The sequence below is a fragment of the Pavona decussata genome, unplaced genomic scaffold (genome assembly GCF_977016875.1).
Source record: "Pavona decussata unplaced genomic scaffold, jaPavDecu1.1 SCAFFOLD_300, whole genome shotgun sequence".
Classification (NCBI taxonomy): Eukaryota; Metazoa; Cnidaria; class Anthozoa; order Scleractinia; family Agariciidae; genus Pavona; species Pavona decussata.
This window is the reverse complement of record NW_028145697.1, coordinates 2606765-2750943: the sequence shown is the minus strand read 5'-3', so window position 1 is coordinate 2750943 and position 144179 is coordinate 2606765. Positions and strand designations below refer to the sequence as shown.

The following is a 144179-nucleotide window of genomic DNA, read 5'->3' as shown; positions in this document are numbered from 1 at the left end:
AAGCGGACGTGTGATGTTCTGTTTATTTTTTAGATGTCGATGAAATATCCCGAGGAAAGAGAGAAATCTGAGATCTAGTTCTTTCCAAATCATCGGAGAAGTGGATAGTTAACACTCCGAAGTAAACGAGCAGTAGGCCCGTTTATTCCATGAAATCTCGAAATTTGTTGTGAAAAAGTCGAAACCTTCAATAAATAGATGTAACTGTACAACAGCACAAAAGTCTAATATAGCAAGAACACATGATTGATGGTTACCATGACAACATTGATATATTTCCGTGCAAAAGGCAAAATTAATAGGATAAATTCTAGTATTTCATTGAATAAACTGAAATAATATTTATTACGAGAAAAATTACATGTTAAACAGAATTTAACTAGAAACTTGATTGCCTGTACTGAAATAATATAAATCGGATCCAAATACTCTTAGAACTGTTTGCTCAAGTATTCTATTGTTGGCACAATAGGCTGTCAATTGTGTTTACCTTTCGTTTCTTTTTATTTGCATAATTTCTCTTGGTTTAACCTTTTGTTTGATTTGAAATATTGCTTATCTCTGTTCGTTTAACTAAGATTCTGTTTTTCTCGATACCTAGGCTTCGTTAAATTAGTTTTGTAGTTGTAGCAGACCTACTGTATTTGTCTTCACTAGCGTTTTAACGCTTTTTAAACAGAATTTAAACAAAATTTGCGTATCCGATTACACTTGATAATAGAACAGACGTTCCATAGTTTTGAACTGTGTTTCTAGCTGCTGTTTCTATTTCAGTTTTTTTGAATAGAACGAGTTTTAACAATAGGAAAAGAGTTTTCCAGTTTGATTCGCTGTTGCAACAATATAAACTTTCGCCGTGGTTCAGTTATTCCATTTGTTGTGAAACTGTTTTGAATAGTTCTGCTCGATATAAATATACCCTTTTTGTAACTGTTAAGTGATTTTGATTTTGATTTTGTGAATTGTGATTAAACTGTGCGGATCCAGTTCTGTGTTGATCACTGCTGTCCATTGAGGTCCAGTTGTAGCAGATCCCCAAATTCAATGTCTGAGAATTTTAATATTGAGCTGGTTCTTCACGTAAATGACAACCGCTGAAATACTTATTTTGAATGAACGCGGAATTTTTTGGTTAGCTGTTTTTAAAAATCAAGAATCGTTCTTTATAACATTAATGAGATTTCGCTGTATATGTGAAACATATTTACAAAACAGTTTGACGAAACATTTGAAAAGACGATAAAGTTTGGTGGTAAATTAAATATGGGTTTATTTGGTCCCTCGAACACCTTAAAAAAAGACCTGTAACGATGTTACTTTTAGTTTATCGGCGTTAAACCGTTCACCTTATCCTGAACACATTGAACAAAAAGTCAATTTTCCATGCAAATCGTACATTGCTTAAAATAAAACGTGCTTTTCTCTGACCACAAAAGTTCCTTTTTTGTTAGCAAATATAATGATATTTCCGTAAAAAAGACAGAAGATATCAGAATCCTCTACAGTATGAGCAGACGTATTAGTATTTAAACACCTCTTTTTACAATTTTCCGAAAACAAACTCTTCTTTTCTCAATGACTGAGCAACTTAGTCTCGTGAACATGTTGACAGGCTTAAAGATGCTCATGGAGTCGGCGACATGGCCCTCTCCCTGTTGTCAAAACATAATTTAATAATGAAACAAATAATTTAATAATAATTTAATAATTTTTAGTGCGCGGGTTTCATACGGAAATGCTCACCCGCGCATAACAATGATACATTAAGAGCGACTCTCCCTAACATTCAGTTTTTATCAAAAAAAAAAAAAATAGATTTCGCTGATAACTCCTCCATCAAATTCTCTTGGCAAGTAGGTAACAAATATAAAATACGAATGGAGCAATTTAATTTTGTCAAAATTTTTGTGATTCGCACTTTTGCACCCCTGGCTGTGCTGGAAACCCACTGGCGAGATCGTCCTTTTTGCAAGACTTACAGCTGTTAGGTCTGGAGATTACAGATCATTCAAACCTCCTGATTCGATAGTTATAAACGATGACCCCTCACGTTTATAAAATGATGAATTGCAATCATAAGCTTTTTAAAGCTTATGATTGCAATTCATCATTTTATAAACGTGAGGGGTCATCGTTTATAAAATTATTGTAACAAATCCGAGGGCACAAAGTTTGTCTACTTTGAGTACTTGTCGCAACATTCAATTTAGCCCAAGTTCAGGCAAAAGTGGCTCGTATTCATAGGCTCTTTTACATATCAGTGGGAACTTTCATCATTCTTATGTGAAAATCTGTTAAAAACAATTGACTGCAATCTAGTTTCTGTTCCACAAGTAAGAGGTGACGTGACATTCGACTAACTCGGCCATATTGTCATCGAACATGTCATCAACAAATGTTAGCAACAAACCAAGAAATGAGGTAACTATTGCTTTGAAATTTCTCCACGAAGCAAGATTAAACATTTCTTACCAATTTGATCGTAATAAAAACGCTGGAAGAATTTCATTAAAGCTGTCATGTAACGAGATAAGTCCATCACATTGAAGCGAATTCAGTGTCCACCATGTTTTATTTTCCTTAAACACTGACCAGTTCCTTTATTGACTCAATCCAATTCAAATTTCTTGGCAAGTGAAGAAGTGATCAGTGCTGCCAGTTTTTTGACCAACCAGCGTGTTCTGACCCTCAATTTCTTCAACCGTGCAAATTGATTTAAACATTGCAACATTAATTAATTGAACACTGAGCTTCTCGATACAAATCAAAAACATTATATGCTGGACTGACAATCATCTACCTTTTGTTACCAATCTTCTTCTTCGACAACTTCATCTATGTCATCGAACGAAAAAACAAATTATTTAAGGACGGTGCCTACTATTGTTACTGCGCATACGTTCTGCGCATCTCGAGATACTCTATGGGTGGTGCCTGCTAATACAGGAATATTTTTGCGCGGTTTAAAACTTTGCGGAGAAGGTAGCACTTAGCAACGCTTTTGGTATCTCAAAAGAAAATTGGGGGTAACCATGCATTTTTCAGAGTTAACAAAGCTTCAATTTAGGAAAAAAATCCCATACATTGCTTCATATTTTGGCGCTTTTTGGAGATATTATTGCTTAGTTATCTCTGAAAAATACGTGGCTACCCCCAATTTTCGTTTTGGATTCCAATATAGGCCTTCCTAAGATCTGCTTTTCCCGCATAGTCATAAACCGCACAAAAATACTTCGATATTAGTAGGCACCGTCCCTAAGTTCAGGAACAAAAAACGCCTGCTGGTCAATAAACTGGCAGCACTGATCAAAGAGTGTTCGATCAGCGGGTAAGGAGAATAACGAACTGAAAACCAATTAAATACTTCCCTCTAATGTATTTTCCCAAGTATAAACTACCAGGTCTGTTCTTGTCATAAAATATTTGATTCGCAATACCTTGTACTATGTTTATGTTTAGATGCTTCTGCATAACAATAGGTGATGGGTGTACTATTCGAGAGTTCAAATTAGAATATGAAGTGCTGTATAAACACAGCACGGAACCCTTCAAAAAATATACCACAGGGAACCTTAACAGCCAATCACGATCCTCATCGACGACCCGCAGCGTTTGAGCAACGACACTTGATCCACGTTCCACGACACATGACACGCGACCCACCCTTCCACGCTTATCTGGTAAGTGTTCGCTTAATTAAAGAGATATAACTGTTCACATTCAGCAGCTCCACTGTCTTGAAGAGTTGGAAGGCCACATTGGCTTGATGGCTTGGTGGTATGAAAAAAAGTTGTAGTCAAAGCAGAAGAAAGCCCTGTGGTACATGGGGACATCCTGTTCAGACCGACCCAATACAAAACAATAACATCTTAACTACATTGAGTTAGTTTAACAATACTCTACCTGAGTCTAAATTATGGGAGTGGTGTGGTTGGTTGTAAAACCACTTGTTGTAATAAAGTTCGCAGCTGCCTTCTCGGTCCCTTCTGAGAAAGCGACAACTTTACTACCCTTCCCTAACCACAAATTTTGCCAAGGACCCGGATTTTGGGTGCCACGTGACCAGAGGCAGGCAAGGTCCATTCTCGAGGGAGGAAGAGAGAGGACCCTGTGAACGAGGTTGTATCCCCGGCCGTTCGCCTGGGTTACGTCACCGAAACGAATTGATCGTGAGGGCTTGAGAGAAAGCCGTTCAGGGACAAGGCAAAGTTCAAGTGTGGAGTCGAACCAATGACCTTCTGATACGGATGCTCTACCACTGAGCTGCGACTCAGTTCTTTGCAATGTTGGGTTCCAGGCCACAGCAGCTCCTCGATGGTTGAGTTTAAACGTAAATTTTTGAAAAGAATCACTATCCCGTGAGAAACAGTAGAAAGGTTATTTTCAGGGAAGCCGGTCTGTTTGAGTTTTTGTAACCTCTATAGACCTTTATCACACGGCGGCCATGTTGAGTATCAGGCGAACAAAAAGCTTTGTTTTTGCACGACAAGCCTCACACTGAATTCGCATCTGGGCGAGGCTTGCCATGCGAAAACAAAGCTTTTTATTCCCCTGAGACTCAACATGGCCACCGAGTGATAAAGGTCTATTGCGATGATTTTCCTGTTGTTTCTTATGGAGGTTAAAAGGGCTTTTATAACTTTAATTAAAAGGCAAGGAGAAATGGATCTCCTTGCTGTAATTCTCTTTCAAGTACTAAGAGTTAAAGCTTTTATTCCTTCGCACCTTTATTGCACCATGCAAACGTGTTTTATTCTGTTAATTAAAGATGGCCTAGCATCGAAGGCCTTTTCAAAACGATGGACACAAACCAGCCAGTATCCCAAATAATGTAACATATTAAAATCAAATTGGCTTTGTTAGACATCTTGATAAAATCTTGGTGCCCAAAATAATTGAGGTAGCCAATCAAGGCAGCCAGAACCTGAAATCAAATTCGACGGAAAATCCATCACTGCCTGTAGTTTGTTATTTACAGAAAATCGGAGCATTGCGATAATATTCTCATTTCAATCAGCAAGACACCTTGACAGGATGTTTTAGCCTACTGTACTTTTACTGTATTAGCATTGCCTAAAAACACTTTAATTTTCTCATTATCTGACTCTCTGTATTGTCATAGGCGGAATAATAATAATAAAATCAAATTCTTATTGAAATCTCTTCCAGTATCGAGTTAGGGCCAGTCTGAATTAAAGTAACATGCTCCGTGTGTATTCAGCTTTCTCCAAAACTTCCTTTTATTATAAATTTCCAAGCTAAGTTTCAACGGCGTTTGTTATTTTCTCACAATCTCACCATCCTTATTCGCTTCGTTGTTTTGTTGCCCCATTACAGATCATATGACGGTACTCTGGAGAGCAATTTCTTTTAGAATTGGTCATATTCACGCTGACATGCATTATTCACTTCTAAAAAGACAAACAATCGATTCCCCTGAGAAGATCACGTGGTTTGTTTCCATGAAAATAAAAGACTAATTTATCGGCCGCTGCTCACTCTTTTGTTCTTGTATTTTTAAAAGCTTTTGTAACCGTCTTTCAAGTGGTTTTATGCACTCAATCGTTTAAAAAACTCCTCTTAAAGTCTCTTTTCCGAAGCCTTGAGTTTTGGTCAAAAATGCTCCCAGAATTGTTGTAAAACAGAATCTCTGGATTTTCTGTATCCGCCCCCTGAATTTTCTCATTAAAATATTAAAATTGAGTTATTTCACTATTTCACACTAAATCCTTTTCTGAAAACTCAAATCTCATGTGATTTCTTTTATACTGATTTAAACTTCTTTGGTAGAAATCAAAAAGTCCAGAAGTGTGTCAAGATTGTCAACGATATCATGTTAGAGAACGATTAACAGATATCTAAAGAATCTCTAGTGAAAAGAAATAGCTCTTTAAAACTCATAACGTCTATTGCCGGACTATTGGCTTGTAAGCAGGCTGATGCAGGATGATGTTAAAAAAGTGATCAAGAAATTGGAAGAGGATCTTAAAGAAGATGAAAAATGTTGTTATCAGGATAACCCAGACAAAACTCTACGGAATCGGGAAGAGTGACAACAAAGGTGTAAGTCATGATTATGACACTCGTGGCGCTATTGATACTCAAAAAATACAGATCTCACGACATAAAACTGACAAGTGTTATAAACAGAACTGATACAATAGGAAAATTGATATCAATTTAAAGGAATCGTCTTGTCCCCACGATATGAAACATTGGGTTTTTCCTTGGAGGACAACTCAAAGTGTAATTCGTAGGGCAAAATTTTATATCTTGTTGTAATGTATGAAAAAGATATTCAGCAGCACTGTCCTTAAGACAATTATAGCGCCCATCGCAAAAAATCCTGCAGACAAAACATTTCTTGTGAGTCTAGTAGAGCAATTATAAAATACAGTAATTTATAGAGATAAGATACTTGACCATAAAGACATGCCTTTTAATGGCCCAGGATCTGTGTTCTAGAAAAGATGACTAATAAAACTATACAAGGCTAATTAATATTGGCCTCATAGCTTCTGAACAATCTTCAAGGTTAAAAGGTATTTCTAAAGACAGGAGACTAAGAGGACATGTCCGGGGAAAATCGGAAGAACAAAAAATGTTGTGGCAAAGTTTCATGGCCACAAATGATTCGGTGGCGTCGTCATGACGGGGTCGAGTGGAAAACATGTTTCCGTTCAATAATTGTGATTTCATAGAGCCAGCTGAGGCTAACTTACTGTTATGGAAACAAGACCCAAAATACGCCTTTCTCTTAACATTTTGATAATCTTGGTAATCTTCACTGATGTTCTATTTCCGTTAATGGCTATCCAGGATATACTTCAAGTGTTTTGTTTTCGGGAACAAACCAGACATTACTTCCTGTGTTTATTGAAACAGGAGTGGAATTATATTTTTTGTTTCGCTTTGGCTTCTGAGGTTTAAATTATAGCAAAACATTCCGATACCTATTGCGTGTACTATCGATGGATATATTCTATTTAAATTACAGAAGGAGTAGAATATTTCCGGACTCGGCATAAGTGTTTCTATAAGATCAGGAAACGACTTTTAATGACTTTTTCCTCGTGGTTTATGATTAATTCATGAGCCACGAGATTTTGCTGGGACTTTTAACGCCACTGTTCCGCTATTCCCAAGAGAGATCTTCGTTATTCGAGAGAAACATCTCTGTGAGTTCGGTTTAGTTCGTATTATGTTAAGGTATATGTACCGAGTCTTTCCCTGTGTAAAGTTTGAAATGTATTAAACGAGGTTTCGTGACAGAATCTTACCATCCCCGATCATTGTCTGTGAATTTGAGTCAAAAATTTGTTCGTTCGTTGAGGATTCCAGGCTCAATAGCCGATTTACTTCACCGCTTTTAGGCAAAATAAAGGAAACAAACAATTTCGCAATGTAAAATGGTTATGTTTTTGTGTCTGTCGCCATCAGTAAACAATCAGTGTACACATGTTTTGATGTGTTGCAAGTTTGAAACCTGCGCAGTTTATAAACAGGAAACCAGCCTCTCTTCTCAACGACTTTGAAGTCATTAATTTGTCCTTTTATAGATAGTTTAGGAGGCAACAACATCACAAATATTTTGAAGCGAATCCAACTAAACGTTTTTTTTTATGGAGGGGCAATTATTGAATTTCACTTTCCACGCAAAAAGCCCAGGTATGAAGGTTATTCCAGCCTTACAATTTATGAGTCACAAATTTCTTCGTTTAGAGATGATTTCACGATCAGCGATCTTAAATGCAATTTGTGGCTTATTAAAGAAAAATAGCATTTGATTCATATTTAAGTAAAAGTTCGGTTTTGTTGTTTCCCTTGTGTTATCCGGATGACGCTACCTGTTTCGTGATCAAGTTGATTTGTCGTTTGCGACATGTTTCACTTAAAATCTGGGAACTCATTTCCAGGACCTTCCTAAAATTTGAAATGCCAAATGCACCCCCAAAACACAAACCAACCAAAAAGCAAAAAGCACTGTACAACCACCGGTAAGATATCATCCGTGGCACCGTTATTATGTTGATCAAAATAACACTTCCATCATGAAAAATCAGTTTCTGTATGGCTGGTGAAGTGGCAATGGGGCGACGGCCGTGCTCGAAGACGCGTGAAGTCCTTCAAGCGCAAAACTGGCCTTGTTTACTTCACTAAATTACCAGATGATGGGCTTAGAAACTGGCGTGAGTCTTTATGGATATTCTGCTGTTTTAGGATATCCATTTCAAGTTAAGGCAACGGGAAATTTTACAATGATTTTGACGCACTAGAACACGACAAGAAAAACCTCGAAATCAATTCACCTTTCTTTGCATTTATCAAAGATCAGGAATGCCTCCCCTAAAACTTAACGGAGAATGACGGGAGTGCAACAGGATTGCTTCATTTTTCCCATTCGATGGATAGCGTGTCACGACAATGTTTTAGACTACTTAACTTAAAATTGTTCAAGCGTGATTTTCTGTTGACGTTTCAAGTTCTTCAAGAACAGCATAACGCAAATTGTTTTCACTGCTCAGTGGTCAGTCAAAACCTCCTCTATTATGTCACTACGGACAAGTTTCATTGACAGTTATTAGTCTTTAAAGGAGTAGAGTTTGTTTAATAATTTTACTTCGGTTATGACACGACACAATACACCCTAGTTTACCTTTATGCTATGCCAGCCCCTAATATTCTACATCTCCACTGAATTCGTGTAGTTCATCACGGTTCCAAAGACTTTGCGAGTTGATACAAAGCTATCATTGCAATTATGGAAATTCTATTGCGCAAACTATTTGAAAAGTTGTGGAAAGATCATTATGTTACAGTTCATGGGTTTTGATAGCTCGTAACACATTTTACCATGAACAGGCAAGTCTTAAAAAAGATAAGTCAAGTCCTTCGTTGTGATTGGCTACCTGAGCGGGGAAGACCTATCCTGCCGCTTGGGATTACCCGTTGCCCGTTCACTCGGTATCGAAAGTTAAGTCCACAAACAATGCAAACTTTTCATAAACGTGCACTAAAACGTTCGAAAAACTCTCGATATTTACCTGAAGAAAAAAGAAAGGGACACGAGATCATCTTGGTTCAGTGAAAGTTTGTTTTTGCTTCACTGAATGTGCAGTGAAATCCGTGAGCTGATTTTCAGTTGATTAAGTTTAGGTGTTATCTTACGTGATTGCACATCTAGATAATAGATCACTTGATAGCTTCATAAAGGACTTAAAATAAGGTTCCAGAAGGCTTAAAAATGCTAAATACCCTGATATATGTACAGAAATGCACGCTAATGAGATACGTGAACTGTATGATTGGTAGACATCATAAGGTTTCCCCAAAACCTTAATTCTTACTAAACCACAAATAATTCTGTCAAACATGAAGTCATAAGAAAAAGGTCTGTCTTATATAAAGTATCAAATTCAGGGTTAGGTGCATTTCTGGACATAAGTGACAGTTTTCGAACTTCACAACTGTCATTCTTACAACCTTGAAAATGAAGTCATGATGACTTCGAAACAATCGATTTTTTTCGCCTATTTTCATAATTAATTGTAATACTCTCTTATTAGAATCGCTACAGGAATATGTCCTAGACTACCACTGATGTGCGTAGGCAGTGTTTTCACATTAAGTCACAAACGAATTTAGGTTTATATTTCCTCAGCTCCCATTTTGCGTCTATACAAATTACCTATGATCAGTGGAGCAAATTAATTATTTTCCCGGCAAAGGATATTTTCACCATCCAAAATACTGGCATTGAAATTGCTCTTTCGCCGTCACGTAGTGGTAGTATTGTTTGTTTAAAACGGATGACCATTTCCTCGTTTTCTACTCAATGCTATCGAAGATTGTAAAATCATAACATATCTTAAATTTGTTTACTTGTCTCACATCCTTTATTTCCTTTACGTAATGTCGTCGTTTACAAGGTTACGGATGTTTTCAACTTTTGTTGTGGCTTTTTAGTGGACTTGCTGTTATTTTTCTTCCTTTATTTATCTAACTTATGAATTTGTTTCAGAAGTAGCAGGAAAATCGCAACTACCTCTCAGGTCTAACAGGAAAACAGCTCAGAAAGGTTGTGAAACTCTGAACTTTTTACAGAGAGTAAAGAGTGGATTGATTTACATACACTTTAAATTCGAAGAAATGTTGAATTACAGTTTTTTTAATGCCGAGAAAACAGTACTCAGGTAAACTTTTGAACAGAAACAGATAACAGGATGCTACAATTGAGGCTGAGTTGTTACGTCTACGCTATAATTATCGTGTCCTATTTTTATTTCTGGCTTGATCCAGCTATCAATAAAACAGGAGATTGAGTTCATCGTCCTTCACTCTCTTGATTCGCTAACAGGAATTGGAGCGCACGGTCATCTCCAGCTGCACTTCCCTTCAATCAAACTCTGACCATGAAAATGTTGCGTTTTATTCAGCCTGTCCTGCTTCTCGCCTCGTGTATAACTGGCTCCCCTTTTAAGGTAAAACCTCCCCAGATTTTATTCAAACCATTGATTTGATTTATATTTAGAAGTAAGGTTTCCTCTGGTGATGCTCTTTAAAATTTCAAATATAATCACATGAAATGAAAAGCACAGGGTTATTGCGATACATTTTCCAGGCGGTTTTACCTTAGCTGAAAAGATACGAACGATCGATACTAACCTTTATTAGCTCGCTATCTCAATAGGGTAATTAGCCAAAAGAATTTTGTTTGTCATAATGAGCGTGGGAATTCATTCGCTTTATGTGATTTTTTAAATTTAAGTTTATTTTTTACTTAGGCGTTCTTTTCTGTTCATACTGATAGATTTCTAGATTGTGAGTGCCTTACAGTAATATGAGTTAGCTATTCCCTTAATATATTAATGGTCTCTGTGATGTTTACTGGCCTACATTTCTGGCGTTTTTGTGACGTATAAAAGCTGGATTTATCGCGCTTGTGTTTAGTCACCATCCGCGAGGCTCACTCGACTATACGTTTTTCATCTTGAATTTTCCCTAGAGGCCTAAAACATGAAGGAATATTTAGTGCACATTACATGTAAAATGTGCCTGCACCGCTGGACAACCTCGACAATATTTCACACCCAGTCATTTTTGAAGTTTTTTAATCTTATCGCTTTGTCTTGAATCCTTATTCTACCAAAAACCCTTAACTTGTTTATGCCCAAAAGTACGTTTTTTTGCGCAAAGTGAAGTTGACTTGCCGCCAAACTACCTAAAATGTTGTTTGTAAATCGAACTGCTGACTTGTTCTTTTTTAAGAAGCTTTCGTTTGGGATCGTTCCTTAGGGACTCGTCTTTTATTTCATTCTATTTCATGTTACATAAATACGTCTTTCTTCTTCTTTATTCAGCCTTTCGGTCTTCTCCCTTCCTGTTGAGAAACTTTGAAATTAATGTTTGAGCAAAGTGACAATTTTCGTCAGAGAGAAGTTATTGGTGGGGAAGCCATATCTCCGCTCAATTTTGCGTGTTAAAAGTCCCCGTTTTTTGGGCATAACTCTAACACATTCGATTCGATTTTACTAATTTGCATCTTTTGTACTACCATAACTGACAGAATTGGCTAAGGTATAATATAAAACCCCGATAAGCAAATCAGAAACTTATGTCTTAAATTACCATCATGATAATATTAGATTTCAGGGACACATTTTTCAACGACGTTTGGCTGAACGACGTCTAAATTTGCATTCACACCCACAAGGATGTGAAGTGAAGGAGGAGCTTGCCTTTTTATAACGGATCTTCTTGTCTAAGGCTGAAAGACTCCCTTGATCCCAGGAGAAAGACGAAAAACAACAACAACAACAACAAAAAACTAAAACAAAAACCAAACAGCAACGCATGAAAGTTCTTTAGGTTGGAAGGGCGTGTGCATAGATGGGTGTTTTCTGTATCCGTGTACCCAGGAAATTCATTTTTGCTTCTATGTTTTCAGCTGTGAATAGCTACGTTTCGGTTAAGAGAAGAAGAATATTTCCTCTTTCAGGTGGCAATGTGAATCTAACGCCCGGGTCGATATATCTTTTCAAACCTATTGGTTCGAAGTTACTGGAACTAAGCTAATTCTACTTTAACTTACCGTGTGTCTGGGGTTTCTCTTTTAAGATTGGCTTAAACATTCTTTGAAGTATTGGCTTTGTATAGGAACATAGTTTTCTTGATAATGTTACGCTTTGAATATATAATAGAGTTGAGTTGTTTCTTTCTCCTGTGTTACGTGGGTGCGTGGTGTTCTCTTTGACACTGTTTCCTCTCAATCAATCTATTTCTATGGTTTAGCAACAGGCTGAAGAAATCAAAATTATCAAAAATTATGAGATTCGCTCAATGATAGACCCTATGCAAAAACGGCTGACATTTTAATATTACTCTTTCGTTTGCATTCAAATTAGCCCAACTAATCTCGTTCTTGAGTTAAAAATCAAAAGAATATTTTACATTGAACGAGGTTAGTAGGGCTAGTATAAATACAGACGAAACGATGTTAAAATGTCAGCCATTTTTGCATAAGGTCTGCAGGCCCATACAGCTTTGCCAAGAGCATTTTGTGAATATTTGTCAGTGTGGGTGTAGAATTATGGAATTGGCTGTGGATTTGGCTTCAGCTGCTAGTATCTATGTGGTTCCCTGAGAGACTTCTTTTCTTGGAACTTGTAGTTTTCTATCTAATCTAGTTGTATCGTACTCTAATGTGTAATGTTACCTCATTTGTTTAATACAACAATGGAAGAGCATTAATATTTCTTACAGTAATCAGTGCTTGTGAGTGCATTCAAAAGCTCTTGTTAAAAAAGTGTGGTCTTACCGCGGTAAATTTCAAAAAACCACGAACATCATTGAAATTGGAAGATTAGATCAAATATACAGGAACGAAGGAATTCTACACTATTTAAAAATCAGGTCAAATTATTCAAATTGAAAGGGCAATGCTATCTATTTTTTGCCAAGACAATATTATTTTTTTATCAACCGAATTGATAAAATGCTATACATGTCAAGTTCTTTTAAAAAATGGTGCAGAGTATCGTCTCATTATCTTTGGCTAAAGAAAGCCAGGATGAAAACAGATTGCAACTTGAAAACATTGCCCACTTTTTGCAAGTTCTTCCTATGCATGTGTATTTGCAAAATCGCTTGAGATTTATTTTGTTTTGCTTATCCTTCAACAAATCACTTGGTGTTTTCTTTGTCTAAGGGCAATTTCATATTAGAAGAGTAAAGGTGCTTTGTCAAACATTTTGTGTAGCTTTGACCAAACGAGTGCCATTGTTGATCTTTTTCAGAGTACAGAAGCCACGAAACCATGCACATTCTCCAGTGACTGCAGTTTCGGTGAATGCTGTGTCATTTCACGTGACCAACCAAGTGACCGAATATGTGCACAAAAGCCCGAACTTTACGATGTTTGTTCACCTGCACTGTTTGTAAGTGTTTTAAAACTTTTATGTAAGACAACTTTCTTACAATGCCAACCGTGAAACGTGCTATAGCTATGCATATCCTTTTCAGCCAAAAACTCCATCATCTATAAAAAGGAGTTTAATGAAACTAATAGCTGCTACAATAAAGCCATTTTCGGACCATTAGTAGACAATTATGAAAATGATTATTTTGTTCCAGGAGGAATTCGTTTTTACAGGCTCCTCCCTTCCTTCCTTCCTTCCTTCCTTCCTTCCTTCCTTCCTTCCTTCCTTCCTTCCTTCCTTCCTTCCTTCCTTCCTTCCTTCCTTCCTTCCTTCTTTCTTTCTTTCTTTCTTTTTTTTCTTTCTATTTGGCATTGGCTGGCCACTTACCCAACATACATAATTCGGAGACGGCTAATTTATACAACCCGCTGGGTAATCCTCTATTCTTATTGGTTGTTGGAATTCCCCCCAAATTACATTATCATGTTCAATTTTGTCCGGGTTAGTGACGCCAGTAAATTAAAAAAAAAAATTAACTTAATAATGTCGTGTATGTGGCAGTCAACCCTGAAAAGGATACATGCTCGCAGTTCAGTGTTCGGGTTTTGTTGCGGTGCGTACTAAAGTTATCACATGGGACACTGTCATTTCCTGTTTGTTGGGCACGTGATCCGCCGATGCCAGGGTCTTTTCCCGCCCCTCCCAATTTACAAAGCCTGGAAACAAGGTTGTCTCTTTGTTTTCCTTATTTTGGTTAATGGTAAATATTCGGGGATAGGTGCCATGCTATGTTTACGTGGGGGAGGGGGGATTGGTGTTGAACGTTTGATGATCCCTGAGGTTTACCAGCCAGTATGCTCTGGGCTAATTAAATAGTTGCGTGGTTTACTATCATTTCGTTTCTATGTCGTGTTAAAGGGGCACCGTCACGGCGATTTTGCTGTATTTTGGTCAGAACTGCTCAAATGTTTGACAAAGAACCTGTTTTGCGACATGAAATTTGCTCTTACAACACCGGGAAGAAAACATCAAGGTTTTTCTCGTAGGAAGAACAAACCATAATTTTTTATTGACCTCTCTTAAATACACTGGAAGAACTTGAAAAACATGGCCAATTTTTTCAAGTTGCAATCCATTTCCATCCTAGCCATCCGCAGTCAAACATAATTAATACTGGTTTTGTGGTTTTGTGTTATTGGTAACAAAACTCAACCATTATTTTAACGATTCCAGTAGACTGTTCACCGTCCCCTATTTTTCCGTGGGATTCTCGAGACTGGTAGGCTTCGATGGAACTGCCGTCATCTTGGTTTGTAAAAGCGAGCGCGATCTGGGGAGAGTGTCTAAACTACCGAGGGGAGCGGGAGTGGGTGTTAGCATAGCGAGGGAGGGGAAGCGAAAAAATAGGAGGAATTCGTTTTTACAGGCTCCTTCCTTCCTTCCTTCCTTCCTTCCTTCCTTCCTTCCTTCCTTCCTTCCTTCCTTCCTTCATTCATTCATTCATTCATTCATTCAGAAATAACTTGTTAATCAGTGGTAATATTTTGGTTTCCAGCCTGGCCTCGACTATTCCTGCCCGTGTTCAGAAGGGCTGACATGCGCAAAGATGAATCACAGAGAAGGAGCCTACAACTGTGTTCCAGTCCCCGAGATGGAAGAGGAAAAAGAACAAAAATAACACTCTTCGATAACAAACATACTTTTGTAACGCTTTATATCGTTCTGATTGTATTTTGTAGTAAGGTGATAACAGGCCCGTAGCAAGGGGAGGGGCAGAGGGGCTTGTTCAGCTTTAAGACGTTGACAAGTTAAATTGTCAAAAGGTGAAGGTGAAACTTGTCAGGGAAAACTTGCCCGTGTGCAGCCTTTACAATGAGTTATAGCATTTGTATGGGGGGGGGTGGGGGGGTGAGGAAGGAGGTGTGCTGGGACTTGGATCGTTCGCTCGGCCCCTCAATTGTTTGTGTCTTGCTACGGGTCTAATTCATAAAGAACTGATTTTAGTGAAAGGGTTTTGTTCTTTGTGTTGAATTACTGCGCATAGTAATAGTTATTATTGTACGATTTTAGACTTATTTGTAGTCCTCTTAAAGAGAAAGACAAATAAAGTAAATGATCTAATTATTGTTTGTTTATTTTTTTGTTACGCTTGACAAACGATCCACTGAAAGAAAAATCTAATTGTAAGCAACCGCCAGTTTGCCAGCAATTCAAAAAGTTATGAACTGTATACCAACAGCGCTATTCATTTATTCATTCGTTCGATTCAAACTGATAAAAGCATTTCAGGGGCCAGCTGTCATGTTAGAAAGATTGTTAAGTACTGAATATGTTTTTGATCAAATTAACTCATATATTTTACCTAGAAACTGAGTTTATCCGAGAGAAACAAGGCATTCTCTGTTTAAATCGAAACCGAAGGAATCAAATATTCAGGTCCTCTTTAAAATAGCTTTTGTTTTGTGACTAGGTTTATCAATTAATCGGCTCAGTAACTCGTTGAATTCGGCCGTCGACAAAACCCGGAACATCCCGGAACATCCCGGAACATTCCGGGACATTCCGGAACTTTTCGGAATATCCCGGAACACGAAAAAAAAAAATCATAAAAAATTAAGATAAAAAATGAAATAAAATAAAAATAAAGGAAAAAATGAAAAAAAAAGTGTGTGTATATTTATATAAAATGAAATTACATTGTATGCGAAAGAAATTCATACAAGAAGAAGTACGGAGTAGGTGGGGCGGTAGGATAAATGGGGTGTTTTAACTGACCACACTGGATGAAGGCGCAATTTGGGTTATGAAGAACTTAGGGAGCCACCCACTTAAACTTAAATGATTGAAATTAAATGTTGACTTAAAGACGACGTTTGCACACAGAGCGAAATTTCGCAATATATATTATTAGGTAAGGTCTTCATTAGAAGAGATGTTTTAAAGCGTTTAACAATCCTTAAAGCTTAACATCTCCGGGTCAGCGCCTTAACATTTTTATTTTTTTTATTTATTTAAAAACTTCGCCAGAGGAGAAAAAAACAAAATGAAGAAACCTCTGACAGGAGAGAACTCACAGAACGATATGTTCCAATAACGAGACTCCTCGTATAAATGAAATCACATCATAATAGTTAAGTGTTGACAACTAATTAACAACACATTTTAACTAATAATACAGGTAATGGTCTGCATTTAAATTAATTCCTAGTACGTAATACCTTCGTAATGAAAACCGACCTTCATGGTGAATTGAAAAGAAGATATTTAAACGGTCCATGCATGACGCACTTAAAAACAACGTCTTCTATAAATTTGTGATTAACAAGGATAAGTCTTGTTTAATTTTCGCTTTTGACCGCGGAAGCCTTTTTAGTGTGAAGTAGTGCATAGATTTTGACCACTTTTTGCTGAATAGGATGAGGCTGGTCTGGAATTGGATATAATTTTCACGAGTAAAATGGAGTTGGAAGGCCTAACAAGAATGTCGTGTCAGAAATAGGTTAGGAAAAATCACATATTTTGGTCTGAAATTAGGCAAGAGTTTCAAGAAGCGCGCCGGTGGTAAGATGTAGGTGTACCCATTATTATTGCGTTCGTTCGACGTGGGAAGAACGCCTCCTAGTTGAGATTTTATGGGACTTGTCGTCGATGGATCTTGAGACGAAATGTTGCCTGGCAACAGTGAAAAACAAAGTATGAATGACACCAGACAAAGGGAAGGTTGCTAGGCAGCAACAGGTTCGAAGTTTGTTGGAGCAAAATTTGCATACAGCGGGAAAGTTTTGCGTTCAGTGGCGAATCACATTTAAACTGCAATGTTCATCAATATTCACTGGATGGAAAGATCTCCGCAGAATCTTTTACCTTTCATCCAGGAATCTTTTTTGTGAAAGATTGCATTGAAGAAATTACACGTTTTGTGGCCACGGTAAAATAATTTTCCGTGGGAAATAAATTCATCGAACACTACAGCGCTGCACGCCCTTTGTACATTTCGTCGTGTCAGAAATAGATTTCAACCGCATGTAAACTGGCCGTCGATAAAACCCGGAACATGGAACATTCCGGAACATCCCGGAATATCCCGGAACATCCCGGAACATCCCGGAACACGAAAAAGATGATAATAAAAAATTAAGATACAAAAAAAAAATGAACTAGAATAAAGGGAGAGATGAAATTGTGTGTATATTTATATAAAATGAAATTACATAACCCGAAACACGAAAAAAAAAGATAATAATAAAAAAAATTGAGGTAAAAACAATGAAATAAAATTAAAATGAAGGAAAAAATGAAAAAAAGTATCTGTATTTTTTTATATAAAATGAAATCACATTGTATCCGAAAGAAATTCATATAAGAAGAAGTACGGAGTAGGTGGGACGGTAGGATAAATGGGGTGTTGTAAGTGATCACACTGAATGGAGGCGCAAGTACTTTTCTCCATTTGAAGCACGTGTTTATCGTACGCTGTGCCAGAAATGGATCATTTCCAGCTCGGCTGGAATACGCGAATGAGCACGAAACACCCTCAGGCGTTTCTCCATCGTATTTTCTCCTTTCGTTTTGCGCAAAAATCCCTGTTTCAAAACCAATTATTCGGTAAATGGAAGGGGTTTTAAAGCTCCAAACCAGCCAAAGTAGCGTATTTTCTTTAGCCGTAAATGACAGTTCGCTTATGGTTAAGACACAGAGTCTTTTACTGACAAATAATTATGGCTACACCCACATCTTGCCACCGGGGCTAGCGCGCTTCTTGAAACTCTTGCCTAATTTCACACCAAAATATGTGATTTTTCCTAACCTGTTTCAGGCACGACCTTCTTGTCGATTGCATACCATCCAAATTCTCCAAATGATCATGTTAACCCGCTAGTAACATATAAGAAGCTAAATTGGTTCAAAGACCGATATGCATGTCAAACATGTGCGTAGGACTTCGAAAAAATACGAGAAAATACGATGGAGAAACGCCTGAGGGTGTTTCGTGCTCATTCGCGTATTCCAGCCGAGCTGGAAATGATCCATTTCTGGCGCAGCGTACGATAAACACGTGCTTCAAATGGAGAAAAGTACTTGCGCCTCCATTCAGTGTGATCAGTTACAACACCCCACTTATCCTACCGTCCCACCTACTCCGTACTTCTTCTTATATGAATTTCTTTCGGATACAATGTGATTTCATTTTATATAAAAAAACACAGACACTTTTTTTTTTCATTTTTTCCTTCATTTTAATTTTATTTCATTGTTTTTACCTCAATTTTTTTTTTCATTATCATTTTTTTTCGTGTTCCGGGATGTTCCGGAATGTTCCATGTTCCTGGTTTTATCGACGGCCATGTAAACTAGCCTGTGGAACTACGAAAAGACCATGCTCATCAAAATAGTTGTTATGTTCAGAAAAATGAATCTCCTCATTTGATGCTACAATACGAGTAAAGAGGGCTTTCCACCCAGCCCTAGTTTCGCGAGGTTTCGCGAGTCACGTATTTCTAGTACGTTAGTATAAAATCGAAATACAAAAACGTGATCTGAAATATACACGCATCAGAAACTAACATCAGGCCCCGGTTGTTCAAAGAGCGGATTATTTTATACAGGGGATAATTCGCTATCCAGCGGATAAAATCTATTGGTTGGAGTACATTTTGTCCGCTGTATGGCGATTTATCCACTGGATAGAGTTATCCGCTCTTTGAACAAACTTGGCCCTGAGATGTCTTTCAAAACTGCATGTAAATTAGCTCGATTCAGTTCGACATTTTACGGCTTTATAGTCGCGTAAGTTTCGCGGCATTTTGGTGAAATACCTTTCCAGTAGAAGACCAAAATAGTGTGATGGCCTGTAAGTTTCGTTTTTCTCAAAGATTGAAAGCGTTTTACCGAAAATATTGTGTATTTTAAAGTTCGACAGTGTCACGCAGCAGGCGGGCTGAAAATACGTTCTAATATTTCTAAGTTCAACAACGTAGCCGCTGAAATTTTAAACTCAGCCTCGTTTATTGCAAATATGTCACCTTGGTAGTTACACATTACGTACAGATATAAAAGGACGAAAGAGCTACGTAAAAAAGTTTCACGCAGCAGGCCGTACAATCCCGCAACTTGGGGCTGTAGTGGGACAAAGGAAAGTAATTCCTACTGTTTTGTTACAATTCCTTCCATTTGTTCAACAATTCCACAGAAATTGGACGAAACGTTTTTCCGATCACGCAGTTATTAATTTGAAACGAAAAATTCAAATATTCTGCTTTAAGATGCTAGTTTTGGGTAATATACAGAAAAAAACAAAAAATAACAACAAATATTCAAATTGAAACGAACATGAAAGGGTGCACGATTTTGCCAAATTTGTTCAATTTAAGGTGTCGAACGCACTCTATAATATTTGATTACTACTAGTCATTTGTCAGTAAAAGACGCCTGGCTGTCTCTGTGCCTTAACCATAAGCGAACTGACATTTACGGCTAAAGAAATTACGCTACTTTGACTGGTTTGGAGCTACAAAACCACTCTCTATTTTACCGAAAAATTGGTTTTGAAGCAGGGATTTCGCGCAAAATGAAAGGAGAAAATACGATGGAGAAACGCCTGAGGGTTTTCTACGGTGGCCCATAAGGGACATCTCGACATTTTCATTTTTGCTTAATAATTTGCGATTTGACTTACTCTCGATCAAAGTTAACAAAAAGCAATACAAATTTATATCTCTCGTTTTCGACTTAAAACTCGCAATGGTAAGTTATAACTCTCGATCGCTACTTATAACTTGCGATCGCCTCTTACAACTCGCGATCGTTACTTATAACTCGCGATCGCCTCTTACAACTCGCGATCGCCACTTATAACTCGCGATCGCTACTTATAACTCGCGATCGCCTCTTACAACTCGCGATCGCCATTTATAACTCGCGATCGCCACTTATAACCCGTAATTGCGATTTATATACAACTCGCGATTGCCACTTGTAACTCGCGATCAACTCGCGATCGCCACTTATAACTCGTGATCGCCTCTTACAACTCGCGATCGCTACTTATAACTCGCTATCGCTACTTATAACTCGCGATCGCCACTTTTAACTCGCTATTGCCTCTTACAACTCGCGATCGCCAGTTATATCTCACCGTGGACACTTCTAACTCGCGATCGACACTTATAACTTGCGATCACCACTTATAACTCGTCAAAAGAAAAATAAGAGACTGTTTGCAGTCTAGTTCTGTTAAGGTATTAATCCCATTTGCTTATTTTTTTAAACTTGCGACTCCTGCTAATCATTTTTCGACGTCTTCACTTGCTCAGTTTGAAAAAAGTAATCTCACAAATGTTTAACACTGTTCCCCATGTTGGACAATACAAAGAAAAACGTTTTCTTGTGACGTTAGCTGTATGTCTGTACTCTGGTAAATCGTAAGCAATGACCAGTCATGGTTTGTAAACAATTTCATAATTTTATTTCCCTACACAAATTAACGCATTGATGTTGCAAATGCAACGTCAGTTGAAATAAAATAGATATTAAACGCTGAACGAGTCATTAGTTTTGTATGTAAATCCCTCTCTCGGTGTAAACCAGACTTCCACCTAGTTTCACTCAGGATTTTCTTTCTTTTTTTTTTTTTTTTAGAATGATAACAATTTTTATTTGCCTTACATGACAGTACATTGACAATACTGAACGCTACTAACATTTCTTACAATACTCACAATATTAAACACAATAACTATATCTACATCGTTAACAATACTTACCATACTTACAATACTAAATAACTTACATTTTGTCCATCACGAAAAAAAATACACTAAATGGAGTCTAGGCGGGAAATAGATTGTAAATGGGTAGAAACAACAATAATAGTAATACGGGATGGTGTGATAGAAGTGCGACCGTGTCAGACTGTGCCAGAAATAAATTTTTTTGAGATGAGGGGTTGCCATTTGTTATTAAAGGCAGTGATAGTGTTGTTTTTGGTGGCTATTATAGCCACTCAGGATTTTCTTTGTTTGCTAGCTCTAGTTATTAAGGGGAGCTAAAGAAAAGTCTGGTTTAAGCTAAGAATGGAGTTTGCCTTCATCACCGACAAGTTAAATGCCACCGATATGGTAACTGTAGGTGTAAATTCCCTTTGTCAGAGACTCATAAATTATACGTGGTGCTAATTACTAAGCTAAAATTAATATTCTGCATTCGTGCTTCATCTATAGATGGACTTTGTGGCAGTAGAACACACACCTGAAAAAGTTCTTATTGACATGGGTTTAATAAGAAAGGGCGATCTCTATACCTTAAAAGCCATGTGCCAGACAAAGAAGAAATCAACTGTTGATGATCCGGAGCGGGAGACCAGGAAGAGACAACTTCTCCAAGAAATTGTCAAAGAAAAAGAAAGCCGAGGCAAGAAGTTTTCAAGGGTCGATGACAAATCAACTGCAGGAAAAAAAATGAGCAAAACCAGACGAATATCTTTGGGACTAATGCAGTATAGCAAGAAGAGAAATAAGTATGTCAGTGTACGCTACTCAAAAGGAGGTGGCACTCGCTTAATAGATGTACCTTTGTCTATGACCAAAGAGGAAGTGATTAAGGAAGGAAAAGTATTGTTTTTCCAAAATGGTGTCTGTCCTCTTGGAGCAGAGTCAGACATGAGTTTTGAGCTCGTAAATTTTCAAGGAGAAGTCATAAACACCCTCAAGGAGAGGAATGGTGCAGCATTGCCTTTCACTATGCAGAGGTATTTTGAGTTTTACAAGCTGTCAAAAGTTCATTTATATATGGCCTGTAGACCACTTGAGGATGACGATTCTGACAATGGAGAGCTTATGACAAGTCCTTTCAGCGCATCTGATAGAGAAGACCTGGTGGACAAAGGAAAACAATGGCGCCAAAGTCTGCAACCTGCGAGTAAGAGTGCCCATTCAGATAGTGCCGCTTCCACACATTTTTCCATCGCAGCCTCCGCAGCTTCTTCTCCACATTCCTCTGCAGCTTCCACTTCTTCTTCCACAGCTGCCTCTGCAGCGTCCAGCGGTTCTCCCCCAGCTGTCTCTTCAGCATCCACAGCTTCTTCCATTGCTGCCTCCACAGCACAAGACAGGGATTCGTCCTGTTGGTTTACTTCCCGACTTGATGATGAGAGGAGGCTAAAAGCCGAGCAAGACAAGGAATATGAAGAATCTCTTGCAATTGATTTCTTGAAGAGAAAGGCTTTAGAGGATGAAATCGCCGAGACGTAAGATTAGAAGAAGTTCGTCGCGCAAGAGAAGCCAGAGTTCCAGTTCAGCACAGCACAGCACAGGTTCTCATTGTCGTGCAACACCCTTTTCAGGGGAGGGTAAGTCGCTTCTTTTCAGACGAAGAGAGAATGCTGGCGATATATGACTGGTTAGGTTCTTTGGACCTCTATCCTGAACATTTCAGCCTGCATGTACAACCGGCTATTACAATATCTCCGCAAGACAAAGCCGTGGATTTCCATAGTATTGTAATTTACGTAGAAACTTTGCCAATGTCGTTCACTTCTCCAGAAGTAAACTTCAAAGGTTTTGGGGGCTGTGGGAGACATCTCAATCGACGCAGTTACAGACGAGGTACCCCACCAACTTCTACAGGACAAGGATCTGAGGTAATCTTTGTAGTCCACCAACAAGCATGTAAATTTTTTCTTCATAAATACGGTTAAGACTTTTCAGTTTAAAAAGCTATCAATTCCTCACTGATTTCTCACGTATATCCTAAGTAATACTCGCGCGTGAACCAGCGTCATTTTGGCGGTAAAACGTGGTACCCCTCGTCACTCTACTACGAGTCTTAGCTAGAATGATCTTTGAACTTGGGACTTATAGTGTTTTTTCGATTATTGGAAGAAAGATTTTGAGACTTTTAACAATTTTTAGCATACCTAGTTAAGTCGTATTTCAAAATTCTCTAATTGTCGTTCTCTATTAAATACGTCGTGCTAATCTGATTTTCATGTTTCCAGGAGTGAGTGAGATAGTAAGTGCTTGAGCAAGCAAGCAAATGATGATTAAATCAGCTACATAGCCAAAAGAGTAAATCAGCCATCGAAAGAACAAACAGAGATAATATTACGAATACGTAGAGCATCCACAGATATAGCAAGTTATAAAAGGCATCCAAGTGGACTTATTTAGTGTATAAATAATGATATCTTGTCGATCCTCTTTAAACCTTTGTACCTATCATTTTCCTAGCGAACCTGGGACTTCCTTTGATGTTTCTGGCTTATACTCCCCAAGTCAGCCCTCGCATTTTCCAATTCCTGATGATGTCTTAGATATAGAACGTAAAGAGGAAATTGTCAAGGAAAACTACGCCAAGCTACAAAAGAAGCGAAAAGAGGCACTGGATTCCCTGATAGAGACAGTTGCCATTATCGTCAGCAGGGAAAACATTGTAAGGGATCTTATTTCCGTGTACAAAGACCCCAGCATCCTTCAGAGGAAAGTTACAGCAGTTATCGAGGGATCCGAAGCCACAGGAGAAGGCGTTCTGAGAGAAGTTTACTTGCATTCTGGGACACATTTTTGTCCCAAAGTGACGGAGATAGCGAACACACTCTTCCTCTTCTTCCAGATCTGAGCCAAAAAGACTACGTAAGCATCGGGAGAATTTTGACGCACCAGCTTATACTATGCGGTGTCTTCCCAGTCAAATTGTCACAGGCATCAATGCAACACGCCGTTCTTGGGACTGCCACGAACCAGTGCATTGTAGAGTCATTTCTTGCGCTCCTACCACCTAACGAGAAGGACTGTCTAAGTAGGGCGCTCGATTGTGTAGGGCCGTTTCCAAGAGAAGAAATTATGGACTTGCTTGATGATTACAACTTGCGCCAGTTACCCACTGCAGACAACATAAGATCCATCCTTATTTTCGTGGGAACCGAAGTTTGTGACGAAGCCCTTCAAGTGTTTGACCAGCTTGTGCCAAGGAATGGGTGATCTGTGGTCAAACGTGAGCAAAGAAGAAATTGCATCACTGTACGAAATGTCCAGACCAACAGCAGCCCGCATCATTGCTAATTTGGCATTAACTCCAGAAAACGCTAAAGAGGCACAAATTTTTCGATGGGTGGAACCAAATGCTTGCCAAACTTCTCCGCTTCTGTACAGCTTCGGATGTGTTAATTCCTGATCACAGCATTGCAGTGCATACAGAAATCATGGCACCCGTGGCCATTCGCCCCAAAGCGTACACCTGCTTCCGCAGATTAATTCTGCCCAGAAACTACCAATCATACTCACAAATGCGAAACAACCTGGACTTTTATCTTCGAGATTGTAACATCTAGGACCTGAATGATTAGCAGCCGGGATGGTCTTCCCAACGACGGACTTTTCAAGAGTATGGTGCTTGCAAAACTCTCTTGAAAGTAAAAGCCAGTTTAAATGACACAGTCCTGTAAAAACAGACTTTTTCGTTAGAAATACAATGATTCCGTTTTTTTTTTTTTATTTTTAGTTAATTGACTAGCATTTGCGTCGTCTCCGGTTTTTTCTTTTTCTTTTTTCACACTGTGAGACGCGAAGACGTTTGCGTTAAGATGTTCGTGTTAAGATTTCTGCTTCCAGGCAGAACATTCAATTTCTCCTGTTACTGTTCATGAGAGAGATGTAAAAGACGGCTTAAATTGAGGAAACTGCTTGCAAGCATTTCACATCAGCCTCTCACTGATTTGTTTTCAACTTTTGAGCACATTTTCGTGATTTCTTGCAGTTTTCTCTCAAGATTGACATCTTAATAAAGAAAACGTTGATGTTACTCGTCTCAAATATTTTTTGTTCTGGTGACACTTGAGGGTAACCTTGTTCCCAGGATCATTTCTTCTCTTTTTCGGGCGAAAGAAATGACGGGAATTAGAGGCCCTGGGAACGAGGTTAACTTAGGATTCCACGTGTTACGATACCGTAAAATCCCACGTTAAAGCCCCACCCCCGATTTTAAGCCCCTTGGATATAAGCCCATCCATTCGCTAATGAAGATATTATTCCGGATATGAGCCCCCTGTTTATAAGCCCATGTAATGTATAGGTGCGTTTCTCTACAGACATCGAAATTTTTCAATATCTAAAGTTATAGGCATAAACAAGTGGCTGTGGAGTTTAGAACAATAGGGAACTTAAGTTCACGACGACGACGTCTGTTGACTGAGAAAGGACTGGAACGAGAACGTCAGTTTCGGTGGGAAAAAGGAGACTTAAGATGCAGTCGATCGGGTAGGTCGACGACGACGACACTGAATGTAAACAAACATGTAGAAGTAGTACAACTGTGATGTTCGTTCGCAACAAAGTTTTTTCGCGAAGGCGTCTTTTTAGACTATGCAAGATCTTATTTTATAAGCCGTACGTCTATTTTCATTGACCATGAAGAATTTTTAGTGTTGTCTGACCTTTTCGAATGGAAAAATTTCTGCTTTCCGTACGAAGGTTATTCAACTTTCAACCTGAATGACATGACCGAGTCCTAGTCTCTGTCAGAGTTTAGATTTGGAAAAAGAGACATTCCGATGCGATAGCTGTTTTTCATATAAAGTTCGTTTCCTCTATATTAAAAGTACAAATAAATTTGTCACTTACGAGTTCGCTCGCTCGGCCTGCACAGCTCAGTGTTTCAATCAATATCGCTTGTTTGCAGAAAAAAGAAAGGATACCTGGATTTACGAGGTGAAAACAATACAAAGCCCTTGAAAAATCGCTTGAAAACAGGGAGTTATACCTGCCGAAGCTTGTGAACTGCAGGACGACGTGACTCTACTGTGTTTGGCGTCGTCGACGACACCACGACGACGAAATCTGTTAACCACGCTTGCGCAGTGCACGGTATCTCACTTCTGGTCGTCGTCGTGGTTCTTAAGTTCCCTAATAGTTATATTGATACCAAAGAAAGAAACAAATGTTCATGCATATATAACGGAGTTCTGTTCCACTGTTCATTTACAATCTTTTGGAGCAAGAGAGCAAACAGCTGGCTAAAATACATTCTCCGTTTATTGTGACGCGCAATAAATTTTTTAATGTTACTCTAACTGTAATGGTATGTTTACTTTAATTCGTTTCTCAGATACGTTTTATGTCGTCGTTTTTTCGCTTTTATACCCCCCAGATATAAGCCCACCCAAAACCCCTTATGAGCTTGTATGTATAAGCCCAGGGCTTTAACGTGGGATTTTACGGTATTCTTTTTAAACGTTTCAATTTTTGTGCAGACAAACTGAGTGTCCACTAGCCTAGGTCGGAATATTTGGAAACGTGGCGGAGCTTCGAGTTGGCGTTTCCCCTCTTGGCACTTGTCAACTAAAGTGCACCTACCCAAAAAAGGGTTACGAACATAACCCAAGTCCTGGTGTCATGCATTATTCTAAAGGGCCTACAACCTAAAACTACCCAACTCCTTTTTATGTAATGAAATCGACTCAGTCAACTAAGAAACCGACTTGCTAGAAGTTACCAAAGTCAGACTCCCTTGTTTTGGCTGATCAATTTTTAGCATTGTTTGTGGCCGGTTGAGTTTATTTAGTACACTGTGAAATATGTCTTCTTAATGATTATTAAATAGTTTTTTTAAAAAAACGTTTTCAAGATGAAGACCCTACAAGAATTTCAAATGAACCCATGCAATGCTTATATTTTCCATGAACGGCTCGAAAGGTAAAGTTCTCATTCTTAATGCCTTCCCCTACCTTGTCTCCACGGATTTTTTGGCCAGGGGACGAGGCTACCTGTGCAGGCATAATGATAACGCAAATTTTTAGCCGAAGAGGGGCAAGACATTGTTCGAGCTCTAATGCCCTAGCGGGTCCTATTTACCGACAATCTTAACGTTAATATAATATTATTTCTGAATAAATGTTCTACTTACATCAAGGCCTTTCTCTTATCAGAATAAAGTGCCCATTTTCATAGTTATCTAAAACAAAAACGGTACAAAAATTAAGGGCCGGAGTGTTAACGTGTAACGGGGAAAAATCAGTGCCACAAGGGAAGACTGAGGATGAGCAAGAGGGGATAAAGCTCTCTCTCGTTTGTCAGTGGCAATTAATTTCTACATTTTTCATTTCAATGCATGTAGCAGACAGGGAATAAACAGAGCAGCTACCGAGTGACCAGTTGGTGTTGAAATATTACACTTTTATACAATCGTGCTTTCACAACTGAACAACATTTTTAATACTCAAGCAACACTATAATGGAACTACTTAATATTACTGAATCTACCAGTTGTACCGTGTTCTTAGTGCTGATCTTGTCTAGTTCTTCTACAGCGAGTTTCACATCTGGACGCGGTATTTTTTGGTAACGAAAACGAAATTACCAGCGGAAAAACTTGAAATATCGTGCTTATCACTTGTCAGTCATTTTGTTGCACCTTTCCCTCAGAGAGATTGATGATTTACAAGTTGTCGATATGATAAAGCAGGTCTAAGTATAGAGACTTTGCCTCGTCTGGGTCTTGTGGTAGATGTAAGTCGTTATCCTCCATAATGAGTTCTGCTAATGATACAATGCTAGTGAACAACCAAGAGGATGACATCGCTCGCCACATACTGAGTTCTCTGCTACCTCCAGATCATTCACGTCAGCGTCCTTTTTGAAATCCGTTGCTCCCGCCTCCTCTGGGAGAAAAAAAAGTGCATCAGGCCTTCCATGTGATGTGTCGGTATTAGAAGGCCGTATCTTGTGTAAGTTCCAGTTCTTTGCAACCTTATACAGTTCCTCTCGAATTAAGCCCATAAAGCAAAACCTCAAGCATTGCACATGGATAACGCTGCTGTTATCGAAGTGACCCTGGTCTGTCAAATCTTTAAAAAATCGCACCCACCAGTCGGTGATACTCTTCCTTTAAAATCCCCACCAAGCTTCAATCCTTTGGTTTGCCACCGATTTTCCATAGAGAAAGCTTTTTTCCCCAGCCATGCTATCCCTATGATTTCTCCTCATGAACCGCTGAACTGCAGCAATGTGTATGTTTTCAGTTCCACAATCGCCTCGGACTACTCGTGGAAGCCCATTTAACTGCCGAACACAATCAATGAAGAATTGAACAGTGATCATCGGGTCATTATTTGTAGGGCCAACTTCAAGCCATAATATGCGTCGACTGTAACCGTCTATGGCACCGTGAATGCAGAACCCGTACGGTTTTAATTTATCGTACCCATCAAGATGACATATAAAGTTAGGAGCCGAAGCTACATACCTCCCTCTCCTAAACCGTCTCTTCGAACACCCTCTGGATCCAGACCCTTAATGATACGCCTAACTGTTTCACGATCAATCACAACACCATGATCACTCAACATTCGTTGATGCATTTGTCGATATCCAATAGTACTCCAACTCCACTGTAATTCATGCTCTACTGCATCGATGACTGTTTCTACATTTGACTGGATATTTCTCCTACGCAGTCCACGCTTTTTTAAGATCCTTTTGAGGTGCCTCAAACTCAACCTAATACCATGATATACCAGAAGAAATGAAAGCACTTCAGAGTATACCAAGACCAAAGTAGTCCTCTATCAAAGCGTCTCGATCTCCATTGCCTCTACGTAAATTAGGAATATAATTTGGAAGGGCTCCACAGGCATTAAGTGTGAAAAGAGCGATTAGAAAAGTCACGGCAACGTAATTCCGTGTAACAACCGCCATATCACGTTGTCCTGATGGCGGTACTAAATATGCGCACGCTCACTTGCTGGAGTACATAGCCATCACGAAGTATAATTAAACGATCGCGAGTTGTAAGAGGCGATCTCAAGTTATAAGTAGCGATCGCGAGTTGTAAGAGGCGATCGCGAGTTATAAGTAGTGATCGCGAGTTATAAGTGGCGATCGCGAGTTGAAAGAGGCGATCGCGAGTTATAAGTGGCGATCGCGAGTTATAAGTAGCGATCGCGAGTTGTGAGTGGCGATCGCGAGTTATAAATGGCGATCGCGAGTTGTAAGAGGCGATCGCGAGTTATAAGTAGCGATCGCGAGTTATAAGTGGCGATCACGAGTTGTAAGAGGCGATCGCGAGTTATAAGTGGCGATCGCGAGTTGTAAGTCGCAATTACGAGTTATGAGTGGCGATCGCAAGTTATAGGTTGCGATCGAGAGTTATAACTTACCATCGCGAGTTTTAAGTCGAAATCGAGAGATATCAATTTGTATTGCTATTTATTAACTTTGATCGAGAGTAAGTCAAATCGCAAATTATTAAGCGAAAATGAAAAATATCGAGATGTCCCTTATGTCCCTTATGGGCCACCGTAGTTTTCCGTGCTCATTCGTCTTTGGCGGCTCAAAGTAATTAGCTGTTAAAATCGTTGCGCCACGGGTACCAGATAGATAAATTAAATGTTGTCTTAAAGACGACCTTTGCGTGCAGAGCGAAATTTCGCGATATATATTATCAGGTAAGGTCCTCACTAGAAGAGATGTTTTAAAACAAAACTTACCGCTTTGAAAATTTTATTTGTTAGGCGCTATCTGAAAGCAATTAGAGCAAATTAATGAAGAAACCAATTGGAGTAAATAAAAGGAATGACATGTGAAATGCAGGTGCAGCCTTAATTTGCCAGTAAAAGAAGCATTGGTGTTCCGGTGTCTCAACCATAAGTGAGCAGTTAGCTACGGGTTAAACACATACTGTATTTTGGGTGGTGTGAAACTACACAAACGGTGTCCATTCTAGCAAAGGTACGTTTTGAAATCAGTTGAAGTAGTGCATAGATTTTTACCACTAACGAAGTCCTACTCATATGTTTGACATGATGTCGGTCCTTGAACCAATTTAGCTTCTTGTATGTTTCTAGCGGGTTAACATGATCATTTGGAAAATTTGGATGATATGCAATCGACAAGAAGGTCGTGTCTGAAATAAAAAAATCACATATTTTGGTCTGAAATTAGGCCAGAGTTTCAAGAAGCGCGCTTTCCCCGGTGGCAAGATGTAGGTGTAACCATTAAAATATATATTTAGCCAAGCCTAAAAGCGGAGTTCCACAATTCCTATTTTTAATAACATTTATAAAAGTCTGCTTATTGTATGAACGTAATAACATTATGAGTTCCTCATCCATTCGGAAGTTATATATATATTTAATGCATATGCAGCTAAAGCCAGCGACACACCTGGCGATTTTATACGCTGATCGCGGCCAATGTGATCGCCGCCGATTACTGCAGACACTTGGCGATTTTTTTCGCCGATCGCGGCGATGTGGCAGTTTCGAAAAGTCATGTGAAAAAATTGCCCAACCTGACTTCACTGGCGATTTGCAGTGATCAGCGTAGAGAATCCCGGGAACGGGCACACTTAGCGAATGCTAGCGAATTTAATCGCCGATATCTGACATGCAAGATATCGGCGATTTTCTGCGCCGATCGCCGCGATCGGCGTATAACATCGCCAAGTGTGTCGCTGGCTTAACTGCTCCGACATCAACAATAACAATGTAATACAGAGGGCAGAATTACTGAATGCTGACTTGTTGTGACAGAGGGCAGTTTTTCGTAATTGTCCTGTCACCGAGGGCAAAATTACTTACTCCTGATTGGTCGAGCGGCGAAAATACTCGCTCCTGATTGGTTGAGCACGACAGTTTTACATTTTGTTGGTTTCTGGGTTTTGTGTCCAAAAACAACGAATTCTTCTAGGTTCTTTGGAGTTCGACTCTTTAAGTCGGGTTGCTTGTACCAAAAATACATGGAAATCAAGTGCTGCAGCTAGGACGGAAGAAATAACTCCTCAAGTTTTTTCTTTGGATCCACCGTTTGTTATTTTTATCGATCTATGGTCATCTTGTAGGAAGCTTCACAGCGCAGGTGGAAATTAATTGATGCCTAACATTTGGTTTTATCGTTGTTAGTTTGCTCCTGAATTTAGGGACCGATCGTTTATTACGTCCTGGGGGGGGGGGGGGGTGGTTTTCTAAAAATATCGAGTGTATGGAAATTTTACCCCCCCCCCCCCCAAAAAAAAAAAAAAAAAAAATCTTTCAAACAAACGTTTTACCCCCCACTGCAATGTCAGTTTGAAAATTTTCCCCCACCCCACCCCCCCCCATCATGGTTGGCGTGGTGATCGAATTGTTGAGAAGTTCTTGGGCACAACGCTTGGTTACATGCGGAAATCGCTAGCTCTCTGAATCTGAACTGGCAAGAGACACAATCAGAAGTTAGGCGAAATTCAAGTAAGGGAACGTACCTTAGAAATCAATATCTCTTCAATGTCTTGATAATAACGATGTTTTGTTATTGTTGGAGTCTATTCTTCAGTCGTCAAAAGAAGGTACACAGAAGGTCAAAGCAGCTCGGGGTTTGAGAGCAGTACAGGAGCATTTGATGTATGGATGTGGATCAAGGATGTGGATCTATAGATTTTGAAGAAGCCTACCATCTCTATTCGTCTTTTGGTCAATTTTTTTGCCCAGATAAACAAGCCTTCAGACATAACTGCTTGATGAAATACACGGTTTGCCTGTCTATGTCATTACTCAACCTATTACGTGCAAGATCTTTGTCGCTCTGAAGAATAATAGCGATATGGAGAAGTATCTAGTCGATTTTACCAACTCTATGATTGATGAGAAGAATGATTGCAAAATACATTTAATTGGAACCCTTAAAATTTTACCCCCCTCACTTTTCGTACAAGGTAAAAAATTCCCCCCCCCCCAAAAAAGAGCTCGTTTAAAAACATTACCCCCCCTCAAAAACCACCGCCCTCCTCCCCCCTTCTAGGACGTAATAAACGATCGGTCCCTTAACTTGTATTCTGTCTTAATTACATGTGTATAATGGGAACTGTTCTCGTCGGCGGTTTTGTTTGTTTTGTACGCCACGAAAAAATTAAATAATTTGTTGGTTTGCGTGCGCCTACGGTTAGTGTTTTACTGACTGTTTACGAAGTCCCTTCATAGTTTTAAGAACATTTTTCCCTCTGTGTTATAAAAGCCGAATTTAAATAGACTCCAAATGATATTTATTTTTTCTGTTTTTAGTTATTCTTTTCACGAACCGGTTTGTGAACAGTCAAAGCGCGCTACGTAACACTGTCACTGTCTTGTAAATTTTGCTTATCAAGAAGGCCGTACGTGAACCTCAGAGAAAATGGCTACACTAACAAAAAAAAAAGACTTCAAATATATCCTTGAGTAAGATTTTCAGTAAAAGTTACTCACACATCTTAATCTTTGCCGTTATATCTTACTGTTTTAAGTATTTTTGTTTGTTCTCAGACAAGATTGTCAGAAATAAATGCTAGAATTAGAAATATATACAAGAAAAACTTGTCAGTAGTTTATGCCAACGACACAATGTTGGGAGACGTTTGTTTGACTGACTGTTTTAGCAAAATTTCTTTTGAACGAAGCAAAATGGGACAAGATTAGAAATAAAACTCCAAGGGAAATAACGAGCATGTACCGAAAAATGAGCTCAAAAGACTGCTCTGAAGTTAAACAAGTTGCAGTGTCAACACTTCAAGAAAAACAATATCTTGCAAAACAGCAAAGTTTTGTCAACAAAATCACATGAAGATACTCGCCTCTTTGGAGAATAACCAGTCCTTTTATTCGATTGCTGATTTTTTCGTTCGTTTAACAACGTTAAGTTTCACTTCAAGAGGAAAAATCCAGTGTTTCATCGCGCCGGATTAGAGTAAAATAATTTCTCTTCAAGATTCGGCCGCTGTTTATGAAGTGCCGCCTCTAAAAGCTGCTAAAAGAGTCGATTTGTTTCTCCCGCCGCGAGTCGCCTTGCTCTTTTTCCCGCTGTTTGACGGCAAAATTGGACGAGATCAGAAAATAAAACTCCAAGGGAAATAATTAACATGGACCGAAAAAATGAGCTCAAAAGACTGCTCTGAAGTCAGCAGTATTTAGCTTAAGCTTAAGTTAAACGGTGTGTCAAAACTGGAAGAAAACAATATCTTGCAAAACAGCAAAATCGCAAAGTTTTGTGAACAAAATTGCATGAATATACTCGCCTCTTCTGAGAATAACCAGTCCTTTTATTCCATTGCTGATTTTTCCGTTCGTTTTACAACGTTAAGTGAGCGAAACGTTTCACTTCAAGAGGAAAAACCCAACGTTTCGACGCGCCGGATCGGAGAAAAATGATTTCACTTCAAGATTCTGATGATGTGCCAGTCGATTTGTTTCTCCCGCCGCTAGCTGTCTTGCTCTTTCTCCTGTTGTTGGTTACATAAATTGACTTTGTATCTTGTCGTCTTCAAAGTTAATTTTTGTTTTGTCCTCAAATGTAGTTGGCGATGCAACTTCCCGCCAAACAAACGCGGACGGTAGCAAAATTGACCACGCAATTTCCCGCCGAAAAAAAAAAAAAACGCGGGCTGCAGCACAGGGTTTGAGTGTCTCATTTCACATTGGCTTACATGGATAAGTGTACGTACGGACAGTCGGACGGTCGGTCCGACGAAGTGAAGTCATAACCAAACCAAAGTCTCTCGCACTGATGGGTTTACCAAAATCTCTCAGCTATGGGGCGCGCAGTGCTCCGCTATTATTTGTCAGTAAAAGACGCCTGACTTTGTCTGTGTCTTAACCATAAGCAAACTGTCATTTACGGCTAAAGAAAATACGCTACTGGTTTGGAGCTACAAAACCCTTTTCCATTTTACCGAAAAATTGGTTTTGAAACAGGGACTTTGCGCAAACTGAAAGAAGAAAATACAATGGAGAAACGCCTGAGGGTGTTCCGTGCTCATTCGCATATTCCAGCCGGGCTGGAACTGATCCATTTCTGTCGCAGCGGACGAAAAACACGTGCTGCAAATGGCAGGAAAGTACTTGCGCCTTTAGTTCAATGTGGTCAGTTTGTCCTACCGTCCCACCTACTCCGTACTTCTTATATGAAAGTTTTTCGGATACAATGTAATTTCATTTTATTTAAATATACACCACTTTCGTTTTTCATTTTTTTCTTTTCTTTTTATTTTATTTCATTTTATTTTTGTATCTTAATTTTTTTTTTTTTTCGTGTTCCCGGATGTTCCGGGATGTTCCGGGATGTTCCGGAATGTTCCATGTTCCGAGTTTTATCGACGGCCGTTGAATTCCAAAAGCCGAAAAATAAATACAGGATTGCATAATTTTCGTACAATGTAACCGGCCAGTATACGTATCCAAATTAAACTTATTATTTTTAGAAATCTGGAGCTTTTAAAGCCGACCAAATCAGGCAGCAATTGCGTCTTTTTTTTTTACATCACCGAAGAAAAGTTTATCTTAATTTTCAATCTCTTAAAACAGGTGCATATAGCTTTTGAACAATATACTGATGTTTTTAGTTAAATGAGACTGGTCAGGGAACAGTAGGCCAATTTTGTGAAAAACAACAGTAAAGCGAACGTTTCGGTTAAAAAAAAAAACTGAAAAGAAAAAAGCGAAGAGATTAAAAATTAAGAAAAGAAAACTGACAATAAGATTGCTGGAACACACTCATAAAATTCCCTGTCATATGACTCGTGAAAGTTGTGATACTTTACACGTGCTCTGCGTGCATCTGTTTCAAATTTCTTATGATCGGCTCAGTAATTCATTGAATTCCAAAAGCCGAAGAATCAATACATAATTGCATAATTTTCGTACAATGTAACCAGCCAGTATATCTAAGCCAAATTAAAGTTATTGTTTTTAGACATCTGAAGCTTTTAAAGCCGACCAAATTAGTCAGCGCTTGCGTCTTTTTCACATCACCGAATAAACGTTTATATTAATTTTCAGCGTCTTACAACAGGTGCAAATAGCTTTTAAACAATTTACTGACGTTTTCAATTAAATGAGATAGATTAGGGAACAGTAGGCCAGTTTTGCATATAACTGCTCACAGGCTGAGGAGAAAACGTGATAGTGAGTGCAACCAGTTGATCTACAATTACTAGTGGAACATTTTCTCAGGTAATCAGTCTGCCCGTCAATAATTTCTCTCATAGAAAATTGTTGACTACAAATGCGCGCTGCGCACATGTAAGGACTCCCAGTTTTCACGACTCATATGACAGGAAATTTTATTAGTGTGTTATTAGTTTGATTCTTATTTTCTTAATCTTTTCGCTTGTTCTTTTTTTATAACCAAAATATTCGCTTTACTTTTTTGTTTCACATTTGGCAATTATTTTTGTTGTGAGCAACGCCAATGATAATCATAAAACCGTAAGACATATTTTTCACTGGGCTAGGTTTAATTTTCTTTTTCCTTTCTGATAAATATGTATGAAACCCTAAAAACATGCCTGCTTGTCACAGCGTGAACCAGTAATTTTTCACAAATTAACCTTTGCAATTCAAATTAAAATGTTCGTTGACGTGAAAACAAAAAAAAATTAACGTGAATTAAAACTAAAAGCTAATAACAAGGTCGATTCAATATCAACGTTTGTAAGAAACGAAAACTATATGACAGTTTAAGTGACAAGTTTCCTGCGAAATTGCGCGGAATGTTTATTTATTGATTGATTTATTTATTTTTACACGGAAAACTATCAGTTACAAGTATCGGCTAGAAACAATTATAACATTGAGTTATATTAGTTAAAAAAATCAACTGGTTTACATGATTGCCGTGTGAGAGTCCAAAGAAGAAAAGTGGGCTTTGATTTACTCTTTGTAAACCCCCAGAGAGTCGCATTGCCTAAGATCCTTGGGCAGGCACCACTATAGGGGAAGCTGCGCTGCAGGTACTCTGTTCTAGGCTTAGGCAGTATAAGTTTATTAAGTGAGTTTCTTAGACCATAATAGGGTTTACATATTGTGAAAATACATTGGAGCGAGATTATGTAAAGACTTGAAAACCATGATGGCCTTGTGGTTTCTTCGGTTAGAGATCAACTTTTCCCACCCAAGTGCGTCCAGAAGAAGAGAAGAACTAACTTCATAGCTAGATTTCGTTATCACCCTAGCAGCACGATTTTGGAGTTTCTGAACCTTTTCAGTTAATTTATTATTTATACCATCCCAGGTTGAGCATGAAGAGACATTCGCTAAAGAAGCGCTAGTTTTTCTTCGCAATGCAATCCAAATTCCCAAGGCGGGTAATGTCCTTCCGAACAAAACTTCCACCGTAACGAACCGTTACGTGAACCAATTTATACCAAGCTTCTCTAGTGTTTTGGTTTTGTCTTCACGAGATGTTAAACTTTATCACTCTGAGTGAATGTTGTTACTATTAAACTACTACCATTAAATAACCAAACTACTACCCGTGTCGACTTTGCACGTTTGAAACCTTTTAAATATGTGAGCCGAGCACAATCAAACTATGTAACTTCCAGAAAATATATGTGGGAACAACTTGCTGCAGTAGACATTACTCTAACTTACAGAGCGATTATTACCTTATCCTGTTTACTTAATTACACTATGTTTCATCTCGTCAGGACAATGCAGTTGCTACTTCTACTTTCTTTCTTGGCATTCTGCTATGCTGGCCAAGTGAAAGGTGCGAGTTTTGTTATTAATAAACCACAACTATTAAATAACTAAACTGCTACCTGTGTCGACTTTGGACGTTTATAACATTTTTAATTTGTGAGCTAAACACTATGTAACTTTCAGAAAATTTTTGGGAACAACTTTCTGAAGTAGATATATTCATACTCACGTTACTTTAAAACAACCATGGTTCAGTCGACAAACTTCGAAGCAGTAGTTGTGAATTGAAGGAACCAATTAAAGGTAAACTAGCGCGTTTAGCCAACGAAGACCGAGTAGCTTTGCCGGTCGACCAATCAGGGACGAGCAGTTTTGTCCTGGATAGTAATAAAATTAAGAAGAAATACCCTCTATCTCATCCAATCAGCATCCAATATTTTTTTGCATCCATGTTATCAAACTGCATATGATTGCTGAAACTACTGTAAACATGTTTTGGCAGAATGGACTTCAGTGGTGAACGGTACGTTGACCAGTCCTGGATATCCAAACCACTACCCAAGCAATATGCACTTGGTATATAATGTGTCTATTCCAGATGGAAATGGACTAAAAATCACCTTTCACGATTTTTTTCTGGAAGATGACAGTACATGCAGGTAAGTAAATTTGAAGACTAGATGTTAGAGCAATTATTTAAATAAAACTGAATCATTGGAATCAATGACTGCGGTTTGAAGGGAAGCAGGGGCGTAGCCAGGATTTCTAGGAAGAGGGGCTCCAAATTGCTTCTAACGAAAACGGTTGGTCTAAAATCCTTACATTACGTACGTACAAGACTTTGGCGTTTACGCTACGCAAACAGAAGACGCCTTGGTTGCCGTTGAGCGAACGTGTTTATCACTTTCTCGATATTTATGTCTCGGTGGTAATTGATGATCATCAACGCCAGTCCAGACTCTCGCTCGCTTGACATGGTCAACCTCAGGTATGATTTTAACCTTCTTAGTGTACTGAATGAGCGCTCACATTCAGCTGACGTTATCGGCAACGTGCACAAAATGCGGATCAAGGTGTGGATGTTAGGAAACAACTCTCGATCGCATGCAGTGAGTGTCTGAACTGCACTGGTGGGAAGGTCGGCATCCTCAGTGCTGCGCCTCTTTCTCTTCCATCTTCCTTCTCCGACGGCTACCAGCTCAGGAAGAAGATTAAAGAGGCTGGACAAGAAAGCATCATTAGTAGGATTGAAGAATGTTTTCATCTCTGATTGTAGATGGTCTAGAAGGGGAATAGCAACTGCCCTCTTATAGTAATCAGATGGTGTCTGAGCTGCGGGTAAATTGTCGCGATGCTGCTGCATCGCAGATAGATACCACAATGACGTTCACTGTACTTATTGTAAGCATAGAACAAAACGAAGAATTTCAGGAATTGAGAGTTCATTACACTCTTGCTGGGATAAAATCACCGTTAAAAATAGGAGAGGGCGGGGTTCCGGAACCCATGGAACCTTCCCCTGGCTACGCCCGTGGGAAGACAATCATTATGAAACGATGAATCAAAGGAATAATTTCTACGGAATACTCGACAATCTAGATTATGTAAATCCGAGAGTTGAGGCTTCGAGGACAGATTGTGGTTTCTTCAAAGCTAAGAGGAATCGGCCATAGCAAACGGAGCAGCGGACTTCTAAGAAGTGTTTGAGCGCTTCAGGGAATCCATACAAAATCACAGGTTAGATTGTGAATTTGTACTGAAAAATACTATTGTAATTGACTGATTCCTCTAGTCGTAACAGCCTACGTGAAACGTTTGTGAAACGTGCTCCACACGCCGGGTTAATAAATTGGTTTCAAAATTGACTCACTCGCAATTATTTCCAAACGCTTTCGTGTTACTCGCTTCGAGACGAAAGTTGTACGTCTTCGCTTTTCAGGCGTAAACAAAGGCTTCTGAATTTAGAGATGCCTTTTTGTCTGCTTCTCTCGAGCTCAGTATTTTCATAACTAAGCACGTATTCTCGCGAGTGGATAAAATATAAATTAGCCCACGTGACGCGACGATCATATTTCAGCGCAATCGTTGTTTTGAGGGTAATTCTTAATTCGCAACTGGTGGATAATTAGAAAAACTATCTCTTAAAGTCCAAAGAAGTGCTTTTGTCGCGTAGGTTGTATCTTTATTGTTCTAGAAGCGATTAAGGATTTACTCCAAAATGTAGACGAAAACAGTCCCCCGAATTCCGGTCACCACAATCTGTACCACAATCCTGTTGTAACAACCAAATTTCTTTCTGTGTTCACGAGTTGTTAATAAGAGTCTTTCATTATTGCAGGTATGACTACTTTCAGATTATAAGTGACAACAACGTGGAAGGTCCTAAATTGTGCGGTAACCTCAATGGGAAACAGATTGCTGCAGCTAGGAAGTACGTAGTGATAGTTTTCCACACCGACGACTCGGTAGAACGAAGGGGGTTCAAGTTATTTTATACTGTTGTTCCAATTGGTAAGTGCAGTCGAAAACACTTTGGGGACTTATTTCACATTAAAAAATTGTTTTGAGGAGTGCCATTCTGTTTCAAGACGACGAGAGAATGAGCTTTATTAAAGAACAGTTTTCAAGGTCCTCCTATGACGATTAGTGACAAGTACTTTGTAGATTTCACAGTGTTGGAGCAATAGTCTGTAAAATTCGAACTATATTTGAAAGTGGCGATCACTACACTAAGATCCTTCCAAAAAGTTTTAGCCGCTGTTAGCTATTAACAAAGTGTTTCAAGGTGGTTCTATTGGCAGCCTCAACCAATTAAACTCAGTCTTTATGGGTCCTAAGACAAGATTTTACTAGGCCGTGCCAAAAGCAACCAATATAGTGATGTTTGATGCTCCGAAATTGAATTATTGCTATATATTTGGCTTAAACTAATATAGAAACTGTATTGAAATGAACATCTTTCAGTGCCCCCCCCCCCCCCCCCCCCCCACACACACACACACACAAAATGTAGGGGTCTGAAAAAAACACTTGTTTGCAAACCTTTGCAATGTTCGTTCGCGTGGCTCCGGTTTTTTTTTTGACAAAACACATTGCTTCTTTCAAAGAACTATCACAGATCCAAATAACTTTGAAATTGCGTCTTTTTATGCCGACTAGTGTAAATAGGGCCTCAATAGTCCGTAGCAATTTTTTAAATCAACAAAAACATTGGCTGGCTGAGAAAGACAAAGAAATGGAGACTAGGAAAGGGTGGAAGTTAAACCCACTCCCTTTCCCCGTCCCACCGCTACGTCTTTCACAGCCAGCCAATGCTTATTCTTTTGTTTTGTTTTATATGTTCTATAGGCAGTTGAAAAGTAACCTGTAATTAACTTCGCAAATTATGTAATGAAGATTTCATTTCTTTCTGTCAAAAGTGACATCTTTATTAAAGGCATATATGCAAATCAAATTTAGGGCGAAAATATGCAAACGCACACTGAAATTAATCTTTCGCAATGAAAGGGCGGCTGACTCAAGCGTTGCACAATTCTTCACTGTATGATACACAATTTGCTGAAATGTGTAAGGCTTTTCCATGCCATGCGGTTGATAATGTTAGACATAAAATATAAAGTGTTATTTTTCAAGCGCGGATTCAAGCCGGCTGTGCTCTTGAAACGACAATATTTGCATAATGATGCACGTGCCGACCACATGCAAGAACGGTCTGAAATAATATTTTCACCATATTTCTGAGTTGCTTGCTTAAATGGTATCTTTTATCCATGGAGAACGTCTCATTTCTTATTTTAAGTTGTTCATTATTTTCAAAAGACTATATTTAGATTATTCCGGCCTGAGATTGAATTTTGTACCAAGTACGATGTTTACGTTATTGCGTTAACTGTTCATATTTGTGACAAGATGGCAGTTGGTCATCAAAGCGTAATATAAAAGTTTTGTATGGCGCTTAAATTCGATCGAAAATTAAACAGCAATATTCCCCCCAAAACCTTCAAAATTACAGTTGGTCTGAAAAAGCTCACCTGGTTTGTTCTGCTGTGTTTTCAAGGCTTCTCAGAGCTTGCAAACGCCGTTTTGAGTGGTTTATCTCTCAGCGGCTGGTCCACGTGCAGTACTGTACTATGTAAATGAAAAGGTTGGAAAACTGGAAGTCAAATTTGACCCGTCATTTATTTGAGGAGAGAACCTCGAAAACCTCACTAAAATTCGCTGGAAACTGAAGCACACGCACCCTAACCTGCCTCACCATATGGTGCGACTTAGTTGTTTTAACGGGCGCGCAATTATAATTTTTCCTAACAGTCAAATCTAGGAAATGTGAAACTTTGACGCTTCTTTAAGTTCAAACACGTTCTGTTGAGGGATCTCTTCATGAAAAACGTTATTATTTCCCTTTCAGAGTCCTTCCTTGTGACAATTAAAACCTTGAACATTACGGATGCTGGCCAGAGCGCAAAAGTGTTTATCAACATTCATGGCGATAAGGGCGTCACCAGAGTAATAGAACTTGAAAAAAAGAACGCCAGCTTTGCACCAGGAAGGTAATTACACTGACTCATACTTGATCAGACAAAAGACTCTATTCCTTTTTTTTATCTAAGATATAAAATTTTTATACGAACAATTTTGAAAGGAAAACGAATGACTGCCACAGAGTTTGATAGGAGAAATCTCTGAGGGCAAATGGGGTGGGGGTGGGGAGCAGAGACTTCCTCCGCTGGCTTTCACTCTTTGACTCGTTATACGTTTTAATTTTAATGCGAAGCCAAAAAAATGCTTTGTGACTTTTCCTAAAACTCTCTGGCACTAATAGGATGACATATTATCAATCACGTGACTTTTGCAAAACTTAACACCCACGGCTCTCGGAATTTGACATTTTTTACCTGCCAATCAACAATTGTACTTTGTTCGTACTTTTTTGTATTTTGATATCATTTGAGCGTTTCGCTGTCGTTCTTGATTATTTTTTAACCAATTTTGGAGGATTTCCCGAGATTTTGGGGGATCGAGAAATCCAGCATCAGGAATTGATGATGGCTACCTTTCAGATTTAATAGCGTAATATCTGCGTCCCATTACGTTCTTGGTTTATTTTGCTAACCTCAGAGTACACAGTTTGGGCTTTCTGTTTGTTACCTTCCAAATTATTTTCCTTGTTGTCTTCCTCCCGCCATTACTGGATGGACGTTTGTTGTTCAGAAGATAATAAAGCTGGGAGCTAGAAAAAGTTGTGCCGAGTACTTGGACTAGTCTAACTGCCTTGTAAACCCTGGAACCATGGTTATCCTATCTACTTGTAAATAGGGACAGCAATCCACGCTCATGGGTGAAAATAGTGTCACTAAAATTATGATCTATTTGTGTTTTTTTTTTGCAGTGTTTTAAATTTCACAGTATTTGCTGTAAACGTAGGCAACGTGGAAAGAGTTGGAGTTCGGGAAGACAGTAAAAGGAATCCTTCATGGCACCTTGAACAAGTAATGGAGTTGTTTAATTTGTCTATAGTAATAGTTGCTGGAGACTGTGGTAATTTCCTTCTTCGAACGAACATTTTTTCTTTCAATACCTTAGAGCTTGTATCATAATGTTTGTAATTAGGGACACTGATGTGGAAAGTGAACCAATATCTGAATGAATAAATGTAAGAACATAAGAAAGAAAGAAAGAAACAAACAAAGAAACAAAAATGAATGAATTAATGGTTACTATTATTTTAAGGTCAAATGAACCAATTTCTTATCTACCTCAAATTTTGGTGGGAAATGCAATTTGTTCATCAAATAGGCATATTTTGACGTCTCAAAAGTAATTATTATTATTATGTGATAATCATTCACTGCCCGGGCAGTTTTTTAGTCATTACTTGATGGATAGAACTTTGTACAGGATGTACATTGTTCCTTAACCTGCAAACACACACGAATTTCCGGCTGTCGCTTCTCTTCGGTGGAGAGAAGGGAGGGTCCACTCGTTATTCAAGATGGTGGAACGGAGAAGATCTCAGTAAAGTCGCCAAAATTTGTTGCAGGCTTTAATTATTCAGGCTTACAACTTTTCGGAACAAGCCCGTACAAAGAAAGATTACTCGAACGAAGATTTTTACCTTGATACCTTTTGTCAGGCGAGATCGAAAGTTTTGTGTTTATTCGACCAGCTTGGTAATCTATTCCTAGTGATGGACGCTGTAGATGTTTTCCTGCCTATACACGGTAATGAGCTCATAGCTCAGAGAGTTTTGTACCGAGCTTTACCGCCGTACATTGTTTTCTAATAATAATTTTTAATAATTGTTGCTTAATTATCTCTAAAAAATGCTCGATTAAACGCAATTTCTTTCTGGATGTCAATAGCCCTTACTGAGAACTGCTTTCCTCGCATAGTCATAAACCATAAACACAGAAGTACTTCTTTATTATTAGAGGCAAGAAGCAAAAGTTTGGATCATTTGACCTTTCAAAAACATTTCGCTCAAATCATGTCGTACATGTTGGCGCTGTTTATATAATTATGTAGTTACACATACTCATTGTGTCTGTGTTATTCTAGGTTTCTGTTAAAGCTGGATACACATCAAGATACGTGGAATTTAATTACGGCGATTGGGTACCGGCAAACAAGTGGCTTATATTACCACGTGAGTACTCAGAAGATTTCTTGTGACATTGAATTTCAATTCCCAAATATCATTATAATTTTTGTAAGCTGGAAGACTAAACGGTCGAAACAACAAGAACCATTTTGAAAAAATCTTTATCCTGGTTTGATACATCGCGAAAATCCCAGACGACAGGGGATTATTTTTCTGTCTTTTGACCAACTCAGATTTTTCCGTCTTATGAAAACAAGGAATCACTGACATCCCCGGTCATCTGAGATGGCCGCGGATAAATCCGGAAAATCTGGAATGTTTTTATTTTCCCGACGAGTCCCAGACTTCTAAGATGGTCAGCGATCATTCCCGACATACGAAAACATGGAATGTTGGCTGTCGGGGCTTCAGCGATCGCTTAGACCGATACCTAGCCTCTTAAAACTTCGAAATTCAAAATGGCGGACGTTCGTCTTCGTTTTGTAATCAGTGATAGACGCCGATACTTTTATCCAGTGACAAGAAAATCTAGGAAGTCGGGAAACATCGAAATCACCGATCATCTGGGATTTTCCCAACATATAAAAAACAGGCGTTAGAGAGACGCGATAAAACGCCTCGAACGTTTGTACATGTTGCAATACTATTAACTTTCTTTAGAGGCGCCGTTTTTGATAGGAAGCTGAGAAAGAGCCCAGACTTCCAGCATTGGTTCGTTCGTCGGCTCTTGACTCGTGGGTTTACCTTTCTCTCGAAGTTAACAAGATGGCGACTGCTAACAGGGTTACCCACTTGGGCGACGCGGAAAATCCTTTCATAATTAACGGCGGATAGGGGATTCTCCTCCTTTTGTTATCTTTGTTTGTTTTAAGTGAAAGAAACGGAACTGAAGTTCACTTTAATTTAATCTGAAACGAACTTGTTTTAACTTTCAGTCTACTATGTGAGATTGATAACATCAAATATTGAGGACGCTGGCACGGAATCGCGGGTGTGGATAAAAGTACTTGGTGAAAAAGGTGTAATCGGCAAAACAGAACTGGATAATCAATTTTATGACGATAGGAGACAGGGAAGGTAAGTGTATACTGACGGTTTCGAAATTGAACGAGCGTGAACTGTGTGGGCGCTGGTGCTTGCTGAGTTAGGGTCTGGTTGCAAAGAGCGACTAACTAAAACTCTGTTTGAGTACTTTGCAAGCACTCCTTCCTTCCCTAGGGAGGTTCCGGTCTTCTTTTTTGTGTTTCCTTTTCGCCTTAGGCCAGTGATCCACGATAGCGTGCGAGAATCGATTTTTCAGGTGCGAAGGATTCTGGGAATATTCTAATTATAACTATGTTACTTAATTAATAATCAATTAATTAATCAATAATAATAATAATAATAATGATAATGATAATGATAATGATAATGATAATGATAATGATAATGATAATGATAATGATAATAATAATAATAATAATAATGATAATGATAATGATTATTCTGGAAAGTGACGCAGGCATACTCGGAAAAAAGAAATCCGAGTGCTCCTATCAGGAGTCGAACCTAAGACCTTCCGATTACTATATCGGATGCTCTACCACTGAGGTACAGGAGACTCGTGGGAGCTAAGGCCATTAAACTAGCACTACCATTCAAATCCTAGCAGTATGCAGGATGTTTGTCGCATGAACCTAGTTTAATGGCCTTAGCTCTGTCCCCTGTAGCTCAGTGGTAGAGCATCCGAACTAGTAATCGAAAGGTCTTAGGTTCGACTCCTGATAGGAGCACTCGGATTTCTTTTTTCCGAGTATGCCTGCGTCACTTTCTAGAATAATCATCATTCTCATTCATTCACCAGGCTGGAAATATACCTTCACATTTCTTTCAATAATAATAATAATAATAATAATAATAATAATAATAATAATAATAATAATAATAATAATAATAATAATAATAATAATAATAATAATACTTTATTAGTAGAAAAACAAGCAACAAATACAGAAAGGTGATTAAAAATATCGGTATCGGAAAAAAAAGGAAAACGCTTCATAATTCTGCAGTTTATACTAAGAATATCTATACAAAAACTTTTTCAAAGAGGTTGATCGATCAACACTATATACAAAGTTAAAAATCTTAAAAAAAGAAATAAAAACCAACATCAAATGGAAGGCTACCGAGAAAAATAAGAAAAACTAATAATAATAATAATAATAATAATAATAATAATAATGATAATAATAATAAAAATAATAATAATAAAAATAATAATAATAATAATTATTATTATTATTATTATTATTGTTATTATCAGGGCCGTTGCCAGTATGAGGCAAACCGAGGCACTTGCCTCAGTCATTGTTGACAAATTCACAAACAGTCAAATAAGTAAAAAAAATGTTAACGTAATATGATATTATGTTGAATGATAACGCGAATCAGGCAGTGCCCTGAATTACAGGTGAGAAAAATGAAGCAAAAATTCATGCCAACCAGGCAGCGGCTTCCCAAAGAAAACTGTCTTGTTTTCAAGTGTTTTTCCGCCATTTCTCGAGTCTTCTGTCTACTCTGTTCTGAGTGAGAAAAATCTATGAAAATGCAGCGTTCTATCAACAGCTTTTTTCAAAGAAAGTGGAAAGTAGTTGCTCTCATAACATGCTTTCAGTTCTTCTCAATAATCGAACCAAAATTTAACCTTGTTTTGGCATTACTAGTATTCAGCGAAGCAACTTTGTCTTTCATTCCATCTGGTAGAGATGGTGGTGTCAGTGAAAAAGCCACCGGAGATGGTCGGAAAGAAGTTAATTGTAGAGGCAAAAACTGGACAGTTGCCAGCGCCACTAAGTACAGGAAGCTGTTCGTGCGAGCGCAGGTTAAGCCCTCTCCACAGGTTAAAGACCTGGTGCCGTTCATCGATGGGCTCTAACAGGCTGAATGGCCTTGCATTAGCCTATGTCCACAGCGAAATCCCTGTGGACCCGCTTGAGTCTCTACAGCGGTGGCATGCTAGCGGGCAGAGACGAATCGCGCTGGCATTTAACAGCTAACTTCGTTGCCATTTAGAAATGAAAATCCTCAAATGAGAACGGCCGAGACCAAGTTTTATGAGCCTGCGAGACTGAGCCCCCCCCCCCCCCCCGTCAGGCAAACCTGGTTTAGGTCGTTGTTATCTAAAGCCTTCCTATAGAAACAAACAGCCAACAAACACATTAAACAGCCGCATACAAGAGCACAGAGCCCATAAAGTAGCATTTAAATAGCCCCCTCCCCCCCCCCCCAAAAAAAAAAAAAAATTCACCTCGATCTCTAGATCTAAATGGCCTTAAGGTTTGATCCCAGTGTTTTGTTTAAACGTAATCATCATAAAGACCCTAAATTGCTAGGCCGGGAATTCAACCATGGATATTGCCTCAGTCCTTATTTTTTTCTGGCTACAGCCCTGATTATTATTAAGTAGAAATATAATCATTTGGTTAATGCTGAGATCATGGAGTTATGTAATTTCCATTCGCTTGTTTGTGGCAGAGTTGACGATCACAGAATCCAGCATAAAGACGTGGGACGAATCACAGGAGTGGAAATACTTCGTGACGAAACGTGTAAAGGCAAAGAGAACCCAAGTTGGCATCTTGATAAAGTGAGGAGTTAATTTATTTTAGTTTGAGACTAGATTGAGTTAGTTATTGGTACTACCACTACCACTACCACTACCGCCACCGCCACCGCCACTGCCACTGCCACTGCCACTGCCACTGCCACTACTACTGCTACTGCTACTGCTACTGCTACTGCTACTGCTACTGCTACTGCTACTGCTACTGCTACTGCTACTGCTACTGCTACTACTACTACTACTACTACTACTACTACTATATTTCCGTCAGAAGTGTAGTTTACTGATATATAATTGTAAAGATATAATAATTTCACAAAGGCATGCTTGTCCAATGGACCAGTCACTGATTCAAGTTTGTGCGATTCTTGTAGATTGCTGTGAGATATGGAAACGAACCAGAATACACAGAGTTCAACTACAATACCTGGATAGAGGAAAATAAGTGGTACACATTATCCCGTGAGTATTTACAAAAAAAGATGAACATCCGATACGCATTTTTAAATATTGATCATTAGACAAAAGGTGCACTATAATTATAAAGGATAAAAAAAAAAAACATCGCTCTTCTTCAGTTCGGCTGAGTTTTTAATATAAGGAGGCTCGGAACAGTTTTTGTGGCTTTAAAATCAAAGTTTCCCAACCGTCGGACAAACAAGAAGACGGGCTTATCTTCTTTTCTTTAAAAAATTCAAACGCTACCTAGTATCCTTCAATCAACGTCAAGTTTTAACGAGCTTCCTTTCTAATGCGTCTTTTAAGATTGCCAACTGCCACAAATAGGCAATGACAACTTTTGAAATCGGATGTTACATGACCCCCATAGCATCCTCGTACATTTGCAATCCTAGCGACAAAAAGCAATCCAACGAGCTCGCTGCTACTCAAGATCATAAGGAAACCTGAAGCCAAGACCTTCGATACGTAGTTATGATTGAACCCCCTTAACTCAATCAGATGCCATAAAAACAATTGCAGAGGACACTTAACTGCTTCTTATCATTGGCATCACAATTAGCAATCATTTCTTGCAATCAGTTGCTTTGAATTAATTTGCTTTTTAATTGAGATAGTACTTTATTCTCAACGTTCTCTCTCTCACGCTATGCTGAGATTGGGCACCGACAGTCTCGTCCTGTTAATGAATGTTCTGAAGAGGAAAGGGGAGGGTTTGGGTAGGGAAAATCAAACGCAGGACGAAACTTGATGGCTGGTGAAAGAGAGAACGTCAGGGCAAGGGATACCGTGTGCTGCATTTTATACTACAACACTTCGCTTGATCGACAGAATGGCATTGTTCACTTTGTCTCATCTCCTTTTATACGTGAGAGGTGAGACCGCTGAGAATAGTACTTTATTCTCAACGTTCTCTCTCTCACGCTATGCTGAGATTGGGCACCGACAGTCTCTATGTTACAGAGTGTCCTAAAGTCCCAAACCACTGGACCATAAGGAAATCCCGTTCTCAGAATCCCAAACTCAAGGTGCCCCATCCTAAAAATTCGTAAAGTGTTTTAAACGAGATGTAACAAGGTTAAGAATTAAACGTGCGGAAAAGCGGATATAAAGTTTTTTAAACGGTTAAGCTCCATGTAGTTCTCTGTTAGGGCGGCTGTCGCGGAAGAGTCCGCGGATAGCAAATGAGAGGGACTATCCAAACGAAGCACCTCCGCTAGTTTCATGTAGTAGAGAGCAGTTTCTTTGTTATTCCATCCTACATGAGACATTATGTCCGCCAACTGGGAGCCAGATAACGCTAACGTTATGGCTGAGCCCGAACGGAAGCTGTGTAGCGTTTCTCCCTCATCGATCTTAGCTTCTTTCAAATACAGCTTTAAACGAGCTTCTGCTGAAGAACTTGAAAATGGTTTGTTCACAATATGACCTTGGGGATTAGTTGGTCGAAACAAGTAACCATTTGTCACAGAAACGCGTAACTCGGAAGCCACGGCTACATATGTCTCAATAGCTTTAACTGGACACAACTCAGGGTTAGGGTGTCTCCGAATCCCGAAGACGTTAGAGACGCCATCCCTCAGGGTTTTTCCCCATACGTGGTTGAACAACAGCCCATTGTCCTGGGGGAAACGCAGGATCTCTTCTGTTTTCACCATGCCAAGATCTGAACCACGATCACCGCTAAAGAATAACGTTTTGAAAAACGCTTGGTCCCGCGTCAATACAAACAGACCAGAAGGACTAACCGAGCGCTCCGCAATTTTCCGATTTAAAAAAAACGGGCCAGAAGCAACAATTTGGACAAAAATAGGGGAACTGCTTGCTTTGGCGTGATGCGGGCTCGTAATTGTTCCTCAGTTGACGCCTTAAGATATTGTTGCACCTCGAGTGAAGCGGCGGGGTTACCCAGACCTAGCAGGGAGTTCCACTCTCCACAGCGCCCGGTTTCCTTAAAAATGGCTCGCAGTTTTCCAATGTAGGAGTCGATTGTCTTGAATGCCAGGCGTTTAGGACATTTACACTTAGCTGCGTTTTGAAGGTGGGAATCGGGACACCCATTACTATGTACTATGGTTTTGCCATGTCGGTCTTTCCAGACCAAGAACCGAGAGATGTCAGTGGGGCTTGCCGAAAGGATGGTTTTACTATTCGGAAGGGACGCCAAGAAAGTTTCAAACTCCGTACGAAGTGAGCACTTCTGTTTTGAGTATGACGATTGAAGGGAGGCATTATTTAGGAGTCCCAAACGGTTATCTATCGCTTGAAGGTCGACTGAGAGTTTAGGGCTCGGGACACTTGGGGAGACTGTTTTCCTCCTGTAGCCGCACATTTGGCAGAAAAAGAACAGCTTGTCGTTGGGGTGGCTGCACGAAGGACATGACACGGCTGGAACAAACGCTCGAACGGCTGGAGGTAAGTCCTAAAGGATATGAAAGTAAAACAAACAGTTCCTTCTTTATCCTTTAGATTTGTTTTGACAGAAATGTATAAATGAAGCTATAAAACAACTGTCAACAGACGTATACTGGAAAACAATGATTTATTGACAACATTGATTTCACTGAAGTAATGGATGGAGCTAAATTAATGGGAGAATTGGCAAATTTAAAGATAGCTAAGTGTTCTTTGTTTGGCTCGTGCGCTAACCAAGAGCTACTACTTGCTTATCCGATGCGGAACACCCAGAGATCCCATGGGATAGGCCAATTGTTTGAAAACCCGTGTTTAGAGGGAGTGAGGAGCGCTCCAACGGTTCCGGCAACGGCCAGCAGGTATCGGGAAGAACATGTAGACGTTAACAAGGGCCACCAAAAATGCCTTGGGCATACGTCTGGTACTACGATAGTGTAGGATAATTGCAGGCTTCTCATATACTTGATAACATGAGGTATTAGGCAGATCGGGGGAAAGGCGTATGGGCTCTTGAATACAAACGGATCGTACAGATCGGGCGATTGCGCGAACACGTTCACTCCCAGGGATCCCGGCAGAGGGTTTTCAGAGAAGAAAGGTAACTTGGCACCTGACAAGTCGGATTGGGCGTTTGAAGGGCGTGCCATTAGATCGACAGAGTGCCCATTTTCGCCGCCATACCACTCTTGTACTACTGTCCATAGGGATGGGCACAATTTGGCATCCTGTAGGCTAAGGCGTCGCGAGGGGAAGTCGGCTTGGTTCTGAGAACTAGGCACAAAAGTAAGGTGCAAATCGATGTTGAGTTTCGTCATTGTGTTGAATAATTTCTTCAAGGCGCTAGAAAGCGATTGAGAACGAGAGCCCTGTCGATTCCATGAACGGACTAGAGCCATGCTGTCGACGAAGGCGTCGACCCACGAGTTTTTGATGGTATCAGCGAATGATTCAAGGACATTATTGAGCGCTAAGGTCTCCTTAGTGGCGATATCGGCTTGTATTGTTGAGGCGTCCCAGTAATCATAAACGTTCGCCTCAATGGCACCCGGACTCAGTGCACCTCCCCAAGCGAAGCGAGATGAGTCGGAGAACAGCCTGACATGTGTGTGTTTCTCAGACCGCCAGGGAAGAAAACCGTCCCAGGTCTCAAGGAATAGCCAGTGCGCAATTTCATTCTTTAGAGCGGCAGACATCTTTACAGGTCGAGCAGAACGCGTGGCACGAGACGCAGCTAGGTTTATTTCATTAACATAAAGCCTTGCGCCCGGAACTGCCAAGCTCATGGACACGCATTTACCGCTGAGCCTTTGCAAGGTTAGTAGGTCCAGGTTATCGCGAGCCAACGTTTCTTTGATGAGACGAAGAAGCTTTTCCTTTTTATGGGGTAACAAGGTAAACGCCTGTAGCTCAGAATCGATACCGAAACCAAGGTATGGCACCTGTTTTTTCGGGGTAAGGTGAGACTTCGCCAGACCGATAAAGTAGCCGAGGGAAATTAAGATGTAGCACGTGAGAAAAATACCCGCGACGGCCAGAGCAAAATTCACTTCATCCCTTGAGGCGAGGGCTTGATAGGCGGCTGGTAAAATGCCACCTGGAAATGACAGTTGGCCATTATGGCGGTCGTCAATGTACAAAGAAGAGGGAATGTTCCATGAACGAAGTCTGTGTGACGCAACTAGACCAGTCGTATGATATATATAGGCCGAGGATTTCCAGCCAAAAGGAATACATTCACTCACAAAATACCAACCTCCCCACTGGAAGCCAAAGTAAGTTCGACTGCTGGGGTGAAGTTTGATGTGGTCATATCCTGACTTGTCGTCGCACACTGTTTGGTAAAATCCTTTATTGACATACTTAGGCAAGTGTTGGACGCTATCCAAGGCAAACGGACGGTCTTCGATCCACAGATTAAGAAATCTATCGTCGTTGCAGAGACGCGGCTTGCTAGGCTCGACAGTGAGGGGCATAATAAGGTGGGGTGGGGTGCATTCTCCGACTTTGCCCCACAAAGAAATAGCACCGGAACGCAAACGGTCCAGGAGCGTATCAGAAATAAACGAGGCAAAAGGTTTGCACGACAGGTGGTTGGGAAAAACGCAAGGCGGTGGACTACCACACCCGTAATTCCTTCCCTTGTAACTACCCTTAAACGGTCTAAAGAACTTCGTTACGTCTACACCGTTAGTAATCCAATCACGGACTTCAGAGAAGCGCTCATCGTTCATATCATTTAATAAAGCATTCCATTGTGGTGCATGGCGATGGAGTTCCCCTGCTAGGAAGTGATCTGGATCGCGGAAAACAAGGCGAGACATATCCGCTAATGAATTTCCCTGCAACACGAGGGCGATATCCTCATCAGAGATGTGGGAATTGTTTGCCATCCCTTGGGCCTCATCAACAACAGAACCATCGATGCTTATCCACTGTAACTTATTCATACCAACTGTGTTAGGCTTGAAACCGGGATGCTTTTCCCAATCGTGAAAGCAAGGGTCTGACAGCTAAAAGGAAAATAAAAAGAACTTGGAAATAAATTAGGGCCCAAGGAATGGCAAACTCAGCCCCGGTAATCCGAGAGGGAAAGTGAGCTTCCCTTTGAGAATGCCACCCGAGGGGGGAAGGGTGCGATCGAAAAGAGATAATTGGTTCCCACATCTATGAACAGCGTAGCGAGTCGTAAAATATGTAAGTAATAATATGTTAATAAAACCCTGGGGGGGTGGGTATAATGTATATGAATAAACAAACATTGTGATGCAATAGTGTTCATTTGACTTTAATAGTACTAAAACGCATACAAAATGAGGATCGGGCAGATTCTGCTACTGAGATGTCGGTCGAGGCTGGTTGTGACCTGGACCGCCTGAAGAAAAATAGCGGGTCGTCGGAGACCGCTTAAAACATTGCGTAGACTTGTGTCCGGGCGTACCACATCTGTAGCAGGTCACTCGAGGGTGTGACGAGAACCTCTGACTGCCTCTGGCCTGAGGACGCGAGTAAGGCGAGGGACGTCTAAACGACTTGTCGACCTTGGAGATTGTGTCAAAGATTCTTGTAAATTCCTTGTCCGCGAGAAGAGCCAAAAAGTAAGCTTTAAACTGCTCTTTCGGCACGTGTATTTTCTCTCTTAGGGTGGCCGCTATGATGTCAAAGCTGGCGGTCTTATCATCACCAGTTGTCTTCGCTACGGAGACGAGCTCCTCCGCGAGGCGCAAGGCCTCGTATTTGTCGAAGTCCTCCAGGCGGCGACTACCATAATGGATAATGCGATTCTTTAAAGCCTGAATGGAGGTCCCTTGGGCATTTTCCAAAAATTTAATTCTTTCTTGCAAAGCCTGAATGAGAAAATGAAATAGACAGATGTATTGCGAAGTGTAAATTCATACCGCTTAGCGGCGATACAAAACATTCGTAAATGAGTACAAGCATTGTGATAAGACCCGGTAAAGCGGCAGGGAATCTTTTGTTCCGACAAAGTCGGAGTGCAAATATAACAATTAACAGAACAATACGAAAATAAACAATTCAAGTAGAACAATGTGGCAAACAAGCACTCAGAAATGGCAAATTAAGACAATTAAAAAATGAAGAGTGAGAATAATCGACAAAGATCGCACAAAGATAATAACTAGTTCTCTGCTGAAGTATGTTTTGAGGTCAACAAAATTGAAAAGCTTTTGAAGCTAACCGAGAATTAGAATGTACACATAATCGGCAAAAATAACGCATATAAATAAAATTCAGAAAGTAGTAAGTCGACTTCAAGTAGCCCGCAAAACTACAAAACTATACGTGTTGAAGCAGGGCAAAAAATTAATTAGAAAGTCAATCTAAAGCCGCCCGCAAAGCTAAAAGCTACTCGTTTTGAAGCAGGACGCAACATGAATTGTAAACACATTATCAGCAGGGCGTAACAATAATTACGAAGTCAATTTCAAATTGCCCGCAAAGCTAAAAGCTACATGTTATCAGCAGGGCGTAACAATAATTACGAAGTCAATTTCAAACTGCCCGCAAAGCTAAAAAACTACACGTTTGAAGCAGGGCGTAACAATAATTACGAAGTCAATTTCAAATTGCCCGCAAAGCTAAAAAGCTACACGTTTGAAGCAGGGCGTAACAATAATTACGAAGTCAATTTCAAATTGCCCGCAAAGCTAAAAAGCTACACGTTTGAAGCAAGGCGTAACAATAATTACGAAGTCAATTTAAAATTGCCCGCAAAGCTAAAAAGCTACACGTTTGAAGCAGGGCGCAACAATAATTACGAAGTCAGTTTCAAACGGCCCGCAAAGCTAAAAAGTTACACGTTTGAAGCAGGGCGGAACATGAATTGTAAACAGAGTTAAAACTGCCCGCAAAGCAACCAAGTACACGTTATCAGCAGGGCACAACATAATTGCGAAGTGAATGTTAAATTGCCCGCCAAGCCAGGGCGCAACATGAATTGTAAACATGCCCGCAAAGCAACGAAGGTCGCACGTTCAGAAGCAGGGCGTAAAATAAACTGGGGGGTAAAGAGAAAATTGCCCGCAGAGCTACAAAGCTACACGTTTAAAGCAGGGCATGACTTGAGCTGAAAACAGACTTAAAGCTGCCACGGGAATACGAAGTGCAAGAACACGTGTACGATACTGGAGTAAAACAAAAATTGAACAAACCTCCAAAGTGACTTGTTCTCCAGCGGCGTTTTGAGGAGGTTCTTCTGCGTTTGGTGGAGGCGGAGGCGGTGGTGGTGGTTGAACAACCGCGGCCGCTTGAGCTGCTGGAAGGTTTTCCTGCGCCGGGACTTGTACAGCAGGGTCCGCCATTTTGAACTATGCTCTTTCGCTTGATCGACAGAATGGCATTGTTCACTTTGTCTCATCTCCTTTTATACGTGAGAGGTGAGACCGCTGAGAATAGTAGGAATGTCCTCTGTGATAGGAAAGTGTAAGTAGTTTGCACTTTATAGTCTTACAAACGGTAGGAAACCTTCTTCACCTTTCTTCCTAAAGATGCTTATAATTTATTTCAGCGCCCTGCCCAAGGGACTGGGTTCAAGGTTTCAACAACTCTTGCTACTACTTTCCATCAATCGAACTTGAGTGGGGCCTAGCAAAATCTGTATGTGAAGCAATGGGATCGTGGCTTGTAGTGTTGAATTCACGAGCTGAGCAGAAAGCATTTGTCCCTAACGGAGACAATCAGTTATGGATTGGTTTACATAAGGATCCCAAGGACAAATCACGCTGGCTGTGGGTTGATGGGTCAAGCTCTAATTACACTAACTGGGATGAAGGAGAACCTAACAGCAATTCAAGCACAGGGGGTTGTACAAAATTATATCCGGCCTCTTCAGGCTCTGTAGGGAAATGGAGAGACGAGAAATGTAATCTTTCCCTTTACTTCGTTTGTGAAATCAGTGGTAAGCTAGGCAACATTTTGACGTGAAATTAGTTAATTTATTTTATGACTGGCTCCGTGAGCGCGAGAGATGAATCAAATCCTCCGCTAGGGATTACGCGTTGCTTATTTGCCAGGCATCAAAAAAGTTTGGCCCACGAGCAATTCAAGCGTTTCAAAGATTTTCTTGTTGTTTTCGGGGGAAAAACGCTGAAGAAAATGTTCTGTAAACACTCAAAATTTGCAGTGCGTTACCTACAGAACGAAAAAGCTAGTATTAACGACTCAATCTGCAAAGATGTTTTATTAACTTAGAACAAACATCTCTGAACCATTGCCAACGACTACCTTCACCGTACAAACGATTTGTTGATAACATCAACAAAACAGACAAACAATAGAAAAACCGACTAACTTCACTAAAACTAGACCATCGGACGTTTGACTAACAAAGGAAGGATCGAAACGCACAGATCAAGATTTACAGTCAACAACATTACGGCTTAACTGGAAAATGACCAACAACATCTCAACTTCGTTGACCAATCAGGTCAATAACCAGAGACATTTATTTATACCATCAATTTATCATACGTTCCAATTTGTTTTGGCTCTGATGATGACTTCCGCTAGGGTTGTCGAAACGTCAGTCAACGTCACCTCAAGCGGATCGTCTCAGGACTACACTCACCCGGATGATCATAATTTTGCCTCTTAAACTGTAATGTTGTGATAGTTGCGTGAAGTGTTCAGTGAAGTTCAAAAAGAAGTTTGCTTTTCAAGCTCGCCAAAGACGCTCACGCCGTCGACACAAAACCAGTGTGTATCAACTCATATTACAGTTCCGCCTAGTTTTCTATATCGTCCCCACTGTTTTTTGGCTAATTTCTGCATGTTTCAAAATATATCGTATTGTAAGACCGAAAACGATCGGCTAAAAATGGCAAGTTTGCCGCCTTCTAAATCGTCCATTAAAATCGCATGAGAAACGGTATTAGTTGAGATGATTAAAGAATTCTTTATATATTCTTAGAAACTAATTTTAGTTATTGTCCTAAAGCTGCTCAGGGATATTTGTAACTTATAACGGAAACTGGATTATTTTCTCGCTTAAACCTCTTTCTTAGCTCTCTTTCCTTTATGACATGTAGTACCCAAGTGCGCAAAGCTTTCTCTTGGGAGTGGCCTGATTGTTAAGCCTTTACGCTGTCACTCGTCCGATCAAGATTATGGATCAACTTGTACCTTTTCCTGCACCAGTGGATATCAACTCAGTGGCCCCTCGTCTGCTTGGTGCGGAATTGGGGGAGTATGGAGTGAGAATGTGAGCACACTCAGGTGCAATGGTATGTAACCCTATTCAGTTTAATGGGAAGGGTATGGAGAGGCAGAAAATGCTAAAAATGAATTTAAACATTGATAAATTTATCAATATTACTCAGGCAAAAGCCCCCAAAATACTTTCTTTTCCTTAATTTCACCTGGAAACTATTTGGTATGATATAATTCGACTGTGCACGTGATTTGATGCTCCCATGACTGCAGCATTTTGACAGGCATATTTCCCAACATTTTAGGGGTTTCAATGCAAATTCCAATACAAACGCTTCTATAAGAAATGTATGTTTTTTTTAATAAAAGCAGTTATATTCAATTTTGCAATGGTAGCATCAATTTCACTGGACACTGCATTACCTCATTAAATTGCTCCCAGATGAATTTCTGGATGAGTCGCGAAGCTCGATGGCTAAAGAGGACAAAAACACCCTGTCTAGATTAGCCTTCGTGACAGGCGCATGAAAAGCACGTGCATTTAACATCAACAGGAGCTACAGGAAACAAACCATGTGCCATTTGTGTCGATCTGAGGAAATAATATAACATTTTCTAATATCAGGTAGAACGGGTACGCGAGCCAGCATTCTGGATGAGGTAATTTGGCATAAACTTCAGAACAACTTGTCACGTTACCTAGAAAATTTGGCATTATGCGAATGTCCCACCGATAGGTCGACAGATTTGCACCACCAGAAATATGTTCCTAATTACACAGTGCGCATTAACGACCTAAAGGGAAAAACGAAAAAGTTTTCTTGAAAACTAAAATTGTATTATTGTCAATATGTAGAATGCCGAGGAGCGCTTGGTATGAAGAACCTTTGGATCACCGACGGACAAATCAGTGCCTCGTCACATCAGGATTCCAATCATGCTGCCGTAAAGGGAAGACTAGATTTTCAGGGATCCTGGGTAGCTCACAAAAATGATGACAAGCAATGGCTGCAGGTTGATCTGGGTAATCAACACACAACAGTAACTCATGTTGCAACCCAAGGAGGTCATGCTAATAAAGCGTGGGTAAAGACATACAAACTGCAGTACAGTGAAAATGGTGTGAAGTTTCAGTACTACCACTACGAAAGACAACCTGGGATCATGGTAAGATAGACTTTTCTTACCGAAACCCTGATGAACTGGATTTGGTTGATACTCTCATTTTAAAGAGAAAAAAGCTCCCATTTACAATTAAAATTTAAATAATGCGACCTATTGTTGAATGTTTCGTTTCTTGTTGATTAGGAGTTTTTTGGAAACACAGACCAAAGAACTGCTGTTAAACGTGGACTTGACCCACCAATCAGAGCTCGTTACATCCGATTCATACCAACAGCTTGGCATAACTACATATCGATGAGGGTGGAGCTCTATGGCTGTAAAGGTACTAACCTTATCCCACTAACGTAATAACTTTAAACTTTTTTTCTTGGTCAGCCTGAACAAATGCATTATTTACAATGAGCGTGTGCAAGTCGGGAATCTGATCTTTCCAATAAATATATTATTCGACTCCCTTATTAAACTATTTTCCTTGGACGGAAGAGTAAGCTAGCATATCAATGCAAAACGCTTGCAATTTCGAATACTTTTCAGCGTACATATTTTTATAAATTAATAACGCCTCAAGAAATTACACACTCAATCTAGACCGGCGGAAGTGGTTTCCCACATTCCCGGATTGCCCAACGCTGACTTTGAACGTTTCTTGCTTTTTAAATATGTGAACAATCACCACCTCGCGACATTTTCAGAAAATTTTCTAGGAAAAATATGGTATAGTTATTCACTGAATACCGTTACCATGGCAACCAATTTATTCCAACAGGATTGTTTCAGTTTTTAGTAAACAATAATTAAATTTCTTAACCCGATCTTTGAACCTGAATAACGTTTTTTAATATTTGAACAAACGCCCTTAAACTCCAGGACGCTTTCAGTAAGTCATCTGGAAAAAATGATATGTGGTCGCTTAATGTTCTTTGACTTTGATATTACTATGGCAAACAATTTTTGCCAGGCTTTTTTTTTTTCAGAAAATAGAAAACCTCTTTTAAGCTGAAGAAAAGTTACTTTCTTCACCTTAACTTTTATGTTGTTACTTCATATTAATGTTCCTTTATTGGTGTTGATTACGTTTCGTTCAATTTGGATGCTTTCCCGAATTTTTGGGGAAATTTACAAATCCAAGATCGCGTATCCAAGATGGCAGCCATTTGACAATCATGACTTAATTAGGCGTTGCGGACCTCACAGAAAACATCTTTGGACCTATTTTCTATCCTCAAAGTCTCACTGTCAAAGCCCTTATACGTGTGAAGTTATGGAAGGGGTGGGGAGGATTCCCCCAGGTGACAAAAACTGCCCGGTCTTGAAAGGGTTAGCGTACTGTAATTTCAATGTTTTTAGACTATTTTAGGGAGCTTTTATAATTTTCCTTTCCTGTTTAGTCAGTTGTGGTGGCTTTTCAAAGCTTTGGGAAAATCCAGAATTCCAAGATGGCGTTTGAAAATAATGACGTAATTTTCCCGTCACATGAGGTCATTACTCACCTTTGTGGACGCCAAAGGAAATAAGGCTGGACTTACAATTCATTGTTCGAGTGTCATTGCAATAGCTTTGATAATCTCAGAGTTTTGGAAAAGGATGGAGGTGGATTTTATTCCCTTCCCAACCCCGGACACAAAAGACAGTCTAGATTGGGTTAATATCTCAGATTTGATAGCTAAAGGTAGATATAAAAATGTAGTATTATACGAAAGATAAACTGTAAAAAAAGGTTCCAGTCTTACCATGATTGATGTGTGCTTTGTTTTAGAAAACAAGACTATTCACCATTGGCGCTTAGATGGGTCTGATCGACAAGTAAGGTCAGTAACGAACAAGAACGTTTATTGCTAGTTATTGCTAATCGTTATTTTGAATAAATTGTCTTTGTTAAGATGTGTCCACTGACTCCTTTTTTCTTCATAAACTGGAAACTCTACGGATCTGCTTTAGTCTCCAAATTAAGGCCATTTCGTTGAGTAAAGTACAGTGGTATTCTAAGAGCACATTGGGCCAAAGTAGCTCCAATTATAAGGTCTGAAATGTACCCAAGGGCTTAAATGAGAGTTAGATTGGGCTAAAATCGCCATTATTAGGACTGTTTTGTCTCAAATTGTGATCAAAATGGTTCCACAAAAGGTTGAATCAGTCCCCAATCCAGACGCTTTTCAGTTTGATATGTCCGGTGCACCCTGGTCTGTTGTGGAAGTATTTGACGACGTTGATGACAAATTACACGCATTTGACCGGTTGTTCAATGAAATTCTCGATGATCACGCTCCGATTTGATCAATTAAAGTTCGTGGAAAACCAAATCCCTCATAACGGAGGAGATACGTGAGCTTATGAAATCTAGGAATGTCTGGCGCAAAACAGCCCGCAGAACTATTTATCCACATGCCTGGTCTACCTATAAAAACTTTTTAAAGTTTTGGTGTTTAAAAACACCAAGTCAGGAAGTCAATAAGAGCAGCGGAGAGCGAATTCATTAAAGATCAGATCCAAAACAACCCACAGAACACTAATTGTATTTGGAAGGTAATCCGGCTCTGCATCCCTAAAAGATCAGTCTCCCCTAAAGTTTACAGCAAAGAGGCGCATACTTTCAATAATTTTTTTGCGTCAGTTGGAAAATCAACCAATTCCAAAATAGAATCTTTGGGTGAAGAGAACAACTTCGACTTGAATAACAGCATCTTTACTCCTAGAAGTTTTCCGACATCTGAGTAATTTACATTTCATTCTGTTGAATGTAAACAAGTCGAGTACATTATAAATGAAATGCCTTCTAATAAGGCTCCTGGGATTGATAAAGTGCAACTCGAGTCATCAAAGACTGCCTGCCAATTATACTCCCTTTTGTTACATCAATCATCAATGCTTCTCTTTCATCTTCAACATTCCCAGGGATCTGGAAAACAGCCTAAATCACACCTATTCCCAAACAAGGCAATCACGAACTTCCTAACGATAATAGACCAATTTCGCTACTACCTGTGTTGTCAAAGGTCTGTGAGAGAGTCGCTTATAATCAGTTTGTCACCTATTTGACAACAAAGAAGAGGCTGACGATAAAACAAAACGGAAGCAGAAATGGCACTCTACTGAAACATCATTACTTCGCACGACCGATGCATTTCTTATAGGAATAGATAATAAGAAATTAACTGCCTGTGTTCTCCTAGATATGAGCAAAGCGTTCGATAGTGTCGACTACCAAATACTGTTACGAAAACTACAAGACGTCGGCGCCTCAACTAGTGTGCTACAATGGTTTAACAGCTATCTCACAAATAGATATCAAGTTGTACGAATTCACTCCACTGTTTCCAATCCAATACCGATTGAATATGGGGTACCTCAGGGTAGCATCCTGGGCCCCTTATTATTTTGTATATACGTTAATGATCTACCAGAAGCTCCACGGAATTGCTCTACTGAATGCTATGTAGACGATACAAAATTGTTTGTTTCTTTTCATTCATAAGACACGCAACGGATTGTTGAGGAGATGAACGAAGACCTCCTCGGGGTGCGCAACTGGTGCTTCAGAAATCGGCTATTATTAAACGGCTATTATTAAATCCAGACAAGACGAAATTGATTGTTTTCGGGAGCCGACAGATGACCTCGAAGCTCCATGAGTTTCGTTTGTCTTTGTTGGGAAAAGACATCTCCCCTGTAAAATCAGCCAAAGGTCTCGGCGTGATTTTGGATTTGAACATGACATGTGATGATCATATTAAGACCACAGTGTCGGAATGTATCGCACGCCTTGCGCAAATTAGTCGTTTCAAGCACTGTCTCGACAGAACGTCGTTGTTAACCGTGATAAACGCCTCAGTTTTCAGTAAGTTGTACTACTGCTCGAACGTCTGGGCAAATACTACAGAGAAAAATATACGGAAATTGCAGGCTGCGCAGAACTTAATAATAATAATAATAATAATAATAATAATAATAATAATAATAATAATAATAATAATAATAATAATAATAATAATAACAATCTTTATACAGGGAGCCCACATCACGAAAGTGATCTTCAGTGGGGTCCTGTAGATTGAGAAATGATTTAAAAATTACAATTATTTAAAAGTAGAAAATACAAAGCCAGCGATAAGAAATAAAAATTATAGAATAAGAATTAAAAACTAGCTAAAAACACGCTCTTTGATACGTTGCTTAAAAATTAAAAAAGAATTTATGTCTTTGAAAGACTGTTCTAAAAGGTTCCTTTCCTTAATACCCTGGTAAAGGAGTGTCTTCTTTCCGTAGTTTGTTCGTACTCGTGGAAGACGGAAATCATTCTTTCTCCAGGTATTATAGGAATGGATGTCGCTGTTCTTTAGAATATTAAAATTATAATCTACAAGTCCATGAATATACTTAAAAGTGATCATGTATCTATTTACGAGGCGACGTTGGGACAAGGTTGGCCAGCCAAGTGACTTGAGTGCATCGATGGATGAGGCATAGCCAGGCAAATCAAGGATAACTTTTGCTGCCTTATTTTGCAAATCGCCCATAAGTGTAGTGTTATCTTTGTCACCCCAGATAACATCAGCATAGTCGAAAAGGGGACTAATCAAAGTGTTATACAGTGTAATCTGTGCATCTAATGGTAGTAGAGGCTTGACACGTTTCAATAGGCCAATCTTTTGATTCACTTCACAACTTCGCTTGTCGAATCGTTAGTGGCGCGAGAAAGTACGATCATGTAACTCCCCACTTAAAAAATTTGTCTTGGTTACCCGTTAAGGACCAACTATATTACCGCCAAGCTACCATGGCGTTTAAATGCATTTTCGGACACGCCCCCGAATATTTGACGTAAAAATTCATTACCCGCGAGCAAGTTAACAAGCGTACAACTAGGAGTGGCCAAAAGCTTGATGTACCTCTTTTTTAAACAGCCTCAGGACAAAGAATATTTTATTACAGAACTGTTGGACTTTGGAACAATTTAGACCCCCTTTTAAAATCAAGCCGTTCGGTTCAAATTTTTAAACGTATCTTAAAGAATAAGCTTTTGAACAATTTTGTAAATACTTCCTGAACTTCATTTATTTTTAGTATTTTTCTCGATTATAAAGTTTAGATAATGTTGTGAATGTTTTCTTAAATTTGATTAATTTTGATTGTGTGTATTAGTAACTTTAGTATTTATATAATTGTTCCTGAAAAGCCCCATTGGGGTGGTATGTATGTATGTATGTATGTATGTATGTATGTATGTATGTATGTATGTATGTATGTATGTATGTATGTATGTATGTATGTATGTATGTATGTATGTATGTATGTATGTATGTCACCAAGGCTAGCTAAATTAACACTTTGGGCGCGAAGAGATCCTTTTAATTGACAGTATTCAAATCTCTCTATTTTTGCGCTGGTGGCCCTTCATTTTAGAACAGGTGCCCAGAATGCTGACTAAAGTTGTAACATTTTTTAAGTGAAGGTAGTACTCTCTTTGTCATTGTCTATTTCAAATTGTCACCCCATCGGGGTGACAAGTGGTTGATAAATAGGAGTGTTGTTTCCACACGACCTCAGAGGATAACGTGAAAAATAATCGCTTACAGCCCCGCAAATCACAAAAAGCGTTTCAGAATTACCGCTAGAAAAAAACAAACCACATCAAACGTGGTCAAAACAAGGTAATGGAGTCAAAATGAGGTCCCAGTAGGGGAACACCAAGGTGGTTTTTTATCACTTCTCTTTCCCTAAAAACAGCTCCCCGATGATCTTGTTGTGCGACAATCTTGTACCAAGAGTCCTAAGGCTCTTTGTCCAGCGGTTGGTCGCCAGGAGAGACTCTGGAGAATTCGAAAAAATTTCAATTTTTTGATTGGCTGTCCTGTAACAGCTTGCATTGTTTTACCGCAGAAATCCTGCGGTAATAAAATTCCAGTACCCCAGAGTCTCTCCTAGCGACTCTGGGTACGAGATTGGTTGTGCGAGGAATGAAGTTGAGAGCATAACGTTGAGTTAATACTCAATGTTAGAGATTTCTGGCAATTGTGGGCGAACAAGTGACATGTAGGAACCCACCTTTGCTGGCCTGCTGCAGTTGGGTAATTTGCGCCATGGACGAATCTTCACCCCAATGACGTCACAACAACAACACTTTTGCAGTTCCACCAGGATATTTATGATAAGATCAAGATTGGAGTCTGTTCAATTGTGTAAGCATTAGCCTAGTGTCAGCTAACTGGACTTAGATATTAAAGTTCATCTGAAGCAGACTGTGTCGATCTGTCTATAAAGGGTATTGCCACCAGCAAATAGCTTCACTGATGAGGACAGTTTATCTGGCATATTGTAAATCTAAATCAAGAAAAAAGCAAAGAGACCAATTACCGGTACCTGTGAAGACTCAACCTTCAACCACGATTAAAGAGAGCTATTAACCACAACTTTCTACTGGCGGCATGCAAGAAAAGTTTTCAACCGGCTGTTCAAACTGAAATTATCTGGTATATCCCAATCACTAATTTCAGCAGAAAACGCCTTTGTAACACAGTGTCGAAAGCTTTAGAGAGGTCCAGGAGGGTAACATCCCTTCTGCAATATTGATTTAGTGTTTTAGCCCATTCCTGGATGCTTTTGGGGAATCGAAGTAGTGAATTTCAAATGCAAAGGGAATGTAACAGTGGATAAATTCTCCTTTAATAGCGTAACGAAACAACCACAACAACTGCACTGCAAAAAATGGCCGACCTCACTCACTCTACTGCAAGTGTTCCTCGCCCTGAAGTCCTGGGGCGAGACTAGTCAAGTCTCTTGGCAACGTTACAGGAATATTAAAAAATGTGATGGCAACCCGAGCTTAATACTACTAAATTGGAGAGTAGACCCCTCAAACGAAATTTGCTTTAAGTTGAAGTTTGCTTCAGCGGAGTTTGATTTCGGTTGAAGATGTTACTACCCATGATTTTGAGTCTCGGAAGATAGCCCTCTTAATCATGCAGAAGGCTTTTGATTGAAGCAGAAAGTAACACGTACAAGGGGAAATCTATTTATAGACAATAAAATTTCAAAAATTATAATTAATCTCCTAAAATCAGGGTCACTAATATAACATAAATAACTTTCTTTTTGCTTTTGAAGGTATTTTGGTCTTGTGAACTTCACTGATGACGGATGGTGTCCCGGCAGCAAGGCGGCGTATTTCAGTAAACACGGCTCCTACGCTACTGTACCTAATGTGAACATCACGAACTGTGACTTTACGATTGCATTTTGGTTAAAATCCAATGGTACAGATGGTCCTGTAATAGCACTTTTGTCAATAAGTGGGAAACTAATCTACGTAGCAATGAAAGAATCTACTTTCTTCTTGATTCACCCTGTTTTCAATACTTGGGAAGAAGCAGAGCTTAACGTTAAAGAATGGACTCATATTGCTATTACCTGCGAACAGTTTCAAATCAGGTTTTTCGCCAACGGTAAAAAAATAGAATTAAAGGAACAATGGAGCCAAAACTTCTTTTTATCCTCCGAGACTTATCAGCCCTACTATCTCGTTGGAAATAATCCGGCTTTTAACATGTCTTCGATAACCCAGCCGTTTGTTGGAGCAGTTATGGATTTGTACGTGATTCAATGGGCTTTGTCTTTGGAGCAGATTTCTGATATGCATAAAGGTAACATGTCATCTTTTGGAGTTTCTTTAAAGTGAAACAGTCAAAGCGAGATTTATTAAAGTGACAGAGTTGTGTGATGGATCGAAAGAAAACCCTTACAACCCCAACAAAAAGTCCGGACCAATTAAGGCAATTAAAAAATTGGCACCAACATGAATACTGCATGACAAGTTTTCGTGAAATCAGCTACAATCAAATCAACATGCTATATTTCAAATGAACATTTACTGGGACTATTTCGTTTAATTTAACGTTGCAAGTTTGTTTGTAGCTTAAAGTTAATCTTAAATAAACAACGATGCAAATCTCGTACCCAGAGTCCTCAGGCTCTTTGGGCAGCGGTTGGTTACCAGGAGAAACTTGGATTCGAAAAAATTAAATTCAAGTTGATTGACTGCCAAGTAACGGCTTGCATTATTTTTACCGCAGAAATCCTGCGGTAATAAAATTCCAGTTCCCCAGAGTCTCTCCTGGCGACCAATCGCTAGTCAACGAGCCTGAGGACTCTGAATACGAGATCGACAACGATGAAGACTTATTAATTTGACTGTAATAAACCTTGTCCAGATACAGCAGCAACTGATACTTATTTTGATCTCAATCAAAAGGCAAGCCGCTGATACCTCCAACAATAGTAGGAAAGGAAATAAATGGTCGCAATGTGAACCTCACATGGAATCCCCGAATAGTGAGTAGTTGCACTATGAAGTACACAGTACGCTACAGAGAAATCAAAAAATTCATGTATGACAGTGATCCTGGCTGGCTTGAACTTCCCCGAGTTACAAAAAACTTTCGTGCCATATCACTTGACTGGGACAAGGAATATGAAATCGCTGTCAAGTCTGTTTATGTTATCGAAAGAACGGAACATGGAAGTGACTGGTCGATCTCTTGGAACATTAAAACACACCCAGGTATGACTGCGTTTTGTTTGATGTTTGTTTTACGTGGGAGTTCTATTTCATGAAATATTCCAAGTGTTAAATCAATGAAATACATACGCTTGTCAAACTCACTAATAATTCATCTAGAGAAAACAAAGAAAATCACTACAGTCACCGTGGTTTGGATATGTGTTCCTAATTACCATAATATTTTGCCAACTTTAGCCTTGAATTTCGCCAAGGATTCCTGATCATTATCAGCACTCCAAAGTATGTTTCATCAGACATGTCTTTGTTGTGCTATATAACAAATCACTTAAGTGACTGTTACCTCGGGAAACCGGTTAATTTTGTTTCTCCGAACTTCGTCGAGGGAAAAATTGAGATTATTGCGAAACACGACAAATTTTCTTTTTAGGGAATAACGAAGAGATGTCGAGCGTCATCGAGGCTGCTAAAAATGATATTGAAAGGACAGCTGTCATAACTGCTACAACTGGTGTTGCTCTGATCGTTGCGATAGTGGTGGGGATAATTTACTACAAGCGGAGACAAGCCGATGAAATCTGCAAAGAAAGGTATGTGACGGCATTAATTCCCATGTCACAGTGTTAGTAAGATATCTCTTTCCGCGATTTTATTTACCAGGGCCCGGTTGTTCGAAAGCCGATTAACGCTAATCCCCGATTAAAAGTTAACCGAGGTTCCCAACTCGCTCGTTAAAAATGTTTTTAAAATGTAGTTTTAAGCTAATGGTGAAGAAAAGTCTAAAGTCAAAACTGAGGGACAAAATGTTTGGAAAAATCTTTGATGATTAATCATTAAACGCGAATCAAACTTCACGTTAATACAGGATTAGCTTAATCGGGCTTTGAACAACCGGGCCCAGCTTTATTTCGTCAGCCTTACGATAAGGGACATTAAATGTGTACCTTTCCTCTATGTGAAGCAAACGCTTATTCAATTCAGGAAGCACAAAATCAACCAATGTGTCTCAAAAAGTCGGCCATAACTTTGTGTAATTACCATTCAAACTCAATGCCAGTGTCTGTGCTACCCAAAATATTTTAATTCAAAACGTTGTCGAGGCGGTACAGGACAGCCCAGCCATAGCCCAAAGGTAGCCAACGAAAAAAAGCCAACCCTCAGAGCAGTGACAAGAACCAACAAAAAGCACAAGCCACATAAGGCGTCAACGCCGGGGATCGAACCCGAGCCACATTGATGGGAGGTGATTGCTCCCACCGCTGTGCCATCCCTGCTTTCCCGCTTTCCCTTGGTGAACGAAACCATCCAACTTATTCAAGTATGCTAAAAGCAATCGATTTGTTGCAGCAAATAGATTAAAAATGACTAAGATCAAGTGTAAACGCACACATTTATTTTTTTAACCCTTTTTTAGATTCAAGTCCAGTATAGTTCCATTACTGCTATGGGAAGTCCCGCGTGAGCGGCTAACCATTATGGAGGAACTGGGTCGAGGTGCTTATGGCAAAGTTCACAAAGGGGTCATGAAGGAATTACCAAAGAAAGAAGTATTTTTCAAGCCCAGGGAAGAACGAGTGGATATGGGTGAGGGACGAGTCGTTGCTGTAAAAGTTTTACTCGGTGAGAAAATACTTTATATAATATTCAAGGTCTACTGCCCTGGCAAGCGATTTTATTTAGCAATTGTTTGAGATAAAAGGATAGACAAACAGAATAAGAGAAGGAACGAGAGACAGAAATCTTGTGGAATGTGTTATCTGAAGTTGGTTATATAAGAATTATGAAAACATTGAACCAACAATAACTAATGAAAATAACGATGCTGATGCATGCTGATGATATTGGTAATGATAATGAAAAAGACTTATTCCAAACTGATCGTATTTTATGAATCCCGACTCACAGGAGGCGGACCAGAATAGCTACTTACAACCATGCACACCGGAGAAGTTGAAGTTAGTTCCACGGTAAAACAATTCATCTCCAGCAAGTGCCCAGAGCGCTGAGTTAAAACCTGAAAATCCGGTTTTTTGGCCAACTGCCCAAACCGCTACACTGATAACAATAGCAATATACTAATCCTCTCCCCGAGAGGTTTTTTCAGGAATAATGAAACAAACCGGGCAGAAACAAATATTTCACATACAAAATAACATGGCTAAGAATCAAAGCTAGCTGACTGAGGGGTTGAACTCGAGAAAACCGAAAAACAACTTCAGTTAAAAAGTATGAATGAAACACCTTTGAAATCTTTAGATATTTTTTTGTAATCCATCCATCCAGATTTATTTATTTTCTTTTTCTTTTAGAGGAAGCCGACGAGAGTGGCAGACATCTGTTTCTTCAGGAAATTGAGATCATGAAGAGAATCGGTTCTCATAAAAATGTTTTGAGCATGCTTGGCTACTGGGTCAGGTCAGAGCCCATCATGTTAATCGTGGAGTATGTTCCACACGGGGATCTTCTTCAGTGGCTTAGAAACAAGAGGCATCAGGTCAGAATCTATTAGCATTCCTGGTTTAGGGACATTTGGATAGTTCAGCTCTCATCTTGTTTATGGACTTAACACTGCTCCATTATGTATCAGATCTTTAAGGTTATTCAAACAGGTGATTCAAACATACAAGTAGGTAATATGTTACCCAAATGATCTGCTTTGGTAATTGGCAGTTCCGTGAAATTGCTCTACGAAAATAGACATCAATACCCAATACATACACAAGTTATGACACTTTTCGATAAGTGATCAAGTGAACAGTGTCGTATGGCATCGGAACACCGATTATTTGCTTGATCAAATGTCCTTATCAATTTTTCCTCCTCGCGTTGAATTTCACTTCAGGTTGGGTTCAATACTACGTAAAACGGGAGACTGGGGATAGTAGGTATTGACACCACAGCCCTGCTATCTCCCACCACAGCCCTGCTGTCTCCCACCACAGCCATGCTGTCTCCCACCATAGCCCTGCTAGTCTCCCACCACAGCCCTGCTGTCTCCCACCATAGCCCTGCTAGTCTCCCACCACAGCCCTGCTGTCTCCCACCACAGCCCTGCTAGTCTCCTGTCTTGCGTGGTATTGTACCTAACCTGAAGTAAAATTTGACACTTTTATACGCCTCAAACGCGAAGAAGAAAACTGAATAGGAATTTATTTCGATTTTCAATATTGGAACAACATAAAGATTTGATCAAGTAAATAGCGTCTGGGTGAAACTTGCCGTGCAAAAACAAAGCTTTTATTCTTACGAAGGCCCCACGTGATGAAGGTCTATAGACTCTGAGGATACTCTCGTCATCATTATCTCGCCGTGTAGTAGGTGGATATATCATATTGTCTCTTCGTTCCAATTGCAGCTTAAACTGAAGAATAGCATTGATGTTGGTATTTTTGATGAGTTGACCTTTGCTACGCTGACCGACGATGAGATAACCAGTGAAGAAAACCTGACAATACAGTCTGAGGTCTTCAACCAGGAAGAAACGTCTGACGATAAAGTACGAGAAGGAAACATCGATGAAGAAGAAGAAGAAGAAGAAGAAGAAGAAGAAGAAGAAGAAGAATTGAACCTGTCAGCGGAGAGTAAAGATGACATCGAGAATGGAAACAAAAGACAACGACCAGGAGGGCAGGACGACAACAGATCGAGGACCAAGCCCAAACCTAATGCTAAACCAATTGAACACGAAGGGCCAGGAGGTTGTGAGCAGGAAGATCATCAAGGCGCTGACGATTTCTTACATCCGTGCAGCAGTTCCGGAGTATCAAGCCAAAACACTGAGGTGACCATCATTATCAAAAGCGACTTTACAAAGGGTGGCAATGAAACCAGACATCAAGGGAAAGAGTCTGAGATGCCTCGGGTGGGGATCCTCAGGGGCCAGTTGGAGAAGACCAACACCGACACTATCTTGGATAAATGTACTTCATCTCAGCAAGGCAACACGCGCCAAATGAATCCAGCTAGTGCCGAGAACACAAATGAAGGGAAGAAGCGGCCTGTAGTGTGGACCTTAGCAGTGCCTTCCATCCAATATAGCCGTATCTCGAAAAGAAAAGACCTTCCATCTCCACCAGAGTGTGAGGAAACTGGACAAAACGATACTCTGGAAACAGATTTGACTGCTACCAACCTGGAAACAACGGAAGTAAGGATCACCGTCCATCCTGACGATGGTCAACTTGATAATAACAATGATGATGATGATGATGATGATGATGATGATGGTGATATTTCTGCTGAAGATCTTCTGTGTTTTTCATGGCAGATTGCGCAAGGAATGGTAAGTAACGTACGAGATAAAATATTACAGAAAAAAGAATAAAAGGTGAAACTCATTTAGTGCATTCTCGGATGAATCCTACAGAAACCTTTAGAAAAACTGTTCGTATAAATAACCAGACATTTTCCTCTCTCCTCCTTCGGTCTCTCAGTCTGCAAGTCTCTTTCTAAAAACTTAAGAACGGCTTCTTGTGTTCCTGTTCTTGTTCTTCTTCCTCTTTTTTTTTTGTTGAGTTGTTTTGATTTTGTTTACTAGCTTATGAGCAACTCGATTCAATAGCTGTTATTACAGTTGAGCCTACGATCAAATATTCTTTTGTTTAAAAAGGCCTGTTAACGAGGTAAAAGGATCAAAACAATGGGGCGTGACGCAGATGCCTCGTCTGTATATCAAACCACTGATAACTGTTAAAGCGGTTGTTTCATCTTAACTCAACTTCAAATCAGACTCGAACTTGAACTCATTAAAATTATTACTGCTCAGATGCACCTAGACGCCGTCCAAATGACTATCAAAACAAAAGGCGTGATTTCACAATTAATATAGTTTAGTCTCATTTAACAACACCGACGCAATGTCAACTTTTTCTATAAAACAAATTTGTTCGTTATAGCTGTGGGCTGCTTTTAACTGAATATGCCAAGGGGCGTATTTATGAAATTGCGTTCCACATAAAACAAGAAGTGCAAATTATATCGGTCGTCCATTCCTTCAGGTCACAATATATTAGCTCATGTGGCTCTTAATCGCAATCATCCTTCCAACAGGAATATTTGGCCAGTAAGGGATTCATTCATCGTGACTTAGCAGCCCGTAACATTCTCGTTGGTGAGGACAGGAAGGTGATGATTGCAGATTTCGGTTTGCTACGCCACACAAGCGACGGTGATATATACGAGGTGCAAAACACGAAAAAGCTGCCCATCAAATGGACGGCACCCGAGGCTCTTGAGAGCGGCATATACACTTTAAAGAGTGACGTGTAAGCATTTGAACGTTTTGCGTACCTACAACCTCTTAGCAATAATATCATACCTATACAATATCTATCAATCTATCGTCGCTGTCGAAATGTGCACTTTTTCCCTAGTCTGGTACCTTGTACCACCCTGTTCGATCTTTAGGCTACGTTGACCGTTGAAGGGAATCCGGCCTTCAGTTCGCCTGCGTATTCTAATTATTCAAATACCATCATACAACGTACCTCATAAGAGCAAAGGTAGATTGTTTTCTAACATCCAAACTGCACTGTTGAAAATAAGGTTCTCATGTTACTCCTCAATTTGGTGCCTAGTGAGACTTAGCCGGCCAGCTTACTCTGATAGCTTGGATATCGATCTTACGCGCATGTTTATTATAAAAAAAGTTTTTTGAAATATTAACCCAACTTTATGAGGGGAAATGGTAATTTATTGTAAAAAAAACCCCCAAGCGTTGTTGGGAGATAAACGTCGGACTCCCTGGCGTGGTCAAGCTAGGACCTAATCCCTATGTCACACTTTGTGGTAACCCTTGGGTCATAATTTAGGGTAAAACGACCCCAAAAATGCCAGATGCAGTCCAACCCTGAGGTCATTAACTCTAATGAACAACTGATTTCCTTTTTGATCTCCTGTGTTTTAGATGGTCCTTTGGAGTAGTTCTATGGGAAGTGGCTACTATGGGTAAGCAGATACTTTATTTCCTCTTCTATCAAGGGTTTATAATCCACGTGGAAATGAAGAGGATCTTAATGAACCAAACAAAACGAATTCTCTGAACTGAATGAATATGAATGTGTCCCCCCCCCCGCACTCATCTCCCCACCCCTCTTGGGATTGCGTTCATCATAATTTTGTCTGCAATAAACGGTCTTTGACAAACCAAGGAAACCAGTCAAGTAATATTGAAATACATCAATTCCAGCGTCCTATGATTGAACGTTGTTCAGTTAATCGTTTCTGAGTCATACACTTTGATTGTTGACGACTGTCAAGTAGTCAATCATTAGCCGGGTCTTAAATGTCAGAATTGGTGAATGGGAGGCTTGAAAAAAGCCCTCCGGGTGGTATTCACTTACTAAAAAATGCACAGTCGTTAAAATTCTCAATTCAAGTTCTCTCAAACTTACACCATTTTCTCCCGAATTCATTAGGAGGCTGTCCATATCCTGGGGTAAGCAACAGACGCTTGTATGATATGCTAAAGTCAGGATATCGTATGGAGAAGCCAAATACGTGCAGTAATGAGTGGTAAGTAACTTATTATTTGGTCTCATCAACAGAGATAATAAGGGAATTTGGCCACTGTAAAGAGATTCAAATGCTGAGTTTCGAGCCTGAGCCCTTCATCAGAGCGAATTACTCTGACGAAGGGCTAACGCTCGAAATGTCAGCATTCGAATCTCTTTACAGTGGCTGCCAAATTATGCTGACAAAACAAAACATCCGTTTCCACTCCCCCCCCCCCCCCACCGACGCAGCACCATAGTTTCTTTAGAAACGTATTACCTTGTCTGTAACTCAACACAGACTGAGTGAAAATGACGAAAAGGAATACCCGAAAATGTACCATGTGAAACCAATTTACCACACAATAAGACATCTCTTCGCAAACAAATTCTTGATTTTGACGAAAATTGACTACTTTCGACTTCTTGTCAATTTTTTCCATGTTGCATTCTTGAACGTTCATCTTCTGTTTGTTTCTACCCGTGTGTTGATCTTTAAGGTTATTTTTTTTCATACTTTTATTAAGAACTTCAGTAACAAGTAGAGTCCTTTTGTCTTAACATTATGAACTGAAATTTAGTAATGTTTTCAGTTACCAGTTAATGCTGGACTGTTGGAAGGAGGATCCAGAAGAACGTCCGACTTTCACACAGCTGATATCTACAATGGAAGAAATGATGACAACAGACACGCCTTATTATGATCTCAGCAAAACAGACGAGTCTCAAGCATGTTACAGTACAACAGCAGGCGCTAGCACAAGCAGAGCCGTACTAGTGACTGATACCAGCAACACAGTTGAATTAGAAACCAATGTGTAGCTAATTTAGAGTACAGTGGATACTTCGATTACAGCAATAGGTTACCTATCGGGGAAATTAAATTACTACGTCGTAAAATAAACCCTTCTCAAGAACGGTAACACATCATTCGTAGGTCAAGCAAGTTGGATCGCTCGGTCTGCAAATATAACACGTTGGTTTGGAATAGGTTATTGCTTTGCAGACGCTTAAACAGAAAAATCCGCTAAACGAGATGAATTCAGGCACAAGGGAACAAAAGAACCTCCAGTGGGCAGCGATTCTCTCCTCCTACAGCAGTAAGACATGTTAGGCTCTTATCAGGTTTCCATTCCAAGGCGGAAAACCTAGCAAATGTTGGCGGAGTCCTCAATTAATTTGGCAGAAAGTTTAAGAAAGTCTCTGCTAAGTTTTTGCAAGGGTAAAAACACACTTACAGAGAACGAAGTAAAACTATTCGATAAGAGAAATATTTTGCTGTGAAAGAATCTGACTCAAAAGGAAAACATTTCCCCTCCCCTATTCTCTTCCTTCTAGCTCCTAAAAAGATGTGATATCCGGGCCCAAAACCTTTGTCAACAACCCTTTCCCAAATAAATTTCAATTGACAGCTTGATAGCTTGTAAATTCTTCAATGGTCCACTTTTGTATAAAATTCCACAAAAGAGATTTCTATAGTTAAGAATGCGCGAAAATTGTGAACGTTTCATATCCACATATTCATATTAGTGCTTTCGTTTGGGAAAATCCGACTGATCCGGATTTCTTAGATTCCATGTTCCCAAAAATATGGCCGTAAATCCAAGAGAAGATTTGTTATTGTGGTAATTACTTCGAATGAGAATTTTACGGGGCGGGGACTACAACTTACAAGCTTTAATCTATACCATTTCTGTATAGAAATGCCAAAGTATTTCGCCATTATGTTGAGATCCGTACTCACGCCGGCAAAAATAAAAAGAGCAATGAGTGTTTAATGAATTGCTTTTACTTACTTTGTATGGGGTCAACAAAAGAGGCGGGAAAAAGTTGTCCTAAAGGAAATGCATAAGTTATACAAATACGAACAACTTTACGGATCCATTTTCTAATTCCTCCACCTTCCAAAGGAAAAAGAAATCTGGATTTGGAATAATGTAAAGAATCCTTTTGAGGAGGAATTTCCTTGATCTGAATTCCATTTTCAGATTTCCAGCCCCCCCCCCTCCCCACACCCCTCGTCCTCCCGCCAAAAAAAGAAAAACATAAATACTATCAAAATGGATCGGAAAATCCGGACTTGAATTCTCTCAAACGAATACGCATTGGCATTGGCTTGTATGCATGGCAATTATTTATATCCATAACGGTGACTATTAATATAATTTTTAAACATTTAGAACGAAGCATTTTTAGAGACAAGTTTTGTCTAAGACAGAAATTGTCTGGACCTTAATTACTTCTTAATGAAGGTTCTTTCTTTTACCGTGTTATGGCTGAGAAGGCAAAATAAAGCGTTCTAAAAGAACAGATGCGTGAACAGATACTAGAGGTTGATGCTATAAAAGGCTGTACTCAGTGTTGCTCTAGTTCTGCATAGGGTGCCGTCACGTCAATTTAGAACCATTTGGTGTGTTTCAAATGCTTTGGTATATAAATCAAATCCACAAAATCGACAGCGAAGCGTATAAGTTGTATTTTCGATTGCCCTTTACCGATGATGAGAATGCACAGAGCGAGCAAAACAATTCCACAAGTCAGAAGTTAGAATCTGTAAGATAACATATTCCAGCTTTCAAGTCTTGGCAGGAATTATCAAATACCACAAAGCGATTAAATATTAAGACTTGGTTTACCATCGGTGTCATCTACAGGTCTATACATCACAGAAAGTTGAGAAACATTCCTTTTTTTTTTATCACCAAACAAGATTTAATTTATTTGAGTTGTCAAGATATACGCTTTAAATTCAAACGGTTTGGTAAGAAGGATTGACTTGAAGACATGAGTGGATTTGATTTGATTTGATCGAAACGAGTCGATCCATCAGCATTATATTCTCTCTTGCTGCCTTTTTTCCTAAGTCTCTCATAAATCGATTTCCAGTAAGACAGATTGACTTGACGACAAACAGATCAATCGATTTAATTGTATCAAGTTGATCCTTTGGTATTTTCTACCCTCTAACTGTATTTTTTCTAAGTCTAATGCAAATTATATGCAAATGCAAGTCTAATGCGACTTGAAGACAGACAGCCTCATTAATTCACTGTGAAATATTCTTTTGATTTTTGAACTCAAGAATGTGGTTAGTGAGGCTAATTTGAATGCAAACAAAAGAATATTAAAATGTTAGCCATTTTTGCATAGGGTCTATGATGAAACGGTCAACATTCATCAGAGATACCGAGATATAAGTTGCTTTAATAAGCGACATTGGAAATATCCCATGACAAAAATTGAATTGATCTTTTGTGATGGTATTCAGTTGACCATTAAAAACTATTACAATTCCTTGTAAGGGAAAATTAGTCACCTTTCAGGACTTTTGTCCTCCACCAGGCAGTCTCAACACTTGGTTTCTTTGTGAATCCTTTTCCTAAAAACACATAAAAATGCATTAAGTTTGGTATGTGTTTCGATATCATTCATTAAAGGAAAAATGTTCATCCTTCACTGCCTTGATGTGGCAACGTGGCTTTTTTTGCCGATCTGTTGGGGAAGATTTTCCCACGCAAAGGAGTCTAAGCCAATATGTGTATTATTTTACTTTATCCGTTATGAACATGAACGCATAGAACTCACCTCTTTAGGAGCATCCCTAAGCATTATTTACTCAGTGCAAGGTCCCTGTTCTCCAAGAGGCCATGGCGTCGAGGCATATTGAAATGTCTTGTCCTTGAGAGCTAACGACAGAATCAAACGCTGCATTTTTTTTACCCCAAAAGACAAAAATGGGAAGCGTGGAGGCCTTGGCTTGAAGTCTTCACCCCCGTCCTTACCATTACTGCCATTACCAAAGTTGTCTCAAGGATAGTAGCCTAGTTTACCGGTGTGCTGACTGTTCACAAGGAAAAATTTTATAGTTCATTCTGCGCATTGAAATCCATGGGAGATGAAGGTACGGGAGGCGGGAGGTTCTGAACCCCCCCCCCCCCCCCCAAAGATGCATTACTTCCTCTTTCAACAAAAACACAAAAAAGTTTCCCTCACTTTCTGTCTTGTGTTTCTGTATAACAAAAAGCGATCAAACTAAAATACCTGAAGGCACAGCTTTACTGGATTCCTTTTTTAGTTCTCTTGTAAAAAAGATAAAGCCAAAAAAGGAGCCAGTATACTTCCTAAATAGATCAAAAGGGGAAAGATCTCTGCACAGCCCCAGATATTAATTATTCATGTACCACTGTCATTCTTAGTGTATGGCGCTGTGCAGAAATCTTGTCTCAAAATAAAACGCACCATCCGATTGCAAACATCTTTGCTCGAATCAAAGTATTAATTTTCGTTTGCCCGCTAAACCGCTAACGCTCCACCGCCATTTTGGATTTGGTTGAATAGGGAGGACCTGGTGCCTAAATAATAAACACGGCACCAGGTCACGCAACCCTGTGCGAGCCTCACGGAAATCCAGTTTGCGCGGAGGCGTTTGTAAAAAAGATGGCGGAATAAACTTTGCTTTCGTTCAGCGTATTGCGACCACAATAAACCACTTTCTCCTCCATGTGGAAAGGAAAGAAAGCGGCAAGCATATTCCATGAATGAAGAAAAAGGGACGGCAGAATGTGGGGAAGAGGAGAAAATTTCTGGGGGCAAAAAAATTACAAGTAAACGGACGGAGAACGCAGGCCAAATAAAGGATGAGAAGATTCAAGATGTTCACAGCTCTGTGACTCCAGAAAGAGAAAGAGCCGCAAGTGCCGGGAAAGGCAGCAGGTATTTATTAATGAATACAGTGCTTTAACCGAGGTTAAATAGCACATATGGTCCTAATAATGGGAAAGCGACATGTTTGAATACGCTATCATTTGCCCTCATTTGGCAGCAGCTTTCCAAAGTTTCTATTTGCTGGATGAATGGTACACAGCCGTAAGTAGTTTGTTTCGCCGTACTCGTTAGGACACGATGAAGTCATTTCAACTGTTTTCTTTTTAGTTTTTAGAAATTCATTCCTATGCAAAACCATTGGGCAAATTCCGAAATGAAGTTCCTTTGCGAAATTAAAGAGTCTACTTTCGATGTGTTCAACGTTTTCGTTAATAGAAAGTTGTTTTTAAAATGAAATGTTTGGACTCAAACTTGATGAAATGTTGCGTTAGGTTCTTTTATAGTCATAGTGTGTTTAATCCTTAATTTAAAAGGAACTGTATATGCACTTAGTTCACTAAACATGAATCTGATGGCACTGCAAGTTATCCACAAACAGTGTACCTGCAATTTGTCCAAAGGATGACAACATTTCAGATACATAAAAAAGGGAAATCCATATTCTGGGCGTCAAGGGTCAATATTTTCTGTGAGAAAAACGAGCAGCAATGGGGTGTGAAGCACCAAAAAGACAAAAAATGAAAGAATCAGATTACAGGTAGTGTACTTGATTATAGTCACTGAAGTTACCCTTGTAGAAATAAATACATAAATAAATAAATAGACTGAAGACTAAAGTAGGTGGACACATAAATAGATCTTTGTTGCTCAAAACAAACACATAAAGATAAAATTGCTCCCTAAAACAAAGTAACACCACTCCCAAAAATTTATGCAGATATAAACTCTATTCCAATGGCACCCCCACCCCCCCCTGTCACCCCCAAACTTGAGCCCATAGGCTGAAGGGGGACTACATGTAACCTAATGCGGACGAATTTTGCCAATGAAAAAATGTCTAAAGGCTGCTGGGTGCCAAATTGGAATTATTGGATCATACATGTAACACCTTTATGGATTTATTGACTAGATTCCTAAAGGGCGATTTACACGGTATGACTTTGTTGCATGTGATAAGCTTATGACAGGCCTACGAAGCGAATTGTTTCATGTAAATCAAACCTGCAAGTCGCGTACAACTGTCATGTACATCAAAAAAGTGTTGTTGGATTTGAAACGTTTTAACCCGTTTTAATTTTTTGTGCCTTTTTCTGCAATTTGTTTCATCTTGTGCATTGCCTTTGCAAGGATAACTGGCTTGTGAAGCCATATTATAGCATGCATTTTCTGTTCAAGAATGCACTATAATACATTTATGTTGGAAAAGTTCAAAACTAGCTTTTTTCTGGCATGGTACCTTTTCTTAAATTCAGTTTGAAAGGTAATCAAAATTTCTTGGAGAGATTTGTTCTTTTTTCAATGTCTCCATAAAACTTTCAATTGACATTAACGGGCTCTGAGACAGTGCTGTTTTGCTATCCTTCTTGGATTTAAATTAATCCTGTAGACTTTCTTTTATTAACCTGGCATTCAAATTATTGTCACATCTAATAACTATTTTAAACTACCAGCCACTCTGTATTGAGTCGCTAGTTTTATTTGTTAACATAAGTTGAACAACTGTTATTTGTCTTAATTTTAGTAATGAAGTGGAGGTCATGATTGCTACTGACAGGCAACAAGATGCTAAGGTAAAACTAATAAATAAAATTAATTCATATTGTTTTTTTGTATGATTTTTGAATAATTACCTAAATAGCCATAAGCTTTGATCTGTGGTTCACACCATACATGTAGTTTCTCAAACAAACACTTTGAGAGTTATTTCAAATTTTGTGTTTTTGACTTTTCTATGTCTACTGGTATATGCCTAGAATTTTCTAAGATACATGTTTTATCTGTGTTGGTAGATGCAGAGTAGTAGCATTGTGGAAAAATAAGTAGAAGAGATGGAAAGTCAAAAATTGGCTTGAAAATTGAAGGTCAAATGCCATACTGGCATATTTTATGTAGTCCCTTGTTATCCCTCTTCCTACCATCCTGGATGTCTCCTTGTGCAAGGTGATTTTTGCACTAACGCAAGCAATCCACTGAACCACTATCTCTGAGAGAAATGGAAAGAAACCTGCCACCAGTGAACAATGGAGGGGTGCGTGGAATAAAGCCATAAGTGATTCTTGATCGCATGTTAAATTCTCCTTTGTTCATAGAAGGTAGAACAAGGAAATTTGTTTAGAGAATCTAGCAGTCTATCAGGTGTCACTTAAGGCTTTTTTCCATGCACCCCTTCAAATATGTGTCTCTGCGTGTTATTTTTAAGGTGGAGAGCAATGAGCCATGCAACAAAGTAAAGGAAGAGGAAGATGAGGAGGAGTTGAGAAAAGAAGAAGAAGAAGTGGTATATAATTAACTTCATGGCATTCTTCATCTCTCCTGATTAAACACAAAATTTGCATACATGTATGTCAGTGAACGTTCATATGGAGTACAACATTTTGCCAGGGTAGCCTAGCTTCCCTTGGTTGAGATGTTTGATATTTTAGTTGTAGTTTTTTTTTTCAAACATGACCATTTTCCAACCAAAAAATGCTTCAGTTGGTTTACTTCAACCATGAAGAAGTTCACTGAAAAAAATTTAATGGCATTAGGACAATTTAACATGAAAAGCAAAAAACTATCTCAGGTTTTCTTTCATGAAAAGGGACCCTCTAAAATCAAATGCCTTTATGCTATCAATATTACTGCTGTATTAGCATTTAACTAAATTGCCAGTATGACCTTTAATTAATACAGCTGCATTAAAAATTGCTTATTGATTTGACAAGGATTCTAACTTCATGTACCACATTGATCATTTCAGCAACAGGCCTTGAAGGAAGCAAGACAACAGGTTCAACAGAAACTTGCCATGCGTGAAAAGAATCTGGCCGCTGTAGGTTAGTATGAACTCAGAAACTAAATTAAAGTATTAATTTTCTCTGAGGATCAAAAATGAGCAGTAATTTACCAAATGCTGTAAGATATATCTAATGCACCGCGTAAGACTTAACAATAATAAATGATGCTTATGGGTATTGAGATTTGCTAGCCTCATTATAATGTTTGTGTACAACAGACTCAGAGGAAACAGCTAGTGTATTTCTTTTTTTAATTCAGAGGGAAATATTGTGTAATTACAGTACATGTACAGTATATGTTGTGGTTTAAATTTTTTTGGTTTAAAATTTTTCAAAACAGTTTTAATCTTTATTTTTCTTTGTTCAGTATTCATTACCATAATCTGAAACAAACTGGTTTGAAAATTTTTAAACCAAAAAAAAAAAATTTGAACCACATCAGTTTCAGTTTCAGCAGTTTCTTTCTGGTTTTAAACAAACCTTATTTGGAAAAGCTTAGCAGTTATTGAGAATAATGTGTTTTAGACCTTGGTAGCCCTCTTTTCACCATTTAGACGTCCTTGGAGTTTACATTCTGTATTCTTAATTACACATGCTGCACCAACTCCAGAAGTTAGTGCTTTTGGCTCTTAGTAAAGTATCCCCTACTATAATAATATTATGACTAGTAAAGAGCTACATGTGCCTGTAGGTCCATGTACAGTTACAACAGCTCAGTCTTGTTTAGGTTTTCCAGTGACACTGATTGTTGTCGCTGTTTTGCAGGTCAGCGACCTGATGAATCTTTCTTCAAAGGGCATGACTCTTCTGTGAAGAAGAATTCTGCATTCATCAAAAAACTGGTAAACAGTAATATTTTGTAAAAGCTTGACTATTTTAACAATTGTTAATATCTGGGAAGTGGTGATCACAGAAAATAAAGATGTACTCCAGTATCTTTATGCTGTACTAGCTAATTGACACATATTGTTTGTATGTTTTTTATACATAGAAAGCAATTACAGAATCTCAACGTGAATCTTTAGAGCAGGAGTTTGCTGGTCTGAATCTTTCAAGATATGTACAGGAGGCGGTAAGATACTTTACTAGCATGGTCTTACTTTTTCTCAGGCATTTACTTGCATCTGGAAATGATGTTGTAAACTGTTTATCGCCATAAGGCATTAGGTTGCCACCACTGTATTTCAGAAACTTCTTCCAATCTAGAAATCTTGGAAGTTTTCCAAAGATAGGTTGTCCACTAATAATGAATCCCATTTTTTTTAACAAGGTCTGAAGATGAGCAATCAATAGTTTCAACGCTGGGCATCATGAGAAGTGCTATATCAGCTTTACTATAACAGCTACACTTAATTAATATGCTTTAATGTCAGGGTACATTAGATAGGTACATTAGTTATGGATTGTTTATTTCCAAACTAAGGTGATTTCACAATTAAGTTTTAAGGTTACTTGACGTATAAATACATATCCTCATTTGAGTTTGTTTGCTTTTTCCAAAGGTTGCTGCAGTGCTAGATGGCTTAGCAAAGTTAAAGGTACGGCAACCAGAAAATTAAAACTGAATAAAACTGAACTACACATACTGTTCACCAGGCTTTTAGTTTGAAAATGAAAATTATATATCCAAGGGGTGTGTTTCCTCAAAAATTTTAAATGAATTTTTTCAAATGTGGGTATCCACAGGATGCCTTAACATCTTTCTGGACTAAACTGTAGAGGGGCTTTTCAGGATAAATGTTATGCTGCTTAACAGCATGATGACAATGAGTTTATCAACAGTTATTGCCTTTTCATTAGTTGCAAAACTGTCAGTTTGAAATTGCCAGTTCCACTTAACTGCTGCATGTGGTCAAGTTGAATTGCATCAATATCACATTTTTGTGTGAAAATTGTTTCACATCTTCACTGTTCAAGGATGTATATGTAACTTAGGATACAGCCTACTCCCTGAACCAGTCTGATTCTGCTTTAATTTGCCGAATTTAGCCCCTTTACATTCCTGATCATCTGTGGTTGAATTTTCTTCAGTTACAGTAATTGATTCAAATCATTCTTAATAAGAGCACTTTTCATTTGAGTGTCGTAAAACCAAAGCCAAAGTAACTACTTTTGCCAATCATGAGAGATATAAACCGTGTGATGAGCCAATCAGAACTCAAAGCAAATGCATGTAACCAGGGCCAAGGGCAGGAAAACACATATGAGCAAGCCATGATTGGTTTTGGTTTTGCTTCTCATTAGTCGATGATAAGCTTAATAAAGTGTTGGCCATCTGTTGGCCGACTGTCAGCCATTTGTTGCTTTTTGTTGGCCGTTTGTCAGCTGTCTGCTGGGTGATGTCAACTACATGTAACTGTTTACCGACAGTTGGGCGTCAGGTTTATGGGGGAGCTGTTGTTCAATTTTTCTGAGAAACTGGCGCCTGTTTTGCTAACCAATCACCTTGAGCAAAGTAAAGCAAAACCAGTTGAAAGCAATTACCAATGTTACTTTGGACACTTGATTGAAACTGCTCTGTATGTGCTAGATTATAATTATTGGCATTTTTATTGTGTACTTTGTCAGCTGAAAGGTACAGTGTACTTACAAATGAAGTGTTTTTTTTGTTTCAATCACCATTTAGTATTAGTCTGTCGTTATAAAAATGGTTATCATGATGGAAACAACGTAGTAAATTGAAGGCAAATCACGAGAGTTTTGTAAGCTTCTGATAGTTCTCTTATAATTATTTTGTTAATTTTTGACAGCTTGCAGATGTAAGATGTGTAGCTCACATCTGTAGCTTGATTCACCAAGTGTATGGTGACTTCAGTGAGCCATTGAAGAAGGGACTTGTGAAAATGTTTGATGGCTATGGTGGAAAAGAAGAGGAGAGGGTTGGTCTTAAAATGAACTTAAAATGTCAATTCATTTCATTGCTATTAATTTAAAAAAAAAAAAAAAACGACATCCATCCAAACTAGTCACTCAACATTTTCACCTGCAAGCCTAACACATGGCACTTTTCTACATCATGGTAACACAGAAAGTCACAAAAGTTTAGAACAAAGAAAATCATCTTCCATATCGGCACTCTTAATCCCCATGGAATAAGCAAACACTTTTTATTCCACTAATTTATTATTCTTGTTTACCATGTTACCATGCTTCCATTGATAGTGTATCTCCATTCCTCACTATATAAACCACACACAACCATGCATAGCTCCTTGATTAAAAATAGGTAATAATACTTTATTCACACAGTCAACAATGAATATTAACTACAGTAGAACCCCGGTATCTTGAAGTCCCCTGCTAACTCAAACTGAGTCTCAATTCCCTTGAATTTGACCCAACTTTTCAGTCATTTTTACTCGGTTAACTCGAACTCGGATAACTCAAAAACCCTGCTAGCTTGCACTAAATTTTGTTTCCCCTGATCAAAATTTACCCCGATAACTCGAACTTCTGGTTCTTATAACTCGTCACGGATGCCCATTGAGATATCCCATTAGCTCTTCCTAGCGTGTGATCCAATTCTAAGTTACATTCACAGTATTGGATTGTTGTAAGAATGCATAACCGTTACAGTTGTTACAAAATGTATTTAGTTTCTCGTGAAATAAGTTTAATTTGCACTCTATTGTATACTGAAGTGCTGAAAATCAATAAACTATTAATTATTAACCTAGAAAATTGAGTATTTTAATCGACCCCAATAACTCGAAACCCGCTAACTTGAACAGTCTGTTTTTTGTTTCCCTTCAGAGTTCGAGTTTCCGGGGTTCTACTGTATATGAAAAGGAGGTACCAGAGGTTTAATAACCCTATTGAGGATACCTCCCACTCACTCTGATTCATTCTGATGAAGGGGTAATGCTCAAAATGTCAGCTCAGTTGATAAAGCCAAATATTCTTTCCTAACGTACAGTACTTTATAAGTGTGGTCAAGTAGTCATGAGCATGTTGCACTTTCATTCAGAACGTTGGAAAGTCACGAGTTTTTGAGCTTGGTCTCTGAAATGTGCTTTCCCTCGGACAAAAAGCTTTACTGACCCCACATTAACTCTCTGTACTCTACAGTAGGTATAATGAGTGAGTGACGTTTCCCCACACTGGGATAAGTTGTTCATTGCGCATGTGCGCATTCACTAGTTAAAAATGGGTATTATCCCATGGATCCCTGGGCTCATTTTATTTGTTGATTGAAACTAGTTTCAATAAGTGTTTCATTGTTAGAGTGTAAACTTGTACAGATTGTAAGCTACAAGTGTAGGTATGAGTGAACGACAGCTCACCACCCACTGTCAGCCAACAGTTGGCCGACAGTCGACTGATAGTTGGTGGAGGTGAGCTGTTCTTCACTTTTACCCAAGTGTAAAAGCTACAAATATGAACTGCACCATGGAGCAAACGTTTCTAGTTACCTCATGTAGCTGCAAAGCTGCAGAGTTTGATTTAGTGGCCATGCAATACTAGCCCCTGTTAACCAGTGAAATAATTATTATTATTAAAAACTGGGTCATTGTATAATGCAATTCCAGGGATTTGATTGGCTCTGCGGCCATGGTATATGAGCCATTATACTATGCCCGAGGATGGCGACCAATAAATTGTCTTCTGGTTGTCCTTTCAAAGCGAAATCAGCAATAATTCTTGATTGTTAACAATTATTTCACTCGCGCTTGTTGTATGAGATGATTATAGCCAACTTGGCGCTACGTGCCTTGTTGGATATCTATCATCTTATATCCAACGCGCGCTCATGGAATAATTGTTAATTATCTGGTCCATTGAATTGGATAAAATTCTTATCTTTACCATCCTTGTTGAATTTATTTCTGTTAACAACAGTTTAATCTATTCATCTATTTAATCTATTTATCTATTTAATCCATGTATCATAATTACTTCAAGGAATTAAAAAATCATCCCTTTTCATTTTTAATAATTTAATTTATGATACATTTGTAATGTTTTCTTACAGCAAGCAAATGTGAGTAAGTACCGTGTGACGCTGAGACTTCTGGGAGAGCTCATCATTGCTGGAGTTTTTCCAAAATTGCCTGAAGGCATTAAGATCCTCAGCACCATCCTAAATAACATTGTTAACTGTGACAAGGAAAGCCACATCTATGTACCAGTTATCACCAGCTTTGCTCGTCACTGTGGAGAGGACTTTGCTGGTTTCATCTCTAGAAAGCAGAGGCTAATGGCAGAGAAACACAGAGTGGTGTTTCCAAGGTGTCATGTAGTTCCCAGTGAAGACCAAGCTGCTATTCATCAGTTGTTGCAGACTTACTACAAGTCATTGGCTGGGCATTTACTCAAAGCTCACAAGGATCTGCAGAACAGGGAGAAGCAAAATAGGCAAACATTAATGGTATTGTACTTGTGTCTTCTGTATAACGATTTTTATTTATGCCTGTGCACGTATAGTCAGATTTGTGAAAACTAGCCTGCTCAAGTCATGCTAAAATGCTAATGTTTTGTTGTTTTTATTGCTTAATCTCCAAATTTATCAATGCAAAAACATAAGGTAGAATAGTCCTTGGTTGGTTACCATAAACCCCAAATTTCCAAAAATTTTGGTTGGGAGTTTCCAGTTGGGAAGAACATCAATGGATGTTTACCATTTAATCCAAAATTTCCAGATTGACCCACAGCACTTGACTGGCACGGCTGAGAGAGCCAAAAGCCCTAAATACGAAACATGTAAAAGGAACACAAATTCCATTCAGAACATCCAACCAGGGAAACAGAATTACCTTTTCAGAATTTCTGTTCATCCTGGCAATTTTCCACTAGAACAAACCAAAAAATTGTGTTCCATTTTCATCGCAACCGGAATTTCCAGGAATTTTTGGTATATGGTAAAAAACCTTTTTGTCCTTTCTTCACTCTCTTCTTTCTCCTTTCTTCTCGCTCTCATGTCATTCTAAATCTTCCTGATGCCAAATATCTGTGTTAAATGGCTTTGTTTTACGAAAAGTACTCAAAATTATTTTTTATCAGCAAATGTTTCAACAATTGAGAACCCTACATGTAGGTGTACAATAACACCCATAATTGTAGACACCTTCTGGGGTGACAATTTGGTATGCGTGATAGAGAGGTCCCCTAATAGTGAGAGTTACATGTATTGATTACAACTTTTGTTTGTAATAATGGGAAGGTGTCAGCAGGGTGGGAGTTGACTTTACTAAGTAATAATTTATTTAACAGAAATTTATAATTGAATTAATGCCTACAGTAAGAATAATTTTTTTGTCTTTGAGCAACTAGAGGCTGCCAAGAAAGGTCTAAGGTTTAGTCTTGTTTCAAAACATTTGAATGCAAACTTGGAAGAGAAATAACTTTGTAAATGAGCCTAATCAATGTACCACATTATGTTGTGTTTGTGTTACACTGGTAAAACCTTCCTTTTAGTCAAATGACTTCCAATTTTGCTTACAGACAAAAGGTGAATTGCACCCTGAGAGAAAGGAAGCATTTGAGAAAGCACAGAAGGCTTATGAGAAGTTGCTGGCCAATACCTCCACTTTGGCAGTAAGTCCACAGATATTTTGCTCAGTTTTTATGCAAGGCAGTCTACTGCACCTTTCAACAACATGCAAACTCTGAACTTCAAAATCCAGCTGCTAAAAATGCGGGTGGTTTACTACTGTTGATCATAATTCCATCAACAACCAATCAACTGCAAAAATACAGAAACTGACAGGGTGCATGAAAACCTGCCAATCACACGTCGTTTCGATGTGACCTTTTGATCCTGCTGAGCCAAATGACTTTCTTTTGTAAGAGCTCAAGATTCTCCACTGATTTACAGTAGTGAAAAACGGTTGAATGTTGAATTTAGAACTTCAAAGTCTGCAAGTTATCGAAAGTAACAGTAAATTGTGCAGTGGATGCTGAAGGTCATGACACTAGAGATTACGTCTATGCAACTACAGTGAAACCTTTCTAGAATGGCCACAACTGAGCAGAATTAACTGGCCGCTGTAAAAAAAGGTGGCCATGATTGGCTTGATCATCATCATCATCATCATCAATCCTAATTACCCAAGAAAGCATACTAGGCATTTGCCAGTACTCTCAACTACATGTAGCTCCTTTCCACTGGTATCGCCTACACTTCTTCTAGCTCCTGTAGTGAGTATGTTCTCTAGTTGTTCCTAGGCCATTCGCTTTTCCCTGTTCCTTGAAGTGTGGTAATCAATATTGGGCTTGTCCAGCATTTCTTTGGGACTGTCTCTTTCCTTAGAATATGATCAAGTGAGTGGCTCTCCTGTGTCTTTAACTGCTTCTCTCTATACTTCCTCGTTAACTTGTTTATTGGCATTGTATCTAGCCACTGGACTCCGAGGCGTGGATCAAAGACACTTTTAGTGGTTGTAAAGCATGGTATAATGTGTATAAATGGTTGTTATGATGTAGTAAGTTATTCAACTTTTAGAGCCACAATGGTTAATGAAGCCATGTATTCTTTCCAATTCTCACACTGATATCCAAGCACTTGTAAACCATAGCAACTGCTCAGTGTGATGGAAGGTCAAGATTGTATCCACCATTTCTATCTTGTGTTTGTTTATGTCTTTCTAGGATATATTAGATGTAGACATGCCCGATTTGCCACAGAATGGTAAGTAATCATTAATTCCTGGTCATTGATTTAACACTGTCAACTTGAAGTGTGTTCGTAGCTCCCACAAGTCTCCTGTAGCTCAGTGGTAGAGCATCCAAACTAGTAATCAGAAGGTCTTGTAGGTTCAACTCCTTATATAGTAGAGCACTTGGATTTCCTTTTTCCAGGTATACCTGACACTCATTGAAAAATATGTCATTCTCAAGAGTGTTCTTGTTGGTTTAATATTAAATGTGATGTTGTGTGCCTGTTTGTAGAGCTTGCTCAACAAGAATCTTGTGGGAGTTCAATTGACGTTTTTAACCCATTTAGACATTCTGAGGTAAGAGAAATAATCTGTAGCCATGAAGCATTATGACTACCACTCTCAACTCCCCTTTCCCTGTTTATCCCCCATTTTCTCGAGAATCAAACAACCTGGGAACTCTGACAATTTAATTTAATTTAATTAACAAGATTAAGAATGATCAGTGACATTTTTGTACAAATCCACCAATACCTGATATGTCTTTTGTTACATGGCTTAGATCTCTGCTGTCTCAAACCGTGGTTATCTTCAAGGGAAACTTGTTCCTTTGAATAATGTTTCCAGTGATTTACAAATGTATTTGCTTCTTTACAGCTATTTCAAACTCCCACTTTCTAGAGATTTCTAGAACAAATGTTGAGTTTGCCTTGAGTATTTAATGCGAGCTCGTGGGAGTCTACTGAATAGTGGTCAGTAGCTTAATCCACCATGCGGAAAATGATGGCAGATGTACATTTTACCACAATACGTAGTGAACCTAACACAGCCAATAGGCACATAAAAAGCCATTATTTTTTGCAAAATTCATCCCAGGCCTATAGTTAAGAGCATTGTGTATTGTAGAAGTTTTCTGTGGGTTTTTAGGGTTTTGTATCATTATGGCTAGATGGTACCAGTCACAATCTTTTTCGCTATAGTGGATTGTGGGATTTTTTTGTATTTACAGTGCGTGTTATGACTGTGCTTTTTGTCCTGTCTTTTACTTGTGCTAGTGTGTACATACAGTGCATGTATGTGGTGGTTTAATTTCATCTTTAGTTCAATTAATTCATGCATTATATTACCCTGCACAAAAACAGAGGAAAGTAGGAATTGAGCCAAAAAATTTAACCACAACATGTATATTATGGGAGCAGCGTGGTCTAGTGGTTAGGGCACCAGACTTGTAATCTGGAGGTGCTAGGTTCAAGTCCCGATCTGACCACTTGGATTTGTTTTACAGTATCCCCCACTTTTCAAATCCAACTCTGGCCATGTTTTGTAAATAGCCAACTGGTTTGCCTCCCACCAGTTGGGATTTTTAACATGTTATGTTCAGTTTGTATATTTATTTCATCAATTTACAGTGTCCCCAATTAGCACAATAGTGCTAAATACTTTGACACTTAAATAAAGTGATTTATTTATTTTTATTTTATTTTCCTCAATGCTGATTAAACATCTAGAATAAACCTATGTGGTTAGCTTTACATTAAAGTTTCATTTAAGTGCTGTCCTTAATGGTATAAATAAAATTAAATAAAAATTAACAAACAATAATTATTCCCTTCTTTAGTATGATGGCAGTTCTGGACTATGGGAAGATGAGGAAACTAGGATCTTTTATGAAAATCTCAAGGATCTAAAAGCCTTTCTCCCAGGGGTAATGCAATTATGAAGTTTGTGTAAATAAGTTTGTTTACAGTTAGATTGTCAGAAGTCAGGCTGCAGCATTTGAATGACCTTTGGTACCCTTTGGAAATTATCAGAATATCTTCAGGGAGTTTTCAAATTGAATTCTTTGAAGTCTTAGGGGAAAAGATTTTGTCTGAAATTATTCAAAAAAAAAAAAAACTCTTCGATGGAAAGGAATGAAGGAACTGTTTTGAAGGTGACTCCACAGCATTTTCACTTATAATATGGTGTGGACTATGTTACACATCAAAAGACAGTTTTCTCTTGTTTTCTTTCTATCAAAGAACAAAACTGTGCCCTAGAACCCTCACTCATGAAATAATGCCTTTGAGTCTTGCGTTAAACCTACTCTAACACTGACATTTTTCAGTGCATTTTTTATTGCACCAGGCTTTGATGACAATTTTTTTAATTTTTAATTTGGGCATGGGTGAACTTTCAGTACAGCAATGGACTTGTTTGCGTGAACTAATTGGATGAAATGTACAACCTCGGTTGTCTTTGAAGATATGAACAGCAATATTTTAGTTTATAAAACTATTACAGGGAATTTTTTCTTTAAAATGCTTTGATTTTCTGTTTCTACTTCAGGGCTGTAATTATTTGAGCTGTATTGTTGACTTGTTTGCTGTTTTGCATGAGCTTGCATCAGCTGGCATGTGCACATTACTAACGCTCACACCATCAGTGAGCACACAAGCTTAAAACCCTAATTAGATACCTTTAGAGTCACTATTCCCTACAGGTAATTCCTGAAGTATCAAATTTAACTAAATTTCTAGTAGTGCACATCAGTAAAGTATTAAAATTAACATGTTGTGATATTTCAACATCTTTGTCAAGCAGGGATATGACAATCAATTAAACACTGAAATTATATAAATTACTGTATGGGTACGTTGAAGTCACATTCTTTTTCTTTTGCAATAAGTCAGTTGAAATCGGTGCTAAGCTACAGCTGTATGTATAATAACTTTGTGAATTGTTTTATTATTGAATGTCTTGTGTTTTAATTTATTAATAAGTAATTTGGATTTGTTAGATCTTGTACAAAGATGAAGGAAAGGAGGACACAGAAGCTGGAACTGACACTTCTAAAGAAGAGAAGCTGGACGTCAAAGATCTGGAAGGTATGGAAATGCCTCAGTAACAGACACAAGAACTGTGATTTAACTTGAATTTATCTAATAGTAACAATGATAATAAATTAAAAATAAAAATAATTGAAGGGGTACCTTAGTGGAAAAAAGCCGTATTACTAAGTGACTTCTGATAAATTGCTAGATTCTCCTTCCAAATTGCCTTGTATTCACTTGTGAAACAAAAGGAGAATTTGACCTTACATCAAAAGTCACTTAGGGCCTTATTCCGCACAAGTATCCTACAGGTTTCCAAAGATGCTGACAGAGGGAATGTTACTGTATTTAACTACAAACAAAAATACATGGAGCAAAAGCATGGCGAACTATTCTTTGCTCTAAAATGGTTATACTGTATGTTAAAAGGGGTCTCTTGATAAAAGGTAATCCATGGGATATTAGGCTTGATCTTCACTCTCAAAAATCTGTTTGCTTAACTTGGAATAGATGATGTCCACCCACAAAAGTGATAGTCCATGCATGATAAGTGCCCAATAACAGGTAAACTAATGTTGTGTCCTGCTTACTTAGTGGCAGAGGAGCCTGAGTATGAAGAGATGGATGAGTATTTTGGTGATGAGGAGTATAACGAAAAGGAAAGTGAAGAAGGTAAACAGATTATTTTACATCTGTGAGTAAACAGCACACTGTACGTCTTCTTACAATTTATTTAACCATCTCAGCAAACCAAGAAATTGCAAAGTAACATGCAATGAACCGCCACCTGGTTAGCTCAGTTGATAGAGCAATGGATTGAAACCAGATTGGCCATGTTACCATTCTATAATTTTTTTTTCTGAAATGTCTGTCAAAAAAAGATAAACAAACTGCTCAATGACCTTAAAAATGTTTCGTTTTCTTCATTTATGGGTTCATAAACTTTTAAAAGAGTGATTTAGGACACAAAGATCTGCTAGAATAATGTAATGTTATTTTCTTTGTATCTATAGAAGAAAGTGATGATGGTTCATCTGGTGAAACATCAGGCTCCAACACTGGACTGGCCCTTGAGGCTATACTGCTAAGATTGCCAACATGTGTCAACAAGGACCTCATTGATGAGGTTTGTTAGCCTGTTTTCCACTATGCAGCATGAGCAGTGTGATACAGGGAATTTGAACTGTGATCTTGTCTCAGGCATAAAGCTGACTTTTATCAACACTTCTATAAAATTAACCACCGCCTGTCATCTGATCTGTTTCCCTGTGTCTTTTTTCACTTCTTCCGTATACATGAATCTCCCACACATAATCCCTGTTTCCCTCCAATTCTTCCTTCCGATGGCTCTTTGATGCAACCGTTGCTTACTGCCTCCACTTTGAAAATTTACTCAGTTCCAGTTCTGCCCCAAGAAACACTGGTTGGGTGATCTTTGACAGCGTATTGTTACAGGCTTGTAAGATTGAGAGAGACTGCATGGCTGACTTCATATTTGGAAGTTAACCATGCAACAGATTATTCAATTACTGCTTTTGCCCAACCAACTGAGGCCTAGACAGTGTTTTTTGACCTTGCATCATAATGCCGGAAACAGAATTGTATTTCCAGCATGGTGATTGGATGAAATGGTGGTATCTTGGCAACAATGGCAGTGATTGTCTACCCAGCATTTATTGGGGATAATTAAGAGGGCAGGCAGTGTAGAAGTAGAACTAATTAAATTTTCAAAATGAGGCAGTACAGACGTAAGTAGCTGTTGAATTGGAGGGTTATCAGAGGGAAGTATTGGGCGGAAACAGTTTATATGCGGATAGAGAAGTGAAATTAAAGACATCTGACAACAGATCAGGCAGTAAGATTATCATTTTATTCAAGCGTCAATAAAGGTCAGATTTTTTTTTGCTTGAGACAACACTCAATTTCCATACTTCCCACAGCTCATGTTGCAGTTGACTAATTTGGTGATTTATAAGCAATCTTCAAACCAGTGCTAATAAAGACAAATTTTATTTGAAGTACATGTATCACTGTTCTGTTAATTGTTGTAGTCATCATGGTACATGTATTTGATTGATTTTTTTCTAAAACTAATAAGTATTGTTAATAGGTACTGGTGATCTACTGGAAACTGGGTGAAAATAGTCATTCTAAATCATAAAAATATTGCAAATCCTTCTCAATAAAACTTGAGAAAAAAAGTGTATTCTATGTGGTAATTAAGGACGGTGCCTACTATTGGTACTGCGCATACGTTCTGCGCATCGCGAGATACTCGGGTTTCCTATGGGTGGTGCATACTAATTCAGGAATATTTTTGCGCGGTTTAAAACTTTACGGAGAAGGCATAACAACACAAATGCTTTTGGTATCTCAAAAGAAAATTGGGGGTAACCATGCATTTTTCAGAGATAATTAAGCTTCAATTTAGGAAAAACTCCCATACATTGCTTTATATTTTGGCCCTTTTTAGAGATATTACGGCTCAATTATCTCTGAAAAATGCATGGTTACCCCCAATTTTCTTTTCGGATTCCAAAAGCCTGTGCTTAGATCTGCTTTTCCCGCATAGTCATAAACCGCACAAAAATACTTCGGTATTAGTAGGCACCGTCCTTAAGTGCTAATTGTTAGCACTTCTTTGACTTGTAGGTGGCAACAGAATTCATGCAAACATGCAACACCAAAGGAAACAGAAAGAAACTTTGCCGAGCCCTTTTTGCTGTTCCAAGAATAAGGCAAGTGTACTTGTTAGGGTTTAATGAGCCAACTCATGAGTGAAAAAGATTACCGAGACATGTTTAGCAGGAAAAAAGCATGTGACACTGTTTAATCAATGATCATGAGTGAGAGCATGAGCTGCAAATCTTTCACAGTCTTCAGGCCTGGCGTTTTTTAAGACTCAAGTTATGTTCAGTTTGATTTAATTTATATTTTTGCTTTTTAGAGGGCCACAAGTTTGTCTGTAGTTTTTTTAAGTGCTAACCTTGAAAAATAAGTCTTACCTTACCTTACATATGTACCTTATCTCACCTAGACATTGTCAAATTAGACATTATAAATTATTTTTAAGCTCTCTGTGTTACTGGTTCTGTTTTCTTGTAGGTTGGATTTGTTGCCAATGTATGCTCGTCTTGTGGCGACCCTTGACCCCTGTGCTCCTGATCTTGCTCCTGAGCTGATGCAGCAACTCAAAGGTGAATTCAGGTTCAGGGTAAGTGTAATCACTTTCCTCTAATTTATTCATTTGCATTTGTTATTTTTGACAACATTAGAAATGAGGTGTGTTTAAACTTCAATGTGTTTAAAAAGTGGTCCTGGTTCTATTTAGCATAAATAAGCTTTCAGTTGTATTTTCATCCAAAATAGTACTATCCTCAGTTTTGGATCAATTGGGCCCTGCATGGTGTTAGCGCTCAAGACATATTTTTCTCTAAAGGCACACATTGTAAGGTTCTGATCTTTCCCTTTAAAACCTGGCATGTACACATCTGAAAAAGGAGAATATTGTTAGAGAGAACTCACAAAATGCCAAAAGGTAGCTATTTACCTCAAGGTAGCAGCCGATATGATCTTTCATTACATGCACTGTACATGATGCCTTTACATGCCTTTCAGTTGTGTTGTAACTTATGTAAAGGCCTTGGCTGTCATTTTTTTCAGGTGCGCAAGAAGGATCAGATAAATGTTGAATCAAAGATTAAGGTGGTTCGATTCATAGGTGAGGTTTTGATTTAAATTGGCAGTAATACCTAGAGTGCACTTGTCATGTTATGGTGTAGTCTTACATTGCTAACAATTAGCTGACAATTCATTATCACAGAATTATCAATAAAGTTCCAGTTCTCATTAAGAAATGAATTACTGAATTAAATTTACTCTGTTTGTTGATAATTACGAACTCTCTTATTATTTTATCAGGTGAGCTCACCAAGTTCCATATGTTTCCAAAGGGTGAAACATTGCACTGTTTGAAAGTAAGTAACTTAAACATGAATACACAAGCTGTCAAGACCTAGCTTGTAGACTGCTAATGTTAGTGCATAATGTGATAAAAGGAACAATATGTAACTTTTATAAATAGTTTTAGAACGTAATTATTTGAAAAGTACATTCTGCAGTTCCAGGAAATATCTACATGTATACTCCCCCCTCAGAAGTTTTTGTTTTGCACTCCCCCTCCCCCCAGGAAATTCCAGTTTAGCTTCATACTTTGCTTCTAAAATTTTGGCTTTGACCTTCCATGGGGTGGGTATGGATTTTTCTGGAACTGTACATTGTTTTAAGCTAAACGTTTGTCAGTTTGCAATAGAGCAAAGGTTGCATTTAAGATTTAGAATTTATTTATGATACATGTAGATAATTGTATCAAATACCTAATTCTTAATGTTGTCAATTTCAGATGCTCCTAGAAGACTTTACCCACCACAACATTGAGATGGCGTGTAATTTATTAGAAGTGTGTGGTAGATTCCTGTACCGCTCTCCAGACTCACATGTCAGAACAAAGAACTTGTTGGTATGTTGTTAATTTTATTCTGTCCCATGTCTCTATCAGGGGATCAACACTTTGTGTCCCGTAAAGTAACAAATATATAAGGAGGGAGTTAGTTTTTAAACAAATTGTGGTGCTGCTCTGGGGAGTAGAAATGAATTTTTGGTTTTTATAATTAACAGTGTTGATAATGCAATTTGGCCACCATTAACAGAGTTGAGTGCTGATGTTTCAAGCACTAGCTCTTTGCTAGAGCAACTCTGATGATGCTGCGACAAAGCTTAAACACTCAAAATGTCAGCACAAAAATTACTATGGAAGCCAAATTACCTTCTCAACTCTGTTGATAAATCCAAACATTCATAACATAACAAAGGTCATTTAAAGAGTACCGCTTTACTTTCCTTACTTTAAAAGGGCAGCTTTGTTCATGTGATCCTACTTTTGCATAGCTACTTGCAGCTGCAAAACAGCAGTCCAAAGTTATCCCGGGAAATAAAGCTGTAGAGCATCAATTGCTTGTCCCCTATTTTTGACAGTAAAATTGTTTTGTTCGTGTTAATAATACTACAAAACATTCAGTACTGAGAAAGTGCTCCTTAATTATGTACCCTTTGAAAACACAAATTAAAACTTACAGTTCCTTCTTCTTTGTTTGTCACCATGTAAATGATTAAAAAAGTAATACTATGTAAATTAATTTTATGGAAGAACTGACTCACAAATGAACTGAATTCTATTTTGCAGGAGCTCATGATGAGAAAGAAAGCTGTGCAGAGTTTGGACAGTCGCCAGCTGACTCTGATTGAGAATGCATTCTTTTATTGCAATCCACCGGAAAGACAAAAGGTGCTTTTTTTCTCCTATTATCCAATAAAGGAGGGGGGTGGGGTGTTTGTGAGGGTTGTGACTGGAATGTGTTTAAAAACCCAATAAACCCAAGATGACATAATATGTTTGTTTTTATGACTGCCCACCAAACCAAACACGCCAACAGATGTTTTACCTGCTCCCAGTCTAAAACTCAATGTTTTCTACAACTGGAAAATTAAAACTCTGTACGTGACTAAAATACTCGCAAACCATAGCTTGCACACCTGGTGGCTGCATGTACCTAATTATATTATAAATAGAGTGTATTGGAGATCATCCCAGTTGAGCACTGTGATCTGACCTTTTTACAGACATTAGTGATAGTGATGCAAAGTTTGATCGTGTAAATGCAAGACTCATTTTAGGACAAAGATGACAGGAGTGACATTGAAATTGACATTGACATTCAAACTTTTCAACATTTATATTTCACTACATGTTGGGCTGGTGTCATGGAATTATTTTAGTTGCAGTTTTTAGAAAACCTCATTTTTGGGGGAAATTAGAAATAATAATATTCCCCCGCCCCCAACTTCTTGAATAATAAATGGGATTGCCCCTCTCACATAATCAATAAAGGTGCCTAGTTTATTAAGTGTGAAATTCTCAATCATAGTTCTGTGTATAGAAACCACAGTGGTTGATAACAGAATGTTGTGTTTTATTGTCCACAGGTTGCTCAGATAGAGCGCCCTCCCATGCATGAATACATCCGTAAACTGCTTTATAAAGACTTGTCCAAAACCACCACTGAAAAGGTACATGTATAGTACTGTTTCTGTTTGATGACCATTTTTATTTAATTACTATAATTGATAATTTTAGTAAAGGAACAGCCTGGCTAAACAGTTTTGTCATTAATTTTGTTACTAAAAAAAACAAGGGAACCCCTTTGAAAAATATGCATTACTATACTTAAGAGCCACTCTCTTTAAGATCCTCATTCAATTTTCATCCAGAAAAAACTGTAGAATTCACTGATAATTTTTTCATCAACTTCTCTTGGCAAGTAGGTAACAAATATGAAATACATGTAAGATTCAAACGTTTCACTCCCCAGATTGTGCTTGAAAGGAGGTTTTGAATGATCGGTTTAATTGTGGTCATTTTGCCTATGTGTACCAGTTGTTTCTCTAACAGCCAGTTCGCTAATGTTAGCTGAACTACTGAACTACTGTAAGACATTAGCGAGGCCCTGCAAGGGGGGGGGGGGGGGGTCCCGTGTCGCTTGTCTGAATTTTAAAATGTTCCGTGTTGGTGTTTTGTCAGTGCTTCATGTTGCTGTTGGAAATTTAATGAAAATAGTTTGTCCTTGTCGGAATTTAAGATTAGGAAAAACGGTGCGTGATGCCGAAAATAGATCGTGAGCCGAGGTTCTTTATCACCTCAGACCCACACACACTTACCTTGTGAAAAGGTCTGCTAATAATGCAAATCAACGGTAAAAAAGTATATGGACGAAGACTTCCCTGGTGAAAATCTTTTGAGGATCTTTAAAGATCCTCAAAGATCTTCATGAAGATCTTCGAGGATCCTTATGAAGATCTTTAAGGATCCTTAAACAATCTTGCAAAGATCTTTAAGGATCCTCAAAAATCCTTGCCAAGATCCTTAAGGATCCTCAACTTTCTTGCCAAGATCCTTGAAGATCTTGGCCAAGATCTTTGAGGATCCTCAAAGATCCTTAAGGATCCTTGCAGATCTTGCCAAGATCTTGTCAAGATCTTTAAGGATCCTTTGCAGATCTTGCCAGGATCTTTGAGGATCTGCAAAGATCCTTTGCAGAACTTGCCAAGATCTTTGAGGATCTTCAATTATGTCGCCAAAGATCTTAAAAGGATTTTCAAGGATCCTTTGCAGACCTTTTCAAGATCTTTGAGGATCTTCAATAACCTTGCCAAAGATCTTCAAGGATCCTACAGGATCCTTTGCAGCTCTTGCCAAGATCTTTGAAGATCTTCAATAATCTTGCAAAAGATCTTCAAGGATCTTGAATGAACCTTTTCAAGATCTTGTACTACTTTGAACTTTCCAAAATCACAAAAACATTTGTGACTGAAATTTCCGGTGAGTCTCAGAATAAGCTGTTGAGAATGTACATGCAGTATGTAGATGAAAAAGAACATCAGCATGTCATAAAAGGGATAATTTTATTGAACAATCCCTAACTTATTTTAGTTAAGATTCAGGAATTTATTTGTATATAAATGTAGGTCTACAATGCTAAATCAATACAAAATAACTTGTGTAAATAAAATCAGAAATAGAAACATAACTTTTAATATGAATGGTGAAAGAATAATATTCAGCAGATGGATATTTTACCTCAACCATGATGGACAAAATTTTGACTACAACATGAAGCCTGGGTGATCACGATCCTAATGTTAATGTACAAGAAACTGTAATAATTTTTATTCTAAAATTTGGTTTGACAATTGCCAGTGAAAACGTTTGTACAAGAAAACATAATAACAGAAAAACAATAACTTATAGCAAGCTCTGATTATGTACAAAAGTTCTAATAACAAGGCTACACAGTGCAACAAATTTCAACAGATGTTGTTCACAACATTAGTGCAAGTCAAAATCCCTCTCTAAACTATCAGCCTTTAACAAAACTTAAAAGTTACTGCCTTGTCTGCACAACTTTAACACATTTATAGTGGCTCAGAAAAATTGTAGTTTTTCCCTCGTGATGACCCACAAAATGTGGAATAACTATATTCTAGATAATGAATAATGTAACAAAACAGTGCAATCACAACATCAGCAAATGTTGTGCTACTATAAAAATTTGATAGGCATAATAATTGTGCAAGCACAGTGCTAAAAGACAAAAAAGTACCAATTTGCTTGTAATTTACATGACCAAAACAATTTGACCCTCTAATTTTCTATTAAACTATCAAACATCAAGTAATGAATTCAAGGCTCAAAGTTACAAAATTTTTTATTTTTTCATTGTTCCTGAGTAGTATATATAGTAGTAGAAGTCACAATTCATAACCATACTAAATCAGTTAAAAATAGGCTCCCCTGCTTACAAGTGACTTAGCTTATTGAGCAGGATTTGGTGACTTCACACACTCTGAAGCTGCAGTCTTGGTTATCGGCCTTGACAACAACATTGAGTTGAAGATCTACAGCAAAAAGAGAAAAAATCATGCACTTTAGTCAGTTCTTCTGTGTGATTACAGTGTTCACATTCGTTTTTAACTGATGGTGCTATTTTATTGTACATGTGGGCATTATAATACTCCACCAAATGACCTTCAACTTCAATCAAATCACAGGCAAATTAAAGTAATGTTATACTCGATCGAATAAGTCACCACACAAATAAAGCTTGCAATTGATTCTCAGTACAACTACAATCATCTGATTGTTCATTTCAACTAGCGCTACAACTACAAACTTACCCCATAAAAACGTTTGTAAATGTTTTATTTTAAAAATAAATAGGAAATGGCTACCTCGACAACCGAGATCAGATGAATTTGTAGCTAAATTCACAGAAGCACATGCATTCATTTGGTTGAATTGTGCATCACATTTTCAAGCCAGTCTTTTATCAAATCATTGATATTAAAGCCTACCTGTTTCTAAAAAGTAGTTGTCCACGATTTGTTGCTTAAAGCCATCATTTTCTAGCTTAAAAGAAGAAAAAACCGAGGAAATGTGCCTTGTTTTCTTGAGTCCTGCGAAAATCCAAAAGAAACGGTCTTTCTGCGAGCCTGCAGTGTATAGCTGCTGACCAAATTTGGCTTTGCTCGTGCCCAGTCTTCCAAGTCTGATGGAAATCCAAGATGGCTGCCGCTCTTGGCCCGGTGGTTTCCTTGTTTCCTTTATAAAAGAAGTATTGTGCAAGAAAGCGACAGGGTAATCATTTCATGAAGACTGTGAGCAAACTTTTAGCTATTGGAAATCACTCTTTATTTATAAGAATGAATTACTGAGTCTGAGTATCACTAAGACACTATCATGCTGCATGACAAGCACTGATCAGACAATCAGCTGAGTAAACTTATTTATTTGTCTATTGAATTATATCCTTTGGTGGGAAGCCATATAAAGCAGGAATCTTGGTGCAACATATCACAAATTTAAATTGCCAAAACGAAATTCCATATTCCACGTACCCGTTTCTCTGAGACATCCAAGCAATAGTTCCAAGCAAAAAACCAGCAGTATTGATGACATTGCATTATTGTAACTTTCAGAGTTTTAGTCAACAGTCTGTACTTTCCAACACCTTTAAGGTATAATTATTTACCCTGGAAGCTCAAACTCAGTAGAAACAGAAATTTTGATTCTTAATTTTAAAAGTGACAAATGTATTTGTTACTAAAGCGGGCAGATCTGTGTGACTTTCTTTCGAACAAACTATTTTAACTCTATATCTTCATCAAGAAACCACAAACGCTCAAATTTGCTGCCTCCACCTGCCCTTTCATCCCACAAGCTTAGGAGCAATAACCGTTTTATAATTCCGGTGTGCAAGACCAATCGTTAAAAGAACTCTTTTATTATTAGTCATTAGTAGTAGTATGTAGTTTTTTAAATAATGTCCTTTTTCCTCTCGCAGGGTTCTATGCATTCTTCTTTATTATATGTTACCTGTAATTATTAAATTTTTTCTATATTTTGTATAATTATATATTTATGTTTTTCAGTTTCATACAATTTAATTATTTGTACATGCAATTCAGTCTTTGGACTGCGAAGTGTATTTGAATAAACTGTCTTATTGATTAATAAAATAAATTACTAAATGCCTACACTGTAATTGCAAGTGTAATGGCCTTTTATTTTCCATCACCTTTTTTTTCTATTTATCATAGGGGTCTTGCAAACATCCTCATTAAATCCTTGAAGCTCATGAAGGATCCTGGCAAAGGTCTTTGCAAGATCCTTACTATCAAGGGTCCCTTTAAGATCCGTCAAAGATAATTCAGCTTAATTTAAAAATCCTTTAGGAGCCCTTAGGATCCTGACAAAGATCTTTGCAAGATCTTCGAAGGATCCTTATTAAATTGTTGAAGATTTTGGCAAAGATCTCTTGCAAGATCTTTGAAAGGATCTTTTAAAGATTCTTCAAAGATCCTCATTAAATCCTTGAGGATCCTGGCAAAGATCTTTGCAGGATCTTCAAAAGGATCTTTCTAAGATTCTTTAAAGATCCTCATTAAATCCTTGAGGATCCTGGCAAAGATCTTTGCAAGATCTTTAAAAGGATCTTTCTAAGATTCTTTAAAGATCCTCATTAAATCCTTGAGGATCCTGGCAAAGATCTTTGCAAGATCTTTAAAAGGATCTTTCTAAGATTCTTCAAAGATCCTCATTAAATCCTTGAGGATCCTGGCAAAGATCTTTGCAAGATCTTTAAAAGGATCTTTGTAAGATTCTTCAAAGATCCTCATTAAATCCTTGAGGATCCTGAAGGATCCTTGCAAAGATCTTTGCAAGATCTTTAAAAGGATCTTTGTAAGATTCTTCAAAGATCCTCATCAAATCTTTGAGGATCTTGAAGGATCCTTGCAAAGATCTTTGCAGGAATCTTTGCAAGGATCTTACAAAGATCCTTGCAAGATCCTTACCAATTCCTTGAGGATCTTTGCAGATAGTATAACAAGATCTTGCATATGCAGGATCTTTGAAGATCTTTGGAGGATCTTCAAAGATCCTATAAGGATCCTTTGAGGATCTTTATCTTTAAAGATCTTTGGCAGGTCTTTGAAGATCTTTAAAGATCCTTGAAGATCCTGTGAGGTTTTTCACCAGGGTTCACCACTCTCGAGTCACGCCATCCTCTGGATCGCCCTTGCTTGATTTCCAACTGTCTTTATTTTTATTGGTCAAACGTTCCCCTTGTTGGCCTTAACATCACACTAAATTAGTGTAAAAACATATGAAATCACCGTTCTTTGTCGTTAATTCTCGGCCTTATTGTCACTGTCGGAGTTTTGTCGAGAAAAGTTGTCTTTTGTTGCGAATTTATTTCATGTGCTGTCGCTACTTTTTGGGCCATGTCGCTTGTCGGAATTTACCCTGGCAGGGCCTCATTAATGTACTGGCCATTTGGAAGAGTTTCATTTACAATTTTCATAAATTAATTAATTTCATTATAAACACTATAAACAACTTGTCTTCTTTCACCCACAGGTGTTGCGGCAGATCAGAAAACTGCCCTGGGATGATCCACAGGTATCAATGCTTTCTCTTTCTTTTTGCTTTTTACATCATAGTTTCTTGTTAGCCGTAGACTAACAATAAATTTAAAGAAACAAGTCTCTTAAAAGCTGTCTTGTGTTTTTTGTTTTTTAAATTTATTTTAACATAGTTGCTCTGAGATTGTCACAAACCTGTTAGCTCAATTAACAGGATGCTAGCCTACATATTAAGAGTTCTGTTTAAATTTATGGCGGTTGTGAATGTCGTAAAGTTCTGTCCATGGTTGTTGGTGATCTTAACTAGAGTGTAATGTCTTCATTTCAGATTGCTCTGTATGTGATCAAATGTCTTATTCGTGCATGGAACATCAAGTACAACAGTATTCACTGTGCTGCTAATCTACTGGCAGGAGTGGTACAATACCATGTAAGTTCTGCATGGCCATTCAAAGTTTTTGAAAGTCTTGAGATACTCAGGTTTCCTATGGGTGGTGCCTATATATACTAATACAGGGATATTTTTGCGCAGTTTGAAACTATGTGGAGAAAGCAGAACTTAGCAAGTGCTCTTGGTATCCAAAAAGGAAATTAAAGGTAACCATGCATTTTTCAGAGATAATAAAGCTTCAATTTGGAAAAAATTCCATACGTTCCTTTATATTTGACAGCTAGCTTTTTAGAATTATTGTTGCTTAATTATCTCTAAAAATGCATGGTTAACCCCAATTTTCTTTTTGGATTCTGATAGCCCTTGCTAAGACCTACTTTTCCCACATAGTAATAAACTGCACAAAAATACTTCTGTAGCTGTAGGCACCATCCTTAAGCCAAGTGTTTCTGCAAACAAGCTGGGGATTAGCTAATTACTTTTCGTCAAAATGCAAGTGACCGTCACAAAAGAGGAACCAATCCTTGACTGACTGACTGACTGACTGACTTCTGTTTATATCCAGTAATGTTTCACCTGAGTTGGTTCGGTTTAGCAAAAGTAATAGGCCAATTATTTTTGTTGAAGGCATTTGCTCAAAAACTAAATGCAGATCTGTGCCTCTTGCATGATAATCAGTCTTTGTGTCAACACAGAGCTCATTTGGAGCAATTGAAGGCCGGCATAACCGACCCTTGGTACATTTCAGATTGCTTTTTGCTGTTTTAGCTCAGATTCACCAGTCATTTTTGCAATAAATTGTGGCCTTGGATTTCTTCAGGAAATGCTGCTCCAATGTTTTATCCACTGCTTTGCTTCATTTTGAGATAAAAAGCTATCATGATTATGGGCAAGATTTTCGTTTTGATCACAAACCAAAGTACAAAGCAGTGGATAAAACATTTGAGCAATGTTTCCAGAAGGAATTCAAGGCCACAGGCAAAAGCACAGAACTCCAAAAACTTGATTATTGAAAATGTTAGTTTCAGTTACAACCTAACATTAGTCAATATTAATTGTTCACTACCTTGGAGTAGATTATTAAGTATGTGGCTTGATGACATTTTGGTTTTGGCAAATTCCAGTGTTTGCCCACCTATGTGCTCTGTTGGTGATAGTTACATTTTGTTGTATAAAGCTGATGAAGTCTGATTGTGCAATAATGTGTACTTGCTTTGTAGGAAGATGTTGCTCTTTATGTTGTGGATGGAATTTTGGAAGAGATACGCCTAGGAATGGAGGTATAAAAACGAAACCTGGCTCAGGGCAAGATCATGTTCAAATTGAATTTTTCGCCCTTTTCCATTGAAAAAAAGAACAACATTCTATGTTATTAAGTTCAGATATTTATAAATTGCAAAATGTTTAATAACCCATTGAAAGCCAGAACTAATTTAAAGAAATGTCTTTTTGGCCTAAAGCAACATGCTGTAGGATATCTTTGTCAAGAATCATTATTGAATATAGTTGTTGATTTTGGTCAGTCTAAAGCAGAGCTCTCTCCTTGCCTTCCAGAATGTGAAATTCTTACCCTGTTTTAAACCAAGCTGGTAGAGTCTGCAAGAATTTATATCTTGCTAGCTAGCCTACACCAAAAAAGCAAAATACTTAATTATGATTGTTTTAAACTGAAGCAGTAACTAAAAGTATTTGATTTTATCTCTTGTAAATAATTTGGGGACAGTTTTTTTTATCAGAAATATCCTAAATGTGATATAACAAAGTTATCTTATGTGACATCATTAAAAATTTATTTTTAGAAAATTATCCAAAAAGAGGTTTAGTGAATTTTCTGCAATTTCCTGCTGTCTTTATGAAAGTAAAGAAGCCAACAGCGGGAGGTTCAGTCCAACTATTTTTCTACCTCTTTTTAGAATGTTTTTTATTAGATCAGATAAAGAAGTCTGTTCAAAAGATTGTCAAAAGTTTATAACCTGTTACAGACACAAGTAGCAAAAAAAAAAAAAACAGTTCAGAGAGGACTAAAAGAGACACATACCTTTACACAATTAAAGCCTGTTTGAGGGGTAGATAATGGTACAAGAAGGGTACAGCTTGGATCAATATTGATCAGTAGTTTCCACTTTTTGTAGACAAACTTTCAAAAGATGAACCAGCGGCGTGTAAGTTGTGTGAAGTTCTTAGGAGAGCTGTATAACTACAGACAAGTTGAGTCACGTGTCATCTTCAGTACTCTATACTCCTTCATTACGTTTGGCAACAATCAAGAAGGTTAGTACTGGTGACTTGTAAAGTTTTTTTTCTTGCCCCCCCCCCCCCCCCCCTCTTCTCGTTTGTTGAAGGCAGTAATTGTTAAAGTTTCCCCAAAATTCCTTCCTCTGTAAGTAATACAATGACGATGATGATGATGATGATGATGACAATGATGATACACTTGCTGAGTGTGGCGGGAATCTATTGCAGATGTCCCAGTTCCAACACAGTCAGACATGTTTTCTTTCCTTTAGGAGAAGACCTTACAGTTCCTAGTGTAGCAATATCTTATTTCCTTGGTAATGAACATAGGAATTCAGGACACAAGCTGTTTGCCTCTTGTTGAGTGACAACCGAGAATGAAAATGGCCAGGAAAAGCTTTTGTGTTTTTTAAAAGTTATTTGTTTTTTGTGTTTCTAGGCATACCATCAGTGCTAGACCCTCCTGGACACCTGTTTCGTATCCGTCTTATCTGCACCTTGTTAGACACTTGTGGACAGTACTTTGATCATGGCAACTACAAGAAGAAACTGGACTGTTTTCTGGTCTACTTTCAGGTGAGATCACAGTTTCTTTAGCTAAACATTCTCAGGAGTGGTACACTGTGATGTCTACTTGTTAATTTTATCCACCTGTTCTACATCAACTTCAGCTGGTGACTTTTGAGTTCAGTAACATCTCACGTGATCTCACGTGAAATTCTCCCCCTTTCTTACAAGGAAACACAAGGAAATTTGGAAGGAGAATCTAGCAGTCTATCAGAAGTCACTTAGGGATTTTGCAGGCACCCCTTCAATTGATGTTTTTTCCCCTGAATCCTTTTCTTGCCATTCATCAAAGCTGGAATAATTTGAATTTTGTTAAGTAAGGAAGAAAGACAGGAGTATTCTTGGTGGCATTTTGTGAATGGTGATAAATGAAAATTCTGTGGGGGTGCCACAGAGGAGAGTTACTAGCCTTTAGGTGAGGTATGGGTGGATCTAGGAAATTTGAAAAGGGTGCCAACAGTAACAGTATAAAGTCAATACTGTAGGTAGTGAAAGTAAGTGACGAGGGGCAGGGGTTTCTTTGGTAGTCGCTGGGTATGAACCCTCCCTGGAGAATTCCAATCAAAATCTGTAAAATAGCAATTCGACTGAAACTATTATACAAAACATGAAAACTAGATAAGTTACATCAGTCAACATTTCCAACTTGAAGATGTCTTTATAATATTATATTGGATCTCCTTCAGTTCTAGCAGTCACAATTGTATCGATCTGTGGATAACTTATTTTTCTGACGTAAAAGACGAATTGTGTTTGCCTAGCTAAAATTAGATGACTAAAAGTAGAGGCTCTCTTGGAAATGGACTGTTTACTCCCCAAACAATCAGCCTTTTAAATGCAATAATAATATTTATGTACATCACAAAATGTGTCATGTGGGTCAGTGTAATCACCTTAAGTGTAGAATTATGACAATGAATTATACTTATTGGTTGAATTAAAAAAAAAGTTGCTCAAACTCAAGAGAGGGAGAACTCTAGCCTAGATCAGTCCCTCTGACATGTAACAAACCTAAGCTGTGGGAGCCAAATGACATGCCATCAAATGTAACACGAGTCAGTAAAAACCTAGAGAGGTCAACAGCTGATGTAAGCTGATAATGTTCACTGTTTTACTAGTGCTACATCTTGAAGAAGAAAGCAGATCCCATCTGGCATGAGGGACACCCCTTTCCTCGTGATGTTGACTACATGATAGCAGATACACTAGAGGCTCTTCGTCCCAAACTCACAATGTTTACCAGTTTAGAGGAGGCTGTGGAAAGTCTAGAGAAGTTAAACAAAGAACATCAAGAACAAATAGGTATTTTACCTTTCAGTTAACAACAACTATTGTTGGTAATTTTGATCATTGTTTAGCCCATGGCTGTGGGGTTGTGGGGGGGGGGGGGGATTCACGTCTGCGCAAATGTCCCCCCATCCTCCCAGGCTTAGCATTGATAGGTGGATTATCAACAAGGAAATAAGAGTAAACTTTTGAAATGTTTTTCCGCAATGCTCTAGCATTTGAGGTAACCTTTTCTGTCCTGCTGCATATATTTTTTATGTACAATTAAAAGGTTTTTTTCCAGTCTCTGTACACATTTTGTGATAATTTTTGAGACTGTTTTTATGGCAAGGTTATGCATATTGGGTTTTGTATTTTGTATCCTTCCTTCCAGACAAAAGACATTGATGACCTATTTACTAGGTTATGAACAAGTGTTTTTTCTGTGCCCTTTTAGAGAAAGCAGCTCCTTCAGATCAAAACACAGCTAGCCCAGCCACCAGCTCACAGCCATTACCCATCACCAACACTTCGTACAGCAAAGTTGTGTCCAGCTGTCCATCTGGCTCACTTGGGAACTCTCCTTGCCAGTCTCCCATGCTGCAGGAGGAAGATGAACTGAGTGGGACTGGGGAGAGTGAAGGAGAGGATGAAGAGGAGGGGCCTGGGCCACAGGGAATGGAATCTGACCCAGAGGTCACTGAAGTTGATATGAGTGATATGGATATGAACAAGGTTTGTAGCTTCCAAAGTACACAAAGACAGACCTCAGCTCAGAGTTCAAGTACATGTATGGGATTGAGTGCTGTATTGAGCATCCTGTTACATTACTGTAAGTAGTGTTGTTCCTCTACAAGTCAGCAACAAGGAGAAGTGAGGGCTTAATCTTGAACCCAGATCTTCTCACTCTTTGGAAGAAAACATCTGTCAACATATCTTTTAATGACATCATAATATGTCAGGAATGTGGTACATTGTAAGACTGCACATGTTCAACAATTGCAGCTAAAAGACTTTGCTCACAAGTAGCCCAAGATAGATTTTATAGATCAATTTGTCGCTATAAATGTAGATAGTGTTTCATCTGTTTTATTTGAGAATTAATCCATGATATCAGTTTCTAGAGGAAAGAAGAAAGCCACTGCTAAGTTTTGTTGACAGTGGTGCGCTCGCTTTGTTATGTGCACAAGTTAGTTGTGTGCGTCACATTTCCAAGTTATCATTTTCTCAAAAATTGGTTACACTTACTAATTCCAAATTTTTTGTGACGTTTTTGAAATATTTGCAGGGAGTTCTTGTGTACTACTTTCCCAGAGTTATATTTACCCTCATATCCAATGTTTCTCGATCAATGGTTGTGTCAGAAATGTCATCATAGCTACAATTGCCTTGTGACCAGAACTTTGAATTACAAGAAAACTGAATTATTCATTGCTTCTTTTCAAGAATTGGTTTTGGGAGTGAAATGGCCCATCATTTATTGTTTATGTTTCCCGCAGGTCAAAGTACTAAGTCCACCTAAACCAGAACCCACTGTGGAGGATAAGGCATTTGTGGCAGCCTTTGATAAACTGATGGTGGATGACGTTCAAAACCGCCGTGAAGAGAATCCCAAGGTAATATTATCATTAGATTTCCTTTTAAGTTACTTGTTTCAGTTCAAACAAGTTATTGAACAATAGCATTGCAAACTGTTGCTTTGTAGAACAGTACCATAGTTCAAAATCATCATCTCAAAACACTGTCATTTCAGTTATCTTAAGGACGGTTCCTACTATTGTTACTGCGCATACGTTCTGCACATCTCGTGATGCTCGAGTTTCTTATGAGTGGTGCCTACTAATACAGGGATCTGTTTGCGCGGTTTAAAACTATTCGGAGAAAGCAGAACTTAGCGAGTGCTCTTAGCATCCAAAAAGAAAATTGGGGGTAACCATGCATTTTCAGAGATAATAAAGCTTAAAATTGGAGAAAAATGCCATACATCTAGCTTTGTATTTTACTGTTTTTTAGAATAATTGTTGCTTAATTATCTCTAAAAAATGCGTGGTTACCCCCTGGTTTCTTTTTGGATTTTCATAGCCCTAGCTAAAATCTGCTTTTCCCGCATAGTCCAAGTCCCAAACACAAAAATATTTCGGTATTAGTAGGCAGCGGCCTTAATGTGAATGGTCAGAATTCAGAAGTCATTTACAGGTGCCAAAGAAAGCAAATTTTAAGGTAAGATAAAATTTTCAAAGGTAAGTACAGTTCAATAGCTTTATTCAGTACAGAAGATTGACTGACCATAAATTCTGAAGGGGTCCTTTTGTTTGAAATGTACCACACCCAACTTTGCCTTGCTTTTTTTCAGGTCCCTAGCCTGGATGTAGCAGTTCCAATGCACCTTAAGGGTCAAAGGGCACGTCACAACAGTTTAACCGAAGAGAGTGAAAGCCTGAACTTTGTTGTCATGTTGAAGAAGGGGAATAAACAGCAGTTAAAAGGTGAGGATGTAAAGTCTTCTTGTTATGAATTTGTTACGCTAGTGACCACTTCAAGTTCATTACACCTTGCATGCACCGGTTCAAGAGACATATGGAATGCATTTATTGAATGCATAGGATCACTTGGTTATTGCTGTTCCTTCAATAACATGCGGACTGTGAACTTCAACCCCAACTTACCATTTGCTTGTTTTACTGCTGTCAATCATATTTACAGCGAATAATTACAACTGGCTGACTGCAATAAGACAGAAACCGACAAAGTGCATTGTAATCCGCCAATCACAGCGCACGAACATGACCTTTTTACTCCATTGAGCCAAACGTTATTGTTTTCTAACAGGTCCGCTGTAGTGATTGATGGCAGTGAAAAGGGTAACGGTTGGTTGAATCTTGAACTTTAGAGTCCTCATTTTGTTGAATGGCACACTAAATGGCTTTGGCAAATGATTGAAGGAGCTTTGAATCATGTTGGTGAAAGAGAAAAATGTTGCAGGGAAAAAAAGCTTATTCTCGACTGATCAATCAATCCATTTTGTTTCTACCCATCTGCTTGCCAGCTCTACAGAATTGTGTCTTTGTGGTGATCCGGTGATAATAAACACTTATAAGTCAAGGTTATTATCACCCTACCAAGAAATGTATTGGTAAGTTGGTTGCGTAACCTTGATTGTTAAAACCAGCCATGCAGGGAGAGTAACGACACTTCTAGTTTCTGTATGTGACAGAGCCAGCAAAGTTTATTCGGTGAATTAACCTGATTCATTGTTAATCAGATCTGCAGATTCCACTGAGCTCAGGGTTGGCGGCCAACATCAAGGACAGGCAGATGGCTGAACAACAGGAGCAAGAAGAGGTCAAGAGATTGGTATTAAATTACAATCAAAGACAGGAGGAGGAGATCTACAATGGTACGTCAGCATACTGCATTACAACGTTTATCTTATTTCCAAATAGCGAGCGGAGCGCGGTCTGTGCTCGATTTTTGTGTTGGCCGTATACCCCACCTGGGAGCCTGTTCAAAGGCTAGCTTGAAGTGATTTATTTGTATATTTCTTGTCATAGTGACCATCTCCCTGTCAAATAATTCCTCTCCCCTTTTCTACGAGAAGACTTCACAAAATGAAACCTAGCTCAAGTTATACTATCTTGCCCCCTCTTTGGATGAGATAAAAATACTTCTCATCCCTGCTAATCATTTGCAGTCATTCGGCAATTGTTTTATTTTCAAGCCTTCAAGTAATTTTCTGCAGGTTTAAACAATTTTAAATTTTGTATATATGGTAACCTTTGCAGAGATGCTAGGACAACAAAGACAGAGTGCTCCTGACCAGGCATCACGGCCCCATCACCGAGCCAACAAGAAACGTCTACAAGATGGCGGTGACACCAACCTAGTGTTTGCTAACTTAACCAGGTGAGGAGAAGTGAAGTTTACCTCAGCGCTGGTGACAGTAAAGATGTGTAGAATATTCGGGATCAAGGGAGGGTACACCAATTTTTATACTATCAGTAAAAAATGGAAGGGCTATTACGAGCTACGTTTATTAGTAGCGCTAAGGCACAAAAGTGTACTCACAAGTTGAGCCTGGGTCATCTTAATGACTTTTTCGTATAGAAGTGTATTACAAATGTAACCTATGCGAGGAGCATAGGATTTGAACGTCCGATCCCGTAGTTTGTGAGATCAGTTGGCAGATAGCTGGTCATAAAGAAAGGAGATAAAAGTTCACATGTAATTATATCGCAAACAGAAACAAAAATTAAAGAGAAAAATTCCTTAACTAGATGAGTGCAGCAGTAAGTAGAAACTCGTTACTCGACTTTTTATTCGGTCTTTCTCCTTGATATCAAGGACCGAGAGATTTATTTTCAGAATAATCCATTCTTATACACTGCGGGTAAAAGGACTGGTACCAGAAAATAACTACATATAACCCGCCCCTTTTTGGCATTTTGTGTGTCGATCTAAGGCTAGCCGGTGACACACTACGCGCGGCGATCGGCGTATAAAATCCCCGATATTTGGCATGTCAGACCTCGGCGATAAAATTCGCCAGCGTTTGCCTAGTGTGCCCGTTCCCGCGATTTTCTACGCTCATCGCTGCGAATCGCTAGTGCAGTCAACCAATCAAGTTGGGCGATTTTATCACATGACTTTTCAAAACGCCCCTCGATGGAGCCTGGAAACAAGGTTGAAGTGCCACATCGCCGCGATTGGCGAAAAAAATTGCCAAGTGTGTCCGCATTTTTCGCGAGGCGGGCGATCAAGTTCGTTGTGATCGCAGACGAATCTTGTCCCGTTGTTTTTAGACAGGGCGAACATGCTAAAAATTAACTACAATTGTTAAGGAATCGAACTGCGTTAAGGGGACAAATTCCATCTTTTATTTATCTCTGTGGGACGACTGTGTGTTACCTGCACCCGCACAGTGTTCAGCCTGTGTGCCCATAATGCTTCTTTTCCTATCTTCAAAGGACTTAGTTCCCAACTGCATTAGCGCCATTGTTAACCTTTTGTAAACGTTGAGTAATGGCGGGGAAGGAAGCAGTGTAAATGCCATTTTATGTAGGAGAAGCACTCTGAATTTCCATGTTAGTGTGGTAAATTTGAAATACTGTGCAAAGGACTTTCCCTCAGCAATGTAACTGCCATCTCGGTGATAAGAAGGTCATGGGTTTGACTCCGTTCTTGGGTCGGATTTGTCTTTGTACTTTCATTCTGGAATAGATTGCTGTCAGTCCCTTGCTGGGTATTCAAGAGACAGCGAGCCATCATGAGTGCGACGAGACAGGAGTGAACGGAAAAAACGAGAGGAAGCTGGGGTTTGTTCTTTCAAGGTTGCTCACATGTTAGGTCCCGCTCTCTCGACTATCCAAAAAGGATTGAAAATAAATAAATAAATAAATAAATAAATAAATAAATAAATAAATATAAATGAATGAATGAATGAATGAATGAAAGAATGAATGAATGAATGAATGAATGAATGAATGAATGAAAGAATGAATGAATGAATGAATGAATGAAAGAATGAATGAATGAATGAATGAATGAATGAATGAAAGAATGAATGAATGAATGAATGAATGAATGAATGAATGAATGAATGAATGAATGAATGAATGAATGAATGAATGAATGAATGAATGAATGAATGAATGAATGAATGAATGAATGAATGAATGAATGAATGAATGAATGAATGAATGAATGAATGAATGAATGAATGAATGAATGAATGAATGAATGAATGAATGAATGAATGAATGAATGAATGAATGAATGAATGAATGAATGAATGAATGAATGAATGAATGAATGAATGAATGAATGAATGAATGAATGAATGAATGAATGAATGAATGAATGAATGAATGAATGAATGAATGAATGAATGAATGAATGAATGAATGAATGAATGAATGAATGAATGAATGAATGAATGAATGAATGAATGAATGAATGAATGAATGAATGAATGAATGAATGAATGAATGAATGAATGAATGAATGAATGAATGAATGAATGAATGAATGAATGAATGAATGAATGAATGAATGAATGAATGAATGAATGAATGAATGAATGAATGAATGAATGAATGAATGAATGAATGAATGAATGAATGAATGAATGAATGAATGAATGAATGAATGAATGAATGAATGAATGAATGAATGAATGAATGAATGAATGAATGAATGAATGAATGAATGAATGAATGAATGAATGAATGAATGAATGAATGAATGAATGAATGAATGAATGAATGAATGAATGAATGAATGAATGAATGAATGAATGAATGAATGAATGAATGAATGAATGAATGAATGAATGAATGAATGAATGAATGAATGAATGAATGAATGAATGAATGAATGAATGAATGAATGAATGAATGAATGAATGAATGAATGAATGAATGAATGAATGAATGAATGAATGAATGAATGAATGAATGAATGAATGAATGAATGAATGAATGAATGAATGAATGAATGAATGAATGAATGAATGAATGAATGAATGAATGAATGAATGAATGAATGAATGAATGAATGAATGAATGAATGAATGAATGAATGAATGAATGAATGAATGAATGAATGAATGAATGAATGAATGAATGAATGAATGAATGAATGAATGAATGAATGAATGAATGAATGAATGAATGAATGAATGAATGAATGAATGAATGAATGAATGAATGAATGAATGAATGAATGAATGAATGAATGAATGAATGAATGAATGAATGAATGAATGAATGAATGAATGAATGAATGAATGAATGAATGAATGAATGAATGAATGAATGAATGAATGAATGAATGAATGAATGAATGAATGAATGAATGAATGAATGAATGAATGAATGAATGAATGAATGAATGAATGAATGAATGAATGAATGAATGAATGAATGAATGAATGAATGAATGAATGAATGAATGAATGAATGAATGAATGAATGAATGAATGAATGAATGAATGAATGAATGAATGAATGAATGAATGAATGAATGAATGAATGAATGAATGAATGAATGAATGAATGAATGAATGAATGAATGAATGAATGAATGAATGAATGAATGAATGAATGAATGAATGAATGAATGAATGAATGAATGAATGAATGAATGAATGAATGAATGAATGAATGAATGAATGAATGAATGAATGAATGAATGAATGAATGAATGAATGAATGAATGAATGAATGAATGAATGAATGAATGAATGAATGAATGAATGAATGAATGAATGAATGAATGAATGAATGAATGAATGAATGAATGAATGAATGAATGAATGAATGAATGAATGAATGAATGAATGAATGAATGAATGAATGAATGAATGAATGAATGAATGAATGAATGAATGAATGAATGAATGAATGAATGAATGAATGAATGAATGAATGAATGAATGAATGAATGAATGAATGAATGAATGAATGAATGAATGAATGAATGAATGAATGAATGAATGAATGAATGAATGAATGAATGAATGAATGAATGAATGAATGAATGAATGAATGAATGAATGAATGAATGAATGAATGAATGAATGAATGAATGAATGAATGAATGAATGAATGAATGAATGAATGAATGAATGAATGAATGAATGAATGAATGAATGAATGAATGAATGAATGAATGAATGAATGAATGAATGAATGAATGAATGAATGAATGAATGAATGAATGAATGAATGAATGAATGAATGAATGAATGAATGAATGAATGAATGAATGAATGAATGAATGAATGAATGAATGAATGAATGAATGAATGAATGAATGAATGAATGAATGAATGAATGAATGAATGAATGAATGAATGAATGAATGAATGAATGAATGAATGAATGAATGAATGAATGAATGAATGAATGAATGAATGAATGAATGAATGAATGAATGAATGAATGAATGAATGAATGAATGAATGAATGAATGAATGAATGAATGAATGAATGAATGAATGAATGAATGAATGAATGAATGAATGAATGAATGAATGAATGAATGAATGAATGAATGAATGAATGAATGAATGAATGAATGAATGAATGAATGAATGAATGAATGAATGAATGAATGAATGAATGAATGAATGAATGAATGAATGAATGAATGAATGAATGAATGAATGAATGAATGAATGAATGAATGAATGAATGAATGAATGAATGAATGAATGAATGAATGAATGAATGAATGAATGAATGAATGAATGAATGAATGAATGAATGAATGAATGAATGAATGAATGAATGAATGAATGAATGAATGAATGAATGAATGAATGAATGAATGAATGAATGAATGAATGAATGAATGAATGAATGAATGAATGAATGAATGAATGAATGAATGAATGAATGAATGAATGAATGAATGAATGAATGAATGAATGAATGAATGAATGAATGAATGAATGAATGAATGAATGAATGAATGAATGAATGAATGAATGAATGAATGAATGAATGAATGAATGAATGAATGAATGAATGAATGAATGAATGAATGAATGAATGAATGAATGAATGAATGAATGAATGAATGAATGAATGAATGAATGAATGAATGAATGAATGAATGAATGAATGAATGAATGAATGAATGAATGAATGAATGAATGAATGAATGAATGAATGAATGAATGAATGAATGAATGAATGAATGAATGAATGAATGAATGAATGAATGAATGAATGAATGAATGAATGAATGAATGAATGAATGAATGAATGAATGAATGAATGAATGAATGAATGAATGAATGAATGAATGAATGAATGAATGAATGAATGAATGAATGAATGAATGAATGAATGAATGAATGAATGAATGAATGAATGAATGAATGAATGAATGAATGAATGAATGAATGAATGAATGAATGAATGAATGAATGAATGAATGAATGAATGAATGAATGAATGAATGAATGAATGAATGAATGAATGAATGAATGAATGAATGAATGAATGAATGAATGAATGAATGAATGAATGAATGAATGAATGAATGAATGAATGAATGAATGAATGAATGAATGAATGAATGAATGAATGAATGAATGAATGAATGAATGAATGAATGAATGAATGAATGAATGAATGAATGAATGATAAGTTACGAGGCAAAAGAGCATTAATTTACCAGTTTACTTTTGTTTCTCCAGGAGACGTTAGTATCCGTGCTGATGTTGCAGTGCGGCCGTGCGGCTGCAGTGAGTGACCCCTCACAGGCACAGTGGTCTGTTCCAAGATGAGGCGACATGTGCTATCGCCGAAGTTGTCTGCCCGAGGATACCTGTTCGTTTGAGAAGTAAACAGTTCTGGCAAGTCCTTCGCGCATACTGCTGCAAATGTTCCCAAGTCCGACGAAGAGTTCGCGTTGTGTACAAAACTGTTGTTATTCTAAGGAGGTTTCCATTTTAATGCACTTCACTGAAGATGTAGAATGAAACATACACTGCAGTTTTAGATGTAAGCTTTGAGGTTAGAGCTCGTAACTGAACTATTGAAGTCCCTGAGTGGAACGTTTTGAGCTTGTAACAAACGCGGTTTTCATGCGTACACAGTTAAGTGGTTACGTTATGGACAGCTGAACTGAAGTCAGAATTAAGAGAAATGGTTTTTATGAGTAAGATTATGTTCTTAAAGTTGTCAGTTATATAACCAAATTTTGAGCTTACTTTTATGTAAACGTTTTACTTTCATATTTATCTCTGTGAATTCATCGTATGTTCAAGGTTTTGTGCAATTTGAAAAGGTGACATGGAATAAAGATGATCAGTTGGGACATACAACCTATCTTAGAATGATAGATCAAATACACCTGAGACTGGGATGTGAAAAAAAAAATTCCGTGACCATCAACTCTTTGGTCATAATTCATGTTAAAAAGCCACACTCATAATTTGCGTCAATGGAGGCTTAGCCATTGTGGTTCAATTTTGTTCAATTCCAGTGTACTAAAACAATTGGCTATGGATATCAAGGATCAAACCAGATCGCCACTTTTCAAGTTTTGCTCTTGTGTAAAAAAGATATGATTTTATGATGGGCTATTTCCGTTGATTCACCAACAGTCATTCGCTTCGTGTCTTATTTTTCTCGCCACTTCAGTCGGTCTTTCGCTTTCCCAAGAAAATTCGTTGCCCTTTTGTATAACGGATGGGGTGTCCACGGTCAAAGTTGCTGAGGATATTTTAAACATGGACAACCGGGAACCGTACGATTGATGCAAGGTATGAAAACGGAAAACAGTTAGGATTCACAAAGGGCCATGAAAACTTTTATTGTGCAAAGCAAAATGTCTTGAAGTCACAAGCGAGAGAAATGCAAAGATAACAGTGTCTCAAACGGATGTTACTAAAACCGGGAACGGAAGTCTGGGAACGAGTGTACAGCGGTAATCCTAATAAGAATTCAAAATAGGCTATTTAATGCAACTTAAAGGGGTGTCAGTAAAACGCCGGGCCGGGGTCGGGGTCTCTTTTCTTTTCCTTTTATTTTTCTTTTTTCTTTTTTTAATTTTTTTTTAATTTTTAACATCACGGGTCATTTGTGGGTCAAATAAGGACTAAAGCCAATATAAAAAAAAGTTAAGTCTCTAAAGCTCACTAGCTTAGGATAGGTCATCCGTGACAACACTCGATGCAGTTCCGTATTCTAGCGGACATTGGTTCCGTGAATTAACTACCTTTTATTCTTCCAAGAAACGAAATGAGGCAAAAAATACAAGGTACGAGACAGTATATTTCCTTGAACTAACAAATTCGTGAACTAGAATGTGCATGAACTTACTATGAACACCCCCGCCGCCTTCCATGATCGTGTTCGTTTGTTACAGTCAATCCATGTCACGCGTGACTATTATTTCCGAGAATGAAATAAACATGCATTCGAATTCCTTTGTAAAGCTCGGCATTTGAATAGAATGTGGAACATTTCTCTGGAAATCTTTCCAGAAAAGACGCATTAACTGGCAAAAAAAAAAAAAACGATTCAAAATACTTGGGAGACAATTGTTATTCTTGAAATACTTGTGCTGTAATGTAAAGAAAAATTCATAGTTTTATACCGTCAATAAACTAGGGAAATTTCTACGGGAACTCTGAAATCTCATTGGCGACGTCAAAACTGACATGTAAATTTAAAAACTCCATTCAAATTAAAAAAAAAAAAAACGGTAAAGCTTGACGTGGATTGACTGTAAAACTCCCTTCCTTCCAACGTGTTGTAGAGGATGATGGTTGATCACGTGAAAAACGATTAAAAGCCCTTCCCATGAAGCTCAGTGTATAATTCATGTTTGAGCCTTTGGTGATTATATTATTATTATTATTATTATTATTATTATTATTATTATTATTATTATTATTATTATTATTATTATTATTATTATTATTATTATTATTAAAAAGAGAAAAAAAAAAGAGACCCCGGCCCCGCGTTTTACTGACACCCAACTTAAAGAGCGCTTTTAAGGTTCATCTTAGATTTTTTGGCAGATATTCAGGGTTAAGTTTCATAACAGGAATTATACCAGTAAAAATCAAAGAAATCGTGACCACGGTCAAAAAATCGATTTTGCTTATACTTTGTCAGTTTGAAGGCCTAGGTAAGTAACTGAAGGATATACAGTTAGTTTTTTTTAAATATTACATATAACGGCGGAAAACCACGAAAAACGGTCACCCTGTGGGAAGCACGGATTTCACCTCGCGAGCACTCGAAATTTTACACTTTTCACTGAGCTTCTTGCTACACAGACGTTTACATAACTGCGAATCTTTCCTAGGCATAATTGAATACATTGATTCTTCGTCAGTCGAAACATAGCAATTACTTTCATCTCTGCTCGTTTGTGAGCTAACTGGGCTCGGGGGGGGGGGGGGGGGGTGAAAATCCGAAAATGGAATTCAGATCAAGGAAATCCCTCCTCAAAAGGGTTCTGTACAGTATTCCAATTCCATATTTCTTTTTTCTTTGGGATGGGGAGGAATTCGAAAATGGATCCGTGAAGTTGTTCTCATAAACAATGACATGAATCTAAATTTTAGGCGCTCGTATTTGTATAACTTATGCTTTTCCTTTAGCACAACTTTTTCCCGCCTCTTCTGTTGCCTCCATACAAAGTAAGTAAAAGCAGTTCATTAAACTTCTTTCTGCTTAACTTCTTCCTGCACGAAATGGCGAAATACTTTGGCATGTCTATGCAGAAATGGTATAGATTAAACGATGAGCTTGTAAGTTGTGGTCCCCCCCCCCCCCCTGCAAAATTCCCGTTCGAAGCAATTACCACAATAACAAATCTTCTCTTGGATTTGTGGTCATATTTTTAGGAACATGGAATCTAAGAGATCCGGATCAGTCGGCTATTCCCAAACGAAAGCACTAATATTTTTAGTGTGGATATTTAACGTGCACGATTTTCGCACATTCTTAACTATAGAAATGGATTTTTTTTTAGAATTTTATATAAAAATGCACCAAGGAAGAATCTACAAGCTTTCAATCTGTCAAGTTTAGGGGAGGACAAATCTTTTCCTTTGTGTCGGATTCTTTCACAGCTAAATATTTCTCTTATCGAATAGTTTTACTTCGTTCGCTGTAAGCATGTTTTTACCCTTGCAAAAACTTAGCAGTCTTTCTTAAAGTTTCTGCCAAATCTCTCCCCCCACCCCCCGTCTATCCACTGTATGCTAAATTAGCTACACATTGGTTTCTAATTCAACTGTGTTGCTGGTATCAGTCATTAGTACGGCTCTGCTTGTGCTAGCGCCTGCCGTTGAACTGTAACATGCTTGAGACTCGTCTGTTTTGCTGAGATCATAATAAGGCGTGTCTGTTGTCATCATTTCTTCCATTGTAGATATCAGCTGTGAGAAAGTCGGACGTTGTTCTGGATCCTCCTTCCAACAGTCCAGCATTAACTGGTAACTGAAAACATTACTAATTTTCAGTTCATAATGTTAAAACAAAAGGACTCTACTTGTTATTAAAGTGCTAAATAATAGTATGAAAAAAATAACCTTAAAGGTCGACACAAGAGTAGAAACAAACAGAAGATAAACGTTTAAGAATGCAACATAGAAAAAATTGACAAAATGTTGACAGTCGTCAACTTTCGTCAAAATCAATAATTTGTTTGCGCAGAGATGTCTTATTGTGTGGCAAATTGGTTTCCGGCATGGCACATTTTTGGGTATTAATTTTCGTCATTTTCACTCAGTCTGTGTTGAGTTACAGACGAGGGAATACGTTTCTAAAGAAAATATGGTGCTGCGTCGGTGGGGGGGGGGGGGGTGGAATTGGAAACGGATGTTTTGTTTTATCAGCATAATTTGACGGCCACTGTAAAGAGATTCGAATGCTGACATTTCGAGCGTTAGCCCCTTCGTCAGAGTAATTCGCTCTGATGAAGGGCTCACGCTCGAAACTCAGCATTTGAATCTCTTTACAGTGGCCAAATTCCCTTATTATCTCTGTTGATGAGACCAAACAATAAGTTACTTACCACTCATTACTGCACGTATTTGGCTTCTCCATACGATATCCTGACTTTAGCATATCATACAAGCGTCTGTTGCTTACCCCAGGATATGGACAGCCTCCTAATGAATTCGGGAGAAAATGGTGTAAGTTTGAAAAGAACTTGAATTGAGAATTTTAACAACTGTGTATGTTTAGTAAGTGAATACCATCCGGAGGGTCTTTATTCAAGACTCCCATTCACCAGTCTTGACAGTCGTCAACTATCAAAGCGTATGACTCAGAAACGATTAACTGAACAACATTCAATCATCGGACGCTGCATGGAATTGATGTATTTCAATATCACTTGACTGGTTTCTATGGTTTGTCAAAGACCATTTATTGTCGACAAAATTATGATGAACGCGATTCCAAGAGGGGTGGGGAGATTAGGAGAGGGGGGGGGGGGGGTGGAAAAAACATTCATATTCATTCAGTTTAGTGAATTCGTTTTGTTTGGTTAATTAACATCCTCTTCATTTCCACGTGGATTATAAACCCTTGATAGAAGAGGAAATAAAGTATCTGCTTACCCATAGTAGCCACTTCCCATAGAACTACTCCAAAGGACCATCTAAAACACAGGAGATCAAAAAGGGAATCAGTTTTTTATTAAATTAAAAGACTTCAGGGTTGGACTGCAACGGGCATTTTGGGGGTCGTTTTATATAATTACTCTAAATTATGACCCAAAGGCAACCGACAAAGTGTGACATAGGGGTTAGGTTCTAGCAGGACCAGGCCAAGGAGTCAGAAGTTTATTTCCCAACAACGCTTGGGTTTTTACGATAAATTACCATTTCCCCTTATGAACTCGCGTTGATATTTCAAAAAACGTCTTTTTTATGATAAACATGCGCCTAAGATCGATAGCCAAGCTATCAGGGTAAGCTGGCCGGCTAAGTCTCACTAAGTACCAAATTGAGGAGTAACATGAGAACCTTATTTTCAACAGTGCAGTTTGGATGTTAGAAAACAAATTACATTTGTACGATGAGATTTGAATAATTAGAATACACAGGCGAACTGAAGGCCGGATTCCCTACTATGGTCAACCTAGCCTAAAGATGGAACAGGCCAGGGTCACTCAAGGTACCAGATTAGGGAATATGTTGCACATTTACATCAGCGATGATAGATTGATAGATATTGTATAGGTATGATATTATTGCTATTATAGGTACGCAAAACGTTCAAATGCTTACACGTCACTCTTTAAAGTATATATGCCGCTCTCAAGAGCCTCGGGTGCCGTCCATTTGATGGGCAGCTTTTTCGTGTTTTGCACCTCGTATATATCACCATCACTTGTGTGGCGTAGCAAACCGAAATCTGCAATCATCACCTTCCTGTCCTCACCAACGAGAATGTTACGGGCTGCTAAGTCACGATGAATGAATCCCTTACTGGCCAAATATTCCTGTTGGAAGGATGATTGCGATTAAAGGTAGCTACATGAGCTAATACATTGTGACCTGAAGGAAAGGACGACCAATGTAATTTGCACTTCCTGTTTCATGCGGAACGCATTTCCTAAATACGCCCCTTGGAATATTCAGTTCAAAAGCAGCTCACAGCTATAACGAACAAATTTGTTTTATAGAAAAAGTTGACATTGCGTCGTAGTTGTTAAATGAGACTAAAATATATTAATTGTGAAATCACGCCTTTTGTTTTGATATTCATTTGGACGGCGTCTAGGTGCATCCGAGCAGTAATACTTTTAATGAGTTCAAGTTCGAGTCTGATGTGAAGTTGAGTTAAGATGAAACAACTGCTTTAACAGTTATCAGTGGTTTGATATACAGACGAGGCATCTGCGTCACGCCGCATTGTTTTGATCCTTTTACCTCGTTAGCAGGCCTTTTTAAACAAAAGAATATTTGATCGCAGGTTCAACTGTAATAAGAGCTATTGAATCGAGTTGCTTGTAAGCTAGTAAACAAAATCAAAACAACTACACAAAAAAAACAAAAACAAAAAAAAAGAGGAAGAAGAACAAGAACAAGAAAAAGAACACAAGAAGCCGTTCTTAAGTTTGTAGAAAGAGACTTGCAGACTGAGAGACCAAAGGAGGAGAGAGGAAAATTTGTGGTTATTTATACGAACAGTTTTTCTAAAGGTTTCTGCAGGATTCATCCGAGAATACACTAAATGAGTTTCACCCTTTTATTTTTTTCTGTAATATTTTATCTCGTACGTTACTTACCATTCCTTGCGCAATCTGCCATGAAAAACACAGAAGATCTTCAGCAGAAATATCACCATCATCATCATCCTCATCATCATCATCATTGTTATTATCAAGTTGATCATCGTCAGAATGGACGGTGATCCTTACTTCCGTTGTTTCCAGGTTGGTAGCAGTCAAATCTGTTTCCAGGGTATCGTTTTGTCCAGTTTCCTCACACTTTGGTGGAGATGGAAGGTCTTTTCTTTTCGAGATGCGGCTATATTGAATGGAAGGCACTGCTAAGGTAGACACCACAGGCCGCTTCTTCCCTTCATTTGTGTTCTCGGCACTAGCTGGATATATTTGGTGCGTGCTGCCTTGCTGAGATGAAGTACATTTATCCAAGGTATTGTCGGTGTTGGTCGTTTCCAACTGTTCACTGAGGATGGCCACTTGAGGCATCTCAGACTCTTTCCCTTGATGTCTGGTTTCATTGTCACCCTTTGTAAAGTCGCTTTTGATAATGATGGTCACCTCAGTGTTTTTGCTTGATACTCCGGAACTGCTGCACGGATGTGAGATATCGTCAGCACCTTGATGATCTTCCTGCTCACAAACTCCTGTCCCTTCGTGTTCAGTTGGTTCAGCATTAAGTTTTAGGGTAGAGTTGGGTTTGGTCCCTGTTCTGTTGTCGTCCTGCCCTCCTGGTCGTTGTCTTTTGTTTCCATTCTCGATGTCATCTTTACTCTCCGCTGACAGGTTCAATTCTTCTTCTTCTTCTTCATCAATGTTTCCCTCTTGTACTTTATCGTCAGACGTTTCTTCCTGGTTGAAGACCTCGGACTGTATTGTCAGGTTTTCTTCACCGGTTATCTCATCGTCGGTCAGCGTAGCAAAGGTCAACTCATCAAAAATACCAACATCAATGCTATTCTTCAGTTTAAGCTGCAATTGGACCAAAGAGGCAATATGATATATCCACCTACTACACGGCGAGATAAAGATGGGTAGAATATCCTCAGAGTCTATAGACCTTCGTCACGCGGGGCCCTCCGAAAAGTAAAAGCTTTGTTTTTGCACGGAAAGTTTCACCCAGACGCTATTTGCTTGATCAAATCTTCATGTTGTTCCCAAATGAAAATCGAAACAAATTCCTAATCAGTTTTCTTCGCGTTTGAGGCGTATAAAATTGTCAAATTTTACTTCAGGTTAGGTACAATACCGCGCAAGACAGGAGACTAGCACGGCTGTGGTGGGAGACAGCAGGGCTGTGGTGGGAGACTAGCAGGGCTATGGTGGGAGACAGCAGGGCTGTGGTGTCAATACCTACTAACCCCAGTCTCCCGTTTTACGTGTTATTGAACCCAACCTGAAGTGAAATTTGACGCGAGGAAGAAAAATTGATAAGGAATTTTTTTTCGATTTTCATACAAAAGGAACATTAACATTTGATCAAGCAAATAATCGGTGTTCCGATGCCATACGACACTGTTCACTTGATCACTTATCGAAAAGTGTCATAACTTGTGTATGTATTGGGTATTGATGTCTATTTTCGTAGAGCAATTTCACGGAACTGCCAATTACCAAAGCAGAAGTTCGATGTTTGAATAACTGAACCTTAAAGATCTGATACATAATAGAGCAGTGTTAAGTCCATAAACAAGATGAGAGCTGAACTATCCAAATGTCCCTAAAATCGATTCTGACCTGATGCCTCTTGTTTCTAAGCCACTGAAGAAGATCCCCGTGTGGAACATACTCCACGATTAACATGATGGGCTCTGATCTGACCCAGTAGCCAAGCATGCTCAGAACATTTCTATGAGAACCGATTCTCTTCATGATCTCAATTTCCTGAAGAAACAGATGTCTGCCACTCTCGTCGGCTTCCTCTAAAGGAAAACGTAAATGAAAAAGTAAATAAATAAATCTGGATGGATGGATGGATGGATGGATGGATTACAAAAAAATATCTAAAGATTTCAAGGGTATTTTATTCATACTTTTTAACTGAAGTTGTTTTTTGCTTTTCTCGAGTTCAAGTCCTCAGTCAGCTAACTTTGATTCTTAGCCATGTTATGTTGTATGTGATATATTTGTTTCTGCCCGGTTTGTTTTATTATTCCTGAAAAAACCTCTCGGAAGAGGATTAGTATATTGCTATTGTTATCAGTGTAGCGGTTTGGGTAGTTGGCCAAAAAACCGGATATTCAGGTTTTAATTCAGCGCTCTGGGCACATGCTGGAGATGAATTATTTCACCGCCGGTGGAACTAACTTCAATTTCTCCGATGTGTATGGTTGTAAGTAGCTATTCTGGTCCGCCTCTTGTGAGTCGGGACTCATAATATGTGATCCACCATTTGGAATAAGTCTTTTTCATTATCATCACCAATATCATCAGGCGTTATTGTTGGTTCAATGTTTTCATAATAACTGTCTCTCGGTCGTTCTCCCTTTCTGTTTGTCTATCCTTTTATCTTGAACAATTGCTAAAATTACATCGCTTACCAGGACAGTAGACTTTGAATGTTACATAGAGTATTTTCTCACCGAGTAAAACTTTTACAGCAACGACTCTTCCTTCACCCATATCCACTCGCTCTTCCCTGGGCTTTAAAAATACTTCTTTCTTTGGTAATTCCTTCATGACCCCTTTGTGAACTTTGCCATAAGCACCTCGACCCAGTTCCTCCATGATGGTTAGCCGCTCACGCGGGACTTCCCATAGCAGTAATGGAACTATAGTGGACTTGAATCTAAAAAAGGGTTAAAATATAAACGTGTGCGTTTACACTTGATCTTAGTCATTTTTAATCCATTTGCTGATACAAGTCGATTGCTTTTAGCATATTTATGTGGCTGGTGCTTTTTGTTGGTTCTTGTCACTGCTCTGACGGTTGGCTTTTTACGTTGGCTACCTTTGGGCTATGGCTGGGTTGCCCTGTACCGCCTCGGCACCGTTTTGAATTGAAATATTTTGGGTCGCTCAGACACTGGTACTGAATTTGAATGGTAATTACACAAAGTTATGGCCGACGTTTGTGCTTCCTGAATTGAAAAAGCGTTTGCTTCACATAGAGGAAAGGTACAAATTTAATGTCCCTTATCATAAGGCTGACGAAATAAAGCTGGTAAATAAAATCGCCGATAACACTGTGACATGGAAATTAATGCCGTCACATACCTTTCTTTGTAGATTTCGTCGGCTTGTCTCCGTTTGTAGTAAATTATCCCCACGACTATCGCAACGATCAGAGCAACACCAATTGTAGCAGTTATGACAGCTGTCTTTTCAAAATCATTTTTACCAGCCTTAGCTGTCAAGGTATAAGTTACTTTCGATTATAAATGCATAAGAATAGTTAATAAATAACTAAATAAACAATACCTTTTTCAAGTTTGAGGAGTACGTGGAACTTTTGAAAGTAACGGTGGAAAAACGGTCCTTCTTATCTTGTGGTTGTCAAGACAACTGCAAGATTTTATGAACACTTGGCCTCACGTCAGCACGTTCCTTTGTTTTTTTCTTTTAACTTTAGTGTTGTTTCGTTGACGCTCGACATATCTTCGTTATTCCCTAAAGAGAAAGATTGTCCTGTTTCGCGATAATCTCAATTTTTCCCTAGACGAAGTTCAGAGAAACGAAATTAACCAGTTTCCCGAGGTAACAGTCACTAAGTGATTTGTTATATAGCACAACAAAGACATATCTGATGAAAAACAGTTTGGAGTGTTTGATATGGCTTCTCAAATGATCAGTAATCCTTGGAGAAATTCAAGGCTAAAGTTGGCAAAATGTTATGGCAATTAGGAACATATCCAAACCACGGTGACTTTGGTGATTTTCTTTGTTTTCTCTTGATGAATTATTAGTGAGGATTTATCACTCGGAATATTTCGTGACATAGAATTCCCACGTAAAACAAACATCAAACAAAACATAGTCATACCTGGGTGTGTTTTAACGTTCCAAGAGATCGACCAGTCACTTCCATGTTCCGTTCCTTCAATAACATAAACAGACTTGACAGCGATTTCATATTCCTTGTCCCAGTCAAGTGATATGGCGCGAAAGTTTTTTGTAACTCGGGGAAGTTCAAGCCAGCCAGGATCACTGTCATACATGAATGTTTTGATTTCTCTGTAGCGTACTGTGTACTTCATAGTGCAACTACTCACTATTCGGGGATTCCATGTGAGGTTCACATTGCGACCATTTATTTCCTTTCCTACTATTGTTGGAGGTATCAGTGGCTTTCCTTTTGATTGAGATCAAAATAAGTATCAGTTGCTGCTGTATCTGTACAAAGTTTATTACAGTCAAATTAATAAGTCTTCACAGGAGCCATAATCAGGTTTATGGCTCCTGGTCTTCATCGTTGTCGATCTCGTATCTAGAGACCTCAGGCCCCTTGGCCAGCGGTTGGTCGCCAGAAGAGACTCTGGGGAACTGGAATTTTATTACCAAAAAATTAATTTTTTTATTACCAAATTTATATTTTTATCACCAAATTTTATTTTTTCGAATCCAGAGTTTCTCTTGGTGACCAACCGCTGGCCAAAGAGCCTAAGGACTCTGGGTACGAGTTTGCATCGTTGTTTATTTAAGATTAACTGTAATCTAGGTACAATTGCACCATTATTAACAAACTTGCAACGTTAAATTAAATGAAATCGTCCCAATAAATGCTCATTTAAAATATAGAATTTTGATTTGATTATAGCTGATTTCACGAAAAGTTGCCATGCAGTATTTATGTTGACTATTTCACTTTATAGAAACTCCAAAAGATGAAATGTTACCTTTATGCATATCAGAAATCTGCTCCAAAGACAAAGCCCCTTGAATCACATACAAGTCCATAACTGCTCCAACAAACGGCTGAGCTATAAGCGGCATGTTGAAAACCGGCTTATTTCCAAGAAGATAGTAGGGCTGATAAGTCTCGGAAGATAAAAAGAAGTTTTGGTTCCATTGTTCCTTTAATTCTCTTTTTTCACCGTTGACGAAAAACCTGATTTGAAACTGTTCGCAGGTAATAGCAATATGAGTCCATTCTTTACCATTGAACTCTGTTTCTTCCCAAGTATTGAATACAGAGTGAATCAAGAAAGTAGATTCTTTCATTACTACATAGATTGGTTTCCCACTAATTGACCAAAGTGCTATTACAGAACCATTTACACCAGCGGATTTTAACCGAAATGCAATCGTAAAGTCACAGTTCGTGATGTTCACATTAGGTACAGTAGCGTAGGAGCCGTGTTTACTGAAATACGCCGCCTTGCTGCCAGGACACCATCCGTCATCAGTGAAGTTCACAAGGCCAAAATACCTTCAAAAGCAGAAAGAAAGTTATGTTATATTAGTGACCTCGATTTGAGCAGATTAATTATAATTTTTGAAATTTTATTGTCTATAAAGAGATTTCCCCTTGTAAGTGCTACTTTCTGGTTCAATCAAAAGCTTTCTGCTTAATTAGGAGGGCGATCTTCCGAGACTCAAAATCATGGGTAGTAACATTTTCAACCGAAATCAAACTCCGCTAAAGCAAATTTCAACTAAAAGCAAATTTCGTTTGAAGGGTGTACTCTCCAATTTAGTAGTATTAAGCTCGGGTTGCCATCACATTTTTTAACATTCCCTTTGCATTTGAAATTCACTTCTTCGATTCCCCCAAAGCATCCACGAATGGGCTAAAACACTAAATCAATATTGCAGAAGGGATGTTACCTTCCTAGACCTCTCTAAAGCTTTCGACACTGTGTTGCAAAGGCGTTTTATGCTGAAATTAGTGATTGGGATATACCAGATGGTTTCAGTTTCAGTTTCAGCCGGCTTAGAACTTTTATCGCATACCGCCAGTAGAGAGTTGTGAATATCTCTTCTTCATCAACCTATCTCTTCCTCATCGTGGTTGAAGGTTGAGTCTTCACAGGTACCGGTACTTGGTCTCTTTGCTTTTCTTGATTTAGATTAACAATATGCCAGATAAACTGTCCTCCTCAGTGAAGCTATTTGCTGGTGGCAATACCCTTTACTGCCCGCTTCAGATGAACTTCAATATCTAAGTCCAGTTGGCTGACACTTGGCTAATGCTTACACAATTGAACAGACTCCAATCTTGATTTTATCATAAATATCCTGGTGTGACTGCAAACGTGTTGTTTTTGAGACGTCATTGTGGTGAAGGCTCGTCCATGGCGCAAATTATCCAACTGCAGAAGGCCAGCAGAAGTGGGTTCCTACATGTCACTTGTTTGCCAGAAATCTCTAACATTGAGTATTAACCAAGAAAAAACCCTCATTTTCTCTTCGTATTAACTCAACGTTATGCTCTCAATTTCATTCCTCGCACAACCAATCTCGTACCCAGAGTCGCTAGGAGAGACTCTGGGGTACTGGAATTTGATTACCGCAGGATTTCTGCGCAAAACAAAATGCAAGCTGTTACGGGACGGCAGCCAATAAAAAAATTGGTTGTGCGACCAACCGCTGGCCAAAGGGCCTTAGGACTCTGAGTACAAGATTGTCGCACAACAAGACAGTAGTGGGACAATTTTGTCCTCATCGGGGAGCTGTTTTTAGGGAAAATGAAGTGATAAAAACCCACCTTGGTATTCCCCTACTGGAACTCAATTTGACTCCGGTACCTAGTTTTGACCACGTTTGATGTAGTTTGTTATGTCACTCAGCGATTTTCCAGCGGTAATTCTGAAACACTTTGGTGATTTGCGGGGCTGTAAGCGATTATTTTGCACAAAACATTTGTATATTATGCTTTTCTTAAGACGCAGTTTTTATGGGAGAATTTGAGCCAGTTTGCAAATGAGCCGCATGGCAAAACTCGCCTTTGCCAAGTCAATGAGTACCGGTACATGTGTAGCACACAGACTTAAAATGGCTCCAAACTGCACGAAAATGCGTTCACACCCAATGTAAGAACAGGCAACAACACCATGTCATATTTTATTTACTTGTATTTACTGCTCGAATTATCAGTTTTTGAAATACCATTACCATTTCAAATACAAAATCCACACGAAAAAATAGATAACGGCAAGGGATCTGCACAGCTACTTTCTATGCCTGAGGCATTCCGTCAGCTGTGATTGATTGACGGATACCTATTTCCAAGTAGGTTCTTCTTTCAAAGGTCACGAGGGATTGAAATTGAAGTTACTCTCAGATGGTAGTGCCAGATAATATCTCCTGGTGTTGACATCGATAATGAACTTTGAGGTCTTTATACCTGAAGATACAGGGCGTTCGTACGTGGAGTCAACGAAGACCACTTAGTAATCTCTGTCTTTTCTGTGATAGTTGAGAAGGCCGATTCTTGCACGGACGTTTCGGTGACAGATGGGATAAGGGGAAACGCCTGCTGGGGATTTCTGGCTCGAGCTTTCCTGACCAGTCTTCTTGGCTTCCCTACTGCTACAGTCCTGTCCTTTTAGGGCTTACAAGAGGTGGTGGACGCTCGATAGAACTCTGCAGAGGATTGCAAGAGGACTGCAAGAGCGTGAACGAAACGTTCCTCATGAGAATTGTGCTCAAAATGCTGCATATTTAAGCGTAATTCTCTGAGGTCGTGTGGAAACAACACTCCTATTTATAAACCACTTGTCACCCCATCGGGGTGACAGTTTGAAATAGACAATGACAAAGAGAGTACTACCTTCACTTAAAAAAAATGTTACAACTTCAGTCAGCATTCTAGGCACCTGTTCTAAAATGAAGGGCCCCCAGTGCAAAATGGAGAGATTTGAATACTGTCAATTCAAAGGGCCTCTTCGCGCCCAAAGTGTTAATTTAGGCCTGGTGACCTGGGGACTGATTCAACCACTTGTGGAGCCATTTTGATCACAATTTGGGACAAAACAGTCCCAAAAGTGGCGATTTAAGCCCAACCTAAGGACTCATTTAAGCCCTTGGGTACATTTCAGGCCTTACAATTGGAGCTACTTCGGCTCAATGTGCCCACAGAATAGCACTGTACTTTACTCAACGAAATGGCCTTAATTTAGAGAATAAAACAGATCCGTAGAGTATCCAGTTTATGAAGAAATAAGGATTCAGAGGTGCTTATATTTCTGTTGCAGGTTGGACGAAGTAGCAACGTTTTGTCAGGTGACCTTTATTTACAATGATTCTTCCAAACGCCTTTACAGTGAAAACAATAGGTTATTCCAACTGTTTACGTACATATGTAACTTAGTGGACACATCTTAACAAAGACATTTTATTCAAAATAACTATTAGCAATAACTAGCAATAAAAGTTCTTGTTCGTTACTGACCTTACTTGTCGATCAGACCCATCTAAGCGCCAATGGTGAATAGTCTTGTTTGCTGAAACAAAGCGGAAGTCAATTATGTAAAGTCTGGAACCTTTTTTTACAGTTTATCTTTCGTATAATATTACATATTTATATCTACCATTAGCTATCAAATCTGAGATATTAATCCAAATCTAGACTGTCTTTTGTGTCCGGGGCTGGGAAGGGGATGAAATCCACCTCCATCCTCTTCCAAAACTCCGAGATTGTCAAAGCTATTGCAATGACGTGACACTCGAACAATGAATTGTAAGTCCAGCCTTATTTCCTTTGGCGTCCACAAAGGTGAGTAATGACGTCATGTGACGGGAAAATAACGTCATTATTTTCAAACGCCATCTTGGAATTCTGGATTTTCCCAAAGCTATGAAAAACCACCACAACTGACTAAACGGGAAAGGAAAACAATAAAAGCTCCCTAAAATAATCTAAAAACATAGAAATTACAGTACGTTAACCCTATCAAGACCGGGCAGTTTTTGGCATCTAGGGCAATCCTTCCCCACCCATTCCATAATTTCGCAGGTATAAGAGCTTTGACAGTGAGACTTTGAGGATAAAAAATAGGTCCAAAGATGTTTCCTGTGAGGTCCGCAACGCCTAGTAATTAAGTCATGATTGTCAAATGGCTGCCATCTTGGAAACGCGATCTTGGATTTGTAAATTTCCCCAAAACTTCAGGAAAGCACCCAAATTGGACGATAAAGGAACACTAATACGAAGTAACAACGTAAAAGGCAAGCTGAAGAAAGTAACTTTTCTTCAGCTTAAAAAGGGGTTTTCTATTTTCTGAAAAAACTGCCTGTGAAAATTGGTTGCCACAGTAATATCAAAGTCAAGGAACATAAAGCGACCATATATCGTTTTTTCCAGATGGCTTACTGAAAACGTTATTCAGGTGCAAAGAACGGGTTAAGAAATTTTATCAGTCTTGTTTACTAAAAACGGAAATAATCCTGTCTGAATAAATTGGTTGCCATGGTAACGGTATTCAGTGAATAACCATACCATATTTTTCCTAAAAAAAATTATGAAAATCTGGCGAGGTGGTAATTGTTCACATATTTAAAAAGTAAAAAACGTTCAAAGTCAGCGTTGGGCAATCCGGGAATGTGGGAAACCACTTCCGCCGGTCTAGATTGAGTGTGTAATTTCTTGAGGCGTTATTCATTTATAAAAGTATGGACACTGAAAAGTATTCGAAATTGCAAGCGTTTGGCTATATCGAAGGAAATATCACTCGCTGAATTGATATGTTAGCTTACTCTTCCGTCCAAGGTAAATAGTTCAATAAGGGAGTCGAATAATATATTTATTGGAAAGATCAGATTCCCGACTAGCACACGCTCATGTAAATAATGCATTTTTTCAGGTTGGCAAAAAAAAAAAAAAAAAAAAAACGAAAAAGTTTAAAGTTATTACGTAAGTGGGATAAAGTTAGTACCTTTACAGCCATAGAGCTCCACCCTCATTGATATGTAGTTATGCCAAGCTGTTGGAATGAATCGGATGTAACGTGCTCTGATTGGTGGGTCAAGTCCACGTTTAACAACAGTTATTTGGTTTGTGTTTCCAACAAACTTCTAATCGACAAGAAAAGAAACATTCAACAATAGGTCGCATTATTCGAATTTTAATTGTAAATTGGAGCTTTTTCTCTTTAAAATGAGTGTATCAGCCAAATCAGGGTTTTGGTAAGAAAAGTCTATCTTACCATGATCCCAGGTTGTCTTTCGTAGTGGTAGTACTGAAACTTCACACCATTATCACTGTACTGCAGTTTGTATGTCTTTACCCACGCTTTATTAGCATGACCTCCTTGGGTTGCAACATGAGTTACTGTTGTGTGTTGATTACCCAGATCAACCTGCAGCCATTGCTTGTCGTCATTTTTGTGAGCTACCCAGGATCCCTGAAAATCTAGTCTTCCCTTTACGGCAGCATGATTGGAATCCTGATGTGACGAGGCACTGATTTGTCCGTCGGTGATCCAAAGGTTCTTCATACCAAGCGCTCCTCGGCATTCTACACATTGACAATAATACAATTTTAGTTTTCAAGAAAACTTTTTCGTTTTTCCCTTTAGTTCGTTATTGCGCACTGTGTAATTAACAACATATTTCTGGTGGTGCAAATCTGTCGACCTATCGGTTGCACATTTCCCATATTGCCAAATTTTCTAGGCAACGTGACAAGTTGTTACCTCATCCAGAATGCAGGCTCGCGTACGCGTTCTCCCTAATGCAGTGTCCAGTCAAATTGATGCTACCATTGCAACCAATTTTTGACACCTAGCTTTTGCACAAAATTAACATTACTGCTCTTATTTAAAAAAATGTACATTTGTTAAAGAAGCATTTGTATTGGAAGTTGCATTGAAACCCTTTAAATGTCAGGAAATATGCCTGTCAAAATTCCGCTGCCAAGGTAGCATCAAATCACGTGCAGAGTCGAATTATATCCCACCAAATAGTTGCCAAGTGAAGTCTAGGAAAAGAAAGCAGTGTGAAGGCTTTTGCATGAGTAATATTGATAAATTTACCAATGTTTCAAGTCAGTTTTAGCATTTTTTGCCTCTCCGTAACCTTGCCATAAAGCTGAATAGGGTTACATACCATTGCAGCTGAGTGTGCTCACATTCTCACTCCATACACCTCCAATTCCGCACCAAGCAGACGAGGGGCCACTGAGCTGATATCCACTGGCGCAGGAAAAGTTACAGGTTGATCCATAATCTTGATCGGACGAGTGACAGCGTAAAGGCTTAACAATCAGGCCACTCCCAAGAGAAAGCTTTACGCACTTGGGTACTATTACATGTCATAAAGGAAAGAGAGCTAAGAAAGAGGTTTAAGAGAGAAAATAATCCAGTTTCCGTTATAAGTAACAAATATCCCTGAGCAGCTTTAGGACGATGACTAAAATTAGTTTCTTAGAATATATATAAGGTATTCTTCAATCAGCTGAACTAATACCGTTTCTCATGCGATTCTAATGGACGATTTAGAAGGCGGCAAGCCAATTTTACCGATCATTTTCGGTCTTACCATACAAAACAGTGGGGGTAATACGGAAAACTAGACGAAACTTTAATAAGAGTTGATACACACTGGTAAAATGACGGCGTGAGCGTCTTTGGCGAGCTTGAAAAAAATATCTTTCTGAACTTCACTGAAAACTTCATGCAACTATCACAACATTAAAAATATAAGAAGTAAAATTATGATCATCCGGGTGAATGAAGTCCTGAGACGATCCGCTTGAGCGGAAGTCAACATCAGAGCCAAAACAAATTGGAACGTATAGTAAATTGATGGTACAAATAAATGTCTCTGGTTATTGACTTGATTGGTCAACGAAGTTAAGATGTCATTGGACATTTACCAGTTAAACCGTGATGTTACTGTGAAGACTGTACATCTTGATCTGTGCGTTTCGATCCCGGGGTTTCGATCCTTCTTTTGTTAGTCAAACGTCCGTTGGTCTTGTTTTAGTAAAGTTAGTCGGTTTTTCTATTGTTTGTCTGTTTTGTTGATGTCACCAACATATCGTTTGTACGGTGAAGGTAGTCGTTGGCAACGGTTTAATCAGTGATGTTTGTTCTAAGTTAATAAAACATCTTTGCAGATTGAGTCGTTAATACTACCTTATCCGTGCTGTAGGTAACGCACTGCAAATTTTGAGTGTTTACAGAACATTTTCATCAGCGTTTTTTCCCCGAAAACAACAAGCAAATCTTTGAAACGCTTAAAGTGCTCGTGGGCCAAACTTTTGATGCCGGGTAAATAAGCAACGGGTAATCCATAGCGGAGGATTTGATTCATCTCTCGCGCTCACGGAGCCAGCCATAAAATAAAATAACTAATTTTACGTCAAAATGTTGCCTAGCTTACCACTGATTTCACAAACGAAGTAAAGGGAAAGATTACATTTCTCGTCTCTCCATTTCCCTACAGAGCCTGAAGAGGCCGGATATAATTTTGTACAATCCCCTGTGCTTGAATTGCTGTTAGGTTCTCCTTCATCCCAGTTAGTGTAATTAGAGCTTGACCCATCAACCCACAGCCAGCGTGATTTGTCCTTGGGATCCTTATGTAAACCAATCCATAACTGATTGTTTCCGTCAGGGACAAATGCTTCCTGCTTAGCTTGTGAATTCAACACTGCAAGCCACGATCCCGTTGCTTCACATGCACATTTTGCTTGGCCCCACTCATGTTTGTTTGATGAAAAATAGTAGCAAGAGCTGTTGAAACCTTGAACCCAGTCCCTTGGGCAGGGCGCTGAAATAAATTATAAGCATCTTTAGGAAGAAAGGTGAAGAAGGTTTCCTACTGTTTGTACTATCTCAATTCAAAAGCAAATTAATTCAAAGCAACTGATTGCAGGAAACGATTGCTAATTGTGATGCCAATGCAAATAACTCAAGATAAGAACAGTTAAGTGTCCTCCGCAAATTGTTTTATAGCATCTGATTGAGTTAAGGGGGTTCAATCATAACTACGTATCAAGGGTCTTGGCTTCAGGTTTCCTTATGATCTTGAGTAGCAGCGAGCTCGTTGGATTGCTTTTTGTCGCTAGGATTGCAAATGTACGAGGATGCTATGGGGGTCATGTAACATCCGATTTAAAAAATTGTCATTGCCTATTTGTGATTGTTGGCAATCTTAAAATATGCATTAGAAAGGAAGCTCGTTAAAACTCGACGTTGATTGAAGGGCAGTAGGAAGCGTTTGAATTTTTCAAAGAAAAGAAGATAAGCCAGTCTTCGTGATTGTCGAACGGTTCGGAATTTGATTTCATAAGATCCACTCTAAAGCCAGAAAAACTGTTCCGAGCCTCCAGTACTCAGCTGAACTGAAGAAGAGCGATGTTTTTTGTTTTTTTATCCTTTATTATTATAGCGCACCTTTTGTCTAATGATCAATATTGAAATGTTCGTATTGATGTTCATCTGTTTTGCAAATACTCACGGGATAATGTGTACCGCTTATTTTCCTCTATCCAGGTATTGTAGTTGAACTCTGTGTATTCTGGTTCGTTTCCAAATCTCACAGCAATCTACAAGAATTGCACAAACTTAAATCAGTGACTGGTCCGTTGGACAAGAATGCCTTTGTGAAATTATTATATCTTTACAATTATATCTCAGCAAACTACACTTCCATGAGGGAAATAGAGTAGTAGAAGTAGTAGTAGCAGTAGTAGTAGTAGTAGTAGTAGTAGTAGTAGTAGTAGTAGTAGTAGTAGTAGTAGTACCAATTACTAACTCAATCTAGTCTCAAACTAAAAGAAATTAACTCCTCACTTTATCAAGATGCCAACTGGGGTTTTCTTTGCCTTTACACGTTTCGTCACGATATATTTGCACTCCTTTAATGCGTCCCACGTCTTTATGCTGGATTCTGTGATCGTCAACACTGTCACAAACAAGCGGATAGACATTATAAAACTCCATGATCTCAGCCTTAACCAAATGATAATATTTCTACTTAATAATAATAATAATAATAATAATAATAATAATAATAATAATAATAATAAATTGATTATTAATTAATTCTTCCCAGAATCCTTCGCACCTGAAAAATCGCTTCTCGCACGATATCGTGGATCACTGGCCTAAGGCGAAAAGGAAACACTAAAAAGAAGACCAGAACCTCCCTAGGGAAGGAAGGAGCACTTGCAGAGTACTCAAGTACTTAAGTACTTAAGTCGCTCTTTGCAACCGAACCCTAACTCAGCAAGCACCAGCGCGCCCACACAGTTCACGCTCGTTCAATTTCAAACACGTCAGTATACACTTACCTTCCCTGTCTCCTATCGTCATAATATTGAATATCCAGTTCCGCTTTGTTGATTACACCTTTATCACCAAGTATATTTATCCACACGCGTGCTTCTGTGCCAGCGTCCTCAATATTTGATGTTATCAATCTCAGATAGTAGACTTAAAGTAAAACAAGTTCGTTTCAGATTAAATTAAAGTGAAGTTCAGTCCCGTTTCTTTCAAATAGAATAAACAGATTTATTTTATTATTTATTTCCAACAAATATACCAAGACAATTTAATAACAGATAACAGATACCAAAAAATAACAATTCTGTATCAGCCGTCAATTATGAAAGGATTTTCCCCGTCGTCCAAGAGGGTTACCCTGTTAGCGGTCACTAACTTGGTTGTTTCGAGAGGAAGGTGAAGCCGCGAGTTAAAGAACCGACGAACGAACCAATCTTAAAAGTCTTGGCTCTTTCTCTCTCTTTTTGCTTCCTACAAAAAGGCGCCCCTTAAAAAAGTTAGAATTATTGCAACATGTACAAACGTTCAAGGTGTTTTATCGCGTCTCTCATAACGCCTGTTTTTTACCGTTAAGTCTTGCAGCTTACAAAAATTATAAAGGTAGCTTAATGATATTTTGTTATTAAAATTCTGACTACTCACGTGGTAATATAAACCACTTGTTTGTCGGTACCCAATCTCCGTAATTAAATTCCACGTATCCTGATGTGTATCCAGCCTTAATAGAAATCTAGAATAACACAGACACAATGAGTATGTGTAACTACATAATTATGTAAACAGCGCCAACATGTACAACATGATTTGAGTGAAATGTTTTTGAAAGGTCAAATGATCCAAACTTTTGCTTTTTTCCCCCTTTATTAAGGACGGTGCATTAATAAAGAAGTATTTTTATGTGGTTTTTGACTATGCGGGGAAAGCAGATCTCTTTCAAGGACTATTGGAATCCAAAAAATAAAATTGGGCTGAGCAGAAACTATTCTAAAAAACAGTAAAATACAAAGCAATGTGTGGCGTTTCTTTCCGAACTGAAGGTTATAAAAATGCGCATTTACCCCAAAACTTTCGTTTTGGATACCAAGAGCACTTGCTAAGTTCTTCTTTCTCCGCATAGTTTTAAACCGTGCAGAAATATCACTGAATTAGTAGGCACCTACTTTAGGAAACCCGAGTATCTCGAAAACTACGCACTGTCCTTAATTTAAGCGCCAAAGTTTAACTAAAAGATGACACACGTTTTCCATTGAACTTGTTATAACAAACAGTAACAAGACTTCAAACTCCATTGAATGACTGAAGTTACTGGAACGTAAATTAACGCTCGGTACAAAACTCTTTGAGTTATGAGCTCATTACATTGTCTGAAAACATCTACAGTTTTCATCACTATAAATACATTACCAAGCTCGTCGAATAAACACAAAAGTTTCGATCTCGCCTGACAAATGGTATAAAGGTTGAAAGTGTAAATCTTTGGTTCATGTTCCGAAAAGTGGTAAGCCTGTGCCGTTTTGAATAATTTTTCAAAGTTTCCAACAATTTTCTCCATTCTACCATTTTAAATAACGAATGGGCCCTCCCTTCTCTCCGCCGAAGAGAAGCGACATGCAGCCGGAAATTCGTGTGCGTTCGCAGGCTAAGGACCAATGCACACTCTGGACAAAGTTTTATCCATCAAGTATAATGAGGAAAACAGCTGCCCAAGCAGTGACCAATTATCACATGATAATAATTATTACTTTTAAAGTGCCTATCACCCTTACACAGTTTTAATGAATTTCGAAAATTTATGCATGTCTAAGACGCTTTGCGAAGAAATAAATCGTATTCCATGTTTCGTTTTGTTTTTATCAGACGACAAAATCGCCCAAAATAGGCTGTTTTCCGCCATATTGAATACAAAAAGGAGCAGTTGACAGACTGGGTTCTAACAAGTTTGTGACGTCGACCCGGTATCTCAGCCACAGAGCATTTGCTCATTTGTCACTACATTCTCTGTACTGAACTTGGAATGTGCCAGGAAGGTATGTGGTAGGTAAATATGCTGCCTTCTCAGTTATGTAGAGGGGTATAGTTCTGCACGCTATACTGTTCGATAATGATGAAGCAAGGAAATGCAGAAAGAAATAGATCGATTTCATGAAACAAAAGCGGGCTAACCCGGAAAATCGTCAATATGCTCCAAGCACTTCACGAACGACGACTTCATGCGTCGGTTCTGATTTATTGATGAAGTGAGTAACAAGCCGATCCTCTTAAGACTGAAACGAGATGATATCGGTATTAATGTGACGCCAACTGCCCATGCTAAAGCGGTGACCACAAGTCCAGGTGTACTGATTTAAACCATTGCCAAACATCACCGCGAACGAGCGAACGAGCCGGGTAAGAAATGTTTCCATTTTTGTATTTAAGCTTATAGGTGCAGCCAAAACAAAGGTACTGAAATTACAAATAGTAAACTTATTTTAATTTATAATTGGTCTACCTCACAAGAATGCGAAGAGGCGAATGGAGTCTCTTACTTCTGAGACTGCTGTCTGTTGGCGAGCGGATGAAGGGCCACAATGACATGATCAAGCTAGTTCTTTAGTAGCCTTTCCAAGAAGAACAGATCATTCTTTTTAAAAAAGCTTCAGTCTTGAATTTGTCTGTGAAGAACGAGGTAAAGAGTCAATCGAACATCTCGGTCGATTGACATACTGCTCAAAATACTGCTCAAAAGGTCGGCTTTTCTTCCCTGAAAATCGAGATATTTTGAAAAATAACACACGCAACGGCTTTCCAAACGTTGTGCCTTTTTACTTCTCTTTCTACCAGACCAATTTCAGTAAAATATTCTTTAAAACCGAAAGATTTCAAATATTTAGAAAACAGCAAGCTCCCCCAACACAAACCTCAGCGAAGCGAGGCGATGCAAAGGGTCATGCAAAAACGAAGCCGTAACTAAACAAACTTAAGCCCTCAATTTCACACATTGCATAGCTCTCGAAGAAATCTGCAGTGCTAGAGAAACAAATACCAACGATCAGAGACACAACATCTTGCCACAAAAACAAATGGCAGGGCCCCGCAATACAAAAACTGTAAGCTAAACTGATTTAATTACACAGTTGAATCCTAACAAAGATAACAACAATGGCGGTCGCTTTCGGAGGTTAAAGATTATCACACGGTTCAATCCTAACTAGAAGCTGTACTGTCACTGGACCGCGAACTGAAACGAGCCAAACTAGATCTAAATACTAGTAAAATGAAATGGCATAAGAGCGACAGTGGCTAAACAGAAACAACAAGATAAATAAACAGGCGCTAAACGCAGAACTCTAAACCCATGCAAAATGTACTTTGAGATCAAAATACAAAACATGCTGCAGTTAAGCACATGGTTTTGTTCTATGATTATCATACAAATCCTTCAAATCGTCATGCCAACCCGCTGTAAACATACAAGAAGCTAAATTAATCAAGACTGAGATAGAAGCGCTAAACATGCGAGTAGGAGTTGTGTAGGCCTTCCATTCCTATTTTACGTGCTTGATCGACGCGTTAATCACGTACCCAGGGTTGTAGTTAAATTCTGAATCATCTGAGTTGTAGCTTTGCTCGGATTCGGTGTCAGTGTTCGGCTTTTGGGCTAAAAAATCGGCCAGAAACCCCAAACAGCTCGCGTAGAATATCGAGATACCGGGTCGACGTCACAACTCACTAGTGCCAGTCCTCTAATGGCGCGGTTTTAACTTCGGAAGTTGTGATTTCGATCGCGTTGTAAAATCCGAGAATAACTTCAAATCTCATTATTTTGCTTGTTTCGGCTTACTTTCTACGTCTACTTTTGAGAATGAAAGGAATTGGGTAGGGGTGATAGGCACTTTAAAAGGTCAAAATATGCCTATTTGATGAACGAATTGCACTTTCAATAAAAATTTGAGGTAGATAAGAAACTGGTTCATTTGACCTTAAAATAATAGTAACCATCGATTGATTGATTGATTGATTGATTGATTGATTGATTGATTGATTGATTGATTCTTTCATTCATTCTTTCGTTCGTTAGTTCATTTCTTTATTCAGATATTGCTTCACTTTCCACATCAGTATCTCTTATAATGCATAATACAAGCTCTAAGAATTGAAAGAGAAAATGTTCGTCCGAGGAAGGAAAATTACCACAGTCTACAGTAACTATTACTATACACAAATTAAACAACTCCGTTACTTGTTCAAGGTGCCATGAATGATGGTCTTCCCGAATTCCAACTCTTTCCACGTTGCCTACGTTTACAGCAAATACTGTGAAATTTAAAACACTGCAAAAAATAAAACAAGTAGATCAAAATTCCAGTGACACCATTTTCACCCTTGAGCGTGCATTGCTGTCCCTATTTACAAGTAGATAGGATAACCATGATGCCAGGGTTTACAAGGCAGTTAGACTAGTCCTAGTACTCGGCATAACTTTTTCTAGTTCCCAGGCCTGTTATCTTCTGAACAACAAACGTCCATGCAGTAATGGCTGGAGAAAGACAACAAGGAAAATAACTTGGAATACAGCTTTTAGTGCAACAAACAGAAAGCGATGAATCTCATTATGACCCCCCACATCACGTACCATTTGTACTTCGAAATTCAGAAGAAAACAAGGACAACGAACGTCACGCTATGATAATGATATTATAACTTGCCAGGGCGTGTTTTATGTCCAAATGGTTCACAATACTCTGAGGTTAGCAAAATGGACCAAGAACGTAACAGGAGGCAGATATTACGCCATCCAATCTGAAAGGTAGCCATCATCAATCATAACGAGCCAGAGGTTCTTAGCAACGAAAATAAAACTTCGGCACCCCTTGGAGATACCAGGCAATTTGCCTGGTTTCTTCACGGGACGTCAAATAACTCGGAGCATTCCAATGTAATAGAATCCATTCTGGCATTTCTTCTGTCTCGCTTGCGGCGTTAATTTTAACGCGAAAGTGTTATAATCCTTGCGCCTAAAAGTTCTTTTTTGCAAGCTGTTAATTAAATTTCTTTCGAGATATGACGTGTCTGCAAACGGATCCCGCATGACATGTTTTACTACAGTCTGTTTCGGGGCACGCAACAGTTCAGTAATGGAATCTTTTCGCAGAAATTCAGATTAATACGTAATGAAAAACGGAATCGTGACTTTAATCGCCCGCCACCGGGCAGGAATAGAAGGAGGCAAATATGTCGTTAACACTGGGAACCCTGACTAACTTGGAGATCCTTGGAGATACGGAAAATGTTTCAGCAAAGGAATGTAAATCGATCCGATTAGTTGGCTTATTCGTATGCACACTGCAAATTGTCGGCCTGAGCTTTCTTTTTTTTTTTTACTGATATAGCGCGGGCTTAAGATCTGCTCGATTTATAAATTCTGCTGCTCTTTGACAGATTTCATATTTAGCAAGGTTTATACAAGCAGTTCCATTGCGATCAAGTTTTATCAATCGGGTCGATTTCGTCCACTTATTCACTTTCTTGATGTGATAAATCGTTATGTGTAAATCAACTCATGCTAAATCGGCCAAACAAAATTCGGCCCAATAAATCGGCACGCGTGCGTTAACCTTGGGCTCACACAAGTACTAGAAAAGGCTACCAAACAAAATAAGCTAAAATATACTAGTAAAAATAGAGCTGTAACAAGGATAAGACATATTGGATTAAGAAACGTTCTCTGGTTAAAAAGATTAAAAACATGAGCTTTCGGCTATCAAATAAATTGACTAGACGTTATACCCTCTAAGTTTTCTAATATCCCTTTCCTTAGCAGAAGTTTGGTTTTTTGTGGTAATCGTAAAAAATGTTGAGCCTCTTTCACGTCTTGTTTATCGTATTAATGTACGTGGTGGACCCAGACATTGAATTCGCGCCTGTTTGTATTCGAATTTTTATGCTTAAATAAGTCACAACAGACCCTTTGAGCCATACGCATGCCGTTTCACAATCTTTGCATTTTTCTGAATTCTTGAGGTGTTCTTTGACATTTGTGAAGTGATGTCCACAAATGAACGCCAATGAGATGCATTAAATGTCTGACATCACAAGATGTCCCCTACCGTAAATTTTTACTAAAACGCAAATAATTCTGTCAAACATTTAACAATTATTCCAAGAGCGCGCGCTGGATATGAGATGATAGATAGCCAACGAGGCGCGTAGCGCCGAGTTGGCTATTATTTAAAAATCATCTCATATCCAACAAGCGCAAATGGAATAATTGTTTTATTTAAAAAAATCAAGAAATATTGCTAGATCTTACTGATTTCACTGTGCAAGAATAACAAGCAGACAATTTAATGGTCGCCATTTCTCGTATATACCATGGCCGCTAAGCCAATCAAATCACTCGAATTGCATCTATACAATGATTCAGTTTTTAATACGATATAATATGAAAACTGACAAGAAGGTCTGTCTAATGTGAAGTACCCAAATTCGGGGTGAGGTGCATCTCTGGACATTTGTGGTACTCAGGGACAAGAAAAAGAAATACGTAAGAAGTCTAAGAAAAGTACGTCGTTTATTTAATAGCTACAGAAGGGGAAGGGGGTGGGGACGTAAAATAAGACCACCAGTTAACGCGTTTAGAGACCAGATAATCCCACACCCACCGCTTGTGGGTTGGGATTTATTGTTTATGCATCAGTCAATTCCAGCTCTGCCCATCCCCCCCCCCCCCCCCCCGGGCAATAGCGGGGCATTTTCCCACACAGTCCATCCCGGTGGGTCGGGCATTAGCCTTCCACCCAATTACCCCGGGGCATTTGACCATCTCACCTTTTTTCACCCTACAGCATTGTCGCTTCCTTAATGACAAATTCATTGACAAATACACTAAGTTTCTTTATGAACATGTCTAGATAAGACATAAAATGGGACACTAGAGCTGTAGAATGACCTCTTTTTGCACTAACCACCGGAAACAAGACCCAGCTAGGACTTGATTTGGCCTGAATTAGCTTAGATTTTACTGAAAGTAAGACGAGAAACAAACAAAATAAAACATTTTTTTACATGTTTTAGCTACCACCCCGGGGCATTTGAACAACTTTTTTGTCCCGGCAGTGGTACATTTGCCAGTTAATTTTAAAAAAATCTTAATTTTTGAAGGTCGGTCGGGGAGAGAGGGGGGGGGGAACCTAAAAATATTATATTGCTGCTGTTATATATCCCAGAACGCTCAAGCATACAGTCATGCTAGGACATCAACCTGGATGGACCAGAAAGATATATAACATCCGCCTAGATTTATAAATTTTGCCTAAAAAAAATTACATTGTTTGTGTTATATATCCCAGAGTGCTCAAGCATACAGTCATGCTAGGACATCAACCTGGATGGACCAGAAAGATATATAATATCTGCCTAGGTTTATAATGTTCGCCTAAAAAATTTACATTGTCTGTGTTATATATCCCAGAGTGCTCAAGCATACAGTAATGCTAGGACATCAACCTGGATGGACCAGAAAGATATATAATATCCGCCTAAAAAATTTACATTGTCTGTGTTATATATCCCAGAGTGCTCAAGTATACAGTCATGCTA

At 38.4% G+C, this 144179-nt stretch overlaps 5 protein-coding genes, 1 long non-coding RNA gene and 1 pseudogene across 8 annotated transcripts; 4 read left to right on the top strand and 3 right to left on the bottom strand.

Annotated features, from left to right (window-relative positions):
- The first annotated feature begins 10323 nt into the window (after window positions 1-10323).
- Window positions 10324-15539, top strand: LOC146454614 (uncharacterized). The gene is made up of 3 exons (XM_085095177.1): window positions 10324-10481; window positions 13296-13436; window positions 14974-15539. The coding sequence occupies exons 1-3, from the start codon at window positions 10413-10415 to the stop codon at window positions 15094-15096; spliced, it is 333 nt and encodes a 110-aa protein (XP_084951303.1). The 5' UTR covers window positions 10324-10412; the 3' UTR covers window positions 15097-15539.
- A 12407-nt stretch (window positions 15540-27946) lies between these two features.
- LOC146454613 (uncharacterized) lies at window positions 27947-29104 on the bottom strand (annotated as a pseudogene).
- A 6188-nt stretch (window positions 29105-35292) lies between these two features.
- On the top strand, window positions 35293-66467 carry LOC146454612 (uncharacterized). Of its 2 annotated transcripts, none has more exons than XM_085095173.1 (17): window positions 35293-35361; window positions 36840-36901; window positions 37337-37493; window positions 39173-39345; window positions 41243-41384; window positions 42224-42323; window positions 43393-43480; window positions 44371-44512; window positions 46952-47063; window positions 47414-47501; window positions 54940-55329; window positions 56459-56653; window positions 57436-57746; window positions 57888-58026; window positions 59461-59512; window positions 64806-65341; window positions 65950-66467. In XM_085095173.1, the coding sequence occupies exons 2-17, from the start codon at window positions 36844-36846 to the stop codon at window positions 66309-66311; spliced, it is 3045 nt and encodes a 1014-aa protein (XP_084951299.1). In that variant the 5' UTR covers window positions 35293-35361; window positions 36840-36843; the 3' UTR covers window positions 66312-66467. The 2 variants fall into 2 exon arrangements, with proteins under 2 accessions (XP_084951299.1, XP_084951298.1); XM_085095172.1 differs by having other exon boundaries at window positions 37337-37483; window positions 39157-39345; window positions 65950-66466.
- A 190-nt stretch (window positions 66468-66657) lies between these two features.
- LOC146454611 (uncharacterized) lies at window positions 66658-74438 on the top strand. Its single transcript, XM_085095175.1, has 8 exons — window positions 66658-66806; window positions 67631-67836; window positions 68526-68710; window positions 69572-70498; window positions 71266-71480; window positions 72122-72162; window positions 72633-72729; window positions 73301-74438. The coding sequence occupies exons 1-8, from the start codon at window positions 66661-66663 to the stop codon at window positions 73527-73529; spliced, it is 2046 nt and encodes a 681-aa protein (XP_084951301.1). The 5' UTR covers window positions 66658-66660; the 3' UTR covers window positions 73530-74438.
- A 2668-nt stretch (window positions 74439-77106) lies between these two features.
- Window positions 77107-116548, top strand: LOC146454609 (regulator of nonsense transcripts 2-like). Of its 2 annotated transcripts, none has more exons than XM_085095084.1 (35): window positions 77107-77420; window positions 79054-79102; window positions 79732-79809; window positions 80272-80347; window positions 81074-81150; window positions 81300-81380; window positions 81811-81846; window positions 83059-83187; window positions 85281-85676; window positions 86750-86842; window positions 87896-87935; window positions 88196-88260; window positions 89522-89608; window positions 90683-90770; window positions 91317-91388; window positions 91730-91842; window positions 93369-93454; window positions 93822-93930; window positions 94380-94442; window positions 94643-94693; window positions 95119-95235; window positions 95959-96060; window positions 96759-96842; window positions 102250-102291; window positions 102583-102684; window positions 103866-103925; window positions 104778-104916; window positions 105320-105456; window positions 106566-106749; window positions 107171-107448; window positions 108213-108329; window positions 109067-109199; window positions 109976-110110; window positions 110496-110616; window positions 115919-116548. In XM_085095084.1, the coding sequence occupies exons 1-35, from the start codon at window positions 77242-77244 to the stop codon at window positions 115926-115928; spliced, it is 3729 nt and encodes a 1242-aa protein (XP_084951210.1). In that variant the 5' UTR covers window positions 77107-77241; the 3' UTR covers window positions 115929-116548. The 2 variants fall into 2 exon arrangements, with proteins under 2 accessions (XP_084951210.1, XP_084951209.1); XM_085095083.1 differs by having other exon boundaries at window positions 91311-91388.
- LOC146454610 (uncharacterized) lies at window positions 99020-100974 on the bottom strand. The gene is made up of 2 exons (XR_014859194.1): window positions 99684-100974; window positions 99020-99227 (listed from the first exon to the last, which is right to left on the bottom strand). It is a non-coding gene; the product is annotated as an uncharacterized LOC146454610 (long non-coding RNA).
- A 2358-nt stretch (window positions 116549-118906) lies between the features above and the next one.
- On the bottom strand, window positions 118907-138083 carry LOC146454608 (uncharacterized). Its single transcript, XM_085095342.1, has 20 exons — window positions 138003-138083; window positions 137241-137328; window positions 136607-136748; window positions 136107-136218; window positions 135772-135859; window positions 134692-135081; window positions 133414-133608; window positions 132513-132823; window positions 132243-132381; window positions 130760-130811; window positions 127263-127795; window positions 126410-126718; window positions 125644-125776; window positions 125010-125215; window positions 124165-124349; window positions 122491-123399; window positions 121487-121701; window positions 120815-120855; window positions 120265-120361; window positions 118907-119687 (listed from the first exon to the last, which is right to left on the bottom strand). Exons 1-20 carry the CDS (start codon window positions 138081-138083, stop codon window positions 119459-119461), a joined length of 4455 nt encoding a protein of 1484 aa, XP_084951468.1. The 3' UTR covers window positions 118907-119458.
- Between the last annotated feature and the right edge of the window lie 6096 nt (window positions 138084-144179).

Bases quoted from the DNA above. Each gene is read 5' to 3' on its own strand.
- LOC146454614 (XM_085095177.1), top strand. From the start codon at position 10,413: ATGAAAATGTTGCGTTTTATTCAGCCTGTCCTGCTTCTCGCCTCGTGT. The intron at 10,482-13,295 runs GTAAAACCTCCC...GATCTTTTTCAG, and splicing joins TAACTGGCTCCCCTTTTAAG to AGTACAGAAGCCACGAAACC. The intron at 13,437-14,973 runs GTAAGTGTTTTA...TTTGGTTTCCAG, and splicing joins TTTGTTCACCTGCACTGTTT to CCTGGCCTCGACTATTCCTG.
- LOC146454612 (XM_085095172.1), top strand. From the start codon at position 36,844: ATGCAGTTGCTACTTCTACTTTCTTTCTTGGCATTCTGCTATGCTGGC. The intron at 55,330-56,458 runs GTAAGCTAGGCA...TATGACATGTAG, and splicing joins CTTCGTTTGTGAAATCAGTG to TACCCAAGTGCGCAAAGCTT. The intron at 59,513-64,805 runs GTCAGTAACGAA...TTGCTTTTGAAG, and splicing joins GGGTCTGATCGACAAGTAAG to GTATTTTGGTCTTGTGAACT.
- LOC146454611 (XM_085095175.1), top strand. From the start codon at position 66,661: ATGTCGAGCGTCATCGAGGCTGCTAAAAATGATATTGAAAGGACAGCT. The intron at 68,711-69,571 runs GTCAGAATCTAT...TTCCAATTGCAG, and splicing joins TTAGAAACAAGAGGCATCAG to CTTAAACTGAAGAATAGCAT. The intron at 71,481-72,121 runs GTAAGCATTTGA...CCTGTGTTTTAG, and splicing joins TACACTTTAAAGAGTGACGT to ATGGTCCTTTGGAGTAGTTC.
- LOC146454609 (XM_085095083.1), top strand. From the start codon at position 77,242: ATGAATGAAGAAAAAGGGACGGCAGAATGTGGGGAAGAGGAGAAAATT. The intron at 81,381-81,810 runs GTAAGATACTTT...CTTTTTCCAAAG, and splicing joins CAAGATATGTACAGGAGGCG to GTTGCTGCAGTGCTAGATGG. The intron at 105,457-106,565 runs GTGAGATCACAG...CTGTTTTACTAG, and splicing joins GTTTTCTGGTCTACTTTCAG to TGCTACATCTTGAAGAAGAA.
- LOC146454608 (XM_085095342.1), bottom strand. From the start codon at position 138,083: ATGAACCAAAGATTTACACTTTCAACCTTTATACCATTTGTCAGGCGA. The intron at 136,219-136,606 runs GTAAGTGTATAC...TGTTTGTGACAG, and splicing joins GACGATAGGAGACAGGGAAG to TGTTGACGATCACAGAATCC. The intron at 119,688-120,264 runs GTAAGTAACTTA...TAATGTTTTCAG, and splicing joins AATACGTGCAGTAATGAGTG to TTACCAGTTAATGCTGGACT.